At 55.1% G+C, this 121,836-nt stretch overlaps 2 protein-coding genes across 6 annotated transcripts; both read right to left on the bottom strand.

The window, feature by feature from the left end:
- Positions 1 to 2,186: 2,186 nt before the first annotated feature.
- On the bottom strand, positions 2,187 to 29,094 carry EPHB3 (EPH receptor B3). 5 transcript variants are annotated; one of them, XM_065073736.1, is made up of 16 exons: positions 28,908 to 29,094; positions 15,386 to 15,450; positions 14,342 to 15,014; positions 7,235 to 7,390; positions 6,787 to 7,122; positions 5,870 to 5,994; positions 5,539 to 5,707; positions 5,339 to 5,444; positions 4,883 to 4,935; positions 4,573 to 4,695; positions 4,227 to 4,474; positions 3,768 to 3,983; positions 3,527 to 3,676; positions 3,246 to 3,439; positions 2,923 to 3,078; positions 2,187 to 2,633 (listed from the first exon to the last, which is right to left on the bottom strand). In XM_065073736.1, the coding sequence occupies exons 1-16, from the start codon at positions 29,002 to 29,004 to the stop codon at positions 2,525 to 2,527; spliced, it is 2,976 nt and encodes a 991-aa protein (XP_064929808.1). In that variant the 5' UTR covers positions 29,005 to 29,094; the 3' UTR covers positions 2,187 to 2,524. The 5 variants fall into 5 exon arrangements, with proteins under 5 accessions (XP_064929808.1, XP_064929806.1, XP_064929809.1 ...); XM_065073734.1 differs by having other exon boundaries at positions 4,883 to 4,980; XM_065073737.1 differs by lacking the exon at positions 28,908 to 29,094 and adding an exon at positions 25,835 to 26,372 and having other exon boundaries at positions 4,883 to 4,980.
- A 24,539-nt stretch (positions 29,095 to 53,633) lies between these two features.
- Positions 53,634 to 121,557, bottom strand: LOC110361832 (uncharacterized). The gene is made up of 8 exons (XM_065073740.1): positions 121,112 to 121,557; positions 72,265 to 72,437; positions 69,643 to 69,821; positions 66,759 to 66,936; positions 66,517 to 66,615; positions 62,037 to 62,139; positions 61,684 to 61,848; positions 53,634 to 59,652 (listed from the first exon to the last, which is right to left on the bottom strand). Exons 3-8 carry the CDS (start codon positions 69,794 to 69,796, stop codon positions 59,593 to 59,595), a joined length of 759 nt encoding a protein of 252 aa, XP_064929812.1. The 5' UTR covers positions 69,797 to 69,821; positions 72,265 to 72,437; positions 121,112 to 121,557; the 3' UTR covers positions 53,634 to 59,592.
- Positions 121,558 to 121,836: the final 279 nt, after the last annotated feature.

The raw sequence follows: 121,836 nt of genomic DNA on the forward strand, positions 1-121,836 counted from the left end.
CAGTCCAGGATGGAGGGTTGTGGTGGGGCTGGTGGGACCCCAAACCTTGCAGCACCAGGGCTGGGGGAGAAAGGGCAGCAGGGGCAGCCCCTGAGCCTCACAGCACTTCCAGACAAGGGTGCTGAGAGGGTCAGCAAACCCAAAATGGGCTCTGACGTCTATTTGATGACCTGCTCCTCAAGGCTTCCCAACACTAGACTGCTTTGGCTGACTTGGGAGTGGGAAGGTTTGGCCACCGCTGCCATTTGGGGTCCCACTGTGACAGGGGCTGGGGGCAGCCAGGGTGGGAGCAGGCAGGGCTGGGAAAACCAGGGGAAATGGAGCTGAAGTGTCCCCGGCAGCCAGCATCCCTGATCCATCCCGCAGAGAGAGAGTGGGATGCGGGCAGGCACGCTGCCGGCCGCTCTCTGGTTGTGTTTGCTGTTCTCTGGGATGGAGGATGGCGTTAATGAGAAACCAAAGGGCAGGCGAGTTTCAAGGAAAGAGGAAAAATAGCACCTGCTTGGCCAGTCCAGGGAGGAGAGGAGTGGGGCCAAGAGTAGGGGGAACGCAGCGGTGCACCCCCTCATTTTGAGGAGCAGCTGCTTGCCCCTCTACCCTGCCAGCAAAACAGTGAGCCAGGAGGGTGCACTGCAGCCAAGGGGATGTCAGGACCTGAAAACCCCCAGCATGAACAACTAGAGATTCCACTCGGCAGCAACCCACCTGAGCTGAGGGCATGGGGACCCCCAACCCTGCTCTCCCAGGCACAGCAGCCCCCGGGGGGGTTACCTTGCTACCAGCAGCTGGGATGGCCACCCTGGCCTGTTCCCACTTGGCTCAGCAGCTGCCATGCCCTGGAGAAGCAAGGCCGGCGATTCTGGGATGCTGTCGGCTGCTGCAACACTCCTGCCCGGGGCCAGACTGTGCCTGGGGAGAGCAGGGGAGGATGGGTGCTCCGGGGAGGAGTCCGGGGCTACGGGGACCCTCTGGTGCTGGGATGGGCAGCACGCACGGCTGCTCCCCACTTGGTTTTCACACACTGGGTTTGGTTCTCACAGTTCCAGCTTGACTTGAAGCGGGGAAGGAGAGTAAAAATAAAAATGATGAGCATGTGCATCGGATGGAGTTTCACAGCTGGCTCTGCCCTGGGACTCATGACCTCCACCCTTCACACGCCAGAGGGGAACACACCAGGGGCACTGTGGGGTAGGTACAGCATCGCTGCCTGCACTGACCACCCCAACACGTGACAGCAAGGGAAGGGGGAGCAGAAAGGGGCACAGAGCCAGCCTGGGGCTGGCCAGGAGGAGGAGCAGGACCTCGGCAGGCAGCCGGGCCCACTGGAGGGGGAGCGCGATCGAGCAAAGGAAACTCTGGTAAAATTCTTATTGCCTTTATTCTGCCCATTGCCTCACAGAGTCCTGCCGGCCAGCACGCACCCACGCACGCATGCACACACTCACGCACAATCAGGCACGCCGGGAGTCTCTCCCTCGGCTCGGAGGAACCGGGCTGCAGTGAATCCTCGGGGAAAGAAAGGTGAGTGAGTCTTTTGGCAGCAATCACAGCGTGTGTCAGGAGTGGGGCAGCCGTGCTGGCAGCACCTGCTCCTTCTGCATAAAAGAGGAGGCTAGGGGAGCCTCGGCCCCCGGCGCAGCCCCCGCCCCAGCCCCGCTCTCCGGCTCCTCGGGGGGAGCGCGGCTGCCGTGGGTCTGGGAGCTGAGGGTCCCTGTGCAAACGTGCTGATGGCCTCGCTCTGCAGTCCAGAGCCGGCCAGGCGAACCAAGAGGGGCAGAGATGTGGGGCCGGGCGCCTGGTCCCCCTCCCTCCCCTTTCTGCTCCCTCTTATATCTTTTAATATCTCTTTTTTTTTTTCTCTTTCGCTATTTTTTTTTTTTTAACCTAACTCCCTGCATAGTAAATCTCATGGGGTTCGGGTTCTGGCGTGCAAAGCCAAGAAAGGGAGCGAAGCCTTCCCTTTGGACACGTTCCAGTACAGCCCCCTCAGGCGGAGGGGCAGCCAGGGCTGGAGGGGAGGAGTGATTGTCTGCGGCCGATGGCCCCGGCCCTGACGCCGGCTCAGCGTCCCCCGGCTGCTTCCACACCGGGACCAGAGTTAGGGAAGGCTTCGGATGTGTCTGATGGACTCAGCGGACGGGTCAACAGTCTGTGGCCTTGGGAAGGGAAGTGAGGACTTGGGTTGGAAAACGGGGTGAAAATAAATCCAAGAAGCAGAACAACTCTTCAAACTGATGAGCACCGAGACAGGGCGGGAAGTGGGATGTGCCATCTCTGTCCCATAATCCATCTTCAATATGAAGACGCGTTGCTGCCTCGCCGCTCCAGGACACGGGACGAAAAGCTGGGCTCCCTCTCGGCACGAGTGCCTCCGATCCAGGGAAGGGTGTCCCATCCCGTCCCAGGCGACCATCCGAGGCAGAGGAGCGCCGTGTGAAGGGGGAAACGGGAAGCCTGGCTGCACCGCAAACTGAACCTGGTTGGCAGGTTCCCTCGGTCCGTTCCAATGCAGAGTCCCCTGTGGTCAAACCTGCACCGGGAGCGTCTGGTTCATCTGCAACCTCATGTCCTGGATGCTGCTCAGGATCTTCTTCTGGTGCCCTGCTAGCGTTACCCCTATCCTCAGCAGGTCTCTGCAAGGAGAAGGTGAAGACTCAGCCCTCTGCCAGCAGCAGTATCAACACATGGCCCTCCCACATCTACCTGCTGCCAAGGGACCCATCTTCATTCCAGCCCTCTGCCAAGCTCCCGTGTCCCTCTGCCACCACAGGGGACTGGATGCTGAACCCCAGACCTTAACCCACTTGGAAACCCCCACACACAGCTCAGCTCTTCAGATGCTCAGGCAGTAGGAGCTGGCTGCCAGAGTGGAGGGGGACCATGTGCCACAGCCCTCTCCCTCCTCTGCAAGCAGGAACTTACTCTGCAGTCATCTGTGCCACCAGGTCAAAGGAGGCAAAGCCGGCGTTGACAAAGTTCTCCTTGTACCGTCCCATTTTGATGGCGTCCAGCCAGTCTCCCACGGTGGTAAAGGTGGTGTAATCCGGGATAGTTCGGTCCAGGAGTGGCTGGGAGATGCTGAAGGGGGCAAGAGAGCCACAGGTCACAGGGAGCAGGAGACAGAGAGGTGTAACAGGAAGCAGGGGAGATTTCTTATCCCTGCCCTCCCACACCTCTCATCCCAAACACCCCAGTGTTCCTTGGGCTTGGGGGGAGTCCTGGCTGCAGGCAGCGATGCCACTGACCCAGACTGGACGCTGGCAATGACTTTCAGGCTGGCAGCGTTGCGGATGAGCTTGTCCAGCGTGTTGACAATTTGTGCAAACTTGGGCCGCAGGTTGCGGTCCCGCACCCAGCAGTCCAGCATCAGCTGGTGCAGCGCTGTGGGGCAGTCCATGGGAGGTGGCAGGCGGTAATCCTGCTCCACCGCGTTGATCACCTGCGGAGAAACGCACAGAGGCAGGCTGTGAGCCACCTTGGCTCCCACGGGCGGCCCGTAGCTCAACACTCCCCAAGGAGCACTTACGTCCTGGTTGGACATGTCCCAGTAGGGTCGCTCCCCGTAGGACATCACTTCCCACATGACGATGCCGTAGCTCCACACGTCGCTGGCTGAAGTGAATTTGCGGTAGGCAATGGCCTCAGGAGCCGTCCATCTGATTGGGATCTTACCCCCCTGCAGGGATGCACAGCTCTGTTAGTCAGCGCTTTCCTGGGGTGTCTCCCTCCACCCCCAGACTGGGGGATCCCCCATGAGTGTCCCATACCAGGGAGCTGGTGTAGGTGGGGTCAGCTGGGTCATCCTCCAAAAAGCGAGAAAGCCCGAAGTCAGACACTTTGCAGACTAAGTTGCTGTTGACCAGGATGTTGCGGGCAGCAAGATCCCGGTGCACATAGTTCATCTCCGAAAGGTACTTCATGCCAGCGGCGATGCCTCGCAGCATCCCCACCAGCTGGATGACCGTGAACTGCCCGTCATTCAGCTGCCAAAGGAGAGATCAGAGGGGTTTGCAACACCCCAAAAGGATTGGGAAAGGATCCCAATGTGTTACCACCACCTTCCTCCTTCCTAGAGCCACCCTCTTCCCCCACTCCACAATGTCTGTGCACAGCTTAGCCCTGGGGATGCCAGCACAACAATGCAGAGAACGCAGGAGGAGGGCCGGAGCTGCTGCCCCCCATGTGCTGCAGCCGCTGGCCCAGGGCAGGAGGGGACGGATGCTCACCCGGAGGAAGGAGTCGAGTGCACAGTTCTCCATAAACTCTGTGATGATCATGACGGGGCGGCTCTTGGTCACCACACCCTCCAGGTGGATGATGTTGGGGTGGTCAAACTGGCCCATGATGCTGGCCTCACTCAGGAAGTCCCGCCGCTGCCGCTCTGTGTAGCCCACCTTCAGCGTCTTGATGGCCACAAAGATCTCACGGCGGCCAGGCAGCTTCAGGCGCCCACGGCACACCTCACCAAACTCCCCTGCGTGGGGAAGGAGAGAAGAGGCAGCACGGTGGGACACACAGGCAGGGTGAGAGGCAGCGGTGGAAGCAGCTGCTATGCTCAGCCATGGGACTTACCTGCTCCAATGACCTCCTCAATTTTGACACAGGAGATGTCAATCTCTTTGGCGAATTCCCGGACGGCTTCGTTGGGATCCTCATAAGTGAAGGGGTCAATGTAGACCTTCATCCCAGGGGCAACTGTGAGGGCAGAGGCATCATTACCGGAAGGGACACAACACAGGTGACAGATGCTGAGCCATTCTGGCCAGCTGTCAGCCCCATTCCTCCTGGTCCCTGGCTACCAAAGGCTGCCCCCTTGCCTTGTGCATGGGACAGGAGTTGGGACAGGGCAGGCAGAGCCTGTTTGCTGGGCTCTCGCACTCACCGTATTGCTGCAGCTTCTCTGTGTACTCGGGGTCCGTGCTGTTGCGTTGCTTCCTGCCCAAAGGAGACGAGAGGAGCTGTTCAGTAACCATCCCTTTCCTGATGGGGCAAAGACATTCACTGCCAGCTTCCAAATCCCAGCACAGATGGCCTACACCAGAGAGCTTCCCCTCCAGCAGCCCGCGAGCAGAGCCATCCCTCTGCCCGAGGTGCGATGGGAGAAGATGGCCTAGTTGTGCTGAGGGAGGACGGCAGGAGCCTGGGTAGAGCCCCAGCTGGTGCTGGGGAAGCAGAGATGCACAGTCCTCCCCCAGGACCCACACAAGGCAGGTCCAGTCCTTTGCTTTCAGACTGGAGCTGTCAGAGCTCTATCCACAGACAAGGGGGAAAGCTCTGGGGCAGACACAGGCAACCCCCAAACCCAGCTCTGAATCCCCAATCGCTGCAAAGCCAGTACCTGAAGCAGACGATAGCGATGATCACCACAACAATGACGAACAGCAGCCCTGCAGTGGCTGAACCCACGATCAGAGGCAGCTCCTGGAAAGTCTTGCTAGTGGAGCCTGATGGAGGCAGAGGCACCAATCAACACCAAGCTGGGTCAGGAGCACACACAGGATGGCTGCAGGATGGAGGCAGCCTGGTTCTGGTACCTACCGTCCTCTGCAGTTGTCTGAAACTCCGTGGGGAGGCTGTAGCGGCCGTATCCAGCCACCGTGCGTGCCCGGACCTGCACCATATACCGAGCATTGGCCTTCAGCCCGTCCAGCCGCACTGAGTTCTTCTGGCTCGTGACCGTGTTGGCAATGCCATCACTCTGGCCTTGCTGTAGGAGAGACATGTGGGTGTCACCTCTGCAAAGCAACCCCCCCTTTGCTGGCTCCCACATCCCCCAGGCATGATATCTGCAGGGACCACCTTGGCCCAGCGCTAACAACCAGCTGGAAGGGCTGGAGGAGGGGAAAGGCTGCGCTGCCTCTTGCTTTACCTTCTCCGAGTACTTGATCTCATAGTCAAGAATGATGCCGTTGGGTCTCTCCGGGGGAGTCCACGACAGTGTCATACTGTTCCCGGTGCTGCTGTGCAGGTGCATTGTAGGCACGGCAGACGGGGCTAGGAAAGAGGGCAGGGGAGGAATGAGCTATTTGTGCCAGCCTCCCCCCTCCACCATCCCACATCAGCCCTCTGCCTGAGATCTGCTCCGACAATCTCAATGGAACAGCATGGAAAAGCTTTGAGACTGGCCTCCCACAAGTCTCCGTAGGGACGTGTGTGAACTCATCTCTTGCAGCCAAGGTGATAAGGGAGCAAGGGGAGCACTGGCAATAGCGCTGAGGTAAGGCCTCACCTCACACCTAGCTGCAAACTGGTCTGGGGAAGGGTCCTGCCAGCCCAAACTGGGGCTCCCTCCCCTCCTCCACTTGCCAGGAGCTCATGCTCCACCCCACTGACGAGACCCATGAAATCAGATCAGAGCGCAGCGGCTGGAGATTACCAGCGCGCTGGAGACGGGCCAGAGTGGGAGGAAGGAGGGAAGGGCAGAGCAGTCAGCTGGCTGTGAAGGTTTGAGCTGGTGCTGAGCCTTCCCAGGCCCACAGGGGAGAAATCTCATTTCCTTCCTCCTCCCTTCGCAGCAGGCACATCTCTGGGGTAGGTCTAGGAGATCCAGAGCTCTCCGGAGCATCTGCCAACCCTGCCCTTCTTCGCCTGCACACGTTCTGATCTCATCTCCTCCAGGGACAGACGTTAAACGGAGAGGAGAATTTATCCAGGGGATTAGATGCAGGCGCCGAGAGACAGTGAGGTGGCAGCACAAAGGACCGCAGCCTCCAAGGCTGTCGGCGAGAAATCCCCGCTCTGCTCTGCGGCGGAGAGCCAGCCCTGCTCCCCGTCAGCTCCACTGACCTGCCTGGTTGGTGGTGATGTTGACGGAGGCAAAATGGGGAGGGTAGGGGCTCTTGTTGGAGATGCCGTTCACAGCCTGGATCTCGAAGGTGTACTGGGTGTGAGCCATCAGGTTGCTGATGTAGATGCGCCGCTCGGTGAGGCCAAGCTGGCGTGGCACGAACTCCACGTTGTCATCGCAGCGGGTGCACAGGCGCCGCTCCACGCTGCACTTCTTGCAGATGACGTTGTAGAGCAGGTCATCCCGCCCACCTGTGTCCTGCGGCTCGCTCCACTCCAGCACCAGCGACGTCTCGTTGACATTGGAGATGACACTGCGAGGGGCAGAGGGGATGCCTGTGGGGGGAACACAAGGGTCAGGGATGGTGTGTCCCCATGCTTGGGTCACAGTCCCCCCAACCCCGGGCACAGACCCCTGCTGCCCCCACACGCCCAGGGCAGGACTCACTGGTGCAGGCGCTGTCTGCGGGGTCCGTGTCCGCCCGGAAAAAGCCGTTTCGACATGTGCAGACTGTTGCTGCTCCAGAGGTGGTCCGGCTGTTGGGAGGGCAGGGAGAGCAGGGACCTTCCCCCTGCTTAGATTTGAAGGTTCCCGGGCCACACGCTGGAGGAAGAGAAAAGAGACCTGAGTTATAAGGTGCACCCAGAAAACATCCACCATTCCCCTCAAAGCTTCCTTGCTCCATGCCACATCTCTGATTAGTGGTTCGAGGACTACAGGCCACCTACAAGCCTTCCCACTGCCATCAGCTGTGTGCAGGAACAGGACGGCCCTGGTCAGGCGGGGTTGGCTGCTGGCACAGGCACAGCTCTGCCCAGGAGATGCTGTGCTGGGGCACCCAGAGATGGGAAAAACTGATCACCACCAGCTGTGTAGGCACCAGGGCAGGTCCAGCCAGGAAAGCACATCCCCAGTTTCGTTTCTTCACTGCACTTCCCAAGGGTTTTGCACACATTGCCTCCCCTTTCCCCAGCTGATTTCCATGCCCAGCACCCTCCATAGGGTCAGTGATCCATTTGCTGGGGCTGGGAAGGAAAGGACCCATCAGCCCTGCCTGCAGCAGCCCTCACAAGAGGCCTCTGCAGCCCCAAACCCTCTGCCTAGGGCTCTTCAGCCACTTCTCAGCTCTGGGGTGGTGGCACCTCCTGAGGCCGACTCAAGTGGAGCGCTGAGCGAGATTAAAACATTCCTGCAGGTCCTTGGCTAAAGAGCTGCTCCGGCACTGCTGCCACCTCCTGCCCCTGCTTCCCATCAGAGTCCTTCAAGGAGCCACAAGTCCTGGGATCCGGCCGGGCTGGCACCATGGGGCGTCAGCTATATAACAAGGGGCACGTGAAAGGATTAACAGCACTTGAGCCAAGGGGCAGAGCGGCTTCAGGAACCCAACCTGCACCTTGAAATAGCCTGATTTATCACAGTGCTGTCCCAACGACGTGGGTCCTGTGTTCTGTTTTAGCAGCTGGCCAAAGTGGTGAGAGACCCACCGGCACTGGCTCTGCTTTGGCATCACCCCCTTTGCCATGGCCTGGGTGGCATCAGCACCAATGGCCACGGAGCAGGGCGCACCCTCCCTGCTCTGCTGGGGTCTGGGCAGGTCCCGAGGGCACGTAACCATCCCGGCAGCCCCATCCCACACCTGTTGCACGTCACCGTAAACAGGAGGAGGTTTCCTGGTACATCACCAGGCTGTGGCAAGCGGAAGTTTCCTGCTATGAGGCATCTCCTGACACCCTCCGTGGCAGTTTTCCGGCTGTTTGCAGCCCCACGTGTGGGGTGTGGAGCACTGATGATTCACAGGCTGCTGGGCCAGCCCCATGGGGACCCACACACAGCTCCACGGCAATATCCTGGACCCCTGGTTTGCACAGACATGAAGCAGCAGCAGCCACAGGGGATCAGCCCCTCTCCATTGCAGTGCTGCCGAGCAGGGGGCTGTGCAAGCAGCCCCCATCCTAGAGGAGCACCCTGCAGTCGAGGGGGGGACCTGAAAACCACACTCTTGCCAGCCTCCCTGCCTGGATGGACAGTGGGAGCCGCTTCCCGCTCCCAGGGTGTGAGCCTTCTGGCTAGGAGACTCCTCTTTGGTTGGAACAAGACTGGCCACATCACTTGACTTGCTCCAGCTCCTTGACCTGAGTTCACCCAGCCCCGAGGCCTTCCCTTGGAAATTAAAGCTTAGCCCATCCCAATCGTGCAGGCCGGAGGGCAAAGGGGCACGCTGCCTTGCTCCTCTGCGAGTCATGGAAGCCCCTGGAGAGCAGATCTAGGGCTCCTGTCCCCCCAGCCCAGGCCACCCTTGCCACCACAAAATGCAAAGATGTGGACAGCAGATGCCCAGAGGTAGCGGAGCAGTCTCGGCACAGGCAGACCCACCCCAGCTGGAGTCTCGGGCAGTTCAAACTGGGTGGATGCAGATTCGCACATAAGGAACCAGATTGCTGAGGAATGAGAGATGACTGAAACCTCTTGGACAAGAACGCTCTGGGCTCAGAAAGCTGCCAAACATGCTTTGGTTATGGACAGGAGCCCAGATCCATCAGGGACAAAACCCCCTGAAATAGCAGGCGTGATGGGGGAGAGCAAAACTGGAGCAACTGGGGCTTTGAGAAGCCCATGGCCCAAGTGCGGCAGCAGGGGACAGCGAGGTGCTGTGCAAAGGGTGCAGGAGGGTCCATGGTGCTTGGTCTCCTGTGCACTCAGCACCAGCCAGCGTCTGGTGTGTTACGGGCATGGAGGGGACAGTGTCTCCCATGCTCATGGGCACACGAGGAAGGGATGGGCAAAGGTGTCCTTGGGCAGCTGCCTGCCACCCCGCAGGAGTACCCAGCACAAGGGATGAAGGTCATTTCTCCTCAAGTCACCCCAACAGGACAGGGATGAGCCACGTCTCAGCCCCATTAAGCCGGGAAAGAGCGGGAGAGGGACCAAGGCCCAAAGGCTCTCCAGTGTTTAAGTTTCAAACCCTGCTTAATAAATCAGAGCATAAAGACCTCGGTGGCAGCATGACAGCTCTCAGCCGCCACATTTGAAGGCTGTAACTGAGCTGAAAGCTGATCCCAGGTCCCTGGTGGATAAGCCGCTGTGTCATCTCTTCTCTGCAAGAAACTGCCTGTACAACAACCACCGTCTTGGCCGGCGTGCCAGGGAACGAGCCTGGGAGCTCCGGAGCAGGAACGTGACTCCATCCAGCCCAAGCCAGGGAGCCGGGCTCCCCTCTCCCCACCAAGAGGTTTGCATAAGCACTTTTCCTTCTGAAGTGTCCTCAGATAGAATAATAACCCTAAACCTCTGCACACAGATCACATCTGCTGGTGCCGGGCCATGGTCACTGCCAGGGAAAACATGACAGTCAGTGACAGCCACGGGATAACAGGTCAGGGAACCGAAGCGGAGCTCCCTGCTCTGAAGAGGAGCCACGGGTTTGATGGAAGGAGACAGCGGGGACTGGCTGCAGAGGGGATTTACGTGGGGGGCGGGTGGGAGGCGGGCTGCAAAACTGCCCCTGGACCCTCCACAGAGCATCACACACCCAGCACAGAACCCACCGCTGGGATTTTTACCTCCGGGCCTGATCGTGCCTCATGGACCTGCAGCACAGGGCTGGGAGAAGAGGAGGGCACTCTTCCCAAATACAATCCCCACCCCGGTGAATAAAGTCCAAGGGAGGGGAGCCGAAAAAAACACCAAAATAAAACCCTCCTGGTAGTACAGAGAGCAGTGACTCATCCCACAGGCAGTCTCCATTACTGCATGGGATGCGGGTAAGCAGAGGCAAACCCCGCACACATCCCCAAAACTTTGGATTCCCCTCCCTTGGGCAAACGACAGAGAGAGGGATAGCCCATGGCACATCAGGAAACAACAGGCCCAAACTATCCTGTTTCAGGTCTCAACCGCTTTCCCATTCACACAACGCTATTCCAGCATCCTTCCAGCTATTCCTCTCCCAGCAGGACTGAAGCAGAACGCTTCGCTTGAGCTGAGATAAATGAAACCGATCACATCCCTTTGTCCAGCCACCCTGTAATTTCTTTAAAGGCAGCAATCGAGTTTGCCTGGGACGATCTGTGCTTCATGAACCTGCATGGCTCGCTCCCTTCCTGCTTTCGTAAGCGGCTGCAGATGGATTAGAGCTGTGGAAGCAACAGCCTGGCTACAGCCGAGGCGGTAACTCTCTTTTTAAGTCTCTCTTAAAAGGCACTTGTTTTTTTTTTAAATCACCCTTTGGGTGGAAATATTTCATACTAGCACAGTCCAAAAGTGAATGGAGTAAATTTGAAGAGGATAGGAGGGAAAGAGCCCTTAGGGGATTGAAGAGTGGCATCCAAAGAACAGGCGGGAAACCGATTTTTTTTTTTTTTTTTAGTGGGGGAAAAAAACGAATTCAATAAGCAAAGCTGCCTCTCGAGCCGCAGCGGGTCACAGGCAGGACGGCAGGGGCAGATTTCCTCGACCGTGGTACAAGTAACCCATTGTGGAGCTGCCTGGCCATAAACCCGCAGCTCTGCGCTGCCGAGCTGCCTTTGATCTGGCATCCCGGGCAATTAATCGCAGGCAGTTTCACTTCCTGGGTTTCACGCAGCAAGCCCGTGTTGCAATGCAAAGCTGCAAACAGTTGGCAAGTACAATGCTTGCTTGGCATTTTTTTTAAATTCGGGGTGATGTTTCCATTAGTCACTGATTGCAAAGGAAAATTTATTTTTACAAAGATCCCGCTTTTGGCCCCAGCCTGACCTGCTATCACCTATAGATTGCACCCAAACGGACAGCACCCACTGCCATCAGAAAAGGGACATCAAAAAGGCTGAGAAACGGGTTGGAGGAGAGCACAGTGTCCTGCTGTGCGTTGTCTCCCCAGGCGGTTTTCTGGTTTGGGTGTCCACTGATTGCACCACACAGCCTCAGTCCCCCTCCTGCGTGGGATGCAGGCTCTGGGGGCACCGTGACCCCTCTCCAGGACCCCAAGTCCCCTGAGTTATTTGGGTGCTTGCAAACCCAAAAGAGAAGGGATGGGGCTGGGGGGAAGGCTGCACCCTGGGGACTGCAGGGCTCGGGGTGAAGGCAGCTCACCTCTGCCTGTGGAGGCATGCAGAAGCCTTCATCTCCCTCCCCAGCCAGCTCCTCTTCCTCCAGCTAGAGCTGCCTCTGCAGCTCTGTGTGGCGGGGAAACGTGTGGGAAGCGGCACAACCCCCAGAAGGGCCGTGTGCTAATTAAATAAAGATAATGAGCCTGAGAATGAAATGCCAAATCAATGCTGTGGCAACTCAGGACCAGAGCGTCAGATACCAGCCTGGCGTGTCGCATTACAAAGCATCCCAAAGAAACTGCCTTCAGCCGGGCGGGATGAGCCCTCGGCTCCCGAGGGACCGGGATCCGAGCTGCATTGTAACAGGTCTGAATGCGAGGTCTAATCCTGGCTCTGGATGGAGATAAAGAGGAGGAGGAGATCTTCAAAGGCCACTGAAAGTCTAGGGAAAGGGGGAGATTTACAACAGGGCTTATCCCATCTAAGCAGTAACTAGGTATTGTTATTTATTAAAATGCCATCTGGCACTCCAGAGTGCTCCTCGCCTGTGCAGTGAAGCCTCGGTGGGCTCCCTGGGGCAGGAGCGCCGAAATCCCAGCTCTGCAGGGCCACATCCACACCGCTCTAGACGCCACGGGGGTCCAGAGCCTTCTCGGTGGTGCCGGGCTGCCGGAATGGGGTAAGGGAACATCCAGCCGAGAGCAGAAAAGGGAGCCGCGGCTCCGGCTTCTCCCAGCCCTTCTTCAGCTGTTTCCACTTAAAACACACGATCATATGGCGGAAAATCTGATCCTACAAGCGCAGCACAGCTTTCCCAGAGAAACGTGAGGACACGGCCGCTTCTGCCCGGCGAGAGGGCAGGCTGCCGGATGGAGACGAGCCCGCAGCTCAGTGCGGCTTCCCAACACGCTGGGGAGGAATCCAGGGCTTGGGGGTGGAAATCAAAGGCGCTGGGAGAGTCGTCTGCCTGTCTGGGGGGATGCAGAGAGGGGACTCGCCCCGGGCTGCAGCAATGCCCTAAGCCCAACCCTCAGGATGCCCCCACTCAGCACAGCCCAGATGCTGGCTGGCAACAGTGTCACTTTGTGCCCAAACCCCACTCCCAGCTGGGAAAGAGCAAAACACCCCATACAGTCTAAGATCCAAGATCTCCCAGCCCAAGCAAGAAGGAAACCAGCTCCTCAGAAACAAGGACCCTAGCACACGTTTTTAAGCAAGGCCAGCGATAGGTGCCTGGCACCACAGTCTGTCTACCCTGGGAGAAGCCAGATCAGCTGCTCACAAGACTGATGCAGTGGGTTGGGGCCATGAGCAACCTGTCCCCAAAGTCATGGCTGTGCTGGCACCAGTGTTATGGGAGGCTCCGGTCCCCCAGCAAAGCCGCAGCCTTGTGGAGGCTGAGCTCTCCCTGACCAGCCACAGCGGCACAGCTGACAATCACGCAGCTCCCCAAGCCACAGAGAGGCCAGCCTGGCCCGAGCCCCATGTCACGGGCCATCCCAAACTGCATTGCCTCTGCCAAGAGCAAAGGGCCGGCGCCAAGTATCCCGTCATCGGCAAGCACGAGGCATCCAGCGCTGGGGGCCCAGCCAGCGTCCTGCTCTCTGCATATTGCCTCCAGCCAAGGGGAGCAGCGATCTTTCTGCCCTAAACGCAAACCACCCCAGGGCAGGGTCCTGCGTGCCAGAGACAGCTCCCAAGGATAAAATCACCCCAAGGGAAAACAACATCCATCTGGGCAGACTTTTCCTTATCGACACGCCCAACCTGGGGTGAAACAGCAACACCAAAGCTGTCGTGGAAGAGCACGGCAGCTGCAGGACCCACACAGGGCTACCCTGCCATCCAGGACAGCTCTCCATCCCCAGTATCTCCGTGTGCAGGATGCTCTTCCCTCCCGTGCGAGCAGGGATGGGGAGCTGTGGCTCCCCTGCCTCCACGACGCTCCCCGCACCCCCGACTACAAGTCCTCAGCACTGGCAGCGAGCATCCGCAAGCATCCGCACAGCTTCTCCCGCAGTCAGCGCTGCGGGACCCCGCTCACCACCAGGGATTCCAAGTGCCTCCACACAAGCAGCAGGATATCATGCTTGCCCAGAACAACTGCTCGCTCCAGCCATGAGCACCGCAGGAGAGAGAGAGGGGAGATGTTGGACATGGCAAGGAAGCAAAGAGGGAGGTTTTGGTACCAACTCAGGGGATTAAACATGCTGGATTCATGCTGAGGACTGTGCCTTGAGATGTGGCTCCTGGTGAGGAGACACATCCTGCAGAAGACAGCACTGGTTGACGGTAACCAGTGTGTCACAGCAGACACCACGCCAGCCTGGACCACCAAGGCTTTAAGGTTTCCAGATGCCAAGTCAAGCTGTGGACCAGTCCTCTGAGGTATCACCCTGCTCCCTCCTCAGGAAGCCTGCCCAGCTCCCAAACCTCTGAAAACAGACCGAGCTCAACACAAAACCACCTTTTCCATATCAACACGTCTGCGGGAAGAAGGGCCACGGTCACACCGCAACACACGTACCTTGGCACTGAGTATCCTTCATGGTCGGCTCGTATCCAGCAGCACACGTACACGCTCCCACAGGTACCATCCACTCACCGTCCCCATTGCAGTACAGCTTCAGGGGTACAGACACCTCCACTGCGTTGGGGATGCAGGTGCCCGGTGCGATGACCAGAGAAGTGGGCTCAGCCCCGGTTAAAGTCTCCGGGAAAATAGCAAAGCCAGCAATGGTGTTGGAGCATTTCTTGTAGAAAGCCCGGACGGAGATGAGGGACATGCAGGCTCCCAGGTCCTGGAAGGCCAGGTAAAAGCCATTTTTGGAGAGAGGGCCAAAGCTGCGCACCTTGGTGTTCACACGGCCAGACTCCAGTTTGGAGAAGCTCTCATCTGGGGCAATTGTATCCACTTTGATATAGGGGTTCTCCATCCAGAAAGGGCTATTTGCAGAGGCAGAATCAGTATCCGACTCATAATAGAAGAGGTTGAAAGTCTCTTTGCAGGAGCCGGGGATGTTCGGGATGCTGTTGCAGTCCCGCACAGTGAACTTGAGCTCCACGTAGACGCGCTGAACGTCCTGGCGGTGGATGAACTTGGTGCGAAGCCAGTTGTTCTGGTTGGCCTCCCGCACGTTGCACACCTGGTACGTGCGGATGGGGTTCATGGCCTCATCGTAACCGCTGACTTCTTCCCACTGCAAGTGAGAGGGAGCAGGTTAGACCCCCAGCCAGGGAGATCCGCGCCACAGACATATCGCAAACGGCACAGGGTGAGGGGACCGGGCAATAGTCAACAGGGAAGAGAAGCAGCTGCACCTCTACCCATCCCAACCCTCCTGGTCATCATGGTGACTAAGAGCAACCCGGGCCAGGGACCACAATGCTCCTGCTCTGCCAGCACAGAGTCAGGAAGAGGTGGTTTCATGAGGTGAGAGGATAAGCACGGGAGGGAAGGAGGAAGACGCAGCCAGCTCTGCAAAGGCACTGGCGAGCAGCCGCGATACCCGTGGGGCTGGGGCCAGCTGTGCCCTTCGGAGGTTGGGACTGGGGCTGGCTCCAGACTTACCCCCGTCTCCGGATGAGTTGTCCATTGCAACTCAGAGGTCACCCACTTCGTGTCCATCAGGGTCTCTGGAGAGAGAGGGAGGAGAGAAAGAAGTAATTGGAGACGAAGGCCAAGATTAGAGGGGAAAAAAAACACAGGAGGAGTGGGGGAGAGGAGAGCCGAGACTGACATTTCTGTGGAAAACAGCAACTTGGGGGGTGAGACATGGTGGGAGGAGGAGGGAGCAGCACAGACAGACTCCAGATTTCTCTTCTCCCGTCAGGAGAACAGGAAGAGCGAGCTGTCCCCAGAGAGCTGTGCCTGAGCGGGGAAACAGCAGGACAAGGAGCTGGCCAGGTGGCGAGGGGGGGACGGGCTGCCAACCCCGGCCACCAGCGTGGCCAGCACAGGGGGGTGCCAGAGGAGGGAAACCGGGTGCCCCCGTCCGCACCCTCCCCCTTCACTTTGGCAGGGCGCGTATTTACTGTGGCTGGGGTTGAAAGGGCCCGTTCCCATGACAGGGCGGTGCGGGCCAGGCAGGTTTATCCAGAGGAGGAGGGACTGGCAGGCTGCTCTCCCAGAGACGCCCCACATCACTCATTTTACAAGAGGGGAGAAGAATTTGACCGTCTGGCCAACATTCCTGGAGCAGACTACAAGACAAACCACCCCGGCAGCATTCCCCAAACAGCCCCAGCCCCAGCCTTGGGGGAGCGAGACGCTTGTCTGGGAAGAGCTGCAATTGCAGGCAGCTGTCGCTAATCCCGGGAAGAGCCGTGCGGCTCCGTGCAAGCACCACGCGCAAAAACTGGGAGCGAAGCGCACGGAGTACAATGATGCTCTGGGGCTGGTGCCAATGGCCCCTCTGTGGGCTACTGGTTCTGCAACCCTCACTCCATGGATGCTGTCCACTCCATGTAGGCTGTCTGGAGGGAAGCAGGCACCCCCAGGGGCCTCTCCTGCCCATGGAGGTCTAGGGCAAGGGGCGGGGTGCAAGCACCAGAGCTGGGCAGCAGCCCACTGCATGCTCAGAGGGGCTCCGGTGCCAGCCCCAAGCAGGACCCAGGACCAGCTCCAAAAATGCCTCCCTGCTGAGGGCATCACCGGGCTGCAAGCACAGCCCCATCCCAGACCCTGCACAGCTCCCCAAGGCTGTCCATCCATCCATCCATCCATCCATCCCTCAGCCCACCCAGCCCTGAGACACAGGGCAGGGAGCCACAGCTGTCTCCCGCCCCCAGAGCTGGCAGCAGACTGGGAGCTGCTCGCTCCCAACGTCTGGGGCACAGGACATGCTGGGGCAGCTCAGCTATGCCAGGCACCATGGCCGAGCCCCAGGAGCCTCAGCTTCTTTCCTTCCACCCCAGGAAAACCACAGGCTGATGGGGCCAGGGAGGAAGCGCGGAGGAGGAAGGAAATGTTCACGTGTCGCGGGGTTTTGGATGGAGCCTGGCTGGAGGTAAACACCTTCCTCCAGCGTCCCACCCCGGGGAGACCCGCCAGCAGCTCCCGAGCCACCACCCACAGACGGGCCAGCAGCACAGGCTACAAGGGCCACTGCAGCACAGATAAACAAGCACATTTGGAGACATGTGGGCTATCTGACACATCTCGCTGTTTGCCGGGATCCCAGTCTGGCCGGTGAGCCTGCCCCTGGCTGCACATATGGAGCAAACAAACACGGTCCTGCTGCACGCTGGTGGCACTGGCAGTGGACACAGCACTGGGGACAGAGCAAGGAAAACCCCACATGGTGCCAGCTCCCCAGCCAGGAAGAGGGTCAGGGGGACAAAATATGTACCAGGAAGGACAAAATGACACTGGCTCTTTTTTGCAAACAGGAGCAGAGAGGTGGTTATTGGGCAGTAGTTATTTGCTGTTTCTCAAAAACACAAACTAAGGGCACTGCCAAAAACAAAGGGAGAGAAGGAAGGAGCCCTCTGCCAAACGGGTAATGCAAGGGGACTCGTGACAACAACGTCAGGAGGGCCATGGCATGCACAGGACAGGGTTGGGCATCCATAGGGCAGCCTCTGCCCAGTCCCAAAGCACCACCTGCCCATGGGATGCTGCAAACCACCATCCTGCTCCCCTCCCCTTCTCCACAGCATCAGCTACTGACCGCCAACAAGGGCACAAGTGCGGCTGTGCGCAGCCATGAGACATCCCTGAGATGCTGCCGCGCTCCCCAGACGCTTGCACTGGCATGGCTCCCCTGGTGCCGGACCATAGGGGAGCGGGTTGTCAAGCAGGGCCACCCGCACCCCTCCAAGGGATGGGTCCTCTCCTAATAAGGACACGGTGGTGCCGGCGGGGGCCCGGGCACGCCGTGCTGGCGGCGGAGCAGAGCCAAGCGTGTGCTCGGTGCTGACAGCGCCGGGCTGCCAAGTCCCAGAGCAGAGACCCCGCACGGGTCCGGCAGCCGCGGGGTGTTTCTACGGGAGGGCTGGAGCTGGCGGGAGGTGCGGGGAAGGGTGAGCTGTGTGCTCAGGGATGGGGCTGGCATGGATGAGCAGCTATGGCAGAGTGTCAGGCCGGGGAGATGGGGACACAAGGATCTGGGGGATGGGGTGTGCCACGAGCAAGGCAGCACAAGGATCCAGTCACGGCAGAGCCAGGTTGGACTTGACCCTTTGGGCACCCCTGCTCCTGGGGTGGGAGGGGAGCTGTGCTCCCCAAATCTGCCCAGGGTGTGCTGAACTCCCCTGCCAGCCCCATGCAGACAGTCCTTTCCATGCTGGCCTGGCTGCAGAACAGGGTGGACGGGCAGCTGTCCCCACAAGTACCGGCCTGGGGCAGAGACACAGCTCGGACAGGAGGCTCACTGCCTGCATCCTAATTTGGCAGCATCTGCCATCTGACCGGCAGAGGATGGAAAAAAAACTGACAGAGCCAAGCTGGCCGCTGGCGCAAGAGCCATGTAAACCACACAGAGAGCAGGGAGGGAAACAATAAAAACAAAATCACTGAGCAACTCAGCTAAAGGAAACAGGCCAAGCATGGAGGGCAGTGGGGTGTCCCTGCAGCCACGAGATCAAGAGGGGCCAGGTGGGGTCAGGGGAGCTCCCCAGCCCTTCGCAGCCCACCACCCATGACAGTCATGGACAGATGGCCCCGTGGGCTGCTGTGCTGCCTGGTCCTAGGGCCACTGTGCTGAGCAAAGCTGACCGCAGCTAAGCCACAGAAACCCCTCTCTACCCTGCGATCTCACAGCATCCTGGCACCAAACCTTTGTCTTTCCTCCAGCAAACACCAGGGCACGCTAAGCACTGGACCCCACAAAAGGGCATGGGCCAGCAGGGCTGGGGAGATGGGCAAGCATCAGATTTTGGTGGTTCGGGAGTATCTGGCTGCTTCTTTCCTCCAGCACGTGGTGCCAGAGATGGGTTCAGAGGCAGCACGGGCAGTTTCCCAGCTCAGTTCAGGTTTGCAGGTGCTCTACAGGGACGTGAATGGAATCAGGGCTGGCCAAGCAGTGAGTCAAAGTCACCTCAATCCCACATGCCACAGCGAGAGCCTGGTTCCATTAGTCAACGGGAAACTGGCTCCCAATTTCACCAGCTTGGGGAAGTCACCCTAAGGCTTGCTTTATCTCTGTCTGCACTGCTGGGGAGTTGTCCTCTCCTTACCTTCAGCTGGGCAAAGGCAAGGGATGCAGCAGGAGCCTCACTGTGCTCCAGCGAGGGCAGCAGGGCACAGTCAACCTCACATAAAAGCAGGACTTCCAGGGCAGAGTTGAATCCCAGGACACGAAAAGAGTTGCACTCCTTGGACGGGGCTACGTACACTACTTTAGCTGCCTCCTCCCTGCCCTGCAAAAATGTCCTTGCACATGTACCCTGAGCTACAAAAACCAAGGTTCCCCTGCCAGCAGCTCTCCTGTCACCTCTGCAGAGTCCCCAGCAGTTCGGCAAGCGTTTGAAGCCCTGGCGAGTACCCATCTGGAGCTGGGGACCTCTTCCTCCCCACACAGGGGCTCAGGAATGTGGTGTGCATGGTCTGAGGCCAGTGAAAACGTTTGAACTCCCCCCTCTAAGAGGCCCAGAGAGCCCGTCTCGCGCTGCTGAGCGGCAGACGTGCACGGCAGCGATGGCTGAGCCAGAAAGCGGGGGGAGAAATCAAAATTCCTTCAAGATGAAGCCGCTGGGGAAGACTCAATCGTCTCCACCAACCGGCTCCGATTTGAACACTCTTGCCTTTGAACATGGGGACTGCCAGCTTTTATCAGGATGCGCTGGCAAGGTAGGACGCCAGCTCCTCGCCCTGACGAGGAGAAGGCAGCTCATGCAAGTCCAGAGAATCCTGGAAGAAGGCAAGGGAGGAAAGTTAGTAAAGACGCCCACGCAGCCTTGCCACAAACAGAGAAACCTGTTCTGCAACGTGTCCATGCTCTCCGGCAGCCATGCAAAACTCCGCACCATGTCTGCAGGAGCCTGGTGTGGGGCGAATGGCTTGGTTGTATGGCCAGGCTGGACCGCTTGCCCCACGCCAAGATCCTGTAGCCTATACTGAGGGCTGAGCCATTTGCCCCAGGACATGGCTTGGCTTCCACCACAGCAACTGCCAGATGCTTCTCCCCCTTGCCACCGTGCCATGCTCCTCTGGTAGGAAAAGCAGCTCGTTTAGGGATGCACTTTCAGTCTTGGTGACTGCCTGCTAGTTGAAAAGCCACCAAAAGGGGCATCTCCCCACACATTTTTAATTTCCTCCTTGGTTTTGGAGATAATTGCAGCAGGAGCGAGTGGTCTTGCGTGCTCCCCATTCAAGCACCTATTGGTACAATTAATCCCGGCACCGTTCTGAGCAGCGGCATAAAGGGCCTTTGGTGTAAGGTCCTTTATCTGGGAACAAAGAGCTGCCTGTGGGAGAGAACCTGAGGTTGCACTTTTCCCGCTGACGAGCGTTTCACGTACACAAAAGCTGAGCCACACAGAGCACCCCGCACCAGCTTCAAGTCTGGGAGACCCCGTGATGCATTTTCCTGCAGCGTGCTGCCCACCTGGCTCCCTCCTCCTCCTCCCAGAGGGTCATTCCCTCTCTGCCCCAGCCAAACCCCGTGGCTGCCTTCCTCCTGGGCAGGGGACGGACCTGCTCTGAGTGAGGCCAGGGGATTCTCTGCCTGCAAGGGTAAAGCACTTGTGTCCCACTCACCCCACGGCAGAGCATGCGCTCCGCGGATGGGGAACCCCATGGACAGCAGCTTTGGAGCCGTTGTTCTGGGAGGTTTCAGCATGCAGAAGCCCCTTGTGCCTGAGCTGCCCTGTGGGGAAGGGAGTCTCTCGCTAATACAGGTGAGAGCCAGGAAAGCAGCGAGGAAGCCTGCAGCCAGGGAGGGAGGCAGGCAGGGCACCCACACGGCTGCCAGCACCCAGGGTGGGCAGCGGGCACCCACGGCGGAGGTGCCGGGCACGGGGTTTGGGAGCCTGGCAAAGGTGCCGGCAGATGCTGTCTGCCAGCTCCCTCTGCAGGGACGGGACCGGCAGCACTGCCGGCACACAGTGCAGCTCAGCACCCCCCTGGGAATCCCGGCTCTCCTGGGGACCCCCGCATGCCTGAGTGTCCCTCGCAAGGCTGGAGGGCCACGCAGGGTCCCACCCTCGCCCTCCCCAGCTGTCAGGCCAGGCAGGCCAGGGGCGGTGCGGTTCTGCCCAAGGGAAGGGCTGGAGTGCTCCCTATGGCCGCCCACGCTGGGAACCCGTCCTTACGCCGAGCAGGGCGCCTGCTGCTCCCCAGCACTGATGCAGGAGACACGGGGCCACCGTGGGAGCTGACCCCCACACCGGTCCTGTCTGGGGGGGATATGGGGAGCTTGGACTGCCCATGCCCACCAACACACGCTTGCCCTGGGGTCTGGGGTGAGCTGACAACTTGCATATGAACTGGGAACAAAGGGAAGAGGGGGAAAAAAAAAAATAAATGGGGCCTGTATCACAGCTGTGGCCCTTCGTGCCAAGGGCGTTTGGCCCATCATCAAAGGGGATCGGATTTGCTGAGGCAAATGATGACACATCCACTTCAAGCGGGGCAGGTTCTGCCTGCTGCTGGAGGCGAGCCACCGGAGTGAAGAAGTACTGTGGGCACTTAATAATAGACTCATTATTTCTGCATTATGGCAGGGCCCAGAGGCCCCAACTGAGATTAAGGCCCCTTTGTACGCACCACACATGCACACACAAGGGCAGCAGTCCCTGCCCCAGAGACCCCGGCCAAGGATGGGCAGCACCATTGGTCCTGGCACCATTGTTGGTCCCAGCTCCATTAGCACCATGGTAAAGTTGCAGCAGAGCCCGAGATGCCAATTCCAAGGATGCTCCAAGGATGCGTCCTCCATTTCCCAATCCCACACCCGCACTGGGGTATAACAACCTCAGGCAGGGAGACAGTCCCGTGACTCTGAGTCATCACCCAGCGCATCTCCCTCACAGTCCCCCCATCCGACCCCAATGCCCTGCACCTTCTAGATGGGCTGATTCAGCTCCTGGATGACCGGGAGCTGCCTGGCATGCAGGATGGAGGGGGACAGGAGTGCTCCCTCCCTACGGCCCTGCCCGTCACCCAAACGTTGGTCACTAACTGGCTGAAGAGGGTTTTCCGGCTGCGTGCTCCTTGCTGGAGCTGTTTCCTGATGGCCGCGAGACAGACTGAAGCATGTGAGAGAGGACAGGTGCCAGCTCTGCCAAAAGCAGCTCAAGTGGCAGCGCCTGGGATGCAGGGAGAGACGGGAGGTCGCTTCCTCCCTGTCACGCAACCGTGTCGAGCTGGGGAGGGCAGATTTCTGCCACCAAGCTGGGCTGTGCCAAGCCAGGCTCCAGCACCCACACTGCACCCCCTCCAAAGCACAGTACTCAGAGCTTTTGCAGGATGGCAGCCTCCTGCCCTGCAATCGCACGCCAAGGACACGTGCAGCCCGCTGCCCGAGCCCTGCCAGGTCCTGCTGCCAGGCCCCGGTCCCGCAGAAAGGCTGTACCGACACCGGGAGAGGACGTGAGCCAGCTGCCCGAGTCCAGCCTGGCACTGCAATTACTGTTCTATTAATACTACAGGGATTTCGGATGTCAGAGCCCAGTGTGCCACGGCGGGGTCAGCTCAGAGCTGCCATCCCTGCCCACGCAGTGGATGTGCCCCGGCACTCGCTGCTTCAGCTCGCTCAGGGTGAAAAGCTGTTTTTGCTCTGCCGGGCTGTGGGCAAGGGGAATAGACAGACCCCAGGAACGGCCTCGCAGCCCTGCCTGCTGCCGGACACACTGCTGGCCTGAAAACAACTGCTGCCTGCTCGGGACGGTCATGTCCCTGCCCGGCCCAGGGGAAGGGGCTGCCCGCTGCAGCTCCTCACCATGGGCTACCATAGGACAACGTGACTAGCCATGCCGAGCAGGCAGGAGAGATTTATAGGTCATCATCCCCAGCAGGAATGGCCATGTAGCCACCCTCTGCTGCCACATAAATAACTCATCCGATCGGAAGACGCCAGACCTGTTCGAGCTGCGAATGCCATCGACTGGGACGTAGGCAGGAAATCATCTCACAAAACCACCTTCGTTTCCAGGTCCTGCTGTGACGGGGACACCCCTGCCACCTCCCTCTGAGGCCCCACTGCCCTGTGGCTTCACGGGGCAAGTGTCCCCATGGGGCCACCGAGCCAGGCTGGCACAGGCTGATGGAGAGCCCCAAAGTCCCCAGGGGGAGGAAGGGAACGTGGTCGGTGCTGCAGGTCTGCCTCCCCAGGGCAACCATTTGTGTCAGGCTGAGCTCCAAAAGGCCCCTCTCCCCCCTCCAGCTCCATTTTTTTTTTCCAGGGTGTACTTTTGGAAAGAGCCCAGGGAAGAAGTAATGATATTAAAAAACAAACAAACAAACCAAAACAAAAAAAACCCAACAACAAATCAAAAAGAAAACAAAACCAAAAAACTCAACAATCAACCCCCTCCCCAAAAAAGGTTACTGGCTGCACATCCAAAGGTTCGCCCCACAGACAGGCGGCTCGGCTGCCAAGCTCCAACCCATCCCGGCAGAGCCGAGTGGGAGTTTCTGCCAAGATCTCCCTCGTCTCTCCTGCCTGGGGCAGTTACCCAAATCTCCACGCTGCTCTCCACTGCTTCCTCGGCTCTCCTCGAGCACCGAGCCCATCTGGAACTGCTTAAACCCAAATATCGCCCCTCCTTCCCTGCCTCCCCCACCCTCAAAGTCAGATTCTTCCAGAGTTAAAACAAGCACAGAGTCAGGAGGGGGTGCCGGGCCGGGCTGACTCGCTCCTTCATTTCAGTTTAATTTCTGGGGAACTAGAATAAATCTGTTCCTGGCGATCGTTCAAGCCCTGCACATTTTTCTCATTAATAAAAAAAAGGCCTTGGATCGCACGCTGCGTGTGCGTGCACGCCGGCCGAGTGCCCCCCCTCCCCGCCCGCCCCACGGGGTCCCTCCCGCACCCCAGCCCTCGCCGGGCAGGCGGCTGAGCACCCAAGGGACAAGTAGGACCGGTCAGGGGGGGAAACATGGACTGGTGTCCCCTCCCAGGGACAGGGACAGGTTTTGGCAGCCTCGCAGGACAGCCACACCTTGGAGAGGAACAGGGAGGCCCAAATCCATGCCCCCCCGCTCCCCGCAGCTGCTGCTGGGCAGGAAAGCCCTAGGGGAGGGCTCCCCTGGGAGGGGCGAGGGACCCAGGGAGGGGATGTCCCCGCTGTCCCCCCTCTCTGGCATGGCAGCCCCCGCGGGGCCCCTGGGGCATTCCTGGGGAGGGGGCTGGGAAACAGGTGTTTGTCAACAGCTCCTGCCACATGCGTGAGAAACACCAGGCCCCAGCAGCACGGAGCTTAGTGACGGGCAAAAATAAAATAAAAAGAGCCCTCCCCAACAATCCCCCCCTAGCCTGGGACCCCCGTCCGGCACGTGCTGGCACACGCAGAGCGGCCATGGGGCCGGCGCTTGGCCCAGCCGCCACGCTCCTGCCTCTTCCCAAGATGGCTCCGCTTCCTCCTCAGAGGGGCGGCCATGCGAAGCCGGCTCTGGGCTCACTCCACCCCTGCTCAGGGAGCATGGGCTGGTGGGTTTGGCTGTGCCGAGTGGAAAACGGGTGGCAGGGGAGGGCTGCAGCCCCTCTGGAAATGGCAGCCCTGAGCAAAGGGGATGTGGCCCTGCTCCTAAGCTTGGCCCCACAAAACCTCCGTGGTTGCACCAAGGGTGGGCGATGCCGAAGCCCAAGTGCAGGAGGATGAGGACTGGCCGAGAGCCACAAGTGGCAGATCTGGCCTCTGCGGGCAGGACACCCACCCACCCTACAAAATGGCTCCTGCTGGGCTCCCCACGGAGCCGGCATGGGGCTCAGCTCCGCGAGGGGACGGCCATGCCGCGCCACCAGCCCCGCCCCAGCCCGAGCGCAGGACTGGTTTTTGAGCAACAACAAAAGAAACACAAACAAAAAACCAAAACATGAATTCAAATGGGACTGTCTCAGCCAGGTGGGAGTGCCACTGCAAAAGCCTGCCTGGCCTTCAAGATGGCAGGCTTGTCCCTGGGGGCATGGATCTGTGCCTGGCCCCTGCGAGGAGCTACATGGCCGTGGAGGGGCACCCCCATCCCCACTGTCCCCCAAATGCTTTGCTTGGGAACGCGCCTGCTCTCAAAGCGATGCCAACTTGTTATGGCTTCAGCCCTGGGGAAGCGCAGGGCGATGGTGGCCACCATGCCCAGGGGACAGTCTCCGTCTCCTGGGGGACGCTGGCACCCACCCTGCCACCTCCACCAGCCAGGAACCGGGATCCCGACGCCGGGGCCGCCTCGGCACCCTTCCCCCAGCGCGGCTCCCAGGCAGAGACGCTTAATCCCGACAAACCAGTTTGACTCAGCACAACAGGAACAGCTACAATTTAAAAACCATGCAAGTCTGTGATTCAGATTGCTCGGGCTGCTTTAATTAAACACCAAGCTCCCCTGCTCCAGTGGCAGCAGCAAACGGCTCACGGAAAGAAAATGCAACAAACTGGTTTCCCCAAATATCTCTTGCAGTAAGTCATCACAACAAAACAAGGAGTTTCGGTTCATTCCTTAAAAACCAGAGGCCGCTATTCCCAATTGCGAGGGCCGGGCAGGCATGGCCCCCGCAGCCGCAGCCTCACCGACTGAGCCATATGTCGAGAGAAACACGGAGCTGAAAACAGACCCCGGTGCTGCAAGTTTTCCCTTTCCCCGTCTCTCCGCATGCTCCGCTTGACACAAAGGAAAGCCCTTCTCCTCTGCGCCTCAGGAGCTCGGATGGGGCGGGATTCCTCAAACCGAGCTTTTAGTGAAAAACGAGAGATTTAATGAATCCAGCGAGCACCGCGAAGCCCCAGGACCTGCTTTCCCTCGCAGTCCTACCCCAAGCATCAATAAATCAGCAGGGCTAACTTCCCCCCATCGCCCCGCCGAGAAACATGCCATTTGAGTGAAAAGTAATTAAACAGAAAGCAGATCTCCCTGCCAAGAAAATACCTGGCAGTTCCAGTCCAGGGGTCAATTAAGCAGGGGTCTGCCGGTGCAGAGAGGAGCGCAGTCAGCCTGTGTAATGCCCGGCGGGGGTCTGGGAGCGGTGAACAGGAAAAGCCCAGATGAGGAAAATCCCCCCTAGAAATCCTCCTGCTTCAGAGTAGTTTGGGTATTTCGCTAGAGCCTGAGTCGGCTCAGGGCTGCACACAGGAATAAGATGCCTCTGTAGGGGGGTCCATGGGGTAGCTCATGGGGAACCCCAACTTTCAAGACAGTCCCATGGCGAGAGAGAGGCTGCTCGGGGCAGGAGCGAGACGGCAAGTCCCAGTCCCAGCCCACCCGCGCCCCCGGGGCAATGGGTAGAACAAGCCTGCGGGCATCCACGCTCCCTTGGGACCGGGCATTTTGAAACCAGGGTTTTATCCCCAGATGGTCGAGGACGGCTCTGAACGCAGCGCTCTCCCCGCTCCGTTTCACCACGTCCGTTCCCCGCGAGGCCTCTGCTCCCACAGCCCTGCCGGGACAAACTCCTCAGCTCCGACCCCTGCACGGGAGAAAGGATCTGCTGTTGCCCGCAGATAGAACATTCCTTCTGCAGCCGGCCCAGAGACTGCTGAACCGGAGAAGAAAACCACATTGTGACTTCAAACAGACCCAGCGCACTTACAGGATCTGGAGAGAAACCATTTTCTCCTCGGCAGCACAAAGCCCTCACTGAGCTGCTGCCGAGCGCGGCTTTTCCCCTCCACCCCCGTGGGGCCTTGTAAAGAAACCCAACTCCCCGCCATCCCTCCGGGAACGGGCACACTGTCCAGCTCTGGAGCCCCCTGCACTCCCAGCCAGGCACCAGCTGCCAGCGCAGCCCGTTGTCCCCTCAGAGGGGACAGCAAGGTGGCTGGGTCCAGGGACCGCTCGCTGCCGTTGTTGTCCACAGGACGTGCGCACAGATTTATGGCTGTGCCAGATTTATGATCAGCACTAAAATATCCAAACGAACGTGCACGCTAGATTTACAGTAACCGCCCAAACGTGCCAGTCCCCATCAGGAAGCAGCATCGCAAGCAGCCAGAAATGCCCAGTGCAGCAGAAGTGAGGGAGCTCACTGAGCCCGATGCGAACAACGGCTTCCTAATGCTAGGCAAGGCAGAAACCTTTCCCGGCCCCTCTGCAACTTTCCCTCCAGCTCAGCACAAGAGTGAAGGAGAAAGGAAAAAAGGAAAAAAAATAAAATCTCAAGGGGAATCAGGGCCAGCCCCAAAAAATGTTGGGCGGCTGCCAGCCAGCCCCGAAGCAGTCCCATGGGGTTGGCACCCATCTGGGCTCTGATCTCCCTGGGCGGTGTGTTCGGCCCCTGACCCCTCTGCACACTTGGGAAGCTGAGAAAACCCAGTGACACCTCAACACAAGCTGTTTATTTTCTTTCTCTCCATGCGGCTCTTCACACCGCTCCATCCTCGGGTGGCAGCGGGAGAGAGGCTGGGGCTCCCTGCCTGCCCAGGGACTGGTGGGACAGTCCCTGGGCGATGCACGCCAGTGCTGTCAGCCCCCACGTTGGCTTTCCTTCCCCGGTTCCCAAACCGCTGATGGGAAGTGGGTTGCGAGGGGCTGCCCACAGGCGTGGGGCCCCGCTGGGCTCCCTGCCCACAACTCCATCCTCCTGCACCTCTCCAGCAGAGAGGGCTCCTCAGGGCTCTGCCCTACACAGCGGTGCCCGGGTGCTCTGGAGCCTCCATGCCGAGAGGGCTGGGTGCAGGGAGGCTGCTCCTTCCCCTCCTGCCGTGGGGCTCCTGTACAGCCCGGAGCTCATGGACTGAGCAGGCCCACAGCTCCGCTTCCTATGGCGTACAAAGAAAAACGATTTTTAATTTTTTTCCCCTTTAAAGGAAAACAAACAAACAAACCAACCCTAGGGAGGAAGGATGAAAAGAAACACAGACAACAAGCAATCCCCCCAAACTTTCCAAAAAGCTCAAAGCCGGAGGAAACGTTCCCCCAACAATCGGCAGCGGGGAAGGGCTCCTTCCCAGGGTCACGCCCCGGTGCCGCTGCCCAAACCCGGCACCGCGGGGCGACGGCAGCGGAAGGCCGAGCACAAAACTGCCTCCGAACACACAAAAGCCCCCACGACTCCCCGCCCGGGCGGAGGCACCGACAACTCCTCTCCAGCCGGGGTTTCTCCCCGCTTCCGCGGCTTCGGTTACCGGACACCGGAGCGTCGCCGCCCCCGGCGCTGCCGGCCGGAGCCACGCACACTTCGTGCCGAAACAAAAACCCGCCCGGGCCCCTTTCCTCTTCCTTCTCCCAGTGCGACCCAAGTCGCCCGCCCCGGGACCCCCTGGTTCCCCAGCGAGGCCAGGAACCGCTTTTCTCGCTCAAAACCGGGGGAGCGACGGCCCTGCCTCGGGGACCGGGATTCACTCTCCGAGGGGGGGGATAATTCAGCGTCCTTTTCTCCCCAACTCCACCGGAGCGCGGGGGGCTGCCCTCCTCCCCGCTCTGTCTCCCGCGCCCGCGGGGGCGGCCGAATCGCGGAGCGCGGCCCCGCTCGGGGATGGATGCGGCACTCGTGGCCACTCGCCCCGGCGGTCCCATGCCGGAGCCTCGGGGGTTAAGGCGGCGGGCGCGGCGAGTCCTGCCGGGGAACGGACGGAGCCGGACGCGGCGCACGGACACTCCTCCGGCGGCCCCACCAGTTCTGGCACGCCGCGAGCTTCCACTGCAAGAAATATTAATTTTCCAGCCCTCTCGGTCGTGGCGAAAAGCCTCGGAACGTGAACCGTGTATCCAACGAGGCGCCGCTCCCTGCCAGCAGCCACCGGCCGCGGCGCCGGGCTCGGTTCCACGGGGCGTTGACTCTGAAACCTACTGAGGGCGGCTAAGCGCTGGGAACGGGGCTGGGGCGCGCTGCGGCGGCGAGCTCCCCGCGGGAACAACCAGGCGTCCGCGGCGCGACGGGTCGAGCCGAGGGCGGACGTCAACGAGGCCCGGTGGGCCAGGGACACCCCGGAGGGTGCGTGCGTGTATGCGCGGTCGGCACGGGCCCCGGTGTGGAGGGCGGGCACGCCCGCCCGGTACTCACCCTCCAGAGCGCGGCGGCCGCCGGGGAGCAGCAGGAGCAGCAGGAGGGGCAGCAGTGGCGGCGGCGGCGGGGGGGCTCCCGGGCGGGCCGCGGCCATGGCGGGGGGCGGTGCGGGCGGCCCCGCCGGGCAGTCCCGAGCTCGGCGCCACGCGCGGCTCCTCTCGCCGCCGCGCCACGCTCGCGCTCTGGCGCCGCCGCCGCCGCTGCCGCCGCTGAGCCGCGCGGGGCGGGGCCGACCCGCCAATCAGCCCGCCCCTGGCAACCCGGCGCCCCTGGCGACGGCGAGAGCGGCACCCATTGGGCGGCGGCGGGGCGGGGGCGGAGACTGTGCGGAAAGATGAATTGGAGGGGGCGGGCGCTTCCCGGCGCGCCCCCGGTGGCCCCGCCCCCCGGCACGGGAGGCGCAGGGCGGGGAGCGCGCCCCACCCAGCGGCCGCCCGCGGAACTGGGGTCTTAAAGGGGCCGCGCGTACCCCTCAACACCAGGCCCTCCCTGCACCCCCACCCGGTGCGAGGGAATGCGTAAGCCTGTTACTGTGTGTTGACGGGCCCATGGACCTCTCTGTGCCCCACCACTGGCAGCCTGTGCACCCACTGCTGTCCCATCCTCTCTAGTCCCATTCCATCATCTGATGTGTCCCACCCTGTGCCATCCCATCTCACCTCATTCCTGTCCCAGTCCACCCCACGCATCTGATCCCGCTCCACCCACTTCATCCAATCCTCTCGCAATCAGATCCCACTCCACCCCATCCCGGCCCCACCATGCCATGATTCCCACCCTGGTGACAGGGCTGAGTGCTGGGCGCCCAGCTAGAGTGACACTGTACAGAGAACACCCTGCACTGACCACCCCCCCAGCTCCCTCTTCCCCACCCCCAGGGTGCAATCCCCACCACATTCCCCATGGGAGACAGTGCTGGCTACCGTGCACCCAGCCGCTGCCTCTGGCCTGTGAGTGCCTCAGTCCTCTCTCTGTTCTCTCCCTGCATTGCCATGGGGAGGTTTTGCGGCCCTGCATGGGCCAGACTCTGCTCTCTCAGCATGGTGCACACACATTGTCCCTGTGGCTGAAGAGGGCACTGCCTCATTCCTCAGGACAGACACATCCCCGCAGTGCTGGTTGCGGGACGTGGGCTGAGACCTGCCCTGGCCCTGTGTGCCACACCACAAATCTTTGCCTTGGATGCCTGGGGAGGGCCCAGCAAACTCCCTCGAGTCCCTGATTTTGGGGTATTTTGATGCCCCTGGTCCCCATGAGCTCTGCCAGGTCTGGGGTTAAAGGGGTGCACGGCTGGGTGCATCGCCCTGGGCAGCCTTGTCCCCGCAGCACTACCATCTGGGCTGTCCCCGCCACAGCCACTTGCAGATGGCAAGCGGCTCCTTGCCACAGCACTCCCTGCCCCAGAAACCTGCCCCAGAAACTCCCTCACCGTGCAGCCGTGGTCCTGGCCCTGCACCGGCGCAGTGGGGTGGCCACGGGTCCATGCTCCTGGCCACCATCTGCGTGAATCCCAGCAGGAGAGGGAATTTGGGATGTTACTGGGGCTCACCGTGGTCGTCCTCTCTGCTGTGCAGATGGATGCAGAGTGTGTCCGTATCAGCTCCTCCTTCTGCTGCACAAACCCACCAGGGCCGTGGATGGGTATTTTCCTTCATTGTCTCAGAAGGATTTGGCTTCCTGAGCCCTGACCAGAGAGATCAGGACAGATCTAGGCTGCTGAAAACCTGGAGTTGACCCATTCCTGTTGCAGGAATGCTGGCATCCCCCAGGAGCTGCAGGAAGCCTCTCCGGGATGCCATGCCCCGAGGCCTGTTGCAGTGTCCCAGCACAGCTGGGCATGGTTCTTGAAGGGAAAAGCTGCATTTGAGAGAGCCAGCATGATAATTTAAGACGGGACATGACATAAGACTGTGATAAATCTCTGCAAGGGACAGGAGAAGCAGCAAGTGGGGTGTTGCACTCTCCAGATAAAATGAAGTGTTTGGGGAGCACAGCAGCAGAATGGGGTCACCCTGGTGGAAAATAATGAAGTTTGAGCAAAGAAGCAAAAGTTGTTGGTTTGAACACACTGTCACTCAAGGAGATGAGCAACAGAGGAGTGGCAAAGCTGGCACTGTTAACATGTGTGCTGGAATAAGAAGCTGTACCAGTGGGGAAGGAGAGTGGTGGGGGCTGATGGAGATGCCGAGAAACTTAACCAGGGGCCACGCTCAGGGTGGGAAGATTTGCTGTCTCCCTGCGAAGTCACTCCCAGGAAATCGTCCCCGCTGGAGATGCCGTACCAACCACCGCAGCCAGAGCCTGCCAGCTTAGCGAGATGTGGAAATGTCGTTCATTGTGTGATTCCAGAGGTCTGAGTTACCCAAGCACAAAATTTCTGAACGGAGCACATGGGGAAATTGCTTATTCACACTTGAATAACTTAAAAATGGCTGAACCAATTTTACTTAAACTTTCCTCAAGAATTCCCCTTGGAGTCAAGCCATGCCTGGCAAATTTCAGCCCGAAAGGAATTTATTTCAGAAAAAGGATGAGAAACTGGAGCAGTGAGCAGGGGGGCACGGGCAGGGGGAGGATGCTCCATTTAATCCCTTCTCTCCCCGCACGCTGTAATTAATGAGCCCCTGCTTGCTCCCGCTGGACTGGTGCTGCCAGTCAGCCTCTCCCCGGGGGCTCGTGCTCCCCTGGTGCAGGCGGGTGCAGCACTGTGGTCCCAGTGGGGGGCTGAGGATTTGGGGGCCTGGCCAGCAGCGGCACAGGTAGCCCCAGGTCACTGCCTGGGTGTCACAGCCAGCAGGCAACATGAGGAGTGGTGCTGGTGGGGCTCTGGTGTTTGCAAAATAGGAAATAACTGTGGTGGCTGTGTGGTGTTTGTTGGTGGGGGCTGGTTCTGCAACACCAACTCACCTGCTTGTGCGAGGACTTGGTGCTAAGGGTGGTGCTGCTGTGGTCCCCGTGGGAGGGGGTGATGTCACAGCTGGGGGACATACATACCTGTAGAAACCCAGGCATCTCCCAACCCTGTGAAGTCTCTGCACACACACACCCAGCCCTGGTCCCCTCCACTGGCACCCTAGGGGATGGCTGGAGCAGGACACAGCTGTGACAGGGACCGTGTCAGCACGATGTGGGCAGGGATAGGCTGAGATGTGAAACGTGGGGCATGCGGGGCAGTGTGTCTCCAGCATTCACCTGAGTTAGGGATGCTCTGCCTTCCAACAGCCCTCCAGCCTGCACGGCAAAGCTGTGGTGCCCGTGGTGTCCCCAGGGCACATTCCCACGCAGATGGCAAGCAGCAGGACAATCAGATCTGCTGACAAGAGATGGAAGGAAAGCCCCAAAAAGCAGCACAGACCTTGATGTCCAGAGAACAAACCTCTCCATGAGAAATTTCCCACCCAGAGACCCCATCCTGTTGGAGCAAACCTTTCACACTCCGTTTCCAAATATAGCCCCGGCGTGCTCCAGTGATGGCTCCACGTCACAGTGGCACACGCACAGTGTGTGTCAGATCACGGCCGTGCTCAGGGGTGCACCCACGCACAGGGGTGCTCCCAGACAGCCTGCCCGCTGCGCCCTGCCACCACCCCTCACCTCGTTTGCATGTGGCAACCTCAGCTGCAACTTAACGAGGAGAAGGTGATTAGGGAACAATTATTCTTATTTTCTCAGAAGATCTAAGGGGTATCAAACGAAATTACCCAGCAGGAGTTTTAAAACAAACAGACGCGAGTGCATTCCTGGCCAGGCAGCCAGCCCTGGGAGCATGTTGCCGTGAGATAGATATGGGGATGTTTTTTTTGGGGGGTGTCACTGAGTGGTTGGCAGATAATACCCCACATGAGGCCTCTGTTGCCTGCTGAGCAGAAACACAGCCATGCTGGGGATGAGGGAAGCTGAGGTGGGGGAATCCCCCCCATTTCTGAGCTGGGTATGGCTGCAGTGGGGCCATGATGGCATCAAGCGACATCTCCATTCCCTCCATCTTCCCTGGAATGGGAGAGAAGCCCCTGGAGGGGCAACCTCTGAGTGGGCACTTGGGGGGTCCCCACGCACACGGGGGTCTTGGAGAAGCCCATGGCCCCATTCCCAGGTTGGGGAGCACCGTCGCGTGCCAGCTCGCCCAGCCGGCGCGCCTCCCGCTGGGTCAGTGCCGGCTCCAGCCTGTCTCCTTCCCAGCCTGGCTGGGTGCTCACCCCTCGGGGTGCTCCTCCCCGTGCCGCTGGGCGCTTGGCACAGCCAGCGGGATCAGGGTGACTGGCAGCACCCGTGCCAGCCTGGCTGGGCCCCGGCGAGGCGGCCACCTCCTGGTCCCCACTTCAAAACCCTCTCTTGTCCCACCCACCTCCACCACCCCTCACCTCTGGCAGCTTCAGGATGCAGTTAAACACTTTCAGCACTTAAAATTTCAGGTGCTAATTGCTTAGTAATGAAAACTTTAATCACAGGGCAATTAAAACCTTAAGTAGCTGTGGGAGATCCATTCCATGTCAACAACAACAAAAAAAGAGCCCCGTCGATCCTCCGGCACTGCCCTGGCACCATGTGGCATGGCAGGGCTGGGAGAGCCCATCCTGCAGCCCCTGCTGCCCCCTGCTCTGGGGATCTGGGGACCCCCCCACTTCCCATGCCAAACAGGAGGTGGCCGAGGAATGATCAGCTACTGTCGTAAAACTTAAACCCCAGCTAATTTTGGATTAAGTACCATATGAAAGGGTTTTGTTATTTTAAATCTCCTACTTTCCAAATTCCCAGGATTAAAATTCTCTGCATTTATTTTAACCACATAACATTTGCAGACAAATCACTTCTCCCAGTGCAAAGTTTGAAGCAGGCTTAGGGTATAAAGCCCAGCCACAAGCTTCAGGGTGGAATCACTGCAAAGTTCCTGCCAGCGGCCGCCAGCCCTGTTCCCCAGCGTGTGCTTGCAGGAGCTCAGCCACCATTTCTGGAGGGGGAAAGGGCCCAGCCCGACAGGTATGGGTGCCTTGGGAGGTGTTGTGAGGAGGAAAGGTGGCTGGAAACCTGGTTCCTGGGCTGATTGCACTGGGGATGAGCCCTTGGGAAAATCCAGTTGAGGTTTGTGTGTTTGCAGAGCTGGCCTTGTCCGCCCGCCGTGGGGGGCGTGTTGTAACTGTGCTGATGCTGCCCGAGTGACACTATCCACTTCCGTATCAGCCCTGTCTCATCAGATGCTGAGAAATGCTATGTCAAAAAAAAGAAAAAAGATAAATCAGTGTTTGTGCCCTTTTCCCCTCTGCTCTGCAGCCCACCAGGTCTGAAATGGAAAGGAGGCATCTGGCCTCATGCGGCTCCAGCTCTGCCAGGACAGCACCGGGGGGGCAGGAGGTAAAGGTTCCAGGGCCAGGGGCCATGTCTCGGCCCCAGCTGCCAGGAGGTGTGGGAAACGTGGGTGCCTCGGGCAGCAAACTGCCGCCCCCCCTGCCCCGTCTTTATCAAAAGCAGCATCGGTGTCTGGCAAATGTCACTCTCCCTCATGCTTCCCGGCTGGGAGGTCTGTTTCCCCCCACCACCTCCATTGCCCTCGTCCCCTCACTGCCCCCCCATCCAATGGCAAGATGGGGAGACAGTGGGACATGCTTGCGAGTGGGTGGCCACAAGGCTGGGGGGACCAAAGCAGGGACATCCATTGGTGATGCCCCACGGTGTGGTCCTCACACAGCCCACTGCCTGCTCCAGCACCGTTACTGACCGGGCAATTAGCAGCTTGGCCCCATCAGTGACATTTTAGGTGGCTACACCTTTTGCATTCCCAGCCCTGAGCTGGGGCCAGCCCAATGCCCGCCTTGGTCACAGGGAGCAAATGCCCTCCATGCACAGGGAGATTTAGGGGCTGAATCCCACCATGCATCCCAGCCTGATCCTGCAGAGCTATTCCCAAGTGCAGGGTAGTGATGCCTCTGCAGGGTAACAAGATATTTGGGGTCCATGCTCATATCTGAAACATGCAGAGATGCTTGGCGGACGCCCCTAGCTGCAAAAACCCAAGAAGTTTCTCTTGACACTGGACGTGCTGCAGAGCTGGTCACTGCCCGGGACTGAGCACACAGGTACTGGCACTGTGTCCCACTGAGGCTGCCTAGGAGCAGCTGGAGGTGATGGTGTTGATGGGCACAGCACAGCCAAGCACAGGACCTGGACCCTGCCAGACCCCTCCTGCCCATCCCCTCCAGGCACGGTGAGCCAGGGCAGCCCTCTCAGCAGGAGGGCTTTCCCATACCCCAAGCTGAGGCTTTGGCACCCCCCAGCCCTGGGGGCTACCCCAGTCCTGCATCTCACCCACCTGGAGCAACCTTCTCCCAAAGCTGGCTCTGGATGCTGCGCCTTCTGTCGCCATGGCAACCCCCATCCTTGCCGCGTTGCCATGGCTCCTCAGCCCCCAGCCGCAGCCGCATCCTCAACGCAGAGAGGACCCAGCATTTCGGGTCCTCAGGGGCTGACACCACGGGGGATGCCATGTGTGGCCTGAGGACATAGGGGTGAGCTGGGGCCAGGTGGAGGGCTGACAGTGTGCTGGCACCCCCACATCTCCCTGGTACTGCAGGGGAATAGGCTCTGGGGCCACCTGGGACCTTGGAGAGTTGATGAGGATGGGGTCCCCCAGGAGCAGCACTGATGGCAAGGGGGTGGCATCACTTCATGGGCCACCCTCACGCTTTCCAAACTTATCTCCTTCCCACCCAGGGTTTTTCCACTCAGCACAGCTGTCCTGACCCCACAGTGCCGTGTTGGTGGGAAAGCAGGCAGGTGCCAAAGTGCTTTAGTGTGGCTGCATGCTGGCAACACTGACAGCACCAAGCATGCGTGACCACCCTCCTGTACCCTGTTGTCCCGTGTCTCCTTAAAACAACATCTCACTCCTGTGGACATTGCAAACACCCCACCAGGCACTCAGGGAAACCCCTATGCCGGGTTACAGCTCTGCTCGGCAGCAGCACGCGAGCCCGGCAGGCTCCAGGCTCGCCGTGCTAAATAAATACAGCCACCGTGAGAAAAAGGCAGCCAGGAATAAATAGTCAAACAAAATAATAAGCTGAAAGAATAAACAAAGCGGGGACGTGCCCAGGCACAGCACAAGCCTCCCGACATAGCACTTCCAAGCTGGGCTCTGACCCAGCCCCAGTGCCCTGCAGCGGTGGAGCCTGGCTTGCTGGCAGCACCCTGGCTGGCTGTGCCCCCCCGTCCCCCCCGGCTGCAGGGATCCCCTCTCCCTGCCACGCCGCATTCCTGGGGCGCCCGAGGACGAGGGTGCAAACGCCCTGGGAGAGGTGCCAGGCAGTGCCTGGGATTTGCATCCACTGCCCTGGCGCTCAGCTGGGATAAGCCCAGGTTTAGCCATTGCTTCCCCTGGGGCCACATCCCAGTTCCAAACCAGTTCTGCCATAGCCCTTTCCCACACTAACTGGGGTCAAGGGAGCTGTGTGGCCTCCATCCCCCTCTCTCTTCTCCAGCGCTCGGGAGCTCTCATTGCTAAACTTGCTGCAAAGCAGACGGTGCAAGGACAGGGAAGCGGCAGCCCTGTGGTCAGGAGGCTGCAGGCAGGGGGACGTGGTATCGCAGGGACACCCACCAGGAGGCTGTGGGTTGCCTGTGGTTGCCCCCTGGAGCCTGGATGAGGTTTGGATGGTGGCATGGGGGCCAGCTGAGAACCTGCAAACTTAGTACTTCCCTGGGAAAACCCACAGCACAGGGCTCTGCAGGCAGCGAGGGAGAGGGCAGTTCGAAGGACTTGGGGTGTAACATGCTGTCCCCATCACCACAAACCTCCTTTGAAACTCTCTGCAGGACTCTGACACTTCACCTCTCTCCTTCTCCAGCTGGCATCCAGTGGTGCTCAGCTGGGGAACAAAGGGACATGGTTTAAAGTGGCCAGTTATTTTAAGAGCCTACACTAGCAGTAACAGGCAAAAAATAGAGAGAAAAGCAGAACAAGTGACAAAAGAGCGTTCCCTGATACATACTTTTTGCAGCAGTGCTTCCATGCATTCCGTATAAAATCTGTTGCATATAAAAAAATCAAAATAAAAAGAAAACCACTGCAAAGCCCATCTGCAAAGCAGCACTGGTGTCCCGGTGGGGCAGGACACCAGCAATGTGGCACTGCCAGCAGCCAGGCACTCAGCTGACAGGATTTTGCACGTAAACTTCTCATCTGCATGTTTCCCTTGGCTTTTCCAACCTGAAAGCACAAGTACAGAACAAATTGCTGGCATGCCGTGCTCTGCTCCAACAGCCGAGCAGCCAAGGCTGCCGGGGCCCCGGCACAGCCCAGCTCACCAGCGACGGCAGAGCTGCAGGTTTGGCTTGGCCCGGACATCCGTCATGTCCTCTGGCACAATTTTGCCAAGATTTCCAGGCAAGCCTTGTTTGATCTTTGCCTCCACATGTCCGGAGGAGCAGCCCAGCTTCTCCTGAGCCGTGTCGGGATGCTTTCCCATGCTGCTTGGCTGCGAGGCTCCAGGGACTCAGCTTGTTGCAAAGAGACCAGCAATGTAAGATTTATTGCCTCATGAGTGCTATATTCCTGAAAAGAGCCTGTCACAGCGCAGCCATCTCTACCATGCGCTGGCTGGGATGCTGTACCGGCCATCGCAGCTCTCTCGATGTGGGAAACAGCCCCCAAAGCTGGCAGCAATGTGGACTTCTGCTAAAAGCATCTGAATGCACCTTTATTTTGGGGAAAAGTCCTGCAAGAAGAGGTAGAGTAACGTGAGATGTGTTGTTCCTGCAGGCTGTGGGTGCCGGAGCCGGTTCAGTGGGGTTGTGGCTGAGTGACCCTGGCGTGCCCTGGCTCCATGGAAGCCTGGAAGGATGGGGAAGAGCAGGGAGGTGGGAAGGACCTGCCCACCTCACACCAGCATGGAGAAGTAGATGTGCAGAGAGATGCACCCGGGACTGCGCTAAGTGCCTGGGCAACCCTGGTCCCAAAATACCCCCAGGGCTGAGAGCTGGCGGCCCCATCACAGGAAGGGACCTGCTCTCCTTTGGCAGGGGGCTGGATCCTTGGCCCCAGTGCAGACAGAGCAGGAGAGGCTGCCGCAGCTCAGCTGGCCCAGAGCCGGGGACCATGTGTGGTCCCCAAATCAGCTGCACCCCATCAGAAAGCAGCAGCTCCTGGCCCAGCCAGGTACCGTTTTGTCCCCTGCAATGGCCACCTGGGGTGCAGTGGCACATCCCTGAAGCCTGCAGGCCAACATTTTTTTCCTCCTAACTGCTTACCAGCCTCCAAAACACCACAGAAGACACTCCACACTGAGCTGTCGGGATGCCATGAGGGTGGGATGGCAGGAACATCCCTGCTCACACCTTGCTGGGTTCCCAAAATGCCCCCACCGCATGCCTGGCACCATCCTCACCTGCAGCGGGGATGGCAGAACATGCGATGGAGCCATGGGGACCAGAGACCAGACACTGACCACAACCGTCCCGCTGGGCACCCACAGAGATTCCCAAGTGGTGCCCTGGAGACAAAGGTCAGGCTGAAGGGGTGCTGGGCACAGCCCCCGGGGACAAGTGGCACCCACTCACAGTGTTTTGGGCAGGACCCCTGGGGTGTCAGGCCCCCTCAGCCAGGGGCTCGGCAGGTGCAGCTGTGGGTGCCCCACATCCCCCCCACCTGGTCCCTGGCCTCCAGCAGAGCATTCAGGGGGAGGGCAAGCTTTTTCTTCCTTCTCTCCCCCCCTCCCTTTCCAAGACGAAGAATTTAATTTTAGTTTTTACAGCTCCTCCTAGGTGGATAAATCCCTTCCTGGCGAGTCCAAGCCCTGGAAAAATCTTGTGAATCTAACGCCGGCCCTTCTGGCAGTCACTGCAGCAATTCCTGTTTCTCTCCAGCCGCACTCTGTAAAGTTTTATAGTTTCCTGGTTGTAGCTGCAAGGCCCCAGCCGTGCCGAGGAGGGTGGCGGGGGGAGAGCCCGGTACTCAGGAAACTCGAGGCCAAGGAGGCGAAGTGGGGAACCGCAGCCAGGTGTGATGTGCCAGGGAGCTGGAGAGCTGCCAGGTCCCTCTGCAGGCTCCTCCGGGCAGAGACGTCCTGTGTGCAGGTCTCAGTCCATCACAGCTGTCACTCCGTCCCGGGGAGGATTGGGGCCAGCTCTGCCTGTTTGCCTGTGGCGGGGAGATGCCGTCCACCCCACAGTGCGGGACGGGTGCTCAGGGAGCAGGCAGAGACACTGGCATTGCAGCCCCTTTTGGTGTGAGCGTGGCTCCACGATGAGACCCAGAGCTCCTTTGGGATGGCTTCCTAATGAAAATCAGCTTCATATCTGCTTTGTTTCAGCTCCGTGCTGCTCCAGCCCCAGGGGAACGAAGAATGGGAATCGTCACCTTGCCCATCCCCATCGGCCTCGTGCATGTTCTGGAAGGGGTAATATGGCACTTTCACAGGTGGGAAAGTGAGGCACAGAGGTGCTCCAGATAGGACCAACATCATCCCAGGGCGGGATGTGGTTCTTCGCTGGCCAAGTGATGCAGAAGCCTTCCCGTACCTCTGGCTTTGCAATGGCAGCAGAGCTCCCCATGGTGATTTGCCCCCCTGAATTGGGCGGATGAAGCACTGCAGCACCAAATCTCTTGATTTTCTTTCTGAGCCTTACTTATGTTGGGCAACTTCTGATGAAAAATTTAGCCCCCTGCGAGGTCGTGGGTGGGAAGATGGCTCTGGCAGCTGTGGGAGGCAGCAAGAAGCCCCTGTTTAATGCACCACCATGCCTAAAAATCCCGGCTGATGTTAGGCTGTATTAGGGAAGTGGTGGGAGAGACGAATGCCAATATTGTAACACCATCAGCTCCATTAATGCTTGTGCTCTGACTTTGAATGCCAAAGTCACTGTACTCAGCTCTGGCTGCTCTATTGCCAAAAGGATACGGAAATAGCCTGGAGAGAAGCAGGCAATGTGATGGGCAAGAAGGTGATTTCTGGAGGAAAAGAAGGAGGGTTAATGCAGAGAGGAAAGGAACAAAAGAGATGTGACAGCAGTACACAGCCCTCCAAACTGGCCTGGTGCCCTGCCACCAGGTCTGGGGTGGTTATAAGGCATTGCAGGAGCCAAGTGACAGCCACTGGGATGAGGACAGCTGGGTGGGAAACAGTGTTTCCACCACTGACCTCACACTGGGGATTTCTCACACGGTCCCCAGCCACCCAGCAGCCAGGGACTGGAGGGTATCTGTGGGTGCTGGGGCACCCATAGGTGCTCGGGTGGCTGTGTCACAAGGAGTACCTGGGGATGGGGGTGATCTCAGGTGAGTGTCACGCAGCAAAATCTCTCCTAGGCTTCCTGCAGCAGCCAGACTGGGGTGTTCCAGTCCCCTCTGTCAGCATCGCATCACTGAGGGACATCACGGGTCACCGAGCAGCAGAGAGACCTGTCTCACCCTTCACGCCCTTCCCAGAAACAAGGGGCCAGGGAGGCAGTGAGGGGGGCTGTAAACTCTGCATTACCACTAATTAAGCACTTGGCTGTCACCGAGGCTTCCCAACACGCCTCTTTCTCTGACACTTTTACTGTTTGGGGAAATGGCGTCTCAGGTCTTTGATGAACTCGCTATGAAGTTGAAAGGAACTTGTGGCACGGTGCCAGGGCCCATTGCAATTGTCTCTCAGGCTGGGGATGGGAAATGACCCATTTATAAAACGTGAGGTGATAAATTAGACCTGGGAAACGGGAGACACCAACTCTGGGCTAAAAGACAGGATGGGCTAGACTGGCCACCGGGCACCCCTGCTCGTCCCTAGCCCCAGAGAGTGCAGGTACAGCCCAGCTGGGATGAACCCACAGGGGGACAAATCTTGTCCTGCCAGTGATGCTGTCCCGACACCAAATCCCTGCCGTGACAGGGACACAAGCTGGTGGTGAAGGCGGTAGGTACTGAGAATGGCACCGTGCAGAGGGGGACTCCAGCAGGGTTATTTATAAAAGGGTATTTTTGAGGTGAAGCAGATTCAAAAGCTGGAAAACCAGGGCAAGGAGAAGGAAAATGTCCTGCTCTCAGGCTGTTGGGAGAGGCAGCCACAATCTGTGTCCCACCAGGTATGGCCGAGGAGGTTATCAGAGCCCCCCACACCACTGTGTGCATTGCTAAAGTGCCACCAAGGCACAGGGGCTGGCTGGGGTGCAGGTGACAGTGAGTGCAGCCATGCACCCCTGCTGTCCCCCTATGGGGACCCTGCAACTACTGCCAGTACAGACCCCCCTGTTAGGGCAGGCCAAGTTCATCCCTTCGGTCAGGGTGGGCCACACGTGCTGACTCCTGCTGGGGTGCAAAGGACCTTCAAGTTCATTTCATGCAAGGTGAGCCACATCCATGGGTGACTCCCAGGCTCCCCATGCCCAGAGCAAATGAAGGTGTGACCACATTGATGCCAGAGCTCAGGAGCCATCACCCACAGCTACACCACTGGTCACCTTCAAAGCACTCCCTGCCCTTCATGTCCATCCCTCACCCTACCTCTGCTTGGCCATGGCCCAGCTCCGTCGTGGAAAAGCAGCCAAGGGGTCTTGCCTCAGGATCGCTCCCGTTTAGCTCAGAGTGGCTCCCAGGACAACAGCCAATTCCTCACAGCTCCAGGGAGCTGGGGCTGCGGGAAGGCAGTAGCTGTCCCTGTCCCTGAGTGTGGGGTGTCACCCCTCTGCAGGGCTGGCTCCAGCACCCGGCTCAGGGCAGAGGAACACCAGATCGTAAGGAGCTCACTAAGACTGACCAGGCTGCAGGGTGATATAGCTCTGCAGGAGGGCTAATTACTGCCAATTACTCATGCCTGGCAAGCAGCTGGGAGGCCTGATGCAGCAGGTGATGGGCTTTGCCGTGTAGCTTGACAGAGTCTCTGGATTTCACACATGGGTGCACAACGCAGCCGCTTGTTAGTCGGCTGTGGACAACTCCGTCTTCACGTGTGCAAGAGGCTCAGCCCTGCACAGAGGCAGCAGCGGCTGCGCAGGATGGTGGTTTCTTCTTGGCAGCAAAACCCCAGGGTGCAGAGATGCTGTTTCTCACCCTTCCTTAGGCTTTGCCTCCCACTGCAGCACTGGTGCTCACCGGAGTCTCGTCTCTTCCTCAGGGTGATGCAGGAGCAACCCTTGGCATCACCCTCTCCTTGGAGTAACCCCCCAGCTCCCAGACCAGGCAGGGAGGCTGGGGGCCCCCACTGCTGGACCCTAAGGGCTCTACAGGGCAGCCTGGTTGGGCCTTTCCCTCCATAGGAGACAGCACCTATATCCCATCCTCTATATCCCTCAAAAATCCCCCATCTGCCTCTTAGGGCTTTCCTCTGTGTCCCTGTTCTATGCCCCACATTATCACAGCTGCTGTACTGCAACATTCCCCCATACATTTGAGCCTTCTTTTTAACACTATATATATATCTCTGTGTGTGTATATGTGTATATATATTCATCTTATCCTCTCTGCATTGTGTTTCTCATTAATTATTCACATCTCATGAAATAGGAATGAAAACAGATTGCATGATGCTGGCCGGAGTCTTGCAGGAGGGAAATCAGCCCAAGGATTTCCCACAACTGCTGCTGGGCTCAGGCACAACACCCTTCGCCCCAGGCACAGGGTGTTTGGTGTTGGGAAGTCCTGCTGGGCACTGCAACACCCAGGGAAAGGGACCTCGACTGCAGGGAGGTTATGGGAAGCCCCTCAGCCGTGCAGGGTGAGGGATGAAGAGCTCTCTCGGGCCACAGCAAATTTCTGCCGCGATGTGAGACCTGCTCCAGTCCCTGGCCACCGGGTTTCATTACACATTTTTGACTGAAAGAAATCCCTTCCCCAGGGAGGTGCATGCTGCCTGCGATGGATTCACATCCTAACCTTGCTTGCCATAGACTGAATAGACAGGGGCCTGCTTCAGCATCCTGCTTAAAGGCGGTTTCCCATGTACCTGAGCCCTCTCCAATTTTTCCACATCCTTTCCCAAGCCTTGTCCAACTTCTCCATATCCTTTCTCGAGACGGGATGCAGTGTTTTCTCCTGGTCTCACCCACCACACACAGAACGCAGTGCATCCATCTCCCCTTGCCCACCTTTTCTCCTTGGGCATGCACACCCCAGCTGGGACCTGGGTGCTGTGCCTGGGGTCCCTGACCCACGCAGGCAGGCACCACTGCTCCTCTCAAACAGCACTTGCTTTTAAAAACAGCTCTATTTCTGCCCCCACTCTCCCCCCTGTTATTTAAAAATCTGCTGCACGTGCTTAATCTCTTCAATTTTTAAGAGATTATTAGGAAGAGAGGGCTGAAGCAGGTCCCTCTTTGTACCTTTTTAGCCTCTCACCGCATCACCTCCTGCCCATCACCCTTGCCCTCCTCCCCTCCATGTGCTGGTGGAGCTGTGTTGATTTAAGCAGCAATACTGCAATATTTCCACTGCTTTGCTTTGTACTCTCTGCTCATTGTAATCTTTTCTTTGCTCTTTTGACCATCAGCATATATTGAATAAGAGTTCTTAATTGAGCTGTCTGCATTGACATGTTGGGCTTGTACTTAGTGGCTATAATTAATTTAGGACAATATATGTGAATTATCTTGATTAGTCTATCCAAGATGCATCATCTTACATGGGCACATAGTGAATGTCATATATCTTTGTTCAATCCTTTCCCACAGCAGTGAAGTCCTTCAGCCTTAACTAACCTAAATATGTCACATTTTTGCTAACATGATGCCTTCTCCACATCATTAATGAGCATAATCACTGATGGTGATGCTCAGCAGCCCACCCAGCTCTCTGCTAACCTCCTGTCACAGGGAGCAGAGACTCTTCCCACAGGCTGGGGGCAGAAACCAGGACCTGAGGAGGTGGAGGTGCCTGTGTGCCTGGGCAGATGCTGCGATTTTGATGACTTTGTGCAGTGGATGCCACTGAGGGCTTCCCCACCTCCCCGTTGGGTTGGCCAATGGAGAAACTGGCCCTTGAAAGGTCAAAGCCAAGTCTCCCTGAAGGACTGCACTGTGGTCAGCACATGGACCCCAAGAAGGGTGGCCATGTTTGCATTTCTTTAATGTCTTTTTCTAGGTGCAGGGGTGTCTCTGGCAGCTTTCCATGAGCGAGGAAACGTGATGGTGCACCTGCTCAGCCCTGCTCTCATGGACTCCCCTACTCCCCCTGCCTCTCCACCATCACATTTTGGCCACGTCATTCCGCACCCACTGCTTGCCCCTTGCAGAAAACCCTTCCTGGGGCTCTCCTGAAGTGCTCAGCAATGTCAGAGCCTGTTTTCAGGCACAGCAGGCCCCCGCTCCAGCGGGAATGCTTGGCTTGCCTCCAGAGCCGCCACCAGTAGGACGGGTTATGCTTATGGGGACGTGTAGTGGCTCGACCTGGAGCAGGGCTGCTGCTGGCTCCAGGGCAAGCCCTTTCTTAGAAGCAGTGTGCATCACCGAGGCCTCCTTTGATAGTTGTACTACAAACAAACACGCAAACAAACCAACCAACCCTTCAGATAGCACTGGGGCAGAAAAATACAATTACAGGGCTCAGGTTTCCAGCATCAACCTCACCCTGGCACTTTGGAGAGCCCAGAAACCAGCAGCTGCTTCACTCTGCATCCATTTGCAGGTCTTGCCAAATTTCCCAAGTGCTACAGAGGTGTTTTCCTAGTGCAACAGCGCACCGAGATGGAGGGAACTCGGTGGCCCTGGCTGATCTCGAGGCAGCAGGGAGATACAGCACACAAACCTCAGCACGCCGGCAGCCTGACCTTGCCCAAACAACCGCACGCTGCAGGATCCTGTTTGGGACAGACGGAGCAAGATGGGAGAGATGTTTAGGCTAAGTCCTCGGTATTTCGCCGTCGGAATTTAACCCTGCTGGTTCTGATTATGGCTCAAGAAGTTCAGTTTCCATCCCAGACCACCGGTTTTGCCCACTTAAGAACAGTCGGTATCACCTCTGACCCCCCGGAAAGCTTTATTGCTGCAGCCCGCAAGGAAGCAGCCACATTGGCTGCCTCGTAAACCCCAGGGCTGCGGAGGGCTCGTCCTGGCAAATATTATAAAATCCTCGCAGATTCCCACAGCCAGCATGTACTCCCTGGAGTCTCCCAGGGCCACCCATTGTCACCGGCCCCATCACAGGAACCCCTGGGGGTCAGTGGGGAAGGTGAAGGGCAATGGGCATGCAGAGCAATGCCACTCGCTGGCATGGTGGCCAGTCCCCAGGAAAAGGTGCCATGGGGACACCCCTCACTGGCGCAGGGCTGGGGTGGCATTTCCTCGCAGTGGCTTCAGCTCAGCCATGTGTTGGTGCGGCATTGTTTCTCACCCTGTGAGTGCTTTGGTTGCAGCTATGAGCAAGCTTTCTTGTGTTTCTTATGTGATTTCTGTGTGGGGGATGTTGCAGTCCCCATCTTCTCCCCAGCCCTCAGTTGAATTACCAACACCCGGAGACAGGCATCAGCCCCAGAAGAAACACACCCCTTCCCTGCTTTGGGGGTCCCCCACCTCCTGCCCCTGCTTCCATCCTTGCCAGGGACACGTGGGCAACGGTGGAGAGCAGTCCCATTGCCTCAGATCTCTGTCCCTGCTGGGCTAGGGACCAGGAAGGCGGCCCCAAAGGGTCCCTGTCCCCACCAGGATCTTTTCTCCTCATCATGAGCCCACTCACTTGCTCACCACCATCCCTGCTCCTTCTCCCCTTGGAACTTTCCTCAGACACATGCGGTCCCTGGGGCTGCCCCCACTCATCCAGACCCTCAGCTCCACAGCCTGTCCTGGGTACTTGGCTCAGGGGTTTCCCCCACTGTCCTGGGACATCCCTGAGGACACTGCAGCCAGTGCACACCCTGCTCCTGGCACACGAGCCAGCATGAGACTGCCCAGCACCCATGCTGCCAGTACCTCCTCCTCCTCACCCAGATGTTCCCAGCTGCAGCCACTCCTCCTGCTGTGGCCTGGGGGTCATGGGCTGGCACCCGTGGCACCTCGGCTGCCATGTCCCTTACCCTGGCTGCAACGCTGCTGGGCATCCTCATCCAGACAAGCCGAAGGAAAACCTCTGGGAACTTTCCTGTTTCTGTGTAATGAGCCAAGGCTTGAGATTTGTTTTGGAAACTCTCCCAGGAGAGGCTTTCGGCTTGATTTTTTATTTTTTTTATTTTTTTTTTTTTTTAATTTCTATTTTTTTTTTTCCCCCGTAGAAAGATGAGGTGTACCCAGTTTGGGCTCCCCAGCATTGCCCACAGTGGCTTTGGGTTTCTCCCAGAGTGGTGAGTGAAGCCCATGGAGACAAAAATCACATGCCCAGGCTGGCTTGCAGGTCCCCTCCAAGGTGACACTGTCACACACAGCCAGCATCCCCCTGGAGAACCAAAACCCACACGGCTAAAATGCACAGCAAGCAAACACATAGGCATTTAAATTAAGAAAAGTTAGTCTTCCAGGTTGCCCCATACCCTGTAAAGCACCACAAAAAGGGCACCCACCCACAATCCCCCCTTTCCAGGCCATCCCTGGGGATGATGCCCAGTGCCAAAGCATTGTGTGCTCCTCAGCACCCAGTGCTGCCCTAAATATGTTGCAAGACCTCTGACCTGCTGCATTGGCTGTGCCCACCTCACTGGGGCCAGGAAGCTGCATCTCTCCCTATGATGAGAGCCAGGGGACAGAAACACCCCAGGGGGCTGGAGGAAAGAGGCAGACCCAGCAGCTGGTACCCAAAGGGGCTCAGAGCCCCTGAGTCCCCTCGGGATGCTGTCAGTGCCAAGGCTGCAGCCTCCATCCTCCTTTCATGGCTTGCTGGGCGGAAGGCTGTTTTGGCAGGAGGGGTGGCTTTTCAAGGGAAATAAGAGACAATTCATGCTAAGCTGGAGCCCCCCCAATACTAAACTGCTGCGTGTGTGAGACACGGACGTGCAGGGACATGGCTGGCCCCAGGGACAGCACGCCAACACTGATGCTCAAGACGCTTCAAACGGTACCGGTCAAAGCCCCCGAGAGCAGACTGCTGGCAGGGCTGCTGGCGCCGTCCCCAGACGGGCTTCTCGGGTCCGAGGAGGGCTGTGAGCGCTCGCCTCTCTATTTACATTACCAGGAATGCACAAAACAGGGGGGCGCAGGCTGGAGGGGCGGGGGGTATTGGCTGATTGTTCCCAGGATCCCCTTGTCAGAAACCCTCCCTGCTCCGCTAGTGTCTCTTGATATATGGCTTGCATTAGGGGATGAAAGTGAGGCATAGCTTGGGGTTTTGGCACGACAAACCCCATTAAACTCTCTCTGGGAAAATGAGTCCAAAAAAGCATTTCAGGGGGTTGAGTCACTAACAGAGTTGTGAGCAGCATTTACCCGCACCTCCGCCAGCCTGGCTCAGAAACCCAGCCGGGGCAGGCAAGGGGAGGGTGCTGCGGGGTACTGGCTGCCAGCAAGCAGCTACAGCACCCCCCTTGACCCACTGCCCCCCAGCACCCGTCCTTCTGTTGTGGACCTGGGAGCACTGCCAGAGGCGGGACAGCTGCCACCAGCCCTCGCAGGGTGTCAGTCCCAAATCCAGGCACCCCTCTGCCATCTGGAAATTTGGGGCTGGTTGGAGGAGTTGCAGGGTTGAGGGGGGTCTTTCCTGCTCTCTCAAAGGTGTTTTTTGGGGAGGGTATGGAGCCAGGACCCCTCCCCACCACAGCAACCTGACCTGGGGGTCACCCCACACCCTTCTCCCTTGTGTGCTGAATGGACAGCAGGATGCAACCTCCTGGCACTGCACACATACATCCCCAGCTGCTTTTCATTTCCCCAGGGACAGCAGGGCAAACCAGGGGGGAACCAGTTGAGCCCCACTTGGGATTGCCAGGGAATTCACTTCTCCATTGCTTAGAGGTCAGGTGGAGCAGGAGTGAGCCAGACCTGGGTGATATGAACTCTTATAGCCTGAGCTGCTGGATAAACCCTCTTGTCCCTCCCCAACAGCCCTGGAATCAAAGCCAGGCAGGGAGGAGGGAGGGTCAGCACAGCCCCAAGCCCCCAACCCCTTTTCCTGCCATTCCCAGCCCGGGGGGCCAGGCAGCGCAGCCACCTGCCTGCTCCTCCAGCCCCGCACAGGCCACTCTGCAGGTGATCTGCTCCAGGGCCAGGGGAGGGGGCTGCCCAAAACTTTCCATCACCTGGTGAGGGAGCAGGAAAATCCCCACAGAGGTTGATGCAGGAGTCAAAACAGCAGCAGAGAGAACTGAGCACAAGGGAGAGGAACATTTCTCCTCCACTGAAGAAGGCAATCCCCTCCCAGGCTGGTTCTGCTGCCTCCTGGGGCAAACCCAGACCCCTTCCCCCCCTCTGGCCACGCTGTGTTTGCCAGTCCACATGGAAAGAAGCTACATGAATCCCTGAGTGCCAATTGTGCAGCAGTGAGAACACATCTGACCACAGGTGTCAAGAGCAACACAACAGAAGGGGTGGGAAGAGGGGCAGAGAGGACCCTGTTTGCCCTCCTGCCCCCTGCTTCCCCCACAGACCCCCTCACTCTGCTGCACTCATCCCTCATTTCCTTGCAAAGGAACCAGGAATTTTCCAGGAATGGGGAGCAATGGGCAGGGCAGGAGGCAGAGCAACAACCACTGCAGTGAGCATCAGAAAGACTCTGGCTGCTGCCCACATTGGGCTCCTGAGGCCCTTTCCTGGGACAAAGGGTGGGGATCTCAGCCCCAGCCCTGCAGCATCTCCTGTGCTCCATGGGTCAGCATCCCAGGACAGACGGCACAAAGGCACCCAGGAACTTTTGGTGACCTTTGGGTCACTATCTTGTGGGACGTCACCCCCAGCTCCCCTGGTCTGCCATCCCTGCCCAGTGCCAGCACCTGAGGCACCCCAAGCATCCCCCAGCTGGATGACACACCGTGCTGGTGCCCATGGCACACTCTACCCGAGCCCTGGAGGGGGGGTGGCCGTCAGAAATGAGAAACGAGGCCCTGGAAGATGTCCAGCTCTCTTTTAATTAACCTGAACAAGCCAGAGTTTAAGTTTCCAAGCCAAGCCGAAGTCTCCCTGTTAGGAAAAGCCTGCAGTACCTGGCAGTAATTTAATAACTCTCATTTCGAGCTCTCTAATAGCACTGCTATGGAACGGCTCCAAACCCACTGGTCTCCATGCCTTTCCGCAATCAAGTTCCCTTTATTGCTTTATAGCAATATTAACAGAGATACCAGTGTTAATACCTCACCTCAGACTCAGCTGGCAGGGGCCTGGCATTGCCAAGAGGAAACCTGGCGACACACAATGAGTCCGGGCTGGCTGTGTCCCAGCAGACTCCCCAGCACCCAGCCCTCACCCCGGTGAGCACACCGCTGTGCTCCAGCCCTGGGTGCTGAGCATGTGGCAGGGCGAGCTGTCACCTCTGGGTTGGAGACCAGCTCAGTGGCACCCTGGGGTGCCTGTCCCCAGAAAGACCTGGCTGGATGACACATGCCATCACCCTGGGATCCAGCACTTTTTGGGGAGATGTTTGTATCCCTGCAGGGGACCTGGATCCAGTGTCTTCCCAGGAATCTTGGGAGCTGCTGGGATCCATAGGGGTTGTAGCATCAGCCCCACTTGCTCCAGCAGCATGTTCCTTTGCATGGCAGAGACCACCTGCCTGCCCCCCACCCTCACAGGGATGCAATTAGTTTGACTATACTTACCTAGAGAAGGGGTCCATGGCTTGAGGTGCCTCAGAAATATTCCTCCTTCTTTCCCTGGGGACTGCAGAATGTATTTCACTCTTTGAACCCACAGGCAGGACACAAATCCTTCTTTTACTTAGAACCCAGACCTCACTACTCTGCAAACACCCATCACACAGCTGAGGGCCTACAAGTTGTTTATAAGAGCCCCCACCCTTCCATCACTCACAGGTGTCCCTCTGTGGGGCTTTCCCTATCTCTGGTCTCTCCCAGCTGAGCCCTGTCAGCCAGCATCTCAAGGAAAGCTTCTCCTGAAGCACAGCCCTGACCTGGGGTACCACATAGGCATGCTGTCACTCCGCCCCCCTGATCTCCCCTGGGCTGGGGAGAGATGTGTGTTGGGTGCTGCTGGACTGGGTGGCGAGGGGTGGATTTGTCACCGCTGCCATGAGCACAGGGCTGAGGCGAGGAGGAGGAAGGGTTGAGGAAGCTGGCATGGGGCATCTCAGCTCTCCATGTCCCTATGGTGCCATGAGCAGAGCAGGGTGCTGCCGTGGGGAGGGCACTGTGCCCTGGCCCCACTGCAGTGGTCACAGCACCGTGTCCCAAAGGAGAGCAGGATCCTGCACAAGCCCCCGGCCACGGCTGGCCGCTGGCGCAGGAGCTGACAAAGCAGCACTGTTCCAGTTTATGGGATTGGAAACAGCTGCCCGTGGGATACCGGCAACCTGACATTGCAGGGACTGCACGGGCAGCCCGCGGGGGACAGGCTGACACTGAGCATGCCCTGCTGAGACTCCCCCAAACTCTACTGGTCCCCACTGTTTTCAGCTGGGAGCTGGCTGGGACAGTGGACGCTCTGCAGACTAGCCGTGGTTTCCTTGTGCATCTCCCACTTTGGGTGGGAGGTTTCTCCCCAAGCTGGAGAGCGGAGCCGAGTGTCAGCCTGAGCGTGGAGCCGCTGCTAATACCGTCTTTGCTATTTTTAGCTCAGCAGCCTCGTGCTGTTGGTTTCAGCGTATTTTTCTTTTTTTTTTTTTTTTTTTTTCCCTCCCAGTAAATTCCAAATCTTTTTCCTCTTTCGCCTTCTATTCCGGGATGCTGCCTGCACCATTCGGCTTTGATCTGCACTGATGCCAAGTGTGTTTTGAAACTCTAAGTATAGCACATCCCTTGAATTTCTCTTATCTAGCAAAGCAGTAATATCCTCAAAGAGCTCCAGCAGGCTGGTTAAACACCTGACATCGCACGGCTCAGTCCACACCGGCTGCTCCTCAGCCTGGATCCCAGGCACCCTCCCCTCCCCGGGGCTCCACGGGCTCGTGACCCAGCCTGCGCTTTGCTGCTGGTGTCTCAAAGTTGCTGTCAGTCTTATTTTACAGCTCAGAGACTGAAAAGGGCAGTTAGGAAAAAAGAGGGCAAATATCTCCTTTTTTTTTTTTTTTTCTTTCATTTTTAATTTTTTTTGTTTTCCCCAAAGATGCCTGGATGCAGCCTCTAATTTTGCATCTGTAAAATGATTGCAGATAAAAATAATAGTATTCAGGACTTCAAAATAACCAATTTTCCAATGTAGGCGGGTCACTAGATGGCCAAATGCTGTCGTTTGCAACTTGCAGCGGATTGCAAGGGCAAAGATCTGAAGGCGTCTCTTAAATCCGTCCCCAAAATGTCGAGTGCTCCATACACAAATTCTGTAACAAATTAACGTCAGATGCTACCCTTGGTATAATTAGACAGGATTTAGAGTGGCAGAGACAGTGCATTGCTATGATTTACGTGAAGCCCCTACACAGAAGTCTGCACCCACTGCTGGTTCATCGCCCCTAAAAATGAATTTATCGGTTGGAGGCTGCCCAGGGTGAGCAGCCCCCAAATCAGTTCAGTCCTTTGGGCTGCTCTCCCAGGGGCAAACTGCATGCTTTGCACTGCTTGGCCCCAAGTTTGGTCCCTGGATGGGGTGCTGGCGTCAGCTCCTTGGGATGCTCTTTGGGGTGCGGGGTCTTGGGGGAATACAGCAGTGCTGGTAAACTCTATATAACCCATTAAAGACACATATAGCATCCAGAGCTGGAGTGCTAGGAAGCACCAATCTTGTTAGTAAATCTTTTTCCTCCTTTCCCCAACACACAGTATGAATTAAAAAAGAAAAGAAGCCAAAAAGAAAAAAAAAAAAAAGCCCTCATTCCCTAGTTCTCATTAAGGGATAAAACCAATCTGGCCTAACTAAGCCGAGCTCTGGCAGCGACGGGCACGTGAGCGGCGCGGGTCTGCTCCAAAGTGGAACCAGCTCCCAGCCCCACGCTTCAGGAAACGTCTCATCCAGCGAACCTCGTATTTTTTCCCACAAACTCCCCTCGAGCTGTAAAGCACATCTGGATAATTTTAGGCAGAAAGGGATTTTCCCAGAAAGTTGGAGAGGGAGGGTAGGGGGGGAAGTGAGGGGCTGGTTATATTTGGAAACCTCTTTCAAGAGCGAAGACCCCGTCGTGGCTGCAGCATCGTGGGGTGATGCTAAGCAGTGTGGCGGTGAGGACGGCTCTTGCACTGTCATGGAGAAACATCTCCGGCAGCAATTCATGGCTGTGCGTGGGTTTTGCTCCCTGCAGCTGACTTTTGGGGTGTGCTGCTGCCCATCCTCCCTCAGCTGCCCTGGAATGAAACAGGGACCTGGTGAAATCCTCTGGAGATTTGGTCCAGTAGCCCTGGGGCAGCGCTGAACACGGTTGCTCAAAAGCAACGGAAAGGAAAACAAGAACAGAAAAAGAAAAAAGAAGAGCCATTTTGAAAAGACAAAAAGCCCCAAAGACCTAGGGGCCCAGCCAAGTGTTGCTTGTAGGGGCCAGTGTTGAGGCTAAGAGGAGGCAGCTCATCAAGGCCTTATTAGCACAGGAACTAACGAGCGCAAATCACCACGCTAGACTCTGGCTTGTCCCAGCCGTACGCCACATGCACAGCCACGCTGAGCAGTTTAATCAACTCAGAAAGCAATTTGTTCTCTGTTTATAACCTTGACAAGCTAGCGGGTTATTTTTAAGCACACCAGCAAAGGCAGAGGCAATTCCCAGCTGGGTGTCAGGCAAACAACCCCCTGCCAGCCCCACCAGCACAGCTCGGTGCCCAACTGGCAAAACCCTTCTCTGAGTTCTAGCCCCTTCACCTCCGCACCCTAAGGTCAGGGGCACGCTGCGGTGGGCACGGTCCATCACTGTGGGGCAATGTGGCACTCTGGGGACATGCACTCACCCCATTTGCTCTGTGTCATGCCCCAGAAAAGGTCAGAAGAGCTGAGCTGGGTGCAGGGCTCTGTAACTTAGTAAGAACAGCCCAGGCATAATGTTTCCCCCGAGGGCGGGCGGGTAATTGAGGGGAACGGTGTTGTGGTGACATTGTTTGCCCCGCATAACCCCTTTTCCCCAGGGCAGGCTGTCCCCAGGAAGGGAGGCTGGAGGAGATGGTTCGTTGGGATGGCAGAGTCCCTCTCTGCAGAGTCGGCTCTCCCCCGAGGCACACACCGAGCTGTCCAGCCTGCTCCTCCACCGCCTGCCTCCCATCTCTCAGAAAAGGAGGGCAGACGCTTTGCTGGGCATGGTGCCCACTATGCAGGGTGCCCAAGGTCACCCAGGTCACCAGCTTTTGGCCAAGGCAGCTCCCTCTCTTGCCACGGCGGCATCCCTCCTGTACTGCAGTGCTGACCGGGTTTGCCCTGCAGAGCCTCCTGCTTTCCAGGAGACAACTCTGCAGTGGGAGCAGGGGGACCTGGTAACCCCAGGGCCGGCACAGCTGCCTTTGACATGCTCCCTGTCCTTGGGGTGCTGGGCTGTGTTTGCTTTGGCCTGGTGCTGCCCCAGCAGCTGCTCAGATGTGCTGGTGATAACACATTAGCAGCAAATTGGTTAATGCTTTCCCAGAGCGCAGGACACATGGGGTGCTGAGGCCGCCCTGTTCCCCTTGGCCTAGGGGGTGCTGGGGGTTCTTGGGGATGATGCTCCCACGCATGTCCCCCTTGGCTGGGAGCTGGAGAAGGCCTGGGGAGACAATGGTATGGTTCAGCGCCTGCGCTTCCAGCTGATTTAAAGCAATGCCCAAGTTTATAGAGCATTAGCCAGACTAAGGAACATTCTTTCTCTTTATTAGGTTAAAGGGTAAGCAAATACAATCAATCTTGTCATGTATCACAAGATGTCAGCAACTTCCCACCTCAGCCAGAAAATTACCGGCTCCTAAGTGGATTGTGGAATTACATTCATAACCACAGAAAACAAATATATACATGTATATTTTAATGAAAACACTGAAGGTTGCTACATCACGTCATCATCACAAATAGGTTACTTGTGAGCTAATTTAATCAACAACCAAACCTAGGCCCTGGAGGAACACCCACTTGGAAGAAGATGCAGCCCACGTAGGGAGAAGGTGGTGTTGGTGAAGGGAACTGTAAGGGATATGCAATATCAGCATATGCAATACAAACCCCAGCCTGGGCTGGTGGCCACAGGGAGCTGCTGCCCCAGCCCTGACCTGGCCACAGCTCAGTGATCTACCCTGTGTTTTAGTGGTGTGACCATCTTGCATCGTCCCCCCTCTGGCTCAGTTTGGCTTTTTCATTTAACAGCTTTCTAATTCAATTGCTCTCATCCTCATCCCTCCCTTGCCATTGTTGGTGCCGATAACTTCGCTGAGCCCCTCTTGGAGATTTACCAGCAGGAGGGAGCCCATTAACTGTTCTAAGCTTCGGAGTCACTAATCAAAGATAATGAATTAACCAAGCGGGTGTTGATTTCCTATCTGAACCTTCAGGAGGAGAGGAGGGACAGGACCTCCTCTCCCCTCCGCCCCACCTCCCGCATCCCTCTGCGGTCCCCTGCCGTGGCAGTGCAGGATGCTCCTGCTCCCCTTGTTCCGTGCGCAGTCCCACCTGGCTTGGGGCCAGCCAGGAGCAAGGTGAGAGGGGAGCCCTTTCAAGCTGGGAAAACAAAAATAATCATTGTAATAATGGCTGGTGAGACCCTGAGCTGACTGCCAAAATCACAAGCTGCTCAGAGAGCCCAAAGAGCGGTGATGCTGGAAGTCAGCTGGCAAGGACAGGGCTGCCTGCAGCAGTGCTGGGGCAGAGGGCAGGGGACACGGGGAGGTGAGGAGGAGTGCAGGGCCGAAGGCTTTCCTGCCTGGCAGGATGAGGGTTGTGGCCTGGCAGGGCCAGTCTCACCGGCACGGGCACTGTGCCACGAAGGAAGCGGAGTGTGCCAACCGGCACTGCTGGAGGGCTGCTCTGCCTGCGTTAACCCTGCTCTCCCCACAATCTGTGCTGCCAGGGCGGCCAAGCCACAGTTTGTCCAGCACCAGGCTGTTTGTGTTTCTGAACATCAGCTCATGCTCTCCTCACACAGCAAGGGACAGGACAGAATCATCCCTTTGGCAGCACTGGGCTGGGTCTCTTCTGCAGCTCCAGGGTCCCAGCTTCACTGTTTCTGCATATCAGAAACAAACCCAAAAGTGAAAATGTGAGGGGATGCTCAGCAACGTCCCCCAGACTGCAGGCAGAAGAAGGGGGGGTGATGTGGGCAAGCTCTGCAGTCCTCATTTCCCACCTCAGTTTTCCCACTCTGGAGCAGTGCTGACCCCAAAAGCCAGCATGCAGGGCAGTGACAATGGCAATGCTGCCCTGTTCCACCGTGACATTGTGGCTGAGCCGGCTGGTGCTGCGGTGGAGTGGGATCAAACCTTGCCGTGGAGATGCCCGTGAGCAGGCAGCCTTGGATGCGCATCCTTCCTGGAGATGATCTGCAGACAAAGCTGGCAATGCCTATTGTCCCCAGTTAGGTCACTGTCTGTCTGCATCACACCCACAGAGCTGTGCAGTAAGGTCTCCATCAACTCCGTCACCCAGCAGGCAGGGACTGTGTTTCCCAGCCCTTGGACAGCAGCATTTCCCTGATTCAGAAAGCAACTGCTGTTGTCCTGCCTGCCCACAACTCCTCCAGCAGAGCCAGGAGCTCTGGCTCTGTCCCAGAGAATTGTAGGCAACCCACAGCAGGCTTGGAACTGCAGAAACATCACTGAGTTTCTGAGGTCGCATAACTTGCTGCTTGCCCAGCTGGCAGCTGGCCAGCACATGCTGATGCTCACTGGCACTTGCAGTGGGGTGCTGCCCATGTTCCCTGTCCCACACCTGCTTGCACCGCCCATCAGGAACCAGCACCTTGAGCGTGCAAGCCATGGGCGTGCAGTACAGTGGTCACACCGACCAGCGTGCCAGGGGAGGCCAAAACACATGCAGGCACAGACACACAAGGTATGCAGCTCCCTAGCCTCAAGCTGGACTCTTCTGCCTGAACCCAGGGCTTCCAGATGAACCCAAATACCCTTAAAAAACCCCCCAACAAACAGAACCCAAACAAAACCTGTGTGTTTTTTGTCAGCAGGGCACAGGGATGCACACATGCAGGAGGATGGTGGTGAGCTGGCTGCACCCTGCGTTTGCAGCTGTCTCTGTGCAGCCTGAGCCTGCCCTGATTTATCTCCCCTCCAAATTGTGAATGAACGAACTTTCTCCCAGAATAAATAAGAATCGCTTGAAAGTTATTTTAGGGCTGGTCTTGGTCGCTGGAGTTTCCGCGCCTGCCGAGGCCCATCACATTGTTTTCTGCTGCTTTCCTTGGCATGGCCCCAATTCAGGGTTCAGAAGTTATTACTATAAAAGTCAAATTGCTTTGTGGGGGGAGAGACTGGGGGAGGCAGGGTCAGGAGAGAGAGACGGGATGGGATTCCTGGAAAGTCTCCAGCCCAGGATAACTGGAGGTGCGCGGGGCTGGACCGGTCCCGCCGTGCTCGGGAGAGCCGTTCTCCTGGCCCGGGGCCAGAGGCAGCCAGGGCAAGGAGGTGGCTGGGGAGCTGCTGGTGTGTCCCCCCGGCAAGATGCTGGAGGGGTATCTTGGGGAGCTCCAGACTCAGTCCTTGCATCTCCTGGAGAGGCCCTGCCCATCCTCCTCCTCGCAGCCCCTTCAACCTGCCCTCGCCCTGCTTACATTTAATGCTGGTTATTTCCCCACCTATAGCACTAATTACTTTCCTGCCTTGGCACCAAGGGTTGCCTAAAGCCCTGAGCCATCAATGTTTTATTTCCCTTCTAAAAACTTCCTTTTTCTGTGTTTGCTACCTCAACTCTTGGTACATTTTGGCCATCCCTAAAAGCAAACCTCCTGCCCCTTCATACCAGGCACCACACTTGGTTGCAATAAAGCTGGTGACAAGATGTCAATCCACATCCCATGCTGAGCAGCTTCTCCCTCTGCAGCCTGGGCTTGCCCTGGACCTTCCCCAGTGCAGAGGGGCAAGGGCAGCTCAGTGGCGTGGGAACTCGGTGGGGAGGGAGGCACAGACCCCTCCATGCCCTCGTGGGACTGTACCCTGGCTGCTGTGTCCCACATCCTTCAACCTAAACTTGATGCTTTTTTTTCCTTTTTTAAACTATTTCCATGAAATAATCACACCGATGCATCCGTGCAACCTCATTAGGACTCAGTTTCTCTCTCCTTCCCTCCAGGCTGCCTTATTTTTACTACCCCTATTATTTAAGGCTGACCTTGCAGCAGTGACCAGCATCCTCCTGGCAGATGGAGCCCCCACCATGCTCGTCCCTCCGATCTGCAGCCTAGAGACCTGCCCTGGGGCTCCCCCCCAAAACCGGCACCTCAAATCCACCATGACACATAGTGCCAGGGAGCTGCTGCAAACACCCCGCAGCTGGGACTGCCAGGCTGGGAGCAGGCAGGAACACAGCCAGTAGATAAGAAGTAGTTCAGCTTTGATACGTGCAGCTCGTACGCCTGGAGCAAAATCATCAAACATGAGAATCTGCTCAGTGAGACAACCTCCCGACAGCATCGGGAGGGACAGGGAGCAGCAACAGGAGGTTACCTGGCAGCAGGATGCAGCAGACATGACCTACAGAGGCACTTCAGAGAGGACATCATTGTGGCATCACCGCTGGGAAGAGCTCGGTGCTGCTCCTGGTGCTTTGGTCCCACTGCTGCTCCAGCTTGGCACAGCCACCCCAGCACAGCACCGGCACATCCCAACCCCTGCTCCATCACCAGCTAGCAATGGGATGCTGTGCTGCCTGTGGTGCTCAGCGTGAGAAAATGCAGAGGCATCAACCAAGTACAAAGAAACAGAAGTGAGGAAAGTGGAGCAAGCAGGGTGAATTGCAGCTGCTGCGGTGGCTGGGCAATGGGCAGGGCATGCATCAGGGACCTGTCGTGATAGGACAAGGGGTGATGGTTTTAAAGGAAAGCAGGTGAGATTCAGGCTAGATATGGCAAAGAAATTTTTTACAATGAAGGTGGTGAAACACTGTCCCACGTTGCTCAGAGAGGTGGTGGGTGCCCCATCCCTGGAAACATTCATGGCTGGACGGGGCTCTGAGCAACCTGATCTGGTTGAAGATGTCCCTGCTCATGACATGGGCTTGGACTTGATGACCTTTGAAGGTCCCTTCCAACCCAAACTGTTCTACGATTCTATGACCTCACTGCCTTGAGGCACACAGGAAGCCCCAGCCTGGAGCAACGAGGCTGCTGCTCCACACCTGCAGCTCTGCTTCTTGCAGCTTAAAACCAGCAGAAAGCACCCCCAGGGCCTCATCTAGCCAGGCCGGTGGGTGAGGTGGGCTCCTGGCTCCTCCAGACCTCTTTTTTCCATGAAACTCTTCCTTTTAATCCCCCGGTGCTTGTGAGCCCACACCAACCCGGCAGCCCCCCACCACCCCTCTCCTGCGATCGCCGCCCACCAGGCACAGCTGGTTCCTTCCCTGATGGATCCGGCAGCTGCTCTCAGCGCTGAACTGGGTTTTAGTTTCCTGGTGCTGAGGTTTTCTTGCACTTTCTGCTGCAAAGTGAGAGCCAGGGCCGGTTCAGCTGGGCAGCAGCGATGCTCCCCTCACCCGGTGGGTCATTGTGCCAGGACCCTCGCAGGCAGCCACCGGCACGCCGGGGAGAGGAAGGAAGAAATAGAGTCGCAGGAATCAGATTAACCGAGTAATATCACATGCGGAAGAGCCCATGGGGAAGGGGCTTCCAGGGTTATTTTCGCCCAACTAAAGTTGCAATTAATTTGCAAAGGAAGTCGCTCGGCATTAAGAAACCCTCCGGGCAAAGCCTGGACCCAGGGACGCACATCACATTATTTTCTCGTTTAAAAACCATTGCGGTGGTGAAGGGGGCTGCTCCCCCTGGGGTCGGGATGGGGGGCTGGGAGAGGGGGGAGCTGGCTCCAGAGGGGCAGGCGCATTTGGAGAGAGAGAGAGTGAGCAGAAATTAACCTTGGAAAGCATTCAAATTAGGCTGTGTAATAAGAGACCCACTTCTCTGGGTAAATTTGTTAGGATTAGGGCTCACTGAGCTGTTGAGGAGAATTCATCGTGGCTCAGAGCCAGGGTGAAATGAAGCTCCTGGCTTGGTCGGCTGCGGGAAAGTCCAGGCTAATGGGCTTTGGTTCAAACTTTGATAGGAAAAAAATCCAGGAACAAAGGCACTAATTCTTCCAAAAGCCCCAAAATCTCAGTTTATACATTTCTGTTTATGTTCATTCATAATAGATATACACAGCTGTTCTAATCATTCATATTCAAATTCCATATGCATCTTTAGCAGTTATTACTCCTGTCTCAAAATGAAAAAAAAAAAGAAAAAGAAAAAGCCATGTGGTAGATTAAAAAAAACCAAAACCAACCTGTCTTGGCGTGTGAATTCTCCCAGTGTCTCTGTCTGAGCTCAGGTCCTTGTGCTCAGGTCCTTGCACTCGGGTTCAGCCTCGGGGCAGGAGAGGAGCCTCTGCCAGCCTGGGCTGGTTGTTCTGGGGGCTCATTTGGGACTTTTTGTCATCTGCCATAGCTTTTTGGGCTGCCATGGCCTTGTCTGCTGAGCTCCCTGTGCTCTGGGTAGTGAGGTGGCTGGTTGGGGTTCACCCTGTGCTGCTGCTCCCGGCACCCCCCAGCGAGGGTACAGCTTGTCCTGGCAATGGACTGCAAACTGGAGTGGACAAGCCTGACCTTCTCCCCAGGGGAGTCACGCTTGTACCACCTTGGGTGGGCAGATGGAAACTTCTCCAGATTCAGTGGTCTTAAGCTTGAAACAAACAAACAAAAAAGCGTTTTAATTTTATTTGCTCTTTTCTTTTTAAAAGTTTCTCTGTCTCACGCCCTGAAGGATCTTTCCTCGCTTCCTTTAAAATCTATCCCTGAACTCCAGACTAAGGAACCAAGAAAAAGACATTTAAATCTGGCTATCTCACAGAATATTTGCATCTTTAAATCTTATTTCTTGGTTCCTCAGTGGCTGCTCTTACAGACAAATCTAGTGCTATTGAGTAAAGCTCATTAGTAAGAGCTAGCTGCTAGAATGAGCAGCAGGGACAGAGGTAGCATGGATGCCTGAAGTGTTGTCACTAGGTTCCAGAGTGAATCCTTCCAAGAAGTTCCCCTCTAACTCTGAGCTGTTCTGCACATGCAGGGTGGCTGGGGATGCTGCAATTGATTCTTAGGAGGTGGCTTAGACTCCATCCCTCTGCCACTGGACATGTGACCTGTGGTACCTCACTGTGGAGAGCAGGAGCAGCAGTGGTGACACCGGGCTGCTGCAATAGTCCCTGTCCCTCCTCCTCCTCCTCGCTTCCATGCAGTGTCCAGCCAAGGCACAGGTTCTGCCATCCCGTGGCACCGATGAGGTCTGAGCTGTTGCAAGCAGCTCTTGCCCTGGTCCTGGGACTAGGAGGGGGGCGACAAGCCCCGCGGAGCAGCGTGCCGCTGCCGTATTTACATTCCAGCATAAACTGGCTTCTCCTCTCATCTCTCACGCGTCCTGTCCCCATCCCCTCCTGCTGCGCGTTCCCCCACTGCTGCAGCCCCTCCGTCTGGTCGAAATATCTTTTAATCAGGAGCTCATGTCTTCCAGCCACAGCAGAAATGGAACATCAGCCTGGAGACAGGGGATAACTCAAGTGTGCCCAACCCAGGCCCCCTGTATCCCTCTCCATGCTGTGCCCTAGCATGGTCCTTAGTGCCCAGGAGGGTGCCCAGGGTGGTACCAGCACCTGCCCCTTGCATCCCAGAGCCACATCATCCCTCTCACCCAGAGCACACCTTTAGCATGTGACTGGGGGCATCAGGACACGTCACACAGGACATCAACCCACACGGATGTGCCCCCACTGTGTGTTGGGGCACCTGCGAGACATGAAAGAAGGCGTCACCCCAAGGCTGAAGAAGCCCCATGGGCTGCAGGAGAGGGGCTGGGGAAGTGGAAAGCAGGCTCACCCAGCCGTCTTTCATTTAATGAACAAACACACAAAGACCTGGAAGCAATAAATCCAGAGCTTGGACTACAAAACCAAACATGGCTGCAGATCCCCCTTGGAACGGGGGAGCAAAAGGAAGAGGACAGCTACAACACCAGCCGGGGAGCACAGGAACTGTGTCCCCTCCTGAAATCCCCCTCTCAGCAGCAGGGCTGCCTGCTGAGAAACGAGCGGGCTTTAAAGGGGCCCTGTCAGAGTGCTCCAGGTAAAAATGTAACCCCAAAAAGCAACTGCACTGGTTCTTTTGAGCTCAGTCACCATGCTCGAGGGCTGCACAGAACATACGTGCAGGCAGCCAGGGTTGGCAGGTTCCAGGAAGAGCAGCTGTCCCTTTATTCCTGGGGGCAGCAGAACCTGGGGGCCAGGGGATGCAGGGGACACACACGCACCTTCCAGTTCTAGGGCATCATCCACACCTCACACACAAGGTATACTGGCGGGGGGTGTCTGCCTGCTGCCCCGACATGGGGCTGCCGCGGGGGGGCTGCTCTGGGATGGGGCTTCCCCGAGCAGTTCAGGACCCAGCCTGCACGGGGCACCCTGCCAGGTGTCCCCCCAGCCTGGCTGCTGCCTGCCTGTGGGTGCAGAGCTGCGCAGGATGGCCAGGGTGATTCCCCACCTCCTAGCATGCCTCGAGAAACAGCCAAGAGCTGTCAGAGCCCACTGCTGCAGGCTCCTGCTAGGTGTCCCTAGTCTGGTTGTCCCTGTCCCACTACCAAACCCCCCTTTCCTGCTCCCTATCCTGCAGTGGGAGCCAAGCTCCTGTGTTGCTGTGCCAGCCCCACCAAGACCCTCGGGCTCACCTTCGGTACAGTATAGCCCATGTGGCTGCAAGGACAAGTGTGCCCCCAGGCCATTGGGATTGTGCCCAAGCCAACACAGCTCACTTTGGGAAGCCTGATTCCCATGCAAGAGGGGACATCCCACCCCAGAGCGTCGGGAAGTTCCACTTGTGCCAGGCTGGAGACCTGGGGATGAGGAGCATGATGAGGATGGAAAGGTGACAGCACCACAACACAAGCTGTTAGCAGGATGCCTAGCCAAGCCCCAACCTCCCCGTGGCCACCCCATAGTAGTCCCAGCTGTCCCCCAATCCCTCCCAGGTGTGAGGGCAGGATGGGCACCCACCACGTTCCCTCCCTGGAGCCCCGCTCACCTGGCTGCCAGCCCCCCCGGGGAACCCGAGCATCCTCCCTCGCAGCCGGGGAAGCTTCAGCAGCATCGGAGCTGCCTTCTCCTTCCAGCGCCCGGGCAAACTGCTATGTGTAAAACAAAGGTGAAAACATCAAATCAAAAGGATGAGTCAGAGAAGTTCAAAAAAGGGGAGCGCGGGGAGGGGGGGAAGCAGGATCTCCATCTCCCCTCCCACCTGCCAGCAGGCAGGGACGCAGGCAGGGAAACAGGCAGCCCTTCACCGCTTCAAAGCAGACGCAGATAGGATCTAGCAGCCAGAGATGGCACCGAGCAAGTGCTTAGCGGGAACGGAGATGACTCTCGATAAGCCAACGTGTGAACTCCCAGGTTTAAATTAACTAATGACTTCAGATGCTGCCGATAGTCTGCAGGGATGGGGAGGAGTGATTTATGGGGGAAGATTAAGCAGACTAATTAGGCCAGCCTCCCCACTTAGGAGTTTCCCAGTCTGGCTGGGGGCTGTGCCAGGGAGGACCCAGCCTAGTGGGAAGTGGTGGGGAGCAACCCCAGACCCCCCCATGCAGCCGTGGGCACCTTGACAGCCTCTGTCCCTTGGAGCATCACTGGCACAGGTATGAGCATGGGGGGGAAGGGGGGGGTTCCACCGTGCTTCCTAAATTGCAGACATGGGATGCTTGAGGGCTTTTCTCTCCACTGCATGACCTGCACCTCCCCACACTCTCCAGCTAGCACAGGGAGACCTGGGTGTCTGGTCAGCCCCTGCCAGGCTGCTTTATGACCACAATAAATTACAGCCTAACTTCCAACCTGAGCTAAGTGCCTCTCACCTCCTAGGTGCTTTTCCTATTAGTGGATCATTTTTATTGTTCCTAGACAACCATCTGCTGCTGTTAAAACACGATGCCAGGGCATGTGCACGGTTGGGCTCTGCCCTGAGCTTACCTGCTGGTGGGGACATGGGGATGGATGTGCCCACCACCCATCTGTGCTTTGCAGCCATCAGGCACCACATGAAACAGGCAGCTGCCAGGTCTCTGGTGGGGAGTGCAAGGTCAACAGGACTCACACCAAGGCTCTTCCAAATCCCAGTGACACACAGCCCAAGAACCAGTGGTTTCCAGCGACTGAGCAAGTGCTGAGCTCAGCCCCACACTGCACTGACTCACTGCTCTCATGTGTAACAAGCTGCTGTGTTCTCAGCCAGGAGAACTTTTTATCACATTATGGGAAAGCACTTGCAATTCCTTTTTCCAGAAGCCCTGGATATAATGAAAAGGCCTCCTCAGGCTTCAAAGCCGGAGGATTTTCATTGCTTCCCAGGCTGAGAACAAAGTACTATTGAGCATGGCCAACAGTTGTTGTCTCTGTCCCTTGATGTGCATCAAGCATCCCATCCTCAGGGCTCAGTGGTAACATGGAGGGCTGCATTCACAGAGATGGAGCAGGGTTCATCCTGCCCTTGTGCTGAACCAGGAGCACTCTGAGAAGGGTTTGAATTGCACAGGTTTTGCCACAAGCTGCTGGGGTGGCTGTGGGCAAGACAAAAGGAGCACCGGTGGCCTGACCCAGGGGCTGGCGTCACCTCCCCACCCGCCCACAGGGTACCTGTGACACAGCGGCTGCTGCAGTGAGTAATGCCATTTTCTGCAGGGATTGTGTGCATGACTGTGTAAATAACACAGTTAGAAGTACCATGAAACCAGCTGTTTTCACGTTAAAATGGAAATTTAATAGAGTGACAAGTAGGAGCTGCGGGTGACACAATGTAGGCTTTCCCCAGGAGCTTAATGTTGGGTGCAAACTCCCTGTTGTGCCCGAGGCTCAGCCCTGGGGTGAAACTTGCCTGGAACCATGCAGAGATGTGTGGGGGCTTCCTCCCCCTCACCCCGGGGAGCCCGAGCCCTGCTTTCAGCCTGCTGCCTCCAGCACCATGATACACTGGGGACAGACAGGCAGTCAGGGATGTTTCCCAGACCCCTTCGGAGAAACAGAAGTCCCTTGTCACCGCTATCTGCACGGAGCTCAAAGGCCCTTCCCCCGCCCACGGGTGGGATGCCTGGAGCCCTTTGTCACCAGTGTATAGGGACTGGCAGGGGACAGCTCTGCCTGGCATGGTGCCACTGGCCCCAGTCGCTGGAAATGGGGTTTTGGGAGAAGGCACTGCTTCTGTCCCTGTGGCCCCTGCTCTCCCTCACTGAACACAAAGAGCTGGGCTGAGCAGGGCTGCGGTGCTCCCATGAGCTCCTGTCTGCTCCCTGCCTGCCGTGCCGCCAGCCTACGCTCTGGTCCCATCCCTCAGCCCCGTTCCCTGGCAGGCAAAAAGCCTTCATGGTTGCACGGAGCCACAGTCAGGAAAGCTCACATGGTGAGGGCAGGAAATTAGAGGAAACTCTCTGCACCATACCTCACCACAAAAGTTGTGCTGCTTCAGTCACCGATGACCTGCTCCAGCAACACACAACATCATTCGCAAGCAATTACTCACTGCACAATGTTTTTATTTCCCCAAACCATTAATGAATTATTTAGGCAACTCTAGCAGTTAGATGTTGCATGATCGGCTGCTGCTCATCCCGGGCTGTCGGCACAGGCTGCCTCAGTGCTTGCCAGGGATGGGCTTTTGGGAAAGGCATCCCCATGATGCCCTGAGCTGGTGCTGCCTATGTGCCCAAGCACAGCTGTGGCAAGGCAGAGCTTGTGGCCACACTGCCAGCAGGGACAGTAATGCCAACGCTCCCCGCAAAGGCTGCCCAATCTGGAATAGGAGCTTTTTTCCAGAGCTGGAAGAGCAAAGTTCACCTGCACTGTCTAAACCGCCTCCCCGAGCCCTTTCCTCTCCCCTTCTCTGCCTCCTTGCGACGTGCTCCAGGCACCTGCCTGCTGCCAAAGCCATTGAGAAATTCAGCACTGATTTGTAACGCGTGAAGGTAAATCCACCACTGGAACAAACCACTGCATTGAATCATGGGCTAACCTCGGCTACCTGCTCATGAACACAGGGCTGGGACACCTAAAAGCTGCAGAGAAAGCCCAGGTTGTGCCTCGCTGATATGCAGCACCTGTTGGGGAAGAGACCGGGCTGCTGCTGGCTGCAGCCATGAAACTTCACAGGGGTAATGCCGATCCCTGACAAAATAGCCTCCCCAACATACACCTGAGCTGAGTGTCTTATTGACTCAGCCCCCAGCACTGCTTGGCATCCTGCACTGGGCTAGTGGGTTGAGCTGGTGGCTCCTGAACCTGGGCAAGCCCAGGGCAAGGAGGTTTTCCCAACTGCTTCAAGAAGCATCTTTAGTCCTGCAGAAAAACACAGAGCAATGCAGGGATAAAAATCACTCACTAAGAAAACTTCAGAAGGACTTGAGTCCTTTCCTAAAATCATCCCTCCCCGTTGGAAAGACACACAATGAGGAAGGACAACGGTCACTCCAGCAGCAGTGACGCTCTAGACGTGGCTGCTGAAGGATGGGGGAGCTAATGGGAGAACTGGGGAGCCAGTGCTGGCCTGCAGTGTGGGGAGGCTGCAGGGCTGTCTGCCCCAGAGCTAAGGGGAAAAGCTACATTTTAAAGCTAAAATCCCTAGTAAGGGATGGAAAGCCCTGCTCTCAGCTCTTCCTTTTCTGTTGGTACAGCCAGCAGGTTGCTGGTGCCGGGGGAGATGCTGATCCTGTGGAATGACAGAGGAGCCCCTGGGGCATCCAGCTCATCCGTAAAACCTCCTCATCCCTTCCCTCCCTCACTCCTACCCACACTCTCACACCAAGTTTACAACCTCCGCTGCAAACCTGTCTTCGGGCTTGTCCTGGCCAGGCTCCAAGGCTACACTGGGGCCCTGGTGGGGGTCAGCCTTGCCGGCTGCTGTGGATCCCCCCACCCCCGGCAAGGCCAGCATCTCTCTCCCAACACTTTGGCCTCTCTCTCTTCCCCAGCTCAGCCCCCTGCATGGGGGTTCCCACTGCCCCCAGCCTCTGCCTGGCAAAGTCCCCAGTCGCTTGCAGCTGATCGCAACACCCTTCCCAGACTTGAGGACCATCACCAGCATCCCCTGCTTCATCTTTTTAATAATGACCAAATCCTCTTGTACATGGCTTCACAGCTGCCCAATGTCTGCTGTCCCCACCCCAGCCTGCCCAGGTGACAGCATCCCCAGCACGTGCAGCCACCTGGTGGTGCCTCCTTCTGTCCCGATCCCCACGAGGGCCTAAAGGCTACTCTGCGAAAAAAGATTTCCTCTTTGGGGATATTTTCTGGTGTTCTTTGCCCCAAGGCAGCCCCCGTGACTGCTCTGCCACCCCTGCAGCCCCTCACTCCTGCGATGGCAGCATCAGTACAGGTGAACTGCGTGTGCAGGGGCAGCCCAGCATCCCATGAGCCTGACAGACTCCTGGCTGAAGGCACCAAGTCGATCTTTTACCTTATGGATTACTTCCCCCATGCCAAGGCACAGGGCAGAAAGGGCTAAATTTGGTGGAGCACCTCACCTGGGCTTGATGGTTTGGGCAATTAGACCTTTTCCACAACATTTGGCTCCCCCCTTGCTGGTCCATCTGATGTCTCGGCGATGAAAACTGAGACGTGACCTGGAGGGATAGACCCCATGGAAGCAAGAGGGAGTTTGCAAACATCGCCACAGCTCCGTCTTCCCTTCCCCTTACCTCCAGCCCCGCTGTGCATCGTGTGTCTCTTTGCCGGCAGCGGGGCCTCAAACCAGAGAAACACTCACGTTTTTGTCATGGCTGGTCTCCTCCTGTTTATTTCCCTTTGCCGCGCGAGCAATTTCCCCTTTCCACACAGGGAGTGGCGGCCGTGGCCGTATCGAACACGGCCACAGGGATGGGGCCAGAGCCGGGCAGGGACAAGCGGCTGTATCTCATCCGCCGGCATGCAGCACGCTGCCGCGCCTGCAGGAAACATATGTCACCGGTTAAACAGATCGTGAAAGCTTCAATCACTTCCTTATGGTGGAGCCGGTCCCAACAGCCGGCTTTTCCTGCACCCTTTCCCGTGAGTGGGACTGGCCCTCGCTCCCGAGGGTGCTCCCCTCACCCCACCGAGATGGGGCAGCCCCACAGCGAGCTGTGAAAGCCGTCCCGAAAGAAAAACCAGTTATTGTCAGCACCTTGTCACCTCCCCAGGATGCTCTCCTCTGCCTGCAAATCTGCCCATGGGGAGCTCAAGGATGGACAAATCCTCCCCAAATGCACGGTCTGTTTCAGGCTCCCTCCAGCAAATAATGGCCAGAGCCTCCAGCATAGCCACCATGGCGGGGGCACCCTGCACCTGCTGGCAGCACCCAGCAGTAGCTTCACATGTCCCCAGTGCCTCGCTGCCCCTCCCCGGGGCAGCCTTGCAGGAGCTCAGCACATTTTGTGGGTGCATGCCGCACATGGAGGAAGGGACCCCCCAGCTCTGCCTGTCCCCAGGGAGTTTCATGCAAAGCTTTCTCAGGGTGTCCCCCAGGAATCAGCAGCGTCTCCTGGAGCAATTTGCTCTGGAGAGACGTTAATCACACACTCACTCCTGGTGCACTGATGGTGTTATGAAAGCTCCCAGTGCCAATAAAGCAGGCGGCCACCCCCCTCCCCAGTCCATCCCTGTGGTGGGGGTCTGGAGCTGCATGGCCAAGCCACCTGTCCAGGTGGGTCCCTCCTCCCACAGGCACAGGGTAGTGTCAGTGAGATGATGCATCCTCACCACATCTCCACTGTTACACTCTGCTTTCTCCCATGGGCTGGAAGTTGCTTTTTTTGGAAAGGAGGCAAGCAGGAAAGTTCACGTGGGCTTTGGTGATGAGACTGGCGGCTGCCATCATCCAAGCCTGGCAGCAGGGAGAAGCTGGCAGGCCAGGCCAGTCTGGCTGTGGGTGCTGTTGCAATGACAGAGCACACGCCAAAGAACTTGCCCAAGATCTCTGCTGCCATCCTGCCTTGTCCAGGGGTGTCCCGGCTCTGCAGCACTGCTCTGTTCAGTGCTCCCCTCTGTCCTGGCAATAACACCTTCCTTATGTGCCTGAAACAACAGCCAAAATCCCAGGCCTTTCTTGGAATTGCATTTCAGCAAAATCCCTGCACCCTCACAAAAGGGCAGAGCAAGATGACAGTGTTATTTCTGCAAACACCCGCAGAGATCCCTGCCCATTCTGGGCACTGGAGACAAGAGCAGGTAGGCTGGTGTCATGTCTGAGCAGCTACTACATCCTCAGCCTCTGCTCCCCAAGATGTCATCTTCTGTAACAGCCAGTTTGCTTGGGGTGTTCTCCTGCCTCCCTGCTCGGAAGCAGCATCATTCCGAACACTGCACCACCAAGAGCAGCGTCAGCTCTGGCTCCTCACTGTGGGATTGTGTTTGGTTTGCGATATGGCTTTCCCTCCATCTCTCCTCTGCACAGCCGTTTTCCTTATTTTCTCCCTCGCAGTACCCAGCTGGGTCCACCCTGCTGCTGGCGAAGGACAAGGATGAAATCCCTGCCTGGTCTCACTGGGGTGATCCGTCCAGGTGCCTCTGCCCCAGGACTGTGTTAGCAGCCCCAAATCTTTTGGTAATAGCAAATCTGATCCTAGTGGGAGCGGTGCCTCCTGCCAGCTCATTAACGAAAGAAGTACCTTACAGAAACCTCCCTGCCCACCCTTGCAAGCCACCTCTGTGATGCTCTCCTTGCTTGGTTGCTTTGACAGTGAGCTGGTCCCCCCCACATGGCCATAGCCTCATGTCAACCATGGGAACCACCACGGCTCTGCCAGATCCCATGCCTGCCCCAGGCAAGATGCAGGGTGGATGCAGCCCCTTTCCACTCCCACACACCCATCCTGGACCCCAAAATCCTCAGGGCAGGGTTTGCCTCCCACCCATGCCCACTGCTTTGCTGGTGGTCTGCAGGAAAGATTTCGTGGAGGAATGTGCAAAGGCACAAGATGGTTCACAGGGACAGTTCCTGCCACTTTGATCGGTGTTCCCAAGGAACACACCTTTACTCTGGTTTATCTGCACCCTTTTATTTCCAGCTCCTGGGAGCCATATAATCTCTTACCTCTTAAGGCTGAGTGTGCAGTTCCACAGGTAATTTGAGCAAATTACAAATTAAACTAATTTTTAAAGGAAGAGAAGATACAAACTTGGTACCCATACACACTTGGTTATGTACTCTATGACCTGCTCAAACCGCACAGCTCCTCATGGCTGTACGTGACTCCTGTTGCTGGTTCCCAGGCTATGTCTCCAAAAACCTTTTCAGGTCAGGCCCTCCACCCCTCTCCATCCGCCCACAGCTCCAGGCCCTGGAATTTACCAACACTTAAAAATATTTTATGCATCCCTGTAAAATCACACACTTTTAAAGCCAGTTAAGGCCTGAATTATATTTCGAGATGTTGTCCAATTTGTAAGCATCATAAAAACCTGAAATAAGTTATCTTAGAAATAACCATGGGGAAATTACAGACCAAGCTTACAGCTGAGGAGGCCATGACCTGGGTGTACGAGAAAACAGCTCTCCCTGCGACTAATGCAGACAGTGAGCAACAGGGCTGCCGGGGTTTCGGGGACTGTATTTTCACCACCGAATCAGCCATAACCCCATGCAGCTTTACAGCAATCATTACACAGCTCACCTCCTCCCACGAGAGCTGCGTTTCGCTCCGAGCACACGCTTGTCACCAGCACAGGCAGAGCTGAGTCACTCTGCAGCGGGGAACCCCCTGGGTCCTGGGTGCTGCTGGCAGCAGCAGTGATGGACAGCAGGGTGAGAAGCCCGAAGAGGTTCATGCCAGGACCCTCCACTGCTCTGGACCTGTTTGGGAGTATGGAGGGAAACAGAGCTTGCACCAGCAGGAGTTTTCCCCAAATGATTACCCAGAGTCAGCTGTGCAGTGGGGGATCCCACCCCTGCCTCCAACTGTACCCGGGCTCAGTCTCATGCTTTGCATGTTATCAGCATAGACAGGGGCTGGGGAAGGGGCTGCAGACCCTCAGCAGTGCTAAGCGTCAGCCAGCAAACAGGGTGGCTGCCTCCTCCCAAGTCTCCTCCAGTTCATCTCTGCTACATGGCCATTTTCTCCATCTTCCTTCATTTCCAGAAAGCAGCACCCTGCTAGTTCGCCCTCCCCCACCTCTGAATTCCCCTTGTTTTTGCTGGCAGCTTCCAGAGAGGGAGAGGCACCATGGAGCAGGATGCACCAGACCCCCTTGGCACAGGGAGACCTTGCTGGGCTCCCAGCCACCCAGAGGCCCTCCTGCAGCATGTCTGGACCATCAGCTTTCCACCAACTCCACACAAGTTTTGGACATCACGGAGGTGCACAAAACATGGACCTTGAAGTTAAACCACCCAGGGAAAGACGTGGAGCAGGACCCTCTGCCCGTGAGCGAGCCAGGCCCCGGCATGGCAGGAGCAACTGATCGCCTTCCCCATGTTTCGTATTCTCCATCTGTCTCCAATGCAAGATGGGAGCCCAGCATGGAAACCCGCTGATTCTTTCCAGAGCTACAAAATGCAGCTTTTTAATCCCAAGGACGTGGGCTGCTCTGCACACTGCCCTCCTGCCTCCCTAAACTCCAACCAGATTTCACACTGAGCCTTCAAAGGGAAGGAGCTGGAGCAGCATCCCCAGCCGGCAGCACCACGGGGATGGGCCAACCCAGCCTCCCCAGTACTCCTGGGGGGACCACTGGTCCCCAGGGCGGGGCAGCAGGTTCCCATGGTAGAAAGGTGTTAACAAAGGCCAACCAAGCAGGCTGTGGCTCAGCTACTGGCATGGAATCAGAGCGCCCAGGTCTGTTCTGCTGCCAGGTTATCAGTGGATCCATCAAGCGATGCCTGCAAGATGCCAAATCTATCAGCTCTCCCATATGGATGCCATCCACTCCAAGCCATTTCCTGCCTAATCAGAATCAGCCCCACTCCTCCCTCCCTGAAATCACTCTTTACAGCCTGCTGCAACTCCACAAATATTTTTACAACAGGTAAAAAAAATGCACCAAGCACATCCCCCCACCCAAATCTCCCCCCAGGGCACTCACTGTGAACCATCACTGCACCGACTGGGATGCAGGTGCCAGAAGACATTCTTGGGGTCTAACATTACTTTGCACTCTGAATTTTCCCCATGGCTCTGTAAACATCCCAGGGGGTGCCCAAGGCCTCGCAGGTACCTGGGAATAGGGACAACAGGTGACACGGGCTGCATGGGACCTCCCTGGGTGTCAGGACAGAGCCCTGGCCAAGGTGTGCCTTATTTACCGGCAGAGAGGAGTTTACCTTGCAGAGCTTTCTGTGCCTGATAGCCCGGGATTGTTTTGGCTTTCATGTGGTCTCTAATGAAAGGGAGTCTGGAACAGATGTAGATTTGAAAGAAAAGAGGAGGAGGAGGAAATTTCTTAGCATAGGGTTTCGGTTCTCCTGCCTATAAACAGTGCTGACAGCGAGAGGCGGCAGTGATAAACACTGAGATAAGAGCCCAGCTAGACAGGTAATTTGGCACAAAAGGTTTGTCTGGAGAAGCTGAGGCAGAAGTCACCACACACTGTTTAAAAAACACAAAACCTCAAGCCCTAGCCAGGGTGGGTGGCTGTGCTGGGGAATTCCCCCAGCTGCTCGGGCGGGGGTACCCCGGCAGGAGCGGTTGTACCCTGACAGGATTGGGGATCACCCCATTATTACGTACAGTTGTTTTTCCTGCCTGGCAGCTGCCCAAAGCTGCTGCAGGAGCTCCCAGCGGAGGGGCTGCTGCTGGTGAAGGTGCTCAGCATTCCCGCCACCACCCCAAAACCATCTCGCTTCCTCGTCTGATGAGCTGTCACATATTCTTAGAGTTAAATGTGCTCACCAACGCACGCTATTCAGAGAAATAATTCCTCCTGTTTAAAGATTCATGGATATTGGTGTTGGAGAGAAAAACAGCAGTTTCCCATTCCTCATGGTCAGAAATCCCTGTGGGGCAGGATCGCTTCTGATAACAATAAATAGTCTCTTGGCCCTGGGATCATCCCCCCAGTGGTGCCATTCCCAGGGTTGCAGGTAAAGGGAGCATAAATCCTAAAGCCTTGAATAAAGAGTGTTAAATGTTTTAAAGCAGAAGCAGCACATATAAATTGTGCAGAACTTTATAAAAGCCGCAGAAAATACAGCCCTGCTGCGCGAGTGGCGTAAACCTTACACAACGGCCGGGATGATTCACAGGAACGAAGCGGCATGAATCACACGGCAGTGGGTGAAACAGGTTTCTACCCCGTACCTGAATGCAGAGACAGCCCAGCTTCGGTCAGGATCTTATCAGCCCCATCCTCCTCCCTCAGAGCCCATGCGTGACTCGACTTGTCGGCATCGCCGGGGCACAATGGGTAGAGCCGGGCAGGCAAAGGCACCGCAGAAGAGCCGAGGAGGGTTTTCTTTTAAACCAACTGGTGCCTGGCAGGGACAGCAGAGAGATGCCTATTATTTTCAGGTGATAACAATGAGGTGTTTCTACAAAGAGCAATGCCAAAGGAGCAGATATTGTACGAGTCCATCTAGCACAAAGCATCTGGAGTTGAAAGGGAAACACCCAAAGGCTCTGATGAGTCTCGCTCACCGAGTGACCTGGCTGCTAACAAAAGAGCCGGTGAGGGAAATAGTCTGCTCTCCAGCAGGCGTAGAGACACGTCTCTTTTTAAGGCTGTGAGAATTGAATCGGTTGTTAGAGATGAAGGTGCTCATAAGAAGCTGAATTTTAAAACCTGTAAATTAACTAAGAGGGGGGTGAAGCTGTTTCAGCATCCTGAAAGGAAGTTCATGCCTCTAATCTGCTAGGATGCTTTCTCCCATCATCAGGAGGGCAAAGTAAGGAGAACTACTTGACATAATGTGTTTGGGGTTTCAAAGCTCTTTGACAAGGTCCCTTACGAGAGGCTATTAAGGAAATTAAATGTTCGCAAAGCAAATGGAAAAAAAGTCACTCTAATAACTGGAAACAAAGAGACAAAACAGTGTATATTAATGAGGGCTACAGTACTCACAGGGAGGCTCCCCAAATTTTCATGTTAATAGTGGTGGTTAAAGAGATGCCTTAATGATCTGGAAAAGGAGAATGAAAAATGTCATAGGAAAAATCTGGCACAGGACCCAAATTGCACAGAGCGTTCGGAACAAGAGAAGACTACAGGGAACTTCAAAAGGCTCGAAGAGAGCTTGATGGATGGGCCAGTCAATGGCGGATGAAATCCAAAGTAGACAAATGCATACTCATGCACGCTGCGAGGAACAGGCCCCACTAATTCAAACAAAATGTTAAAACGCAAAAGGAGCAGGAGAGATAACAGGGGAAACACTCCGGTGCCAACACCTCCATCGACAGCAGCCCCTCATCGAGGATGTTTTGCTCGGCCACGGTTGCTCCACCTCGGATAACAGCAGGTTTAAGTCCTGCTTTGCCCTGGCAGGAGCCCAGGGGCTCCGCAGGCATGGGGAGTCCCTGCCCATCGCCAGACACTGGGATGGGTACAGATGGAGAAGGTCCATCAGGTGAGACCGAGCCTTTCCTCCAGCAGGAGCTGCTGAGCAAGAGCCTGATTTGAGGGCTGGGATTTCCCTCAGAGAGACCCTCCTCATTGCCCAGAGGAAGTGCCTGGCAAGATCTGCCAGGCATTTATCCAGCTGAATAACCTCCTGATGGCAAGGTAAGCTGAAGCCCCACACCACCCTCCCCAGAGATCTGTTGTCCCAGAGGATCACCACTCTGAAGCAGCCTGAGAAGGTGGGAAATCCCGTGTGAAACCCAGATATGACAGGATCAGCTGGTCTGGTGAGGTCCACGCCATGCCAGCCCCTGATGTCACCTCTCTCCTGGGATGGGACGAGCTGCTTGTTCACTCAGCTGGGGATGGCCCCAGCTCCCCACTTTGTCCCATTCCTCCTTGACGCTGCTAAAACAAGCACAGAGGAGCCCGGGCTGGACTTTGCCAGCATCAACACGTCCCACCAGCAGGTGTTTGAAAACAAACATCTATGGTCCCTTTGAAACCAATGCAGATGTTGAGGGATGGTCACTGGGAAGTGCAGGTGCATGGTCGGGCAGGGGGTGCCATCAGGGGCTGGGGGGGCAGATGTCAGCAGGATGCCAACACAGCACCTCTGGCGCAGATTTGACACTTAGAGATCCCAGGCTTCAGCCAGGGAAAACCGGAAAGCTTGAAACTTGTTTTGAAAACTGGAGAGCCCAGCCCTGGCGCTGGCTTTGGGGTGGTCCCCATCACAGGCTGGGGTTACGGCTGTACAGCTGAATGGCAGCCTGAGGTGGGCAGGGACCTTACGAGTCACAGGCAGGGAAGAATTGGTGGAAACGATGCTGAGGAGGCAATGTGTGCACAATGAGGAGTAGGCATGGCAGAGGAGCGCTCGTTCCCTCAGAGAAAAGCAAGCAAAGATGCCCAAAGGACCCCACCAGGTTACTTCTGGCTGTTCACAGCTTTGTCCATGGCTAATTTTCTGCAAATAAATTCAATATTTATTTCCAATGAGTGGCTGGCTGGAGGCAGAGGAAGGAAAGACACTTATCGAACAATTGCGCAACCCTCAAAAAAAGGCATAAATTACCCAGCTTAATCTGCCACTATAATTTCCAGCCAAAGTCCTAATGAATCTTTCCTAACAATAGTGTAAGGACAGGTCTGAAAACTTATTGAACTGTTTAAGCACTTGGGTAAGCAAAGCAAAGGCATTAATAACCACCAGAAGACAACCCACGCTGCAGCAGGGACCAAATATCTCCGGCTGCCTTTGCTCCATGGCCTCTGCTGCAGCCCCGGCACAAGGCGAGAGTGGTCACCAGTCCAAAGGAGCAACTGGAGGCTTAAATAGTTCAAAAGTTCTTGTAATTATAAGCAGGAAAGCCCATCATCAGAGAGGCATCACTAATGGAAACCAGTGCCCCAGGTACATCTGTTTATGGGCAGGAAAGAGGCAACAGCTTTGCTGGTTGTCCACGTAGTTTTGCTGCACAAAACAGGAGTGGCTGAGAGGTTTGCCCACACACTGAATCATGGCTCACCTACAGGCTTCGCTCCAGCATGTTAACAAAAGGGCAGACAAATACGGGCAATATTTTGCCAGACAATAACAAAATATATTAAAAATTACTTCTGTTAACTGTTTCTCCAATAAGCTTTTCTTAATTAAAACACATTTTTGCCTTTTCTCCTCAAACTCTTTCAGCAACCAGCATAAAAGAAGGTTAAAAACAAACAAACCAACCAACCAAACCAACATCAACAAAAACACACACACCAAAAAAACCCCACAACACCAAAACAACAAAAAACAGATTCCACAAACAAACACACAGGTGGGACAGGCAAACCCCAGCTGTCACCAGGTTTACATCCACCACACTGCTGGGGCAACACCAGCCCCGTGATGGCCCTGGGCTGCAGGGGTCAGGGCAGCAGAGCCCCCCCCCCGCTCCTCAGTCAATCCCAGCACTGGGCTGCGAGTCCAGTCATGCTCTGAAGTCCCCGATATGCCGTATGCTTTCACTTCACGTTTCACTTCTGCACTTCAAATACTATTCCCAGAGTGAGGATTTACTGCTGTTGGGTTTGCAGGAACCCTCCACCGCACATCACGTAAAGCCATCTGCGAACGGCCAGCACGGCTCTCTCCAGCGCTCGCAGGACCCACGTTACTCCGATATCCGAGCACTTCATGAACATTAATGGATTTAAGCCTGCAACCTCCAGCTGAAGTGGGGAAAAGCAAACTGCTGTTTACAAAGGGGAAACCACGACACAGCAACGGCTGGCTTGCCCAAATCCACGGCAAAATCTGTAGCGAAGCAGGCGAGGGGACATGGTTTCTTGTCTCTGGGATTAGCATCCTAATACCAAATCCGCCTTTCCCCTCCCATTCCCATGAACAGCCTTCCTTCATGGGGATTTCAGCTGTTATTGCCTGCCCAGCCACATCAGATCTTTAAATACAAAGGGACATACCCCAGCCCCGCTCCTGCCAGAGGCGCAGCTCACAGGACCCCCTTCCCAAGTGAGACCACAGCTCCCCGGGAGCCGACAGATTAACGTTTCAACTTGGCTCGGTGTGACATTTCCATCTGGTTTGACAAACTAAACATTTGAGTTTGCAAATGTCAAAGTATTCCCATCAAAAATGTCGGTGGTGAAGTCTGACATTTCTTAATCTTTTTTTTTTTTGGTCCCCATTCTGTGAACATTTTTGATATTTCAACTTTGTCTTGATTTGAGAGGGAGAACACACTGTAATTTTTGACCAGTTTAAGCAATAACATATTTTAACCTAAGCCATTATCTAGGTCCTGTGGGCTATTCCTGCCAGGAATAGATGTTGATGGTGGCACCAGACAATCCCTCTGTGAACCCTGGTTATTTACAGAGAGGGTTCAAAGTCACACAGCCCGGAGCATGCAGCTGAAGCTTCCTCACTCCAGGACCTGAGCTGCATCCAACCAGCCCTTCACCTCCAACTTCTTGCTCTGCTCTTTCACAGGATCACACTGAGCTCCATCTCCCAGGGCCTGGGCAAGAGGCTTCCCACCACCTCCCAGTGCATTAGTGGAAGAAGGAGCAGGAAAGTCAATGCAGAAGAGCACGTACCTTACAGAAATCTGTAGTCAGCTGCATTTTGATACAGTCCCCAAAGTACCTAATTATGCAGCTCAGATTTCTCCCCTCTCCTCATTCCAGCGATAGCTCATCCTGAATCTTTATCAGGCCTTCAGGCTTCACAGACGTAAAGGAGACACTCAGCTCGCCCATTTTCCCAGCAGGACAGGAGGGCAGAGGTAGGAGGGCGACATACTGCTCTTGTCAGATTTGCAGAAAGCTGTGTCAGGGAGCAGGCGTCTAAGTGCACATAACACCTAAATAAATGCCTGGCTTCCCCACGGCGCTGGGCTCTGCCAGGGAGGGATGGTGCAGAGCCAGGCAAGCAGCTGCAACCACGCAGGAACACGCTCCAAGGGGGTCTTAGAAGGGTTTGGGAGAGGGAGACTGTGCTTGAAAATTGCATCAGAGCAAGAGCTCAATTGCCAAGATTAACAGGCTCCAACAAGTGAAGGGTGAGCACTTGAAGCACGAAGTGCCGACTGAGATGTGAGCGCTACCTATGGAGCCAAGTGGGGCCAACATGGAGAGGGGCAGACCTATTTTGGAGCAGGGAGCGGGCGCGCAGCCCCAGCTGTGCCATCAGGGACAAGCAGGGGGAATGAATGGCCACCTGCCAGAGGCACAACAGGGAGGACGGCTTTGGGTCACAAGGCTCCAGTTGGACAGATGTAAGGGAGCACAGAGGAGAAGGGAACCATGTGCCACCATCCCAGGGGTTTGCAGGTTGATGGTTTCCTGAAGATGGGGCTAAAAACAAGCAGCAACTCTGCCAAGATGCCACTGGGTGTTACCCATAGCGTGGTCCTCGCTGTTATGTCCCAATAAAGGCTTAGAAATGCTATTTGCAATTAGAAACTGGTGACCTAACCAGAGAAGCTTGAGCCACTGGGAGGGAGCAGACAGTGGGTCGCAGGTGGATGCCCATTTGGAAAACTGGGGCCAGCTGCAAGAAAAATAAATAAAACCAGCCAACTCTGATGCTCAGCCAACCCAGGGACACATTAACTGCACAGCCAGGGAGAATTGTGAGCTGGCTGCATGAATTGGACAGCTTACAAGATGGATGAACACCATGGCTGGGAGAGCTTGTCGGTGTTTAAATTAAATGAGGATGGACGTGGAGGTAACTCTGCATTTGGCAGAAACACCTAGGACCTCATACCTAGCGCAAGGCAGAGGCTGAGGATGATGGTATGTTGCAAGAGGAGCTGAACCTACAGGAGAGGGCAAGAAATGCCACCACTGCTGTGGATTATGGGAGTGAAGAGGGATGGCCTGGGCGAGTGCTGCAGCCCAACTACATAAGCAGCTTTGCAATAAGATGCTGCCACGAGGAGAGGGGAGGTGGATGAAGCTGCCTGGGAGCACTGGGCAGGTTGCAGAGCACACACCAGCCTTGCCATGGCAAAGCTGGCAGCAAAGGAAACCAAGGGAAAAGCCAAGATAGAAAAGGAAAACCCAAAGAAGCAGCTATGGGGAGTGTCTTCTCCCCCAAACACCAGCAGTGGGAGCAAGGAAGGTGCATGGCCAGTGCTGAGCTCCCAGGCATCATTTTAAGACAGGGACTCTGTTGGCACATGCCATAAGTGGCTGACACTGCAGAAGGGTTGGGACAGCCAGTCATTAGTGACCTGCAGAAGGATGGTGCCTGCATGGATTCTCACCTCTGGCTCCAGATGCAAGATGCACAGAGCCTTGCAAGTCTGGGGCTCTCCTGCTCAAAGCCCAAGAATAAAGGGGAAAGGGACAAATCTGTATCTTTTGGCTCAGAAAGGCAGGGTTGCCGTGGAGGAAGATGATGGTGTGACTTGCATCAAGTTCCACAGGAAGTCAGTGTGGGAGCTGGGAGCATAGCCTGATTTCCCCAGCTGGCCATACCATGGGGAACCTGCTTCTCCTTACCAGCATGTCCCCCAAAAACAGGTTTGTGGCAGGCTTGATTCAGGGACTGGAGAGAGATAAACTTCTAACAAACATTATTTGCAAACATATCATTCAGTCTGCCCTGTTTCTAGGTTACACAGCTGACAATTTTGTAATGCAGAAAGAGAAAAATGATCAAAACCAGCCGACATGTCAAGGAACATAAGCCACAGAAGACAAAACACAGGGGGGAGAAAAAAAAAAAGACAGATTTTCAAAGAGGAAGGAAAAAGAAAACATCAAACCATGGGGTGCCCAGAGATCTCCACCAGAACCAGGCTTATCTACCTCTCTGCCAGGGCTGGGGAAGTCAGTGGTGAAATGATGAAAACTTGCAAAACTCTTTGGGGTGGGTTAATGGAGGGTAGCAAACACTGAGCAGGACATGAGATGGACCCCAACCTGGCTGAGTCCTGGTGCAGAGGAGAACACTGCTTAACCAGTGCCTGGTGTGGGGATGTCTTGGGCCATTTGTGCACAACAAATGGTTCAAATGCAGCTGAGGTGAAAAGGAGAATGCCCTAATGTCACTGCAAATATTCCCCCAAATGTATCTTTGCATCGTGCAGGAGCATTCAGAACCCAAATAAAACATTATGGAATATATAAAGGGCGAGATAGAAAATACTGTTATATAAACCTGTCTTCGCGTTAAGGCTGGGGGCCTTTCCAAAAAGATACACTTCACCCAAACAAATTACAAAGCTCAGTGTGGGGATAACCGGATGAAGTTTAATGACCTGTAATACGCAGGAGGTCGGGCTAAGCAAGCTAATAGTTTCTCCTGGCCTTAAAGCCTCTGAATGTTTGAATAAATCAAGGGAATACTTATTTAGTTCCAGTCCCCCAGCCTGCAAAAATTCCATATAGCCAGAGGAGAGGAGAATTGGAGACTGGCAGTGGAAGTGGCACAGAAGATGAAGGGGGTGAAGGGGGTTTAGGGAGCAGGTTCCTCTTCTCAGCCCAGGTGGGAGCACAGCACCAAACAAACCCAGAAGATTAAGATGCTGTTTTTCCACAGCATACAACCAGCATACCACAGCATACCACCAGGAGCTGGTGGCTGAGAGGAGTTGCTGGAGTAAAGCGATTTACAGAAGTAAGAGGAGAAATAGGAAGGGGCAGCAGTTGCTGGGGCTGGAGGGAACATTTGCCTTGTGCCAGGATCAGCCCCACAGCCAGTGGGACTGGGAGAAGGTGCAAAATGGGACCACAGGGCATCAGGGGGCAGCATCACTTCTCATCCACTAATGCTCATGCATTGAGGAAGAAATCTCACTGTCAAATACCACAGCCTTGGGAGGTTGGGGCTGAGAAACCCCAGAATGAACATGGTCAGTGAGGAGGGGGTAAGCACCAGAACCAGGGATGTGAGGCAGGTGAAACTGCAGGGATAGCAGCTGATGGGTAGAATAAGTTACAGCTGACAAAATGTTTTGGGGAATAAGAAGGGCTTTTAAAGACATCGGGGGAAAAGAAGTGCTAGTGAGACACAAGGATAATAATAAATGAGAAAGGGGCTGGAAGGAATGAAGAGCTTTAAAATGGCTGTTGCTGAATTGCTTTTTTAAATTGCTCTTTAAGGCGATAACTAAAGAGAAGAGGCACGGTCAATTAGGAAGTAATGAAGACCTTGTAAATACAGTTACTGATAAAAAGCACGTAAGGGAACGCTTGACAAACTCAACATACACAAATCAGCCAGGGCAAGCAACATGCGTTCTGAATTATTAAGGGAATTCGCTAACGAACTTAGCAAGCCTCTGCCACTTCAAAACCCCACCACCATCAACAAAAATAAAAGTGCAGCCGGCCAAATTCTGAGCTGGCGTAACAAATCAATAGAGGGCTTTGGGGGGGTGGTGGGGGCTGGCAGGGAAAGAAATAAAGACAAAGCAAAATTAAAAAGAAAAAAAAAACAGAGGAGACTGGAAAAGGAGACTGACAATTAGTAGCCAGGAAATTTGTTTCATCTGCCAGGCGAGGAGCCCCACAAAAATCAGGGATTAAGGAAAAGGCATTTGCCGGCTCCCAGAGGAGAGCAAAGCCACGATCAACGCAAAGGAAGAATTTACTAAGGATGAACCATGACAGTCAAAGCCAATGGGTATTTTACAAGGCAGTGCAGCCTCTCTGGAGGCAGGGACTTGTAGACGAATGCTGGCAGGACATACAGCATTTTACCCTGTGTTTCAGAGATCTTTCCTGGAGGAATTAATTGGCTGCACAGTGAGGCCGGCTCAGGAGCCCACACATGGCAGTGGCCAGCATGGGAACAAGCACTAGACCCGATCTGGTTCAGGGTGGACGTTAATGATGAAGAAAATAAATGGCAAAATAATTGCATTTGCAGATGATGCTAATTAGGTCACGCTGAGAACAGAAATAATGCAACAGGAACCAGGATGGCTTGAAACACAAATGGAACTCGGCGAGCAATGAGCTTGGAAGGATGCAGGGGCTTTGGGGGACAAGAATATCCTCAACGGAAATACATAGGTGACAAATCAGGAGACAGCCCTGGGACACGAGGTGGCTGAAAGCAGTGGCTTAGGTGGGATTTCTCAGTACTCAGGCATCAACATCCGCCCAAATCACCACTAGCACAGCAGGGTTTGTCTGGACGTTTTGCAGCACAAGGAGGAGGCTGCTTGTTGTCCTGCCTGGAGGATTTGGGGCAGAAAGGGTGGTTCTGGGGACCAGCAGAAAGCTGTTCCCTTGGCTCTGGGGGACTGGGGTGCTGGATGCCTCCTGCGGCGTGGCTGAGGCTGGAGGGGCACCCAAGGGAGGTAACATTTCTGCTCTGGGAAAGGGCACACAGGTTTGTCTTGTGTGGGAGGAAATTCCCTCCCACCACCCCCCAAACAGGACAAATAAAAGCAGGGAGCCCCAGCAGAGTGGGTGTTATTTGGGAGAGCTGTCAGAGCGCTCACTCCCAGGGCATCTCTGCTTCTCATCTGCCTGATGGAAGCTGACGTTGTGTGAACCTTTCTGAGCAAACCTGAATTATTTTAATTTCTAAATCCAAACAGCTCCAATTATATCATTTCCCCTGTGCGAAGCTGGGTAATGCTCTGCCTCTGCTTGCCTGGCAGCCCCAAGCACCAGTACAGAGGCTTGGGACTGGTTGTGGGGGGGAAGGGGGTCAGGAGCTCATATCCCTCCCCAGACCCCTCTCCTATTCAGGGACAGCTCAAGGGACACATTGGGACAGAGCCCAGCAGGCAAGGCAAGCGGGGATGATGGTGACATAGGACGATGGTTTAAATACACAGAGAGAATTTCCAAGGTTCAGTTTTGCACATGTATCAGGAAAAAAAAAAACATGCTTCTCAAACAAATTAAAAACCTTTCAGACACGCTGTCCGACCCACAGCAGAGCTTTTTGGTTTGCCTTTTTTTGCTCCGCACAGAGCAGCCTCCCATGGCAGGCTGGGGAGGGAATTTCACTTTAAGGATGAGCAACAAACGATTTGATAGTTACAGAAATAGAGGGGGGAAAGCCAGTTAAGGAAACATTTCCTAAAGAGCACTGATTAACTAATTAACTGAGTTTCTTCCTACAGCAGCCATTCCCTCACAGCTTCGGTGCCATCCATTTGTAGAGGTTATATTACGCTAACACTTAACATATCATAATTGTAATTATGCAGCTTCAGCTGCCTTTGGTATTTTTTTTCCTCCTATAAGCAGCCCTCCCTCTTCTCTCTAGGGCAGCCTCAGCACCACTTTCCCACTGTTGTTTTACCCACAGCTCAGACAGGGCAAGCAGAGCAAACCTTGGATGTAGTTCCTGCCTTTCACCCCCAGTTCCCACATGGCTTTTTTCACCTCCATCCCCAAACTGCATTGCCCCCAGCATCACCTCTTTCCCCTCCTTTCACCTCACTGCCTGCTCCTCCATTTCTCCCTGTGCTACTTTTAACTCAAGGTCTCTCTGCTTCCAGCAGCTCATAGGTATTCTTTGCTGGTTCAGCTGTGCCCAAATCCAGGCACATCCCCTACCACACATCCACCCTCAGTTCCCTAAGCCAGCGATGGGCTTCTGCTGACCCCCCCCGCAGTACCTTGGTGACACACAGTCCCAACAAACCTGGCATCCTGGGGACAAGCCATCCAGGGTCTGTCACACATAGAAAGAATGCCAACCACATCAGCACCTCCAGCACCCTTCCCCCGGCTCTGCCCTCGCTGCCTGTTATCACCTCCTGTCCCGCCCCAGCATCACCTGCCTGTCGGCAGCACCTGAGCACCCCCAGAACCCCAACTGCACACAGCTGGTGTAAGGCAGGGACTGAGCTGTTCTTGCTCCCACCTGGAACCCCTTTGCTCTGGGAACTGCAGCTCACTGGCACCATCTTCTCCTAGGCTCCAGCAGGGTTTGCCGGAGCACCCGAAACACCTCCCCAACCCCCTCAATTTCTGGTTTAAATTCCCAACCCCTTATCATATTATAAAGTAACTGGGGTGCCTCTAACGCTCCTCTAAAGTTAAACACCTTTTATTCTCATTAAAGGGGTCCATGACTCTCTCCCGCTTCTCTATCTCCCAGTTAAAAGCTAATTAATTACTGTTGACTTTCCCAGCAGATGTTCTTGCTTCGGTGCTCGTCAGAAATGTGGTGGTTTGCAAACCGCAGGGCTCTGGCGTGGAGGAGCGAGGACCAGGGCGCGTGGACCGGCAGGGAGAGGAACCCTTCCCAGCCAGCCCTGCTGAAAAGGGAGAGAAAGCGCCTGTTTATGAGAAAGGCGCTGGTTGTTTTTCTTGGAAAGAAGAAAAATCCTCAGATAGGGGTAAAATCCTGATTCCACAGAAAATTAAGCAGTGTGGATTTCAGTTGGGTCTGTCCAAAGGTTTATTTCCCCTCGTACAAGAAACCTCTCATAAATCACTGGTCTCTCCAAGGGCTTTTCAAAGCGGTGATGCAAAACAGAACTGCACTGTCCACAGAAGGCTGCCCAGTCCCAGAGAGCACCAGGGAAGCAGGAAGTGATGGGCGGCCATCTCTGTGGCCCCATCGCCCTGCCATTGCCATGGTCCCCACCGCCCTGTGTCCCTCTGCCCAGCTCTGCTGTTGCTGCACATCACAAAATGCTAGCAAAGGAAGAGAAGGGATGCAGAAGAAACAGGTGCCATGGGGAGGAGTTGGGTGACAGCAGTGAACCAGAAAGGAGGATGACCTGGCAGTGTGCTGTGTGCCCATTGGTAGGGAAGGGGCAACAGCGCTTGCTGGTGGTGGTACCATTGCCTTGGAGTCTACAGGTGTCCTGGGGGGCATGGGCATCCTGGTGGTCACGGGCATCCCAGGGGGCATCCTAGTGAACATGGGAATCTCAGGGGCATCCTAGTGGGTAGGGGCATCATCGTGATGATGGGCATCCCAGAAGGCATCCCAGTGAGCATGGACATCCCAGGGGGCATGGGCATCCCAGCAGGCATCCTGGTAAGCACAGCATTCTGGTGAGCATAGGCAGCTCCTGGCTGGGGCTGGCATCTCCACTGCTGCCTTTGCTCTGCCAGAGCCACAGCTGCAGCACCCTCAGTGCAGAGTGTGACATGGGGCTATGAAGTTCCCACCAACAGGATGCACGTCAAAGGCACCTTCTTCTGCAAAAATACTGCTGAAAATGCTGCCAAGCAGTGAAGCTCCTTGGGCTAACAGCCGTGCAAATCCCCCTGATGATTACAGTGACTTTCTAATATCGACAGAAACCTCTGTGCTAATGAAATGCACTGAAGTTAAGCAGCCGTGGAAATGCCAGTGTAAAGGAGAAAGGCCACCAAACAGACACTAATGGAAACCCAAATCCCCAGAACTAAAGGGCTGTGCTCAGAGCAGAGGGAAGGGAGCTGGGGTCTCCTGTGTCACTGTCCCTGGATGGTGCTGTGACCTTCTCTGGCTCTGATTGCCCAGTGCCATTATCCCCAGAGGAGGAGGGGTGCATGGGTGGATGTGCCAGGGGATGGATGGGAGCACTATGGACAGAAATGGGGAAGATGTGGGGCAGATTATCCCTTTGGCCCTCAGTGCTGGCACTGTCAAGGTGCTTTTCCTTCCCAGGAGGCCTCCAGCATGGCTGGGAACTGCTGAGTGGAGAGCAGGCACCTAATGACTACAGCCGCTCGCAGCCCTGCCTGGCCCTGACAGACCATTTCCCATCGAGCTGCGGGTAGAAAATAGGGTTTCAGCTTTTCCTTTTCATGGTAAATGTTTCTGATTCTGCTGGCTGATGTGTTCACCTCTCGAGCTAATAGGCAATAAGCAAAGCAGTGTCTTTCTTGTTAAGGAGACAGAAAGGGCTCCATTTAAATGCAATGCGTGGGGTGACATAAGCTGGGCTGGGAGAATACCCTGTGCCTCCCTGCAGCGGTTTGGGGAGCCGGGGAGGGCGGTTTGCATTTTCTCTGACAGCAGAGGCAGAGTGGGTGCATGGCTGGAATACAGCAGCACCGAAAATAGGGCCTTTTGTCATCTTCCTGTCAGTGCTTCCAAGGGTTTGAATCAAAAGTGACCTCAGACCCAGGTCCCCAGTCTGCTCCCTCCCTGGCCACCCGGACAGACCAGGCGTCCTCTCCCAGCCCTGCTTTGCCCTGCTTGCTGCTGCTGCTTGCTGCTGCTGGAGCAGTGCGAGCCCTGCTCTGTGCTGAGCTATGAATTGCATCTTGCTAGAAAGAGGCAAGAAATAGGGGCTGAACCCCTTCCGACGCCTCAGACACCATCCATCTTCCCTGTGGTCTGCAAGGTGCCAGCAGCGCAGGCAAACCGGGGTGCTGGGTGCTGACATTGCATTTGCCGTTGAACGCTTAATGCTAATTACATTAAAAATCTCACATTAAGATGAGGATAAAGGCACCCGGGCTGCCAGCAGGAACACTCTCAAATTGACTAATTACAAAAACCCCATTGCCAATGTGCCCACCTCTTTAAATAACCAGCTTTGGATTCTTCTTGCTTTGTGAAATTCCATTTAAAGGAGAAATTACAAAAGCTTTCCCACTCCTTTGATCATTTCTTAGGGTCCTTTCCAGTGTGGGAGAAGGACCCTGACTGGAGGAGGAAGGGAACTGTGCATCATTGAGGGAGGTGCTCAGTGGGGATGCTCCTGGCCAGGATCTCCTTGCCTGCTTGGAGGAGACACCTCAGCCATGTGCAGAGTGCTGCTGGCCATCACAGCCATGTTTCTAGAGCCCAGCGTGGCTACTGTGACTAGCTGGGTTTGCGTGGTCCTGGACCCTGGGACAGACTGGTGAAAGGAGAGGAGAAATGCTGGAGGGTTTGTGACAGTGGGTTTGCTGGTGATCACACACAATGTCCATGTTACCTCAGAGAAGTCGACAAGCAGCAAAGTTCAAGCCCCACCCCTGACCCCAGCCATGGTGCGGTGTTTGTGGGTTTGGAATGGGGCAGCACGTGTGGAGGCTGGGTTGTCACTGCCCGAGGTGACACCAGCATCACCACACACCTCCCTGGGGGAGATGCCACCACTGGGGCCACCACCGGGCTCTGCCGGGAGAGCTGCTGCTGGGGACATACAAGGTCACCACCAAAAGCCTCCTTGTCACCATGGCACATGAGGGATGGGTTTCCCTATAGCCACACACATCCTCTGGCTTAAACACCAAAGCCCTGGCAGTTAAAACTGTTTTTTGTCTTTTTATTGAAGGGCAGAACGTATAGGGGAGGGAACAGCAGCTGGGTGTATTCTAATGAACCCTGATTTCTAGCAAAGCCTTTAATAGTATCTCCGTCTTGTGGTATCTTGCTTGAAAAATTAATTCAAATTGGTTTGGATATAAGCCTTTTCACAGCCGCTGAGAACAAGCTGAAGGATCTGAAACAAAAGGGAACAATAATATCTTGAGCTGGAAGGCGCTGTTCAGACCCAGCAAGGATCGGTGTTAGGGCTGGTTTTATCTAACACCTTCAATTAATTATCTAAGAGAGGGAACAAACAGCACCTTAATTAAATCTTCAGATGACATTCCAGTGAAAAGGTGTTAGACACCGGCAGGGATGTGCAGAGGGGCTGGGGAAGGCGGTGGCGCAGTGAGGAGAGAGCCAAGCTGATCCACATGGTCGGGGAGGAGAATGTGGGGCAAGCCGGGGGGGGTTTGTTCTCCAGGCACCCCTGTCCCCCCCAGCCTCCTGCTGCATTCACAGAGGTGTGTGGGGACTGATCTCAGCCCACCAGCTCCATCCCCAGCATCCCACTGTCCCCAGGTCTCCATCCGAGTGGCTTTTGGCACTGCCAAAATCATCACCGGTGGAACAGCACCCGCTCCTCCTGCCCGCTGCCCCCACGGCTGCACCGGCCGTGCTGGACCATGGGGGACTTACACCTCCTGCAGCTCATAGAGCATCTTTGAAGCTGCAGCTGGGCTGGGTCTGCTCCTAGGAAAGCTGAAACCCTTCAAGCAATATATTTTAAGTGGTGGAAAGCAAGTGAACTTAGCAGAGACGCAGCTATGGTCTTAACTGGAAATGCCAGATATATCAACAAAGAAACCAAGCAAAGAAATTTCTGGACAAAAAGTTAATTAACTAAAAATCAAGCTTCCAGAGGAAGTTACATAAACACTTTTGGGAAAAAAAATAAACACGGAGAATATTTCCAAGAGAATTAAGAAGAGTCATAACTATTTCAGCCTAGAAATGAGAAGCTAATATTGCAAACATAAAGATTTAAGTTTCTTTGCAGTTCATACATTTTATAACAGAAATCCAGACATCTAAAAACCAAAATAAAACACTCCAATAACAATCATAACTCTGACTCTCTTTTTCTTCTTTCCTGGCACCCAGACAACGGCTCAGAAATGCATCTCGTAACTCGAGCTCAGCGCCGGAAGTGACTTCTATAAAGCGGGATAATTAAGCAAGAGTAACGTGTTATTTTAGGAATTACATCCTCGCTGTAACATGCTGGAGGAGGATGCAGAGTGGCTGTGGGCTGGGACCACTGCTTGATGCATGCTGGCACCATCAGCACCCTGGGTGGGGGTTACCAGCAGCCACAGGGCGCTTGCAGCTACCCCGGGTGTATTCGTGCTGTGTTTGGGGAGCAGCAGTCTTTAAATTGCATTGAAGTCCCAGCTTTTCTGCTGCTGGGGGGGTGGAGGTCAGAGCAAGGCTGGTCCTGCAGACTGATTAATTCAGGCTGTGAGGAGCGAGGTTGTGGTGCTACAGGACGACAAGCACCGACATCTCCCCGTGCCTTATCCTGCTGCACCAAGACCATGTTTTGCATCTCGTAACACCTGTCGGATGTTTTTGGTGCTGTGTGGCTAATAAACAAGCTGCTGCCAATTCCCACTGCCCTGCTTTTTTAGTGCTGGGGCTATTGTCCCTCCTTTACATTCCAGTGTTTATTTTTCCTTACTGTTTAGATTAGCTTTAACTTCAGGTGGATGCCAGGCTTTTGTCAAGGAAATAAAAGCAATCCCATAAGCAGGCGGATCTAACAACATCTTGCAAGCACCTCTAAATATTTCAGGGAGAGGCTGTCAGGGTTGCAGAAGAGATGCTCCAATCTGCGTTCATTCATAGTTTAGCACATCCTCTGCCTCCTCCCACCTTCACAAGCAATTACACCCGAGCTCAAACACACACGCACCTTCCTCATGCAGAAAACATGTCGGCAGCTTCCCGCAAGGAGCCCAGGCTGCCAACCTGGCCACCCCAGCCCTGGGGTGAGAGGAGAAGGAGGAGAACCACTGCCTCCAGTTAATCCCAAGCAAAGTGCCAGCGCAGCCAGAGAGCGCTTGGATTTATCTCCTGACTGCCTGACTTGGCTCCTCTCCCCCAAAACATTTGGCAGAGATGGCTGAGACGCGGCGGCTGGTGGAAACCTGCAAGGGTCTGCTGGGTCTGGAGCGACTTCAAGGAACCTGCTGAGGGTCCCCACTGTGGGACGGGACCTGCAGGACGCCCCAGGGCAGGAGGTGCCTGCCTTGCCATGCTCTGCTCCTGCGGTGCAGCGCTTCCTCGCTCCATCCCTTTTGCCTGATGCCAGTGGCTCTGCTGGCCACCGTGGGCACACAGGAGCCTGGCCCTGGCTGGGACAAGTGCCAGAGCACAGGCAGAAATGCCATGGGGAAGGCAACTTGCAGCCAGCGCCTGACAGGAAAGATGAGCTGGCTGGTTAAAGAGGTGTGAAAATAACATTTTGTTTTGGTTTGCTTTTTTTTTTTTTTTCCCCCAGTCCTATTAAAAGAAATGATTGGTGAAATCCCTGCAGCCGAGGCCGAGCCAGCCACGCTGGCAGATGCCTCCAACCTTAATGCAAGGACGGAGGCAAGCGGCGTCTGGGAGCAAAGCCGAGATGCTGCTTAACCTTGGAGATGACCCATCTGCCCAGGCAGCTTCCTCCAGCCCTGCTGCGTGGGCACAGAGGGATGAAAGGATTTATGCCGCTGGCACAGAGCAGTAAGTCACGCTGAAAAAAGAAAAGGAGGAGCAGCAAGGGCAGAGGAAAATCGAAAAAGGGGTGGAATAAGCCCTGGAAAGAGCAAAAGTTGAAGGAGCAATTGGGTCCAGCGCTACTCAGGGCGGCCTGGCAGGCTGAGCAAACCCACACTCTCCTCTGCTGCATCCCCGCTGCGCCAAGAGGAACAGGATATCACACGCCGTTTGTAAATAAACCCGCAACATCAAAGGAGCCCTCATCTCTCAACCCTGTGCACCCACCCCAGCCCACAGCTCTGGAGGGAGCACACCAGTGCCCCCAGGGATGGAGCACAGGGAGGGACCAGGGGTTTTGGAGGCTTGTTCACCCACTACGGGAGCTGGTGACACTTCAAGGGGGGTTATTCAGGCATCTGGAAAAGGGACATGTTTGATAAGTGGGTAGAGAGCCCCTGTCCCCATCCCTGCAGTCCCAAGTGGTGGTCACAAGCCACCCTGCCAGGGTGCTGAGCCACATGGCTATGGCTTCAGAAGATGCTCTGCAGAGTGACAACCCGGGCAGAGAACCGGCTCGTGGATGCTGCACGCCCTCCTTGGGGCCCTCCTGCCACCGCCTCTGCCCAGGCGCGGGAGCCTGCCGAGGGAATAAGAACTGCCTGGGCTCTCCAACTTCAAAGCTACGAGGGGAACATAATGATGTGCGAAATGCCGAGCTGCCAGCTCCCCACGGCCGGCCCCACGTTTCCTTTGGAGTAAATAATGCTGTCTAACTAGATGGTTTAATTGTGTCATGCTAATTCCACGTGAAAGGAGACAAGATTGAGCATGTGCGCAGTCACAGCGGGTGCAGGACCCCAGCCTGTGGTGTGTCTCCTGCCCCGTGGTGGCCCGGTCACAGTGATGCTGCCATGTGACGTTCACCCGGGTGTGAGCAGCAGAGACGGCTCCGGAGATAATGGGGTGACTGGCAGAGCTCTTGTGCAGACAATTCGGCTGCTCTAGGGCACTCTGGGGTGCACATGGGTGGGCACTTCCAGTGCAAAGACATGGTGTTGTCTTTGATTGCAGTGGCTCAGGGAGGGATGCTGCCCAGGCTTTCCTGTGGCCAAAGCTCTGTGCTGATATCTCAAGGCCAGTCCATGGGTAATGCAATGCAAGCAAATGACAGCCAGGAAGCTAGGAAACCCTGGCAACAGGTCATGCTGTGCCCAGGGAGCGGCTGCATCCTGGTGATGAGCACACCTGCTCAGAAGCTGAGCAGGACCACAAGCATCTCCCAGATCCCACCCTGTAGGCCTAGGCTCAGCTTTGCTGGAGCAGTTCACATCCAACCTGGCTTCATCCACTTCAGTTTCTTAAACTGGAATAAAAGGACAGAGGGCACCAAGAACAGAAACGCATACAAGGGGTAAACTGAGTCTGGGAAATTCCCCCTGTGAGCCCGAGTCTCGTGTCAGGATGTTTTGGAATGATGGTCCCCAATTTCCATCTCCACAGCAACATCAGTTTATCTGGCAGCACAACCCACCCCCGCACAGAGGTGCGCAGCGCCACGATGCTCCTGGGTGGTTTGAACCTCTGTTATTCCTGTGGATTAGTGTTTTGTTATTGTCTCCAAGAAGCCTGACCCTGGTGCCTACACCAGGGCTCCTGGATGGGGTTACTGCCCCCCGCCCCGAGCCCCTAGATGTGACTTCAACCATTGGCCACATGCAACAAGTGGCTCAGAAGCCAACACCTGTGTTCATGGTGTGCCTGGCTGCCCCGGCCACCACAGGCTCTTTCCAGGATGTAAACCTTTGGTTTTTAAGGCTGTTTTCTCACCAGATGAATGAAATACACCAATGATTAAAAGGAAAAGTAGGAAAATAAATTGCACCATGTGCAGTCGTTTGGACACCCCAGATGGCTTGTCAGCAGGGTTTGACTTTGAGGTCTACAGCACAGATGGCTACCTCTGAAGCCAGGGGAAGAGCTGTTACACGCCGTGCATGGCAGCCTCCAGCACACCCCAGCCCTCTCAGCACTTCTCCTCAGAGGTCGGGGGCTATGGTTCAGCCCCAGGGTTTCTTGTGTCCCACCACCATGTGCTCAGAAGATGCTCCACTCACATGGCTGTTGCACTGGGTGGGTGCTGCCATTCCAGTGCTCTCATGCATGGCCTCTCCAATAACTCTGTGTGCACCCAGTGATGCCAAAACTCTTCAAAACGCAACTCAGCTGGGCACCACGCCAAGGGCAGGACACAAGGGCTGAAATCAGGCGGGGAGCACAGTACCGATGCGGGTGAGATGGTGCCGGGGAAGGCCAGGGCAGGCTGGGGCAGCTCGGCGGCCATGCTTACCCCTCACAACAGCCTGCCTCTCCTCCAGGAGCCCGTGGCTCCCAGAGCTCCCTTCCTCACAGATATATGACCTAATTTGGAGCAGCAGCTCCCGAGAGCAGAGTCTGCATCAGTCTCTGCCTGGAACCGCCAGGCACGGTGGCATCGGCACGAGAGAGTAGCAATAATCATTAGCGCCAGGAGTGAGGGAACTCCATGCTGGCAGTGATGTAGCATTTCCATTAGGAGCCTCACACTGCTCTATTACTACGGCATTAGCAGGAACACTGTTACCTCCATGGCAGCCCTGGGAGTGGGAGAAGACATGGCTGCGGTGAGGCAGCAGCTCCCCACCAAACATCCCTGCTTAGCCAGGCTGCGGCGTGATGCTCACAGCATCACCTGTGGGTGAGGGGCCTGTCCCCCATCCCCAATGGGTCACCCCATCACACAGAGGGTCTTGTCCTGATGCTCTGGCATTTGGTTTTGTTTCCTTTTCTTTACCCCCAGGTCTCTGTTTTTTATTGTAAAGCTCCAAACTTTCCCCTCCACTTCCCTGCGTGCAACAACATTTCCAACTCTCCCCTCCTTGGAGACTCCCGAAGGCTCCAGGAAGAGGGAGGTTTGCGATAAACAGATGGGAAATAGGGAAAATAGTCAAACAAAGAGAGGAATGAGAAGGAGAAGAGAACAAGGTGCAGATTCCTGGCCGCTGAGGCGGGAGAGGGAAGCAGGAGGATTATTACGTTAGGAGCAGCTTCAAACTCCCAATTCTCAGGGCACGAAACCTGCACAATTTAAAGTAGTCAAAACAAACCCTTTGCCGCTATTTATACTTGAGCTGCCTGCAGGCGGCAAAACCTTGACTCCATATTCCAGGCCTAATAGATTCCAGGTGTTTTCCAATAAACTCCCCTCCTCCAGCGAGAAGCCTGAATAAGCTCCGGGCACCTTTTGGTGCCTTGTCCCCCTCGGAGCAGCCAGAGGGAAGGGGCTGGCCCTGAAGGCGAATGGCCGGGTGGCCCCACAGCGGGGCATCTTCTGCTCCCAGCTCAGCTGCCAGGGCTGCAAACATGGGCAGCAAGCCAGGGGTTTCACTGCAAGGCGGGGGGGCATTCCTAATTAAGGGGCTTGGGGCAACTAAGGGGGTTTCCTCTCTGGAGCCAGGCTGCTCCCAGGGGTGTCAGTGGGGAGGGGGTGTTGCACGGGACCAGCGTGGGGTAGAAGATGGGGTTTGCAGGGGCAGGGGGGTCTGTCCATGCCCATTACATCCCCATCACCCGCTCTCCACATCGTTACAGATGACCACGGGTGGTCTGTTGTCTCCGGTCGCAGAAGGGGTCCAGCCATGCTGCAACGTGGTGTGGGGCAGCCCTTGAGGGTGGCTCCAGCAGCTGCTGAGGGAGAGGGGAACCCTTCATCCCCAGCACTCTGGGGAAGGCTCTGCCTTGGAGATGCCTCGTGATGCTGCTGAGCACGGAGCAGCCCAGGGAGCAGCAGGGTGGCACAGGGAGGCAGCGCCCACCTGCCCCCCTGCCTGCAGCCCGGCTCCCAGAGGATGCTTGGCTCCTGCAGAGCTGGAAACTCCCTTTCTTAAAGCAGCTGAGGACAAGCAGCAGTAAGACATGCTTAGTGTCAGGCAGCAAACCGGTGACAAGGGTCCAACACAAGCTACAGTTCCCCTCTGCTTTCCTGCTGCTCCCCAAAGTTAGGGGGCACAGCCAGGCATTCTCCCCAGCATGATACCCATGCCTGCCCACCCGCTGCAGTGCTGCTGGTAACGTGTTTTACAGATGAGTTGCTATTCCCCATAAGCTGAGCAAGGTTTGTTTGCAGCTCCCCAAGAAAAGGAGCCGGTCTGGCTAAAAACAAGGCATGTTTCAGAAATTACTTGTGAGGGATACAGTCTAACCCCAAGTGCCTTATCAGATTTACCCGGCACGCTGGCAGGAGGGCCCTGGGTTGGAGGTACAAGTGGGCTGAGCCATGGAGACATGCTGCAAACCCTGCTCCTACCCCCCTCCTCTCCAAAGAGGTGTACATGAAAGAGCTGGGAACTGGTTTTGTTTTATTAATGTTTCAGAGCCAGAGGAGGCCACAGGCGTTAGCACTGCATTGTACATGGTGGAGTAAACTCCCCATCCATTCCTTTAGTACGCGAAAGAAATTTGACCTCAGCATCTGAGTAACACCTACAGATTTAAGGACCCTGTACCTGAAGGACCTGCCGCATCCCCTTGCTGCAGCAATTAATTCCCCTGCCAAATAAATATTTGTGCCTGAATTAATTTTTTTCCCTCCTTTGAAACCTCCAGCTGTGGCATCCTGCTTTACCTGCTAGGCTGGAGAAGCCTCTGCTATCAGATATCTTCCCCTGCTGCAGCTCAGGTCTCCTCTCCTTTGATCAACTGATTGAGATCCTTAAATTTCTCACGGTAAGCAGGTCTCACAGCTCAGCCCTGCCGCCTATCTCAGCCTGCTTCTGATCTTGTTTCTGCTTTCCAATAACCTCTGCAGGAATGAGGTCACCAAAACCGGACCCCAGCTGCTCGCACCCCTACCTCCGGAGCAGCACCCACCACATCCGCAGCCCAGCCCAGGCAGCACGTGTGGCATGGTGGCTGTCACTGCCATTGTCTCTGCGGGCAGGGCTCCATGGACCCCATTGCTGCGCAACATTCCCCACACTCGGAGATCAGCGAAACACAAGCCAGGGCTGGAACAAAAGCCTGGCACCCTCCAGCAGCACCTGTACCGGCGAGGGCATGTGACTGCTCCCCTAACAACCCCCAGTTATTGCATTTAGGATCAGGTTTGACTTTGCTTTTTGTGAACCAAGTTAGCAGCAAAGCGGAGCCAGCAGCATCCAAGGCTTCTTGTAAGGGACGGGAGAGGGTCAGCACCCAGGGCTGATGCTCTTGGCTGTGAAGTTGCTCCTCTTTTTTCCAGAGGAGGAAAAGAGAAGCACCAAGCCCTTTGAAGTAATCTTAAATGAAAGAAATAAAAAGAAAAAGTGGCAGTAAAGACAAATAGTTTGTGGGCACTGTGTTGGCATTTTAGCCTAATGGCTGATTAATCTAAAGTGGAGTCTCATTACAGATTCACGAGTGTTGATTGGATCAGATTGTTAATTCCAGCATCCACCAGCTGTGATTAGCAACCCAAAGTGGCAGAGCCTTGGGGGAAGGATTAAAGGCTCAGGCCAGGAGGAGGGAGCAAGGCTGTGGGAAATGGGAAGGCAAGGTCAGGGAAGAAGTGAGAGCAGGGTCAGGAAAACCATCGTCCCTGTGAGGAGGGGAATGGAGTGTGGTCACCAAAACAGCTGCTGCCACACTCCCAGCACTGAGTTGCTCTGCAGCGGGGAGAAGGGATCTTCCCATTGGGAACAAAGACCACCAAACACAGCCCCAGAAAATTTTGACTGCATCCCAGCCATGCTGACAGTGACCCAAATGATGGGACTGTCAAGAAACATCACTTGTTGCCACCAGCAGGCTTTCTGGAGTCCTCGAGGAGACACCCGGTAGGTGTCAAGTGCCACCTAACCAAAATGTTGCCAGGACTGTTCTTCTATCTGCCATGCAAAGAGTGCATGAATGGTCCTGGCAAGAGCAGGCTCAGCCCTATACTGTCTTGTCTGTGAGTAAGCCAGGCCATGTGGTGCAAATTTACACTCTCCTGGTTCCCTAGAGCCATTTTGCTGTCACCTTTCTCAGGAGCTTAGCCCATGGCCATAGTGCTTTTTGCTGCACAACACCTCCTGTGCAAGCATCCCTCTGTGCAACAGGGCAGGGCCCTGGGACACCTGTAGCAGGGTCACTGCCACCTCCCATGGGCTGGCAGCAGAAGGAGGAGAAAGCAGCAGACCCGTGTCCCAGCCAGGCTGTATGACAGCAGCATCAGGCAGAGCCAGCATGGTCCCTGGCTCCAAATCTGGGGGCAGGGGCACTCAGCCAGGCCCAGCCCTCTAGGCAGGAGACACAGCCCCAGAGCGATTACCATCCGCTTTTCAGCTGTCAGATGTCAAATGATTAATTTTGCCTGGGATTAATTAAGGAGCAGCCAGCAACCGCTGTGCTGGTGGAGGGGGCCGCTGTGACCTCCCTGTGGCGGCAGCGGTGGGAAGCTGGGGTCAGTGACCTCCTCCACGGACACAGCCATCACCGGGCTGGGCTCTGACCCTGTGGGTCAACACAGCGTTGGCTTGGCGGCTGCTGGCATTTGTGTTTCATCCTGGAGAGACACAGTGCCAGGACGGGCGGGAGCATGGCAGCGCATCACCCCCACGCTGCATCCATCCACTTCTTATGGGTTTCCTTCCATCCTGGTACTGGTTTTGTGGCTCCGTGGCAGCAGGCTCTGCTGCTCAGCTGGGATGGCTGCAGGGATGCAGGTGGGTCACCCTGGTTGAGCCAAGCTTCCCACTGGTTAGCACGGCTGGATGTTGAATACAGCAGATTGGTTGCCACTTGATCACCTGGTTCAGGAGCTGAGAGCACTGAACAGAGACGTTTTGGGGAATAAAAGCACTAAGGTTTAGGCAAACTCAGTAGAAACCTGAAGACAGGGGAGGCGAGAAGTGGGTGTTTGAGCAAAAGCTGTAGCAAGATGCGCTGTGCCATCATAAGCATCACCATGGGAGAAGCACAGGTGAGACTCCACATGCTCAGTGCTTCCGTGCCATCTTGCTGTGCCCAGCTGTTCCCCTCCTGGCCTCCATGGAAGGACGTTTTCCCTCTGTGAGGAGTGACGGGTCCTGGTGGGACAGGGGTGATGACAGCCATGGCAGCTGGCCCTGGGGACACACCACAGGCCATGGCTGGAGCCACCCTCACCATGGGTGCAGCTGTCCCAGCCAGGAGCTCGCCCAGCCTGCTCCTCTGCCTTGTCTGCGAGGGGGAGGATAATGACAGCCCTCTGTTTCATGTGGCCATGAACACCTGAGAGCTGCTTGGGGATGGTGGCTGGAAGATGAATCACCCTGTCCTGCTGTCCCCAGAAGGAGCTGAATGTCCCCAGGAGGAGCTGAATGTCGGGACAGTGTTTCACACACACACAGGGCGTTCAAGTGACCTTTCAGCGTGAATGAGACATGCACCTCTGCTGCGCTCCCAGCAAGCATGTCCTTGCACCTACAGACACCTAACTCCCCCATGCCTCCCCTTCTGTGGGGGCCAAAAAGCATGAGAGGCTCTGCTCTCCACACAGCGAAGGGCTGGAGGTTGTAGCAGCAAACCCAGGCTGCCAGAGCCTGACCCACGACAACCCCCCAGGATGCCTCGCACCCCCATTTCTCTCCTGGAACTGCTCTGCAGAGCAACCTGCCTTGCGACTCCAAGTGATCCCAGGTGAGACCCTTTTCCCTCCAGGGAAACCTCCCAGCAGAACAAGTAAGAGAAAAGGCAGAGGGGGAGGTTGTCTCTCAAGGGTTGTGCATCAAAAGCACTTGCAGGGAAATGAGTTTCATGGCACCAGCCAAGCCATGGATGCTCAGGGACCATGCCAGCAGCACCGTGCATGTGGGCAGGATTTGGTGGAGCCCTTCAGGCCCCATGGGAGCAGTCCCAACAAACTGCAGTGCTTACAGCACCAGAGACAGGATCTGGTCCCCCTTCCCCTCCCAGGTGTGCCCAGCTGCAAGGAGACACCAGCCACGGCGCATCAGTCCCTGGGCTGTTTCCCAGAGCAGGTAAGGGGACAGAAGATCCGCATTGCTGGTGGTCTCCAGACTGGGGGGCAGACCCCGCATAGGGCGGCAGTGAGGGGTATCGCTTACAGGAGGCAGGCGCACGGGTTCGCCGCTCCTCTGCAGTCCCAGCGCTCCACGGAAAGGAAAAAAGAAGAGGGCAAAGAAAATAAAATAGAAATCTCCAGCATAGGGAAGATTTGCTCCAACTCCCCAGCTGGGGTATTACAACCACTATTGCAAGAAATCCCTGTCAGAGTTTTACAAAGAAAAACTACCAGGAGAAATACATAACCTTTTCTTAACATCAGCAGCTCAATTAACTAATGACAGCAAAGCATTCTCCAGTGTCACCAGCCCCTCTCGCCGCAAGGAGGTGGGGGCGAGGGGAGGCCGCCACTTATTTATACAGCTGCACCTGGCCTTTGGCTGGGGCTGGCTACTTACTTTTTATCTCTGGCAGGATCTCTCCCGCCTTTCACACGCGTGCGCGCACACATGCTTTCTAGAAGTGAGCTCCACTCTGCACGAGAAGGTTAACAAATACCAGACTGCCTCTAAAAATACCTCCCCAATCGATGCCGAACATAAGCCGGCCTGGAGTGCCAAAAGCTGAGAGAAAAGCCATTTGTTCCCCGCAGGATCGCCCCTTCCTTCTCCCCTCCATGCTGCCGAGAGCTCCGCATCTGTCCTGGCTGCCCAACTGCTTGTCCCCACCTGGGCGCCTCTGGTCCCTCTCTTTCCAGTCCCACAAATGCCTCCATATTAAATCATTTGTCTGTGTCGATTGATTCAATATTGAGACGCGACTTGTAGCCACTTGTATCTAAATAGAATCTAAATTGTTATTACGGCTCCATAGTCGCGGCTTCTTCAGCGTGGGCCCTCGTCTTGCCAGCTCCGCTCTGCTCTAATTGCCTTCAGCGGGCTGAAAACATGAACGCGTACAATTTGCAGGGAAGAAATTATCATCACATCTCCTTTCAGATCTTGCTAAATGCTGTTGTGTTTATTCATTCACCCGGCGATTGCTCCCGGGGCAGATAGCAGCAGGCAGGCTAATAACAGGCAGACAGCGCACACTTCTGATCAGAGGCCAAGAGGAACATTAAAAACAAGGGAAACCCACTGCCACAGGTGCCGCAGGGACAGTCCCTGGCTCCTGGTGGCTGCAGTGACCCCGGAGCGCTGGCTGGCTCCATCCCACCGCTGTGCAGTGGGTACGGCTGATCTGGTAAGGCAGGAACCCTCCCTTGTGCCCAGCTGGGTCCTGCGAGGTCAGGGAGGGCTGCATCTCTTCTAGCAGCGGGGAGGGCAGTGGAGCTGGCACTGCAAGTCTGTGGCCGCACTGGGGTAAGAACTTCAGTGTAGGGAGTTCTGCTTCTTCTGCAAGACAAGTTATTCCCTGGGGCTGAGCCAGGGCGACAGCGGCACCGGCTGCAGCCAGAATGGCCTTTTTGGGGGAAGGCAGCAGAAGCGCCGATGATGTCACCCGCCGGGAGCAGCTTGCTGGCACAATGTCCCTCCTGCCAGCACTTGGCAAGTCCCTGCCATGCTGGGTAGCTCTGGCAGCAGCCCCGGGATGGGGCACGGGCCCAGGCCGGCCATAAATCACCCGCCGCGTGTGTGTCCCTCGGCTCTGACCTCGGCGGGGCCGAGATTAATGGAGTCTCCGTTTAACCCCACTAGCCTTTAACCAGCCGTGAAGTGCAGGAGCAGCTCACCGGCAGCACTGGTGGGAACAGCCTCGCTTTGTGGGTGGCTGGGGCCGGGAGCATGAAGAGCCCTTCTTATTTTGGAGGAAAGCTGCCTGGGAAAGTCATTCTCTCCAGGCAGGGGGGAGCAGCCCTGCCATTGCTCCCCTGTGCAGGATATTTTTCACAATTACAAGGAAGAACTCAGCCACAGTGGCTCAACACAGCTGCAGTTAATACCTAAGCTCACTGCCAGTTTTCGCTGGTCCCTGCTCCACCTTCCATGAGGAAGATGAACAGAGGTAAGGGCGTCTCTTTGGGGCAGCATTCCCCAAGCTCACAGCATGAGCTATTTGCTGGGAAGGAAACACAGCTTTGTCCCTGTGCTCCAGCAGCAAGGGGCAGCCCCCCCTTCCCACCGCCCTGTCCTCTCTGCTGACAGCTGCTGATCACTGGGTTTGGGGTTTACCACCCAGTTTCCCCTCCCGGCTGCTCCACCAGCCCAGCCGCAGGGTGCCTTTGGGCGGCAGGAGGAGGCTTTGCAGCGGAGTAAAGCCCGCGAGGCAGACCCTTTGCAATTGCCGGTGCTGCCAGCGGCCGGTCCGAGCCTCGGCTGCAGAGCTGGCGGTCGGACCCTCCCAGCTGAACCTGCTGCCGTTAAGCATTTTACAGCAGCAAAAGGGACGGCGGAATCTGGCTGGCGTGGCCTCAGGCTCCCTCACCCTTCCTGTGTAAGGTCACACCGTAAGCCCTGAGGGGAGGGGACCAGGCTCTTGGCTCTGTGTTACAGCATAGTTCCCTTAAACAGAAAGCAACTGTGCCTTCCCAGTCCCAAGCACAGCTCCCAGCTCCTTCCACCACCAGTCCACCCTGCTCACCCATCCACCCATGGCATTACCCCATGCCCCGCAGGGTACCAGAAACCCCAGGACAGGGTAACAAAGGCATTTTAGCCATTTTCACCCTCCTATGGATCAGCATCCAGCTCTCTGTCTGAACTCATTTTGGGTTTGAGACAACTGCTTTTTTGGCTGCAAACCCCAGAGGCCGTGGATGCAGTGACCTTGTCAGTGACAGGACCTGGGTCCTGCTCCTGGAGACAAGGAAGGCAGAGATACTGCATGTCCTGCTCTGCTCCACTTTCTTCCCCAGCCTCAGGAAGACCTGAAAGATGATGTCCCCTCAGCACAGCACTACCAGCATGCACAGGTGCCAGCTCCCCTCTGCAAGAGCAGAGCTGATCAGCTAAGAACGGGCATGGGAGTCAGATGCCTGCAAAACTGCAGTGCCTGCTCTTTCAGTATTGTTACATGGGAAAATAGAGAGTAAATATGAATGAATTCAATAATAACTGTGTGAGATAGGACGCTGTATATTCACATGGTTAAGTAAAAGAGAGTAAATGGAAATCTTTATCACTATAGACTGCTGAATATTAATAGTTATTGTTTGAGTCGCTGCAGCGTGGAAAAGTCAATTATAACCTAAGTGTAAAAACGTCCTGAATTATAGATAAACTAGGCAAGGAAAGAGACGAATCTTCACCACACAATACAAAAACCACGATAAAAGAATAAATAAATGTGATAAGAACTTCAAAACAGTAGCTGTCAAAATGCACTGAACGATTCTTTATACTAGTTAATACTATGTATAAACTGGGATCTTGAAAGGGTTAAATGCCTGCAAGTTAAACACTTGCTTTATTTCTGCAGCCTACACAGAGACATGGGCAATGGAGGGGAACTAACACGTTTACATCTTCAGTGAGAAAGCCTGAATTTTCCAAATAGCTCAACCCCCACATCAGGGCTGGGGTTCTCCAAAGCCTCTTTGAGGACCAAAATAAATGTTCAGGTTTCCCAGCATTTTTAGGAACTGCAAGCTGAAAACATGAGGGCACATCCCTGGATGGCAGCTGCTGAGCACCTGAGGAGACTTTGCCTTTGGTTCTTGGCCAAGAGCAGCATCATTCCTCTGCTCTTGCTAAGACAGAAGCCTTTGGGACACTGGAGGTCACCGACTCCCAGGCTGGGAGGTGGTTTGGAGCCATGGAGCGGGTGGTCGCTGAGCCGGCAGTGCGGCAGGCTGCAGCCCTGGTACCTCCTCACAGTCACACTCATGACATCGATTCTGCAGTGAGAAATCAGGATACATGCCACAAACCCATTCCCAAAGACCCCATGGAGGCCAGAAAGGGGCTTGCTGCACCCCATGGCCCTTCTTAACCAGGAAGTGACCCACATTCCTTGCATTTAATTCTAGAAGAGACAGATGGGTGTTGCTTTATGGCTCTGCTCCCTTTGAGGACAGCCTAAAGCTGGCTGAGGTCTGTCAAGGGAACAGTGTGACACAGAGCTCTGCCAGTGCACTGTGGGAGAGGGGCTGCCCTTGCCTACCCACCCTGGCACTGCTGCAGGTGTGACACAGAGTGATCCCTTGCAAAACGTCACCATCATTTTCCGTGACCGTTCCTGGCAGTGGAAAGGCAGCATGCAGGCACAGGAGGAGCTCACACCTTCTCCAAGTCCTTCTGGTCTCCTGTCATCCCAGTCTGCCCCACTGATGGCAGTGGTCTTGGCTGGCATCCTGTAGCCCCACAGCTATGTTACTCAACTGCTCACCCCACCTGAATTTCCATATCCACAAGCAAGCATTTGCTGGACCTGCAGCCTGAGAGCCTGGATGCCTTGGTGGCAGGAGAGGAGATGAGCCAGGCAATTCCCAGCCCCTCAAAGGGCCAGCATCCATTTATCGCCCCAATCAGATGTTTCTGAATCACATTAGCTCCACATGTTGTTACTCCCAGGAGGTGCCAATCGACCCGCTAGAGCAGGAATAATAACAGCATGTTTCCAGAGCAAGGTGGTTTGACCTGATACCAAAGGTGATATTCCTGCTCTTCAGTAATTAATCCATCCCACTCCCACCCCTGCCTAACACCATGTCACTATTTCACAACCTGGGTCCTTCAAACAAGTGTCTCTGCAGGTCAGCAGCTCTCATCGGCCTCAGTTATCCCTGGAGAGCAGCGCTGGGGTTTATCGTGTTGCTGTTCACAGCCCAGAACTGCTTCTCTGGAGGAGAGGGAAGCCGGCGGGGCGGGGGGCACCGGCTGCCAGCCAAACAAGCTATGCCTTTGTGCTGGGACTCACTGTGCTGAGCTCAGTGGGGAATTACAGGCTCTCCCCACTCCTCTGTCCCCTGCACATCCTGCCAGCGGTGAAGAGGGACACAAAGCCACTTATATTCTTGTCTGAAGCAGAAACGAGGTGAAGCCTTCACTTTGGATGGAGTGAGGCAGAGCTGCCCGTGGTGGAAATGAGGGACATTCCCCCAGCAGCCTCAGCCCTGCTCTTTGAGAGCCCCCCATTAGCCAGCAGCCAAGGCCACCAAGCCCTCGCTGTCCTCCTGTCACCAGCCTCAGCTCAGATCTGCCTGCACATAGCAAACCCCACTGCTGAAGTTGCACAACTATTTCCATTAGAAGCCATAATTAAGGTCAAAAAACTATTTCTGTTGTAACTCTGCTTTACTTGGAGCTTCCTGAAAAAATTCTCCTTTTGCTCTAATTTTTTCCATGCCCTGAGCCCAGAGGCAAATTGGGAGTTAATGTATAAATTAAGCCTATTGAGGAACATCCGAGAGATGAGATGAGTGCACTGTCCCCCTCCTGCCACTGCTCCGGAAAGAGGCTGCGAACCCAAACCAGCAGCAAGGGCTCTGCCAGATCCGAGTAGAGGAGAAAGCTGATTAATATTAAGATGATTAATATGGGGCCATTGTTTAGAGATACCCCATGGAGTATTTATATTAATCCCACACTAGGACCGCGCTGTGACCCCACACACCATGCCCCGCATGCAAATATTAGTGTAGCCTGAATATCAAAACCATTTCAAAAAAATGAAATCTTGGCCACAGCCAAGATCAGAGCAGTGATGGCTGATGGACCAGATCCCCTCCCCATGTGGTGAGCGAACGTCTCTGCTTAGCCTGCTTAACCATCCACAGCCAAAAGATGAACCAGCACAGAAACAACTGGGGCTCAAAGCAGCCATAATTGGTTTTCATCTGGCAGATCGCTCACTGCAGGTCCTTCAGTGCTGTGGGGCAGAAGAGCTGTAGGAAGGTTGCTGTCATCAGGAACAGATATTTGGGGAGATCCTATCGCAACTGCTCTCTGCAGGGACACGGGGGTTGTTGCAATTAGTGTAATTTTCTTTAGGAATCTAAGAAAACACCAGTTCTCCAAACATGCTGAAATTCCTACCCTTCCAGAAAGGCAGGTTAGCAGCAGCCAGCCAGCATCTCCAAACCACCTCTGCTCGCAGACAGAATTTGTGACTCATTAAGGCAACAAATATGAACAAGATCGATATCACCATCTTGAACAACTCCAAGTACTATTGGCCTAGAAAAAAATCATCTGATCTGAGCTGTGGGAAAGGAGAAACACACTCTGGGGCAAGACCCTGCAGGTATTCTGCTGGTAGCAGGCAGAGAAGAAAAGATGAGTTGGTATAAAGGTGCAAGGGTGTTTTTTGGAGGGAGTCCCTATTTCAAGGGTAGTTTCTACTCACAGAGAGGCTGCTCAGAGGTGTCAGGTTGTGCTCAGGGGCCAGGAGCTGGGCAGCCTGGTCTTGCGTGCATTAATCGCCTCCGTCTGCTCACCATACGGGCTGCCACAGCCGCCCCTGGCGGGGAGAGGAATGCTTTTGTTAGCCCAGCACACTTGGCAGCCGGGAGGGATTGCTGGAAAGCAAAGCGGGCACTTAACGAGCCACGTCCTTCCATTATAATTAAAGCGAGACCCAAGAAATCAAAGCTGTTATCTGCCTGCCCACACGATAGGCAAGATGCTGCCCTCAGTCGCCACTGAGCCGGGGCCCGAGATGACCTGTGGGCTTTGTGCCCAGGGACGGGCTGTGGCTGCGGGCCAGGGCTGCCAGTGAGCCCCTGGGCCCTGGCACCAGCTGGTTTAATTTACAGGTAAAACCCGTCTCCAGCACCGGAGAGCAGCAGCAGGACCGAGACCTCCAGCTGCCAGAGATCAATAGTGACAAGCTCTCCCCTTTTTTCCTCCCAAGGCTTCAGATGCCAGGTCACCTTCAGGCAGGAGGAAAGATGTATTTTTGGCACCAGTTCCAGGAAGAGAAGGTGTGAGCCCCTGGCAGCTCACATGCTGCCTTGCCACCCCCCACAGCAGGGTGATGGGGCGATGGGGCAAGCACAGGGGATGCAGCAGAGCTTTGCCCTGCGGTGGGTTGGCAGCAGCATTTTGGCAGCTCAAGGGTAGCCTGGCAGCAAGTTTTCACCCTGATCATCCCAAGAATTTTTTTGCACAAGCGCAGGGTGAGGAGAGGGGGGATTCAGCCTCGAGGACCCCCCCATCCAGCATCTTGGGCCATCCTGGGGGCATCAGCACAGCATCCCCCTCCCTGCCAGGCCAGGCTGGCTCCTTGCACTGGGATGGCATCTCCATGGCTGCTGTGGAGGAGACCAGACTCAGCGGGACCCTTCTTGTCAGATCAACGTCTAATGGTTGCGCTGGGGGGAACAGCCGAGCTGGGGACAGAGGGGTGAAAGGGCAATGACTGATTCACAAACCACCCAGTCACCAGAACAAAATTCCCCTTCTAACAAGGCATGGAGCAAACAAATTATCTTTGTTGTTAGGAAATCTGTAAGCACTTATCGTTATAATTACCATCTGTGGTTTTGCCATTCAGGTAAAGTAGCAGCAGCAGCTCTGATATGGGTTAGGCTGGGCCCTGCGGGCTGCTAATCAAAACCAACCCGTTTGCCTTCAGGTTGAAGATGATGTCAAACTTGATTGAACGTCCACCTTTGATGGCTTTACCTGAGACCTAACAACATCTGCGTCCTACTCACAGTAGCTCTGAAAGGTGATACGTGTGCAAGAGCGAAGCCGCCTGCCATCCATGCCCAGAAAGGGAGCAGCAAGCTCTGACCAAAACATCAAAACTTAAGGAATCAATAAAACACAATTAAAAAAAAAAAAAAGTGTAAACAACAGAGACCAAAGCCCAAAGAGCCGGTCAGAAGATTTATATGCAGCTTAGTTCAAATTTCTGTAATCTATTTAAATTAATAGCCACGTCGCATGCTAAATTGCTTCCAGAGGCCAACAGCTTCCAGGTTATTTCATTCTTTGCAAGGGAAGTGCAGAGGGGGACCTTGCCATGGGCTCAGCAACGTGTTGCAACCCATCCTCCGAGGGCTGAAGCCCGGGTATGCAAGGAGCCTGGACGCAGTGGTGAGCCAGAAAGGTCCCTCCTCACCGCTGCCTGCAGAGAAACCCACTGGGAAGCAGGTTGGGGGTTGCTGTACCCCGCTATTTGCTGGGCTTGGTGGGAGCAGTGATGGGAGCATCCTCCTGTGCCCACAGCCCATCTGCACCGTGCCCAGCACGAGGGAGCCCGGTCCCCGCCAAGGAGGCTCTACCCACCGTGCCACGTGCTCCAGCGCTATCCGGCCTTGCCCAATATTTTTCCATTTTAAGATCTTCCCTCAATTTCTTATAACCATGCCAGCTGGAGTTTTAAAGAATAAGAAAATTCCTTGGAGCTGGGGGCACAACCCAGGCTGGGAATTTCAGCCAATGTGCTGAATGAGGTCCTGGAAAATGAAGATGGTCAAATTGAGAAATTCTTGCACCCACTTCAAGGAGAATCTCAAATGCCTCTGCATTTGTGTCGAAGAGCTGAATTTCCCCAGGGTGCTGCAGCAATTTTCCCAGTGAAAATTCTTCCAAGTTGTGCAATATTTTAAGCTTCTGAAACTCCCAGGTCACCCGTGCCGAGCGAGGAGCTCATGTTTGCTGACTGGCAGCTCTGTGGATTTATCTGAGCCCCAAACCGGGGATGTGAGGGGAAGCTGAGCTTTCTCTGCATTTGCACTTTGCAGTGTCTGAGAGGACTCACTTTGCCGGTGCAGACTCTCCCCATCCCCTACACAGAGTGAAGGGAGACAAAAACTGCACAGAAGCAAAGGAAAAGGGAGGAAAGTGCTGAAATCAGGCCCAGGGATGGTGAGGGCTTGTCAGGGGCAGAAGGGGTGCAGTGGAAGTGTTCAGGCTGGGTCATGGAATTCTGAGCCTCCTACAGTGAGAAGGCGAAGCCATTTGTCGAATACCTCCTCTTACTGATGCTCCCCATGGGCAAAGTGCCTGGTGTCAGCATGTACAACTTGCATGAAATGGAGCAGCATCAGACTATCAAGATAGGAAGCTGCACCCAGCTTTCACCGTGCACCTGAAAGCTTTCAGGAAGGAAGGCGTTCACAAAAACAAAAAACACACCACAATTAAGGAAGGCAGAAGTTTTTCCTCCGTCACACACTTGGTATCTCCACGCAAAACCCCACCTGAGCAAGGTTTGATTTTAACTCATTCTCTCTACCACATCCCACCTCTGGCAGAAACCAAACCCTGGGAATGAGAGCCTCAGAAGCTGAAAGCAGAAAAATCTCCTGGAAACCATTACACAATCCAGCACTGTTGCGACATGTCTGAGGTATAATAAAGAAGGTGCTTGACATACCAGCAATACCATTGCTCTGCCCTGCGTCACTGCCACCCACTTGCAGGAAACTTTTCTTGTCTGTCCCCAAACCTCTTCTGAGCCTCAAGAGCCAGACTGAGATCCTTGTCCTGGTGTTATCCTGGTCACCAAGCCCCGAGGAACCACCGTCCTTGGAGGGAGGTAACATCCCTGAGAAAATGATGTTGAGTAGATTTATCAGAGCACAACCTGTTCATCTGGGTGAGACGTCTGCTGAAGTTTCACTGATATAATTTCTATCTGCAAGTGTTGTAACCGTGGTTATTGCAAATGGTAGAAGACCCTTCCCCCTGCACCTTGTCTGCTTTGAAGAGCCACAGAGCCTGTCTTGTCTGCACAGAGCCACCAAGGCACCTGCAAAACACGACATCTGACAGCATCCCTCTCCCTACAGCCCATAAGCCAGGACCATGAGACCAAATTAGCTTCTTGCCAAGGACGGAGAGGTTACCCCCTGCCAGCACAGCTGCTCTAAATAAACTCTGTCCCACAGATTATCATCTGAGGGTAATATTTTAACTGCAAACTATTATTATTTATCCTTTACGGAGGCAGGCAGGTGCAGGAGGCACTTTACACTGAGTCATGACCGTGTAAGTTATGGCTGGTGGGATCAAGGTGCTTGGTGGCACTGAGAACTGCCGTTACTCTTTGTTTCAGCATTACCTGAACATCTCCTGCAGACAAACCCCCCAATTTCTCCGTGCTTCCCCTCAGCCTTTTAACAAACCCTCCCACTAGGCACAGCTTCTCCTCCTGCTTTTGGGGGAACAGACTGATGGATGGAGAGCGTGGTCTGGCAGCCAGCCCCATGCTGGTCAGCATCACACTCTCTCTTCCACAGCTCCAGACACGGGCAACTTTGTTCCTGGAAATATTTGTAAAATGTAGAAAATGTAGGCAACTCTTTTAATAATTCCCACATGACACACTTAAAAAAAAACAAAAACAAAAACAGCAAACCCCAAACAAATCCCCAATCCAACCCAAAAGCCCACAAACAACCAAAAAACTAAACAAAACCAAAAAACCCCATCAAACAACAGAGTGGCAATGTTTCCCTCAAACTTATATCGTGCTAAAGTCAACCAGCAGTGAGCAGCAGATGAAGGTGGTTTTACAGCAAATGTAAAAGGCGAAGCACCGAACCCCCTGGGTTTTGGTCCCAGCTCTGCCGCAGGCTTGCGCACACCAAAGGAGACATCTGTGCTCCCATCCCCACTGCCCCATATCTCAGCTTCCCAAAACAAAAGAGGAGGAGAAGAGAGGCCAGGAAATCTGTCCGAATCCACCAAGATCTGGTAGAGAGATATAGGAGGAAAGAGCATATTACTGATGATACGCCAGGCATCAAAAATCCCAGTGCAAACACTGCTGTTCCCTTCCCCTCATCCCCCCAAAAGCCTTTTCACCCCACATGGCTCTTCCACATTATCACACTGGCACAAGCTGCTTTGCCCACTAAAAACATCCAGATGACAGGTCGGTGCAGCTGACAGCTCTGAGATAGAGAGAGGTGGATTCATGTCTTTCACTCTGCTGGTTTCCCAGCTTACACATGGTTATGACCACAGGTCCCTGGGGATGGCTGGGTTGCACCCTGACACGATGGCTGTCACAGGCCCAAGGAGCACTTACTGCAGGGAACTGGATGGCTCTGCCAGGCTCCCAGACCCCAAAATTTGCACAGCTGACAATTCACATTCAGGAATGCTAATATCTTGATATTCCCAATATTTTGGTACTGTAAAGCAAACACATCTGATGTGGAGTCATTAATATGTAATAGATGCAAACCCACTGTGGTGCTTTGACAGCCGCAGTTTTTCAGAAGAGAATGATTCTTCTGAACACATTTTAAACCCAAACAAGCTTTTATCCTGGCAGCTGGCAGAAACAGGGATTTTAGGAGGTTTTGCTGGCTTGCAAAATTTCAGGGGTGCCTTCACCACGGAGCCGTCAGTCTTCAAACCTCTGCAAAAGCAGCAGCAATTCCTGCAGGGTTCAGGGGGCATGACCAGGATGACAGCAACATGATGGGGGTGTGGATGGGTGGCTGCATTGCGGGGTCACCCCACTGCCTCCCAAGTGGGCCAGTGGCCTTGCAAAAAGGGGTCCTGCAGCCGTGACCCAAAGTGGTGGCAGCAGCCACCAGCCTGGGGATCCTGTGGGATTGCGCTTGGGATGCTGCTGTAGGGATGGATTTTTATTCCTCCCCTTGCTTTTTTTCCCTTCAGTTTCAGACCTGGTTTCAGTTTGCAGGCTGACACTGGTTTTCCGTGCAGACATCAGGCAGCATCAGCTCACACCTGCTTCACAAAGCTGCTCTCCATCCAACACACACAGCCTGTTTGCAAGCTATGCGTATGTTTGTGTAACCTCGACTTTTTTTGGCCGGAAACCAGGCTTTGGGGAGGATTTCTCAGGCTTTCAAAACCCATCGTGGTGCTGGGGCCGTGAGTATGTGTGCTCTAACCACACAACGTGACGGGCAGGGGGAAGGTGCAGTGGCCACGGGAAGGAAAGATGGGTCCATCCAAGCTGCAAAACCAGAGTTTTGGGGATCACACCTCACTTTTTTTCCCTCCCCAGAGATATTTTCTTTCAAACATCATAAAAAGGTATTGGATATTCTTTCAAAGATGCCCAGGAGAGCGAGCAGAAGGAAAACCAGCCTGCACCGTGGCTCTGCGGATAACTGATTGCTTTGCTCATTTTGGTCTGACCCAGAACAAATATGTTTCATTTTTCCAATGAGCTGCTAAAAAAAATACAGTCCCCTTATTTCTAGTTTACTTAGAGCTCAGGCTTTTTTTTTTTTTTTCCTTTTATTCCCTTTTAAATGCAGGGCAATTTCAGAACAAAAAGCCAAAATAGCAACTCTAAAAATCACTTTTTAGAGTTTTCTTATTCTTGTCAATACAATTTGCCCCGCTCAGCCTGATTTCACATATCATTTCATTCACCTTGAAACACTGGTTTTTGGCCCTTTCACTGCTCACTGCAGTCACCCTGCCCAGCGCTGGTCCCCAGCACACCCCAGTCAGGATGCGACGGCACCCCAGCCCCAGCACCTCCTGCGACTGCGTTCGCTGCTCGGCTCGACGCCGTTTCCCTAGTGAAAGACGCTTCAGACTAAAGCCGAGACACAGTTTGCCAAAATATTTGACAACACGAAAGCGCTGCTTGGCCGTGCGCCAGCAGCCCCATTTGAAAAGTGAAATTCGGCATGCTGGAGCCCTGGGAGCCATTCCCACGCAGCCGGGGAGGGCGACGGCAGCGCCCGGGGATGGAGACGGGGATGGGGATGTGGCAGAGGGCCCATTGCCACCTCGGTTCAACCGTGGTGGAGGATGAGCAGCTCCCAGAGCTGTGGGAAGCAGCTGCATGTCTCCTGCCCAAATAATGGGGTTGGGGTGCTATGAGAACCCAGGTACCCTTTGGTAGGACACGGAGAGCTTGCCCAAGATGGGCGCAGTTCTGACGCAGCCTCTCCTCTCACAGTGCAGCTCCTGGTGATGGCTGAGCATGGTGGGCAGCAAGGCTGCCATGGGGCAGGAAAACCGCCTCACATCATTAAAAAAAAAACCCTAGAAATGGCTCAAAGCCCTGTGGCAGTGAGGCAGGAGGAAGGCCAGGACACAGCCACACTGCTGCTTTCATTTGTAACTCGGTCAGGATTTAACGCCGGGTGAATCTGTCGCATGGACCTCATCTTTCTCCCCGCGCTGCAAAGTGCTGAGCACACATCAGGGTGCTGTAAAACTAACTCATAATAAAAAATAAGATCTTCCAGGATAAAAGACTAATGCATTATCCTCAGCTTGGGGAGAGGTGTGATACAGGTAACCGGTATATTTGGGAGGCATCCCTGCCTTACCCACACTTTCTTCTCCTGCCCTCAGGTGCTCACCCACCTCTGCCCAGGCTGTTGTCCCTGTCACAGACCTCGGGGGACACCCAGAGCAACAGCAGCCGCAGGGAGAGATGCTGCCCATGCTGCCCATTGCTCTTCCACAGCCCCCACTCACAGGGTGGACAGGGTTTGTTTGTCTGCAACCAAAACGATCCAGCCTTCATTTGCATCACTTCGCCTTTGTGCCAGAAAGAGAACAACAAAATTAAAGAGCAAAGCTCTGCAGTAAATACAAATATAAAAGCAGCGAGCAGCATCCCCGGCAGCAGTAACACATGTTCAAGAACTCCAAATCCTGGCATGGAAAGACAGCGCTTCTGGAAAGAGGTAGCAGAAAAGAGGAAAGTCTTCTCTGAGATCCTCGAAGCATAAATCCCAGATTTGAACTATGTAACAGAGCATTAAAATGGAAAAAAAAAAAAAAAGCCCGACCCTCTGCCAGTATGCTGATGTTCATGAAAAGAATAAATATCTGGAAGGAGAGTTGCTGTTATTGCTGGAATAACACAATCACAAAGGAACACACCACAAACAATTACACTGGAACTAAGAGGGATGGACGTTCGTTCTGTACGCAATTAGGCACAGCTATGAGTCAGGGAAATGCACATTTTTCTAGAAACACTGTGCACAGAAACCACCTTCTGGATGGGAGGATAAAGGTGTTTTTTTTTTTTTTTTTAAAAAAAAAAAAAAAAGAAAAAAGGGAGCAGGAATCTGCAGTATCATAACAGAAATCACAGATCAATGTGTTTGCCCTAGGAAATGAACAGATACAAATCAGGACTTGGCAGCTAAAGGAGTCTCCCAAACAAAGCAGAAACAGCTCAAAAGGGAAGGAATAAAACCAAGAGGGAGAGGAAGGGAAGAGGGAGCGGGCTCCGGAGCAGACACCATCAATCTGCACATGTGGAGAAGGAGTCGGCAGCGGTACCTGCCTCCCGACCAGCAAAGGCTGCACGTGTAAAAAGGGAGGACATACAGCCCTGAGAAAATACAGATGATTTGCTTCCAAAGGGTTTTTCTTGCCAAAATTTACAGGCCTGCAGTTCTCAATTAATAGATGGAGCTCCCCTTAGAGCTTCTAATGGAAGAGGCTGAAATGAAAACCACCCGCTCCCCGAGGGAGGAGGGGGTCAGATCCAACAGCCTGCGCAAATGTGTTCTGCATCATCTCTGCCGGGACAGAGCCTTGGACACCTCATCACACACCCTGAGATAACGAGCTATGTGGAAGTGGGAATGCGGATTTTTAAATTAAAAAAGAAGAAGAAACCGCCTAGCACAAAGGGATCATCACCAGAAGAGCGAGAAGGAAATCCCAGCCTCCCGGAGTGCCCCCACCGTGTGGGGGGTTTCTCTCTTCCCCGCAGGACATCTCCTGCCTGGCCGCTGGTGAATCCTGTGGGGTTTCTGTGCCTCATCTGCCTGCGGGGTGGAGCAGACAAATCCATTAAAACCGTGCAGGTTGGGCTATGCAGGGGGCTGCCTCGCCACAATACGGAGCAGTGCACGCTGCAATTCACCCGGGGCTTGAGCCTTCCAGCTCCACTCCCCAGCAAAGAGGTTCCACCGACTATATTAAAAGGAGGGAGGGGGAAATGGAAATAAATCTATTGGCACAGAGAGGTGCTCACATTTCACTTGGTTCCTGTCGAAACAGAGCGAGGGGGCAGATTGCTTCCCGGGGTCACCTTCCCCAGGCGATGCTGTACTGGGTGGGCAGAGGGGCACAATGGCCAGTGGGACATGGGGACAGCAGCCAGTGAGCACCGCGCCGGCCACAGCTTGGCACGTGCGGAGCATCTGGAGGATGCACTGGCTGCCGGCACCCAGCCCCAAACACGTTGTAATCAATAACTCTGCCCCTACAGAGACATGGTCCCAGACCTGCACAGGCTGACAGGCAGCAAATGACATGATGGTACAAAGAGAGACCCCAACAGCTATTAAACACAATAGGCAGCAAACTCCTCCATCGATATTCTGGACACATGACCTAAGTCTTGCCATAAATCACTCCCTGTAACACAGAGAATACAACCTTTGCAGAACTGGCGAGCTGTCGCGCAGCACCATGGGCAGTGTTAAATACAAACTGTTTAATTAGCAGGATTACATATTTGCAGTTCATCTGCATATGCCCTGTGTTGTCAGCCCGTTCTCAAACATCCGAGGTGGGACACAGTGGAGCGCTGGCACTGATCAGTGATGGATGCAAAGCAGTGATGGAAAAGTGAGGCACCGCAGAGGAGCGAGGAGGCTGGGAGCAGAGCAAAGCTGGCCCATCGGCCGGGCTGCAACAGCAGCTTAAGAAGTCTGCAAAGAGAGCATGAAGGGACCGATCCTGCCCCTTGCATGCTCCCCATTTGTACATGCAGACCCTCCTGCCACCTGCAGCCCTTCTGATACCCACAGCTGCTCTCCCACCTGGCAGCGAAGACAAAGAGGGGAAGGAGACCAGGGCAGAGCAACCCCCATGTTCTGCTCCCAGGGGACAAGGTGGCCTTAAAGGTGGCTTATCCAGCAGGCCAAAGGCAGGTGAGCTCACATTGAATCAGGAATATACAGCACAGTGCCACCAGAAAAGATCAAGTGTAACCCAGGAGCAAAACCAGCACACAGGACCCGAGGGCATGACATGAAGTAGAAAGGCACATGCAATCATATATACAGTATGGTACATGCATATTTAATGTATTTGCTTGGCAGATGGAATAACTTTGTTAACAGACTATTTAAATTCCTGAGGGGGTACCTGTAACTATTAGAAATTGATTTTATGAGCCTGTTATACAAACATTACTCTTCAAGGTCTAAAGCATATTGAAATTCTTCCTGTTCTCTCTCAAACAGATGGTGCTAGGAATTTTTCTGAACCTACTCGTATCCATAAATACTACCCGCCAATCCCTCTTGCAAGACAGAAACGATCCTAATTAGAACGGTGAGCCCTCACCATCTTTTCCTCATCACGTAGTTACTATAAAAACACTCCAGAATAGGACGGTTTGGCAAACCCCTCTCCAGGCGCACGGCTGTGAGTATTTCTCTATGTTTGTCATGATGAGACAGAACAAAAAGGGCTCGGGGCCGTTTGCAAGCCCAGGAAACAAGACAGAGGGAGCGTGTGGGATGATGGCAGGAGCATCCAGCACCACCCTGGGCTGCGGGTAACGGAGGGTTAGAACTAGGTGGAGATGGGGATGCGATGCCAGCAGGATCCAGCCCTGGGTTCTGTGACACACCAGGGCCTTCAGACCACACCAAACTGCAGAGAAATTAATGTGGAGGGGGGAAAAGAAGTTCTATATAACAGATTAAAGGACTTGAGAGATTGATTCCTAAGGAAAAACTGAGTGACCTCAATCTGTGCAACTTGACCAGGCACCAGGACGGGGAAAGCTCAAATAGGAGCTGTGTGTGCCCAGGGTACTTGCACACCTCCTGAAGATGCCTTCCAGTGCATTTTAAGTGGGAGCACAGGGACTAGAGGCAGGTGAGCAATGTAAAAAGGGCTCTGAGCTCCTTCGGGTACCACCCGCTTTGTATCCATGGCTGGCTGGGTGGGTGTTCAACCAGAAATGAAATTTTGCTCACCGAGAGATCGTGCAGGGCCGACAACTGATTCATTTAATCAAGCAGCCAGATTTGTTGCAGGATGAAATTAATTTTGTTCTGTGTAGAAGTAGAGGTAGTTGAGGGAAATGAGGGCTCCTATTCAGGGGAGAGAAACAATATGTGGTGCGATAAGGTACTGAGCCTCACAGCATGAATAGCAAACTCAGCATCTCAGATAGGCCACTGGATATTTTCTGTTTTACTATAGTGCCATTCATGAACAACCCCAAACTCAAATATGGTCACAAAGAGCATTCACTGAATGGAGAAAAAAAAAAAAAAAACAAAACATTAAAAATTGTGGTCTCTTCCTGGACAACTGGGTAACAGAAAGTGCCAGCTATAATACATTTCTTGAATAAACTGCTTGCAGGGAATAGTTTTTACTAGCTCTAAATGAAACAAAATTAATGCCAAGTACCACAAAACTGTTCCTGGGTGTGAGAGGTATGAGGTGAGGACCAGCATCTCGAGGCAGACCCCAGCAAAAAGCCATGTCCAGAACCCCTGGTACCCAGCTCTGCTGAGTACCCCGCAGATTTGTGGCTGCTTGGTCTGAATTGGGCACTTCCAGGTCTCAGCAGCAGAGGGCAGGGGCTGGCCACGAAGCCAGGGATGGGGGCCACGGGGCTGGGCAAGTGGGCAGGAGACTTTGGGGGCCCCCGGGTGCCCCTCAAGCAGCTCAGCAGCAGGTTTTGCCAGTTATCTCCCCACCAACCCCAGCCCAGTGTGGAGAGTGCAGTGGATTGCTTGGATTTTGGAAGATGGGAGTTCTCACACACGCAGTTGAAGAGCAGAGCTTTCAGGAATGAGTCCACCCTTATTCCTCTTTCAGCTGCCTAAAGAAATCCTGATGGTTTCTCCACTTCCCAGGCTGCCATCCTCACTCCATCCTCAGCCTGCTCCCTGCCCTGAGCCCAGGGAAGAACCACGGCACCCAGAGCAGAGGCAGGCCTGACATCAGCAACAGATGAAGCTTTACAACCAGTTATTTGCTAGAATTTCAGGGAAGACAAGAGAGTCCTGTTAAAGAAGAGAAAAAGCAAAAGTCCCCAAACTATTTGCTTCCTTGTTTGCTCAGCTCAAAGCAGGGGCTATCACAGGCTGAGAGCTGGTGCCTGGTAAATGGGCATTACAAGGATATTGTACAAACTTACTCGAGAAGATGGCGTTTTTTTCCCTTTATGAACCATTAAGGCACAGAGCAGCCCAGGGCAGGATGCCTGCACAGCCTCAGGAACCCTGAGCCAGATCCCTATGCCCCAACACAGTAAAACCCAGGGGCTCTCCATCCTGCCCCCACATCCTTCATAGCCAGACCCCAGCCCCATCAGCACCTCCAGGACAGGAGCACATGAGTGAGACACCTACAGGGATTCCCTGAGCTTTGGCCCTCAGGGTGAAAATCATCTGTGCAGCTGGAAGGGAACTACCTGGCAAATACCAGATCCTGCTGTGCCCCTGGGGCGATGGTGTGGAGCAAATTGCCACAGACAGGAGACTGTAACGCAACCCAGCAGCAGCAAAGCCAGCCAGCATCATTCGTGGCTGAATGCACAGACACATCGTGCTACAGAGCAGGGAGGTGACAAACCCTCACTGGGCAGACCAGAGGTCCAGGCAAGAGGTCCTGCCTGGGAGAGAGGCTCAAGGGGACCGGGCAAATCAGCCCTAACGTCTCAGGATTTGAGGGCAAGAGGAACACAGCAGCACTGGGCCAGTCCCTGCTCTCCCCTGCCAGTCTGCGAGCACAGGGACTGGGAGTCCTTTGGCAAGCAGCTGGAGGAGGATGGGTGTAGACAAAGGTCAGAGCACCTTGGGGCAACAGCTCACCTGGAGCTACTTGGGGCTTTTTGACCAGACACAGGTCCTGGCTGCCTCTCAGGGCTGTGGAACATCGTGAGGGGTCCAGGTGGACAGTGCACCCATGGAGCCCTGCTACGTAAGGCAAGGAATCGGACAGCAGGAGGGCTTCAAAGAGCATGTCAGATGTCCTTGACCTAAGGACTTCAGTGGTTTCACATCCAAGAGTCACCTGCCTTTCTAAAACCAACCCACGCCAGCCTCACCACACCCTGCTGCCACCACTAGACAAAAATCAGGTGAAATTGAGATTCTCACTGCCTGCCCCCAGATCTTGGTTCTCCCTTGGATGAGATGAGGCTTCACAGCAGGAGGTTGCTACTTGTGGCCACCTCCAGATGCCTCTGAGTCAGGATCACCCCATGGCTGGGGGACACTGATGGGAGATGCTGCGCACACCTGGGGTAAAAGAACAGCTCTGGATCTAAAACCTTCCCAGGAACCAGTGGCTGGGGACATGCTGTGCAGGAGGTCATGGAGCTGAGAACAACACCCAGACGTTTCCTCGCCAGCCCCATAGAACAGGGAAGCAAGTGCTGAGTGTTTCCATCATGCTGCCACAGCAATTACAGAATCAGCCAAACGGTTAAAGAGGCTGGAGGGTTTGATTTAAATAAATAATAATAATTTAGCTTCCAAATTGCTCCCACATTGAGGTGCTTCAGGCTTTGCGCAATGCAATAAAAGCCATCTCTAAAAAACCACAACAAAAAGCACACTAAAATGTTATCAGAAAAACACTACTCATTAAAATTAACAATTAAAACAAATTAGAAAGGCTCTACTGACATGGAGGGGGAGGAAGAGCATCCAAATGAGGAAAAATGCCTGGTAATTTTTAGTCACTGATAAGTAAAATAATGGTCTCATTTAGTACTGATTACCTAGAATTATTTAATTTTACTTTAAATTATTCAATTTTTGGTTGAAGTTACCTAGTAATTTTTAATTACTGATACATAATGCAATGATGAATGACTCTTATTTACCTCTGTCTCCACAGAAGCATGCAAGAAATCAATAGGCATTTCTGGCAAATTATTAAGCAACTTGATGAAATAATAGGAATGTTTTCCCATTAGCGGGAATTGCTGAGCCCCAGCCCAGGACAAGTACCGGGGCTGGGCAGTGGGTGCTGGAGGAGAAGCTGGAGCAGCTCTCAGGCAGGCGGGGGGACCCGGAGCATCACTGTGGAGAGGCGGCTTTTGGGAAGCGATGGGGTCAGCGCTGGGAAGAGGCAAACCCCCCCTGCTGTGCTCAGGAAAGCGGCGCTCGGTCCATTTTTAGAAGAGAGCAGGCTCTGCCACAGACTCTTGGCTGCCTCATTGATTTTTCCTCCTAATGGAAACAACCTGCAGGACTGAAAATATTTGCAAACTGCTCAGGTCAAAAGAGGGAGCAGCAATAACAACAGGGGCGGAGGGGAGGCTCTTCCAGGGCAGAGTCGTGCTGTGCCCCTTTCCCAGAGTCTCAAGGATGTTTTCTTTTCCCTGGGCATGCTGCCTATCTTTTCTTCCTTTTTTTTTTTTTTTTTTTAATCCTCTTGCAAGAGCATTCCCTGGGTACTTCTCCCACGTGGACCAGCCTTGTTAAAGAGATGAGGGTGGAGAGGCTCAGAGGAAGAGGAACTGTCTACGTCATTAACCTGTGCATGGCTCTAAACAGCCAAAAATCACCTCTTGTCATCTGCTCGTGCCTCCTGTCAGAGCCAGGACTGCTCAGGGAAGGCTCAGACAAGGCAGGATTACTGCTCAAAGCAATCTTGATAAATCAGAGACAGAGCCAGGAAAAACAGGAGGGTGTTCACCAAGACGAGTGCAAGGTTCAACTGAGCAAATATGGGATGGGGGTGTAGAAGTCTAAACAAACACAGGAAGAAGCGGGCAAGGTAGCCACTCTGCAGAAAAGAGGTGGAAGATGTAATGGATCAAACACTGAACATGAGGCAGGAGCATTGTACTGCAGGAAAAAAAAAAAAAAAAGAAATAAAAAGAAGCATTGTTGGGAGATATAATAAGAGCATCTCACCTCCAGTACCCTCCCACCATCTCACCTGTGTACATGCCCTGTTTTGAGTGCCACTGTGTAATGGAGGTGGGAAGTAAAAGCAAGAGCATGGGCAAAGACAGTGAGACCTGCCAGAGGTCTGTGTGGCACTGGGGTATCTGGAGGGGCTGCCTGGCTGGGGTGTGCAGCCCCCGGGAACAGAGGTGGGGAGGTGGGTAACCTTGGGTGGTGAGATGCTGGAAGGAGGAAAGGACTTGTCTGTGCTGAGCAATAGACAACCGTCTGAGGCTGCAGGGAGGAAAAAACCTCAGTTTGGATGTAAGAAGATGATTGCATCTGCAAAGCCCATTGGGAATCCCACCTCCATTGCAGAGGGGCTGAGAAACCTCCAGCAAACGCAGCCAGGGCTGAGCTGGTCCTGCCTGGATGCTGTGCAGCTCTGGCAGCTGCTGCTCCCCCCAGGCAGCTGGGGAGGGGACAGGGCATTCCCCCAGTCTCGAACCCACAGCCACATCTGTGCCCACCTCCCCCTGCCCAATGCTGCCAGGGGAGCTCGGCTGCTGGAGTGCTTTCAGCGGTCACTCCTGTTTGTTTCTTATTAAATGAAAGAAATAACTGTGAAACACGTGATAAAGATCTATAGCTCTCCCTGCCGGCTTATGGATAGAGTCCCACAACTGTTCATATTGGAAACTCAATTCCAATCAACGCATTGGCAGAAAAGGATTAGGGTTGGTGCCAATACACATTCATCCTGGCCAGCGCTTTCCCGAGCCTCCATGTGCTCCACCAGCCACTCCGGTACCTGCCAAGGGCCCATCTTGGGAGCCAGTTGCTGGAGCAGCTCCATATGGGGCTCAGCTCGCACCAACACCCCGTGATGTGCCCCATGGAGGGTGTGGGCACATTCCTCAGGGAGGCCTGCACATGCCCGGGCTGTGCCTGCCTCCCTCCTTCCCTGCAATGCTCCCGTGCTTGGCTGCCCTGGGGGTCAGCAAGCCTCAGGGCAGCCGCTTTGTTCTTCTGCTGCACAAGCAATGGGTCCTGGCAAGGAAAACCTTCAACTCTCCCTCCAATACTGTATTCCACTCCTCTCATTGCCTTCTGCAAGGAGTAGTCCCCATATCAATATCCATACAGACCATCAAATGCACAGCAACCAGGATTTTGCATGCACTGGGGTCTCTGGGACCCTCTTCCAGCAGCTCTGGGACACTGCCCCATCAAGTCACCTCCTTCTCAGTGGCAGCCCAAGCTGCTCAAGACATGACGGTGAACAGCTCGGTGTTCAGCAGCAGCCAGGCCACCAAACTGCTGTTGGACATGTGATGGCCAGGCCAGGGAGCACCGTGCCAGACTAAAGTCAATGCAGCACCACACATTTCATAGGATTCAGGTGCCTCAGAGGAAAGCAGGTAGTGGAAATAGAGTCAGGAGCAGAAGGTTTCAAGCCATTGGGTTTTTTAGAAGCCTGGAGATAAAGCTGAATAAAAATGAGTAAGGTAGAGGCATTACCCACAGGGTCTTATCTGATCTGGCATCCAAACCTGCTATTGCCTCCATTTCCCTATCTCAAGGAGTTTTTTAAATGTGCACAGCTACAAATCACCCCCTTCCAGTTTAAGTGTCAAATTAAATCAAGACAAACGTTCCCCTGTTCCACATTTCCTTTGGTCCTTGGCTAAGCCCTACAGCCCTTTCCCAAACCTCCACCTCCCACAACCTGGCACAACCCCAAGCCTCTGCCTTGGGAGACATCTTCAGCCCGAACTTCCCACCCCTCTGGCACGCAGAACTGCTCCACCGCCAGCCCCTCTTTTCAGAGAGAAAATTGCTGAAGACTTGTTGCAAAAAGAGGTTTGCTGTCAAGCTGCTCCAGTCACCGGCTTTAAGCCCATTACTGGAAAAAGTCAGGCAAAACTGAAGCTTGTCTTGGCATCCAGCTCATTCTGCATCAGGGATGGACACTCATGGATGCTACAGAGAAAGCTGTACCAGGACAGAAGGCTAAATCTAAAGACAGAAAACTAAAAACCGATAAGAAACTCATATTTTACACCAACACATGATTAATGTGTGGAACTCACTGCTGTAAGATACGAGGCAGAGAGTTTTGTAAGATTTTAAAGAAGATCTGACATTTATGCGGCTAATAAAAGTTTCTGTAGCTCCATGAGTCAAGGTAGATAAAAGGAAGATGCCTGGAGGGGAGATAAGGCCGTGTGCTTCGGAGCATAAGCTAATGACTAATAGCAAAAGACAAAGAAGAAAGCACCCCTGGGAGGCTGGGTTTTTCCTGTGTACCAGGTGTTTGCTTGTACCTTCTCTGAAGGTCCTGGCACATGTTACTGCAAGACAGGATACGCGACGAGCTGCATCCCAGGCTTGCCTCAGGACAGCAACTCCCCTGCTCCTAAATGTCTATGTTTTGTTTTGGTTTTAAATTAGACCCAGATCTCTTAAAGCCCCAAGAAGTCTCTGTCATTAATCCTCCTGACACACAACCTGACCACATGCACTGGAAATCATTGCTCAGGGGCTGGCAGGGCTCCAGGCAGAGGGGACCGAGTGCTGACTCACAGGGGCCCCGGGGATGCTGACACTGCGGGCAGGCACCAAGGATGCCAGCTTTGCTGTGCCCCCTCTGGCCACCCTTGGCCCAGCAACACATTGCACAGAAAGGTTTTGTCTGAGCAAGAATGTGGTGCTGCCTGGACTCTGCCAGCTGCTGGAAGGACATGGGTGATGCTGGTGGGACAGACAGGTGCATTGCTGGCTTGGCTGGACCCATATCCACAGGGGGGATCCCAGACCTGTGTGCACTCAAGTACTCTCATTTTTGTGGTAGCTGCAAAGCATAGGGCCAATATGACACGTTTCAGGAGAGACAGTGGTGACTCACGAGCCTCTCCTCCATACCAGAGTGAGGAAGGATATCACACATCCTGAGCCACAGCCAAACCACAGATGCAACCACACAAACATGCTCAGGCTGTGTACGGTGGCGCTGGGGCTTTGTGTGCACTCACAGCCACGTGCTCCCACATCCTGTCGCTGTCCCCTTCCAACAACATGTAGCAACACTGCTGCACATCTGCATCCCGCCTCCACCTGTGTGCTGCTTCATTGCCTTCTCCTTTGAAGCCCCTTGTGTTTGTGTACAGACGTCCAGAGCTGTTGTTGGCTGCCTGCCGGCATGCGCTTCTTGCCTTGGTCCAGCACCTCTCACCTTTGCTGAGTTTACAGATCTCAGCCTAATCCTCCTCTGGTTTGTCTGTAGGCTCTGTCCTGCCTCCCAGCACACAGAGCTCTCTTTGTACAGCTACTGTCCTCTAACATGGGGATGTTCAGCTCCCAGGACCCATCCCCTTCCCCTCTACACTTCCATCCAACCATCAAGACAACTCTCAGCTTTGGGACCATTAACATTGCCTGGGGGTCTTACCTTAAGGTGAGCTGGGGGGTGGCAAATGCTGCTTGTCTCCAGACTGATGCTTGCACGCAGAATTGGAGCCCATATCCAGGGCTGTCACTTGCTGTCTGTCTCAGCTCTGCAGGAGGTGAAGCTGCTCTGCCCACATGGAGCCTGGGTGCTGCTGCCCTCGGGGAGGTCCCTCAGCTGCAAGGTGAACACAGAGATCAGAGCACTGCTAATGTCTTGCATTTTGGCTTGTAAATGCCAGGCTTATTGTCCTCTAAAAACACCAAAACCATGTTTCTCCAAGTAGAATTATAAAGGACCTACAGGGCTGTTGCTTTTCCACCCTGGAATGCTCATCACTGAGCCTCCTGTCTGGCAGACCTCTACCCACCTCCACTCATCACTCCTACACCTCCCCAAAAACACCTGTTGAGGGTCTGAGCTTTGGCCCCACACACGTCCTTACACATCCCACCCCAACTGCACTACAGCCTTGTCCTGAACCTGGCCCTTTCACACACCAAAGCTGCCAGAGCCTCAGCAGGTCTCATCACACCTGCTTCCTCTTCACCTCTCTCCAAAAACCCTGCTGCCAAGTGCCTTTGCTCATACCCACCATGTTCACTGCCCTCACTGCAAGCTGCAGCCACCTTTCCACACACACTTTTTCACTGCGGTGGGTTAAACCCTTTCTATCCCACTTCAACCCCACAGGTGAGGCTGGATATCTACCCTGCTGCTTCTCTCCT

This window comes from Columba livia, chromosome 9 (assembly GCF_036013475.1).
Source record: "Columba livia isolate bColLiv1 breed racing homer chromosome 9, bColLiv1.pat.W.v2, whole genome shotgun sequence".
Lineage (NCBI taxonomy): Eukaryota > Metazoa > Chordata > Aves > Columbiformes > Columbidae > Columba > Columba livia.

Excerpts from the sequence above, each read along its gene's own strand:
- LOC110361832 (XM_065073740.1), bottom strand. The coding sequence starts at position 69,796 with ATGAACCTCTTCGGGCTTCTCACCCTGCTGTCCATCACTGCTGCTGCC. Across the intron at positions 66,937-69,642 it reads CGCAGCTCTCGTGGGAGGAG|GCGCGGCAGCGTGCTGCATG; the intron begins GTGAGCTGTGTA and ends TGTTTCCTGCAG. Across the intron at positions 66,616-66,758 it reads AGACCAGCCATGACAAAAAC|GTCACGTCTCAGTTTTCATC; the intron begins GTGAGTGTTTCT and ends CTATCCCTCCAG.
- EPHB3 (XM_065073734.1), bottom strand. The coding sequence starts at position 29,004 with ATGGCCGCGGCCCGCCCGGGAGCCCCCCCGCCGCCGCCGCCACTGCTG. Across the intron at positions 3,677-3,767 it reads CCACCTACACCAGCTCCCTG|GGGGGTAAGATCCCAATCAG; the intron begins GTATGGGACACT and ends GCATCCCTGCAG. Across the intron at positions 3,079-3,245 it reads ATTGCCAGCGTCCAGTCTGG|CATCTCCCAGCCACTCCTGG; the intron begins GTCAGTGGCATC and ends TGCCCCCTTCAG.